The sequence below is a fragment of the Aspergillus sclerotioniger genome, assembly GCF_003184525.1.
Source record: "Aspergillus sclerotioniger CBS 115572 chromosome Unknown BO94scaffold_49, whole genome shotgun sequence".
NCBI lineage: Eukaryota > Fungi > Ascomycota > Eurotiomycetes > Eurotiales > Aspergillaceae > Aspergillus > Aspergillus sclerotioniger.
Genome location: NW_020291039.1, coordinates 1 through 127747, shown reverse-complemented (window position 1 = coordinate 127747; position 127747 = coordinate 1). Strand labels below are relative to the sequence as shown.

At 49.3% G+C, this 127747-nt stretch overlaps 47 protein-coding genes across 47 annotated transcripts in view; 27 read left to right on the top strand and 20 right to left on the bottom strand.

Annotated features, from left to right (window-relative positions):
- Positions 1 to 1653, top strand: part of cp6 (putative carboxypeptidase S1) — a gene marked incomplete at its 5' end in the record, with an annotated part of 1669 nt that extends 16 nt beyond the window's left edge. The window contains 4 exons of the mRNA XM_025617522.1: positions 1 to 226; positions 275 to 605; positions 676 to 1189; positions 1285 to 1653. The exon at positions 1 to 226 is cut by the window's left edge and continues 16 nt beyond it. Of these exons, the coding sequence (XP_025461837.1) occupies positions 1 to 226; positions 275 to 605; positions 676 to 1189; positions 1285 to 1619 (1406 nt within the window). The 3' untranslated portion in view covers positions 1620 to 1653. The remainder of the gene's footprint in view (positions 227 to 274; positions 606 to 675; positions 1190 to 1284) is intronic.
- Positions 1654 to 2256: 603 nt separating this feature from the next.
- On the bottom strand, positions 2257 to 5947 carry BO94DRAFT_310689 (non-ribosomal peptide synthetase). Its single transcript, XM_025606822.1, has 2 exons — positions 5858 to 5947; positions 2257 to 5765 (listed from the first exon to the last, which is right to left on the bottom strand). Exon 2 carries the CDS (start codon positions 5512 to 5514, stop codon positions 2347 to 2349), a length of 3168 nt encoding a protein of 1055 aa, XP_025461836.1. The 5' UTR covers positions 5515 to 5765; positions 5858 to 5947; the 3' UTR covers positions 2257 to 2346.
- A 2026-nt stretch (positions 5948 to 7973) lies between these two features.
- BO94DRAFT_540530 (carbon-nitrogen hydrolase family protein) lies at positions 7974 to 9468 on the top strand. Its single transcript, XM_025612936.1, has 3 exons — positions 7974 to 8412; positions 8457 to 8896; positions 8941 to 9468. The coding sequence occupies exons 1-3, from the start codon at positions 8243 to 8245 to the stop codon at positions 9339 to 9341; spliced, it is 1011 nt and encodes a 336-aa protein (XP_025461835.1). The 5' UTR covers positions 7974 to 8242; the 3' UTR covers positions 9342 to 9468.
- Positions 9469 to 9490: 22 nt separating this feature from the next.
- Positions 9491 to 12392, top strand: BO94DRAFT_570116 (glycoside hydrolase family 95 protein; the record flags this gene model as incomplete). Its single annotated transcript, XM_025614779.1, has 4 exons — positions 9491 to 9512; positions 9979 to 10357; positions 10411 to 10637; positions 10681 to 12392. 4 exons carry the CDS (start codon positions 9491 to 9493, stop codon positions 12357 to 12359), a joined length of 2307 nt encoding a protein of 768 aa, XP_025461834.1. The 3' UTR covers positions 12360 to 12392.
- Positions 12354 to 13610, bottom strand: BO94DRAFT_504030 (TatD family hydrolase). Its single transcript, XM_025609497.1, has 2 exons — positions 13482 to 13610; positions 12354 to 13433 (listed from the first exon to the last, which is right to left on the bottom strand). The coding sequence occupies exons 1-2, from the start codon at positions 13503 to 13505 to the stop codon at positions 12504 to 12506; spliced, it is 954 nt and encodes a 317-aa protein (XP_025461833.1). The 5' UTR covers positions 13506 to 13610; the 3' UTR covers positions 12354 to 12503.
- A 207-nt stretch (positions 13611 to 13817) lies between these two features.
- On the bottom strand, positions 13818 to 15665 carry BO94DRAFT_540526 (FAD/NAD(P)-binding domain-containing protein). The gene is made up of 9 exons (XM_025612935.1): positions 15539 to 15665; positions 15368 to 15493; positions 15249 to 15323; positions 15021 to 15206; positions 14723 to 14975; positions 14489 to 14680; positions 14241 to 14441; positions 14116 to 14197; positions 13818 to 14068 (listed from the first exon to the last, which is right to left on the bottom strand). Exons 1-9 carry the CDS (start codon positions 15647 to 15649, stop codon positions 14062 to 14064), a joined length of 1233 nt encoding a protein of 410 aa, XP_025461832.1. The 5' UTR covers positions 15650 to 15665; the 3' UTR covers positions 13818 to 14061.
- Positions 15666 to 16158: 493 nt separating this feature from the next.
- Positions 16159 to 16902, top strand: BO94DRAFT_310602 (uncharacterized protein). The gene is made up of 2 exons (XM_025606820.1): positions 16159 to 16290; positions 16339 to 16902. The coding sequence occupies exons 1-2, from the start codon at positions 16250 to 16252 to the stop codon at positions 16841 to 16843; spliced, it is 546 nt and encodes a 181-aa protein (XP_025461831.1). The 5' UTR covers positions 16159 to 16249; the 3' UTR covers positions 16844 to 16902.
- Positions 16903 to 17492: 590 nt separating this feature from the next.
- On the bottom strand, positions 17493 to 19394 carry BO94DRAFT_504026 (efflux pump antibiotic resistance protein; the record flags this gene model as incomplete). Its single annotated transcript, XM_025609496.1, has 1 exon — positions 17493 to 19394. One exon carries the CDS (start codon positions 19392 to 19394, stop codon positions 17532 to 17534), a length of 1863 nt encoding a protein of 620 aa, XP_025461830.1. The 3' UTR covers positions 17493 to 17531.
- A 2772-nt stretch (positions 19395 to 22166) lies between these two features.
- Positions 22167 to 23549, top strand: BO94DRAFT_540524 (6-phosphogluconate dehydrogenase C-terminal domain-like protein). Its single transcript, XM_025612934.1, has 3 exons — positions 22167 to 22306; positions 22381 to 23073; positions 23130 to 23549. The coding sequence occupies exons 1-3, from the start codon at positions 22188 to 22190 to the stop codon at positions 23272 to 23274; spliced, it is 957 nt and encodes a 318-aa protein (XP_025461829.1). The 5' UTR covers positions 22167 to 22187; the 3' UTR covers positions 23275 to 23549.
- Positions 23409 to 25452, bottom strand: BO94DRAFT_310545 (MFS general substrate transporter). The gene is made up of 4 exons (XM_025606819.1): positions 24776 to 25452; positions 24583 to 24729; positions 23803 to 24533; positions 23409 to 23752 (listed from the first exon to the last, which is right to left on the bottom strand). Exons 1-4 carry the CDS (start codon positions 25146 to 25148, stop codon positions 23561 to 23563), a joined length of 1443 nt encoding a protein of 480 aa, XP_025461828.1. The 5' UTR covers positions 25149 to 25452; the 3' UTR covers positions 23409 to 23560.
- A 463-nt stretch (positions 25453 to 25915) lies between these two features.
- BO94DRAFT_551362 (amidohydrolase 2) lies at positions 25916 to 26815 on the top strand (the record flags this gene model as incomplete). Its single annotated transcript, XM_025613541.1, has 1 exon — positions 25916 to 26815. One exon carries the CDS (start codon positions 25916 to 25918, stop codon positions 26813 to 26815), a length of 900 nt encoding a protein of 299 aa, XP_025461827.1.
- A 334-nt stretch (positions 26816 to 27149) lies between these two features.
- BO94DRAFT_628952 (NAD(P)-binding protein) lies at positions 27150 to 28642 on the top strand. The gene is made up of 3 exons (XM_025617521.1): positions 27150 to 27408; positions 27458 to 27824; positions 27871 to 28642. The coding sequence occupies exons 1-3, from the start codon at positions 27180 to 27182 to the stop codon at positions 28232 to 28234; spliced, it is 960 nt and encodes a 319-aa protein (XP_025461826.1). The 5' UTR covers positions 27150 to 27179; the 3' UTR covers positions 28235 to 28642.
- BO94DRAFT_540522 (mitochondrial carrier) lies at positions 28199 to 29320 on the bottom strand. The gene is made up of 2 exons (XM_025612933.1): positions 28799 to 29320; positions 28199 to 28749 (listed from the first exon to the last, which is right to left on the bottom strand). The coding sequence occupies exons 1-2, from the start codon at positions 28963 to 28965 to the stop codon at positions 28290 to 28292; spliced, it is 627 nt and encodes a 208-aa protein (XP_025461825.1). The 5' UTR covers positions 28966 to 29320; the 3' UTR covers positions 28199 to 28289.
- A 526-nt stretch (positions 29321 to 29846) lies between these two features.
- On the top strand, positions 29847 to 32317 carry BO94DRAFT_540520 (fungal specific transcription factor domain-containing protein). Its single transcript, XM_025612932.1, has 2 exons — positions 29847 to 32022; positions 32066 to 32317. Exons 1-2 carry the CDS (start codon positions 30171 to 30173, stop codon positions 32278 to 32280), a joined length of 2067 nt encoding a protein of 688 aa, XP_025461824.1. The 5' UTR covers positions 29847 to 30170; the 3' UTR covers positions 32281 to 32317.
- A 69-nt stretch (positions 32318 to 32386) lies between these two features.
- BO94DRAFT_612306 (arad-like aldolase/epimerase) lies at positions 32387 to 33373 on the bottom strand. Its single transcript, XM_025616664.1, has 2 exons — positions 33107 to 33373; positions 32387 to 33045 (listed from the first exon to the last, which is right to left on the bottom strand). Exons 1-2 carry the CDS (start codon positions 33360 to 33362, stop codon positions 32426 to 32428), a joined length of 876 nt encoding a protein of 291 aa, XP_025461823.1. The 5' UTR covers positions 33363 to 33373; the 3' UTR covers positions 32387 to 32425.
- A 395-nt stretch (positions 33374 to 33768) lies between these two features.
- BO94DRAFT_612302 (NAD(P)H-quinone oxidoreductase) lies at positions 33769 to 34919 on the top strand (the record flags this gene model as incomplete). The annotated part of the gene is made up of 4 exons (XM_025616663.1): positions 33769 to 34006; positions 34052 to 34107; positions 34155 to 34241; positions 34290 to 34919. 4 exons carry the CDS (start codon positions 33769 to 33771, stop codon positions 34917 to 34919), a joined length of 1011 nt encoding a protein of 336 aa, XP_025461822.1.
- Positions 34920 to 35600: 681 nt separating this feature from the next.
- BO94DRAFT_612292 (salicylate hydroxylase) lies at positions 35601 to 36783 on the bottom strand (the record flags this gene model as incomplete). The annotated part of the gene is made up of 3 exons (XM_025616662.1): positions 35601 to 36196; positions 36244 to 36592; positions 36652 to 36783. The coding sequence occupies 3 exons, from the start codon at positions 36781 to 36783 to the stop codon at positions 35601 to 35603; spliced, it is 1077 nt and encodes a 358-aa protein (XP_025461821.1).
- A 1312-nt stretch (positions 36784 to 38095) lies between these two features.
- BO94DRAFT_591008 (TM2 domain-containing protein) lies at positions 38096 to 38572 on the top strand (the record flags this gene model as incomplete). The annotated part of the gene is made up of 1 exon (XM_025616079.1): positions 38096 to 38572. One exon carries the CDS (start codon positions 38096 to 38098, stop codon positions 38570 to 38572), a length of 477 nt encoding a protein of 158 aa, XP_025461820.1.
- A 760-nt stretch (positions 38573 to 39332) lies between these two features.
- On the top strand, positions 39333 to 39598 carry BO94DRAFT_591007 (uncharacterized protein; the record flags this gene model as incomplete). Its single annotated transcript, XM_025616078.1, has 2 exons — positions 39333 to 39402; positions 39474 to 39598. The coding sequence occupies 2 exons, from the start codon at positions 39333 to 39335 to the stop codon at positions 39596 to 39598; spliced, it is 195 nt and encodes a 64-aa protein (XP_025461819.1).
- A 513-nt stretch (positions 39599 to 40111) lies between these two features.
- BO94DRAFT_561226 (uncharacterized protein) lies at positions 40112 to 41012 on the bottom strand (the record flags this gene model as incomplete). Its single annotated transcript, XM_025614204.1, has 3 exons — positions 40112 to 40317; positions 40374 to 40612; positions 40672 to 41012. The coding sequence occupies 3 exons, from the start codon at positions 41010 to 41012 to the stop codon at positions 40112 to 40114; spliced, it is 786 nt and encodes a 261-aa protein (XP_025461818.1).
- Positions 41013 to 42497: 1485 nt separating this feature from the next.
- BO94DRAFT_570104 (uncharacterized protein) lies at positions 42498 to 43355 on the top strand (the record flags this gene model as incomplete). The annotated part of the gene is made up of 3 exons (XM_025614778.1): positions 42498 to 42757; positions 42818 to 43068; positions 43126 to 43355. 3 exons carry the CDS (start codon positions 42498 to 42500, stop codon positions 43353 to 43355), a joined length of 741 nt encoding a protein of 246 aa, XP_025461817.1.
- A 1404-nt stretch (positions 43356 to 44759) lies between these two features.
- BO94DRAFT_540518 (amino acid transporter) lies at positions 44760 to 46696 on the top strand. Its single transcript, XM_025612931.1, has 7 exons — positions 44760 to 45022; positions 45088 to 45101; positions 45156 to 45228; positions 45282 to 45613; positions 45670 to 45813; positions 45866 to 46278; positions 46332 to 46696. The coding sequence occupies exons 1-7, from the start codon at positions 44859 to 44861 to the stop codon at positions 46557 to 46559; spliced, it is 1368 nt and encodes a 455-aa protein (XP_025461816.1). The 5' UTR covers positions 44760 to 44858; the 3' UTR covers positions 46560 to 46696.
- Positions 46697 to 49358: 2662 nt separating this feature from the next.
- On the bottom strand, positions 49359 to 51322 carry BO94DRAFT_540517 (carboxylesterase, type B). Its single transcript, XM_025612930.1, has one exon. It carries the CDS (start codon positions 51109 to 51111, stop codon positions 49630 to 49632), a length of 1482 nt encoding a protein of 493 aa, XP_025461815.1. The 5' UTR covers positions 51112 to 51322; the 3' UTR covers positions 49359 to 49629.
- Positions 51323 to 73715: 22393 nt separating this feature from the next.
- Positions 73716 to 74569, bottom strand: BO94DRAFT_561222 (dienelactone hydrolase family protein; the record flags this gene model as incomplete). Its single annotated transcript, XM_025614203.1, has 3 exons — positions 73716 to 73884; positions 74004 to 74410; positions 74537 to 74569. The coding sequence occupies 3 exons, from the start codon at positions 74567 to 74569 to the stop codon at positions 73716 to 73718; spliced, it is 609 nt and encodes a 202-aa protein (XP_025461814.1).
- An 855-nt stretch (positions 74570 to 75424) lies between these two features.
- Positions 75425 to 76851, top strand: BO94DRAFT_561221 (uncharacterized protein; the record flags this gene model as incomplete). Its single annotated transcript, XM_025614202.1, has 5 exons — positions 75425 to 75568; positions 75677 to 75725; positions 75820 to 75859; positions 75914 to 76124; positions 76180 to 76851. The coding sequence occupies 5 exons, from the start codon at positions 75425 to 75427 to the stop codon at positions 76849 to 76851; spliced, it is 1116 nt and encodes a 371-aa protein (XP_025461813.1).
- Positions 76852 to 77061: 210 nt separating this feature from the next.
- Positions 77062 to 79736, bottom strand: BO94DRAFT_612249 (bifunctional terpene synthase/polyprenyl synthetase family protein). Its single transcript, XM_025616661.1, has 9 exons — positions 79343 to 79736; positions 79239 to 79285; positions 78942 to 79189; positions 78282 to 78903; positions 78072 to 78226; positions 77750 to 78015; positions 77629 to 77695; positions 77494 to 77575; positions 77062 to 77440 (listed from the first exon to the last, which is right to left on the bottom strand). The coding sequence occupies exons 1-9, from the start codon at positions 79614 to 79616 to the stop codon at positions 77123 to 77125; spliced, it is 2079 nt and encodes a 692-aa protein (XP_025461812.1). The 5' UTR covers positions 79617 to 79736; the 3' UTR covers positions 77062 to 77122.
- An 824-nt stretch (positions 79737 to 80560) lies between these two features.
- On the top strand, positions 80561 to 81835 carry BO94DRAFT_528389 (CRAL-TRIO domain-containing protein). Its single transcript, XM_025610420.1, has 4 exons — positions 80561 to 80787; positions 80836 to 80977; positions 81030 to 81410; positions 81462 to 81835. The coding sequence occupies exons 1-4, from the start codon at positions 80648 to 80650 to the stop codon at positions 81825 to 81827; spliced, it is 1029 nt and encodes a 342-aa protein (XP_025461811.1). The 5' UTR covers positions 80561 to 80647; the 3' UTR covers positions 81828 to 81835.
- Positions 81836 to 81932: 97 nt separating this feature from the next.
- BO94DRAFT_528386 (tellurite-resistance/dicarboxylate transporter family protein) lies at positions 81933 to 83336 on the bottom strand. Its single transcript, XM_025610419.1, has one exon. It carries the CDS (start codon positions 83280 to 83282, stop codon positions 82128 to 82130), a length of 1155 nt encoding a protein of 384 aa, XP_025461810.1. The 5' UTR covers positions 83283 to 83336; the 3' UTR covers positions 81933 to 82127.
- Positions 83337 to 83738: 402 nt separating this feature from the next.
- On the bottom strand, positions 83739 to 85773 carry BO94DRAFT_540510 (MIP transporter). Its single transcript, XM_025612929.1, has one exon. It carries the CDS (start codon positions 85760 to 85762, stop codon positions 83996 to 83998), a length of 1767 nt encoding a protein of 588 aa, XP_025461809.1. The 5' UTR covers positions 85763 to 85773; the 3' UTR covers positions 83739 to 83995.
- A 1532-nt stretch (positions 85774 to 87305) lies between these two features.
- BO94DRAFT_590994 (uncharacterized protein) lies at positions 87306 to 87629 on the top strand (the record flags this gene model as incomplete). Its single annotated transcript, XM_025616077.1, has 1 exon — positions 87306 to 87629. The coding sequence occupies one exon, from the start codon at positions 87306 to 87308 to the stop codon at positions 87627 to 87629; it is 324 nt and encodes a 107-aa protein (XP_025461808.1).
- Positions 87630 to 87978: 349 nt separating this feature from the next.
- BO94DRAFT_479214 (uncharacterized protein) lies at positions 87979 to 88644 on the top strand (the record flags this gene model as incomplete). The annotated part of the gene is made up of 1 exon (XM_025608736.1): positions 87979 to 88644. One exon carries the CDS (start codon positions 87979 to 87981, stop codon positions 88642 to 88644), a length of 666 nt encoding a protein of 221 aa, XP_025461807.1.
- Positions 88645 to 88908: 264 nt separating this feature from the next.
- BO94DRAFT_612245 (lipopolysaccharide biosynthesis protein rffA) lies at positions 88909 to 90194 on the bottom strand. The gene has a single exon (XM_025616660.1). It carries the CDS (start codon positions 90082 to 90084, stop codon positions 88927 to 88929), a length of 1158 nt encoding a protein of 385 aa, XP_025461806.1. The 5' UTR covers positions 90085 to 90194; the 3' UTR covers positions 88909 to 88926.
- Positions 90195 to 90733: 539 nt separating this feature from the next.
- BO94DRAFT_540508 (Gfo/Idh/MocA family protein) lies at positions 90734 to 92162 on the top strand. Its single transcript, XM_025612928.1, has 4 exons — positions 90734 to 90814; positions 90871 to 90888; positions 90953 to 91486; positions 91550 to 92162. The coding sequence occupies exons 1-4, from the start codon at positions 90757 to 90759 to the stop codon at positions 92116 to 92118; spliced, it is 1179 nt and encodes a 392-aa protein (XP_025461805.1). The 5' UTR covers positions 90734 to 90756; the 3' UTR covers positions 92119 to 92162.
- Positions 92163 to 92188: 26 nt separating this feature from the next.
- BO94DRAFT_628937 (MFS transporter) lies at positions 92189 to 93631 on the bottom strand (the record flags this gene model as incomplete). The annotated part of the gene is made up of 2 exons (XM_025617520.1): positions 93364 to 93631; positions 92189 to 93303 (listed from the first exon to the last, which is right to left on the bottom strand). Exons 1-2 carry the CDS (start codon positions 93569 to 93571, stop codon positions 92189 to 92191), a joined length of 1323 nt encoding a protein of 440 aa, XP_025461804.1. The 5' UTR covers positions 93572 to 93631.
- A 449-nt stretch (positions 93632 to 94080) lies between these two features.
- On the bottom strand, positions 94081 to 94638 carry BO94DRAFT_628936 (putative quinol monooxygenase; the record flags this gene model as incomplete). The annotated part of the gene is made up of 3 exons (XM_025617519.1): positions 94081 to 94337; positions 94396 to 94517; positions 94582 to 94638. 3 exons carry the CDS (start codon positions 94636 to 94638, stop codon positions 94193 to 94195), a joined length of 324 nt encoding a protein of 107 aa, XP_025461803.1. The 3' UTR covers positions 94081 to 94192.
- A 384-nt stretch (positions 94639 to 95022) lies between these two features.
- Positions 95023 to 95824, top strand: BO94DRAFT_528371 (GIG1 family protein; the record flags this gene model as incomplete). Its single annotated transcript, XM_025610418.1, has 2 exons — positions 95023 to 95158; positions 95221 to 95824. 2 exons carry the CDS (start codon positions 95023 to 95025, stop codon positions 95742 to 95744), a joined length of 660 nt encoding a protein of 219 aa, XP_025461802.1. The 3' UTR covers positions 95745 to 95824.
- Positions 95825 to 96558: 734 nt separating this feature from the next.
- Positions 96559 to 97792, top strand: BO94DRAFT_551339 (dTDP-glucose 4,6-dehydratase; the record flags this gene model as incomplete). Its single annotated transcript, XM_025613540.1, has 2 exons — positions 96559 to 96656; positions 96727 to 97792. The coding sequence occupies 2 exons, from the start codon at positions 96559 to 96561 to the stop codon at positions 97790 to 97792; spliced, it is 1164 nt and encodes a 387-aa protein (XP_025461801.1).
- Positions 97793 to 98522: 730 nt separating this feature from the next.
- BO94DRAFT_628933 (phosphoglycerate mutase-like protein) lies at positions 98523 to 100403 on the top strand (the record flags this gene model as incomplete). The annotated part of the gene is made up of 7 exons (XM_025617518.1): positions 98523 to 98588; positions 98636 to 98648; positions 98699 to 98800; positions 98851 to 99001; positions 99067 to 99401; positions 99464 to 100137; positions 100199 to 100403. The coding sequence occupies 7 exons, from the start codon at positions 98523 to 98525 to the stop codon at positions 100310 to 100312; spliced, it is 1455 nt and encodes a 484-aa protein (XP_025461800.1). The 3' UTR covers positions 100313 to 100403.
- Positions 100404 to 100717: 314 nt separating this feature from the next.
- BO94DRAFT_590985 (uncharacterized protein) lies at positions 100718 to 101979 on the top strand (the record flags this gene model as incomplete). The annotated part of the gene is made up of 6 exons (XM_025616076.1): positions 100718 to 100765; positions 100839 to 101067; positions 101118 to 101293; positions 101350 to 101496; positions 101524 to 101740; positions 101804 to 101979. 6 exons carry the CDS (start codon positions 100718 to 100720, stop codon positions 101977 to 101979), a joined length of 993 nt encoding a protein of 330 aa, XP_025461799.1.
- A 495-nt stretch (positions 101980 to 102474) lies between these two features.
- Positions 102475 to 103646, top strand: BO94DRAFT_434434 (uncharacterized protein; the record flags this gene model as incomplete). Its single annotated transcript, XM_025607488.1, has 2 exons — positions 102475 to 102894; positions 102960 to 103646. Coding segments are annotated over 2 exons (1107 nt in total), but the record flags the coding sequence as incomplete, so codon positions are not given.
- A 919-nt stretch (positions 103647 to 104565) lies between these two features.
- On the bottom strand, positions 104566 to 106304 carry BO94DRAFT_503967 (MFS transporter). Its single transcript, XM_025609495.1, has 3 exons — positions 105997 to 106304; positions 105484 to 105940; positions 104566 to 105431 (listed from the first exon to the last, which is right to left on the bottom strand). Exons 1-3 carry the CDS (start codon positions 106194 to 106196, stop codon positions 104607 to 104609), a joined length of 1482 nt encoding a protein of 493 aa, XP_025461797.1. The 5' UTR covers positions 106197 to 106304; the 3' UTR covers positions 104566 to 104606.
- Positions 106305 to 110256: 3952 nt separating this feature from the next.
- On the top strand, positions 110257 to 111959 carry BO94DRAFT_540503 (uncharacterized protein). The gene has a single exon (XM_025612927.1). It carries the CDS (start codon positions 110295 to 110297, stop codon positions 111762 to 111764), a length of 1470 nt encoding a protein of 489 aa, XP_025461796.1. The 5' UTR covers positions 110257 to 110294; the 3' UTR covers positions 111765 to 111959.
- A 337-nt stretch (positions 111960 to 112296) lies between these two features.
- On the bottom strand, positions 112297 to 114314 carry BO94DRAFT_590981 (ferric reductase family protein; the record flags this gene model as incomplete). The annotated part of the gene is made up of 7 exons (XM_025616075.1): positions 112297 to 112311; positions 112370 to 112803; positions 112864 to 113442; positions 113495 to 113787; positions 113859 to 113878; positions 113937 to 114066; positions 114118 to 114314. 7 exons carry the CDS (start codon positions 114312 to 114314, stop codon positions 112297 to 112299), a joined length of 1668 nt encoding a protein of 555 aa, XP_025461795.1.
- Positions 114315 to 115906: 1592 nt separating this feature from the next.
- On the top strand, positions 115907 to 117757 carry BO94DRAFT_628928 (Zn(II)2Cys6 transcription factor; the record flags this gene model as incomplete). Its single annotated transcript, XM_025617517.1, has 2 exons — positions 115907 to 115977; positions 116039 to 117757. The coding sequence occupies 2 exons, from the start codon at positions 115907 to 115909 to the stop codon at positions 117663 to 117665; spliced, it is 1698 nt and encodes a 565-aa protein (XP_025461794.1). The 3' UTR covers positions 117666 to 117757.
- A 380-nt stretch (positions 117758 to 118137) lies between these two features.
- Positions 118138 to 119467, bottom strand: BO94DRAFT_479088 (glycoside hydrolase family 28 protein; the record flags this gene model as incomplete). The annotated part of the gene is made up of 4 exons (XM_025608732.1): positions 118138 to 118469; positions 118522 to 118651; positions 118699 to 119124; positions 119201 to 119467. The coding sequence occupies 4 exons, from the start codon at positions 119465 to 119467 to the stop codon at positions 118138 to 118140; spliced, it is 1155 nt and encodes a 384-aa protein (XP_025461793.1).
- A 3505-nt stretch (positions 119468 to 122972) lies between these two features.
- BO94DRAFT_590978 (uncharacterized protein) lies at positions 122973 to 123960 on the top strand (the record flags this gene model as incomplete). Its single annotated transcript, XM_025616074.1, has 3 exons — positions 122973 to 123185; positions 123245 to 123545; positions 123602 to 123960. The coding sequence occupies 3 exons, from the start codon at positions 122973 to 122975 to the stop codon at positions 123958 to 123960; spliced, it is 873 nt and encodes a 290-aa protein (XP_025461792.1).
- Positions 123961 to 124318: 358 nt separating this feature from the next.
- BO94DRAFT_540499 (uncharacterized protein) lies at positions 124319 to 126424 on the top strand. The gene is made up of 3 exons (XM_025612926.1): positions 124319 to 124623; positions 124692 to 125386; positions 125456 to 126424. Exons 1-3 carry the CDS (start codon positions 124479 to 124481, stop codon positions 126269 to 126271), a joined length of 1656 nt encoding a protein of 551 aa, XP_025461791.1. The 5' UTR covers positions 124319 to 124478; the 3' UTR covers positions 126272 to 126424.
- The last annotated feature ends 1323 nt before the right edge of the window (positions 126425 to 127747 follow it).

Below are 127747 nucleotides of genomic sequence, written 5' to 3'. Positions count from 1 at the left end.
GGTCATGGTTACTATCTACCCTTGTAGCCAGTGCCGTTTATGCGTTCCCGCAAGACCGCATCTCAACCGTGGTCAAGCGCGGTATCGAGTACACTGTCTTCCACCATGCAGCCACAGGAGCAACGCTGGAAATTGTAGAGAACTCAGGCATCTGTGAAACCACGCCAGGAGTCAACCAGTACTCCGGATACCTCTCTGTCGGAGAGGACATGAACATGTTCTTCTGGTATGTCCTGACAGTACCCTCCCAACACCAACTCACATCAAACAACAGGTTCTTTGAATCACGCTATGACCCTTACGCAGCCCCTCTAACAGCCTGGTTCAACGGCGGACCCGGCTGCTCATCCATGATCGGTCTCTTCCAAGAACACGGTCCATGTCGCTTCATCGACAATCAGACCACCCCCTCCATCAACCCCTACAGCTGGAACACCCACTCCAACATGCTCTACATCGACCAGCCCATCGGCGTGGGCTTCTCCTACGGCAACGACACAGTCAATAGCACCGTCACCGCCGCCCCATATGTCTGGAAACTCATCCAAGCATTCTATGCCCACTTTCCAGATTACCAGAGTCGTGACTTTAATCTATTCACAGAAGTATCCCTCCCTCCCTCCCTCCCTCCCTCTCTCCCTCCTAATCAACCAACCAACCAACTAACTCAATAAGTCCTACGGCGGCCACTACGGCCCCGAATTCGCCCACTACATCCAAGCCCAAAACACCGCCATCACCAACGGCCACATCATCGGCGAACCCATCAACCTCGTCTCCCTCGGTATCAACAACGGGTGGTTCGACTCTACCATTCAAGAAAAATCCTACATCACCTACGCTTTGGATAACCCCTACCGGGCCTTGATCAACACCTCCGCCGGAGAAAAATACTACCACGACTACGAAACCATCTGTCTCCCTGCCCTAGAGAACTGCACTATCCTCGCTACAGACCCAGCCTGTCGTATTGCGGCGAACACCTGTGCCGATGTTGTCGAGGATCCGATCCTCAGCACAGGGGACTGGAACGTATACGATATTCGTCGGCCGGCGAATGATCCCTACCCGCCTGAAACATACGTTGAGTATTTGAAGAATGAGACTGTTATGAAAGCTATCGGTGCGAGGGTTACGTATGCGGAGTGTCCGGATGGACCGTATGATAAATTCGCCTCGACGGGTGACTGTACATGACCCACCCCCCCCTCTCTCTCTCTAAACCCCTATATTCCCCCCTCCTTTGGAAAATAACACTAACAACAAACCAAAAAAAAAAACCAGTAACCCGTTCTTTCCTAACCACCTTCTCCACAATCGTGACCTCCGGAATCAACATCCTCCTCTGGGCCGGCGACGCAGACTGGATCTGCAACTGGCTCGGTGTACACGAAGTCGCTAACGCCGTGGATTTCCCGGGACGGAGAGAATTCCAGGATACCCCGTTACAACCGTATACTGTTGATGGTGTGGAAAGGGGGATGTTTAAGTCTGTGGGGAATTTTTCCCTCCTGAGGGTGTATGACGCCGGGCATGAGGTGCCTTATTATCGTGAGTTTGGCCCCATGGTTTCTGGTGGGGTTGAAGGGCTGGTTAGGTTTGGGTTTGGGTTTGGCTAATGTTTGGTTGGTGGGGTGGGTGTGTGTAGAACCGAAAATGGCGTTGCAGGTGTTTGGGCAGGTTTTGAGGGGGGAGGGGGTTTATTCGACTTAGAGTACTTACTGCTTAGTGCTTGGTACTTGGGGTTTGATTGGGATTTGTGGGATGGGATCTGGTGGTCACGATGGAGATGGATGATTGCGACTGTGGGATGGGGGTAAGTATGTTTCGGGGTGGGTTGATCGATGGGGATGGATAGATTGTTGATATTATCGCAATGAAAGATATGATATTATGTTTGGATTTGGGTTACTTGCGCGGTGCATGTGGTTGGTTGGTTGTAAGTAGACAGCCGGTGGTAAGCGCGATTAATCCTTCAGCCTAGAGCCCTTACTCCGGAGCAGGGATTGTGAGTAGGGAGATGGGGTTGAGGATATGCAAGGTAGGATATATTCCAGGCAACAGGATATATTGGCCATTCAGAGTCAATGGTAGCATCGCCGTGATCGGGAGGAGGAAAGGGTGACATTCCGCGCTACGAGGGAGTCTTGGCCCGCTGATAAGCATATGGTATTAGATGCTATATAATGCTCGTGGATCGTCAGGTAGATGTCAAACTATTCCCATCATTTTCTGAAATGGATGCAGTGCGTGCTTGTTCCTTCTTTACTGTTGTTTTCTTGGTGTGGTCTTCGTGTGCTTCGTTCGTAATTGTGGTCTTCATCACATGCGTTGTTCCTGGTCTGCTTATTGTGTGTTGTCATTGGAAGCCGTCTCTGAGCAAGCTGTACTCGACCGGATGCTCACCGGCTTGGGCGATACAAGACACGGCAGCCAGCTCTTCAGCGACCTTTGGAACAATACCCCGATAGGCTCTCGATTGAGAATCTCTGGTGCATCCTGCAAAGCCCGTCGGATGTTCTCTCGTCCGTACTCGGCCATGTTCTCGTAGACCTCCCAGCGGGTCTTGTCGCCAAACACCTTCTCTCGCAACATGGGGGTGAGCGGGTGGAGAGGATCATCCAGTCGTTCGGATAGCGAGTTCACCCATTCCTCATACGGCACCCCCTCCATCTGGTATGGAGACATCTGATTCAGCAGGTCGAAACTGGTGTTGATGTCAATGGCATTGTCCAGGTCCGGCTGCACCAGGTTGTATCCGTGCCCCAGGTTGTCGTGGGACATGGAGACGTGCAACATGGCATCCACTACAAAGTCCACCGGGATGAATTCCTTTCGCTGGTCAGGCAGAACAGGGTACAGCCCCATATCCATGCAGCTGGTGAACAGTCGGGAGATAAAGTCGTCGGGGTTACAGATGCCCGACTTGCTGTGGCCGAGGACGAATCCGGGGCGGTAGATGGCCACGGGAAAGCCATTATCGATCGCATTCCAGACAATTGCCTCAGCCACATACTGACTTTGAGCATATCCCGTATCGTGGGGCAGGGCAGCAAGATGAGGAGCCGGTCGCTCGTCCTCCAGGAGCAGCTTTGCGCCCGTGACATGTCCGGTTGGCCCGTACGCGGCTATCGTCGAGGAGTAGTGCATGGCCTTGGTTCGACAATGCGTGGAAAACTCGAGCATGTTCAATGTTCCAATGGTGTTCTCCTGCCGGTGGGAGGAATATGGGGCCACGTAGCTGACTTTGGCTCCCAGATGGAAAATCACGCTAGACCAGGTGGCAAAGTAGTCGTATTGCTCAGGGGATAGACCCAGCTTGGGCTGTCCAAAGTTGCCTGGAACGGCGACCACCTTGTCCATGTTGGCGTAGAGACAGTATTTCTCCAGGCACCTCTCCAGCCGACGTCGGGCTGAGGGTTCATCGTCGGCTCGGACTAGACAGGCCACCTTTTTCACGTCCGGCCGTTTGACCAGAGTGGCCAGGAGAAATACTCCAACGAAGCCCGTAGCCCCCGTCAAGAAGATCCGTCCCTCATGCTTATCTTGCCAATGGGGGACAACGCCCCCAATAGGCCGTAGATGCTCGGCTAATCTCGAGTCTTGCAGCCAGACCTCTTGTTCGGCCTGGATCGTGGAGTCGTCGCCATTGACTTGAATGTTGGTGACCAGCTGAGTCAGCTTCTCGAAGCTGGTATTCTCATACAGCATCTGGGCTCGTAGCGAGATCCCAAATGTTTGGTTGATCCGGGCAATCATCGTGGCTGCAATCAAGGAGGTCCCTCCCATGGCCACAAAGTCGTCCGTTGGGCGTAAATGCTCCAGGGGGAGACCGAACACGTCGACCCAGATATATTCCAGCTTGGCGGCAACCCTCCCAGCATTGACATTCCCATTCATTCCATTAGCCCGCGATCGCTTGAGCTTTTCATGGTAATGTTCCTCCAGAGCCTTCCGGTCGGCCTTGCCGGTAGATCGAAGGGGTAGGACATCGATCAATTCCAGACGGGGAACCATCAAGTGTGGAGCCTGCTCCATGTATGTTTTCATGATGGCGCCTTCTGCCACATCTGGCGAGGATGGAATGCAGTAGGCAAGTAGGAACTGGCCCCGATCGACCTCCTCCGGAGTGATCTTGACCACCACGGCCGCACTGACCAGGCCAGTGCCGACGAGGGCTGCCTCCAACGCCTCCAGCTCCACTCTCTGGCCGCGGATCTTGATCTGGTTGTCTTTTCGTCCGAGGTAGTAGTAGATGCCGTTGTTGTCCACCCGCATCAAGTCCCCGGTTCGGTACATGTGCTTCGGTCCGCGATCCACTGTCCTGCGCATTTGTGGCATGAACAGAAAGCTCTTGGCCGTCTTTTCAGGGTCTCCAATGTAGCCTCCAGCAACGCCGACACCAGACACCAATAGTTCACCCACCTCTCCTGGCTGGACGGGACCCAGAGTGTCATCAACAAGGAACACTTCTACATTCCCGAACGGCTTTCCCACGGGAATCTCCCCTCTGCAGGCTTCCTCTTCTGAAACCTCGTGCCATAACACATACACACTAGCCTCCGTCGGTCCGTATCCGTTGATTATTCGGCCTGGTGCCCCGGCGTCAAAGATGGATTGAATAGTTTGGCAGTTGATTGCCTCTCCACCAGTTATCAAGGTGTCGAGTGTGGAGAACGCGTCAGGGCAGGCGTATGCCGTGACTGTGAGGAGGGATGTCGTGAGTTGCAGTACGTTGAGTTCCTTCTCCTTGACAAAAATGCTGAGAGCGGTTGGGTCAAGGACTGTCTCCACTGGAACTACCACCATTGTGGCGCCGCGCAGTAATGAACCCCAGATCTCCACCAGGGAGGTATCAAAGATGACATTGGACCCGTGACCGACGCGCTGTCCTTTTCGAATAAGCTCCGCTGGATCGAGAACAAGATTAATCATGCCCTCGGCAAATGCTTCGACCGCTTTTGGCTTGCCTGTCGTCCCGGAGGTGTGGAAAACATGAGAGCACGTCTGCGGCCCGTTTTGACTAGGAGAAATTTTCGCATCAAAGTCATCCGGGATAGCACGGTGGTCGACAACGAGGTGCTTGAATCGAGGCAGTCGATGTTGCTGAACCATATCTGTGATGACGAGCGTCGATCCCAGGTTGTGCAGCATGTCCGTCAACATCTCGTCCGGGAGCTTGCTGTCTAGCGGAACACAGGCCCGTCCTGCGTAGACCACACCCGCCTGAGACAACACATGGTTCATGCTTCGTGGGATAATGATGCCCACGGGTGAGAGGTCTGCGTGATTTAGGCTATCGATCTGGTTGGCAATAAAGAGCGCCTTGTCGTGGAGGTCGCCATATGTCAGTTCATGGTGGCCCTCTTCGATGGCAATGGCGGTGCCGCGAACCGTGGCCTGCTGTTGGAGAAGGCCGGCGAGCCCAAGGCCAGCATGGCACACATCCTCCGGGATTTCGGAGATGAGGAATGACGGAGACATGGTATCGACTGAAAGAAAAGCCACAGGCATAATTGTCACAGACTTGCTGGAGAAGAATAGTTGTCGGTCAATTGCCCGGCCGTGTGCCTTCAAATAGTCTTCGAAGACCGTGGCTCCTCAGGCATCGAGCCAAAATCGCTCAACGCTTCTCCCCACCACCTCATGTGAAGCCTCATCACGACATACCAGCGACTCTTTCAGGGCTGCAGTTACCAGTATCCATACTGTTGGCTGGTCTGGCCGGATCCCTTGCCTGCCAGTGGCAAACCTGTTCAGCCAGCCTGTCATTGTTTAGCAGCCGGAGTTTAGACATGGCCATATGGAGGTGTTGTGTATATTCATGACCGACGCCAACCATCGGAGAGCTGCTTACCTATCATAAGTGCCACAATAGGGCCCTTGCTCGTGCGAGGAGGTATTGAGGAATGTCACAAACCTGGTCAGGGGTGCGGGAATTGACATAACTGGGGAGCCATCATCCAGGGACCGGACAGATCTGACACCTCGATCTGAATGGTTAGTTGTGGGAGACAAGCATGGTGACTGTGCAAGGAGGCCGGTGCGAGACTTCCCAGGCCGGCCGGGATATGTCCCAGATTCCGTCAACTGCCGTGACTGGTGGCCGATCATCTGGCACATTCATCCACCAGCGGTGAGCGAGTGGCATGCTTGCAAGGCTGACCAACGAGGACGTTGAAACTCAATCTAATCACAGAGCACCTGACTGGATGCGCAGTCAACTGCCCTGCATCCTGGATCGGTTCAAGCTTCTCCTACTGACACTGACGGCTTGGCTTACACCACGATGAGTCGATGTGGACTAAACAAGGTACGACATCGACTCGATTGTGCGTGCTGCCGGATTGTCCGTAGGGGATCGTGTTCCTCTGGAGGGTTTGGCATGAATTGCGTCAAGCTTCCCGGTAACCGGGTTCGTGGTCTATCCCACTGGCTCAGGATGGGATCTGCCGTACCCCATGAGGGATTATGTCATTCAAATGCAGCACTCGGCCCGCCATGGCCTCTTCATCAGGCCAATAGCTGCAGAGATGCCTGCGACATGCAGCAGCCAGGCCTGGACACATGCAAAGCTGCCCGGTTACACGAGTCACACCGGTGGCAGTTGGGTCTAGACTGTGACCATAGAATGCACCGATGTCGATACCCCGCAAATTCCGGTAAGCTTCACAGGCAAAGTTTCTGACTTCCTACCCCGCAAACCTAATCGACAGCATTGCCTATCAGCTCATCTCCGGCCGTGAGTGGAGGGGAACCAGTTGTTGATTTGTTCCTTGTGCATCCTGACCGATCCTCTGGATGCCGGGAGGATACTGCTCTCCTTCTTTAGAAAATGCCCTGGCTACTGTGTCTATACCCAGAAATCGCATGCATGGTAGAGGGAGAAACAGTGCGCTCGGATGTCTTGTCTTGCGATGCTCCGGGTTCAACCCAGACTCGCCGTTATTCAGCGATAGTGTCAACTGTCTCATCCTATTGACATCTTCCTACTGTTAGGACAGGGAATGCGCCCCGTGTTACTGGTCAATGGCGTCGCACTTTCTTGTCCCCGAGAGCCGTGCTGACTTCACCCCTTGCGGGCCTCATCGTGCCACATTTTTCAATTCCCACGGGTTGTCGTTGCGCCGTTTTCCGATTTCTCCGCGGTGGTCACGCCATACCGCCCCTCCAGATACTTTGTACTTCTAGTGGCGACAGCGATCTGTCCGGCAGTTTGCTTCGAGACGTTCGAACCGTAGGCCTGGAGGGCTCCTAGCCGGTCAATGCTCCTGTTCAGTGGATCGCGATTGGTGCCCGGGGCGAGCCGGTGCAGTCCCTTGCATGAAATGAGGGAATCTATTTTTGGCCATCTGGTTGGCGGTCGGGGAGCTGGGGTATTGTTGCTCCAGTTGCGTGCTCCTCACAATGCACTTTAGAACTCGCGACCACTTGCGAGCCCTCGTAGCCCCGTTCATGACCAGGCTTGGTGGTGTGACCTCGTATATGCGCCTCGCTGGCCATACTCATGCTGAGACGCTTAGACGGGGCCGTTGGTACCGCTGTTGCGGGCTATGCAGCAAGGGTTAGCGTTAAGCCTTGGTGAGATGGCAGACGAGAGAGTCGAGAAAAGGAAAACATTACCTCAAGCCTGAGGCTGCGGTTCTGGAACGGGCCAAGATTCCGCTGCTTCTCATTGGCTGGTATGTGACCGGACGGGTCCACCGGTCTGCTCGATGTTTGCTTCCCTGCTGGCATTCTGTCATGGAAGGTTGGAACTTTCTTTGCGACGCCGTTACTAGTGGCATCAGTGATCCACCAGTGGCAACTATCTCCCTCCCCCCGTTTTTATCGGATGAAATGGAATCACCATGATTGACATCTCGACACTGACAGATGAGCCGATCCAATCTCCCGGGACAGAGTGGACTCCAGGATCGGACGGCCCCCCCTTATCAGCAGCTGCGCCGCTGGCCTCACCAATCGGACCATCTCGGGATCGGTCCAGTGGATGCGACAGGACCCCCTATCGGACCCGTATCAGCTTCCATCGCTCAGAATTCTCACTGATGCCCCTGTCATTCGCTCAGCATCCTTGTCTCAATCCTGGCCCCGATCCTGGTGTCGTGGAACAGACACTGACGTATTCATTTGTCATCGGCTGCGCATGGGGTCCGTTCGCCCTTATGTGCTGATGTGCTTAGAAGAGCTGCCACGTGCAACTGTTTTTTCTTCGCATCGATAACCCCTGAGATATCTCATCATGGCGACTACCACGGTTCGCGTCGCTATCACCCAGCAAGAGCCGGTCTGGCTCGACCTTGATGCCACGGTCGACAAGACCTGTCGACTGATTGCCGAGGCAGCAAGCAATGGTGCGCAGTTGATTACCTTTCCGGAATGCTGGATTCCAGGTTATCCTGCTTGGATATGGTAAGTATCTTCGATGAATGGTCGGCATTCCGCTAATTGCGCAGGTGTCGTCCCATCGATACTGATCTATTCAAGACCTATTTCAAAAATTCCCTGTCGTATGAGTCAGAGCATATGCGCAGGATATGTCGGGTTGCCACCCAGCACAGAATCACTGTCGTGCTTGGATTCTCTGAGCGCGATGGTAACTCGCTGTACATTGGTCAATGTACTATCGACTCGACGGGCAAGATTGTCATGCGCCGGCGCAAGGTCAAGGCCACCCATATGGAGCGCACCGTCTTCGGCGAAGCATCCGGGAGCAGTCTGCTCAATGTCGTCGACCTCCCCATCGGCAAAGTCGGCACGCTCACGTGCTGGGAGCATATCCAGCCGCTGCTCAAGTATCACACGATGATCCAAGGAGAGGAAATTCATGTGTCGACATGGCCACCCCTGCCTCCCCATTTCGGGGGTGATTCGTTATGGGGGATGTCAGCTGAAGGTAAGTTGTTTCCAATGGTTGGGATTCGTGATCTGACTTGTCAGGTGGAATGAGCGCGTCGCAAGTCTTTGCGCTCGAGTCGGCGGCCTTCGTTCTACACACGACTGCTGTTATGGGTCCGAAGTGTGCCGAGGTGATGAAGTTGATCCCTCCTTGGGATGTCGTCGGGGGCGGCTCGTCGGCGGTCGTTGGCCCTGATGGACGTCGGTTGACGGAGCCGCTGCCGCCTACAGAAGAGGGCATCATCTATGCAGATCTGGACAAGGATGTCATTGTATCCTGTCGGCACTTTGTCGATGCCTGTGGGCATTACAGCCGGCCTGATCTGCTCTGGTTGGGGGTTGATACCCAGGAGAAAGTCCATCACCGTCCGGCCGAGGGGAGATCACCGAGCGTTGCAAGGGGTCGGGAGCTCAGGTCGCAACCTGTGTATGAGAATTTTTGAGCTGTCTTGTGCTGCCCTATTGAAGCTGCATCTGTTGATGCCTTAGCGACTATGTATGCCTTGTCGGGTGTACGACCTCTTTTCAGCTTGTACTTGCTGTACTTTCAAGTTTGAATATCAATGGTTGCACATATGGGGATCCATTCACAATGTCGATATTCCGGAGACGGGGTTCAGAGTGTCTTCCGACAGTTGCTGAGGACACTCATTTTTTCTATATCCTCGGCGACTCCAGGTGTACCCCGGACGCAGCCGGATAAATAAGGTGTGGGCTGATGGGGTAATAACACTGTGTGATAATTCCAGTCTAACAGTGATGGACCTGCAGATCATCCGCCCATCTCTCCGCACAGCCCTCCATGACCTCTGATTAGTGGAATCCAAGCAAACCCCGTAGCTCCGTTCCTTAATCCACCCAATTCTCCTCACCTTCTATGGCCACTTTTGCCCCGGTTAATTAAACGGGTAGTATATTTAACCCTCTCTCCGACCATACTGCAACGACACACCAACCCACAATCCACCTTTCACCATGCACCTCCCCTCCCTCATCACCCTCACCCTCTTCCTCCACATAACCCTCGCCCTCACTCAACCCCAATTCCCCCCTCCACCACCTCCTGGTACCTCCAACCAGCCAACAACTTCACCTCGACCCTCCCGATCGGCAACGGCCGCCTCGGCGCCTCAATCTGGGGCACCGCCATCGAAAACATCACTCTGAACGAGAACTCCATCTGGAGCGGTCCCTTCATCAACCGAGTCAATCCCAATGCCTATGCCGCACTATGGCCCGTTCGAACTCTCCTCGCAGAGGGAAATATCTCGAAGGGGAATGATCTCACCCTCGATGATATGGTGGGGATTCCGGACTCGCCGCAGTCGTATAGTGCACTCGGAGCGTTGAGGCTGGATTTTGGACATGAAGAGGCTTGGGTGCAGAATTATAAGCGGTGGTTGGATTTGAGCACTGGGGTGGTGGGGGTGGAGTATGGGTATAAGGGGGTGGGGTTTAGGTATGTTTTTCTCTGGTTCAGGGGGTGTGAATGGGTTGTGCTGATGGGTGTAGGCGGGAGTATGTGGCTAGTTATCCGGATGGGGTTGTTGGGATGAGGTTGTCGTCGAGTAGGGCTGGGGGTGTGGATGTGGTTTGTGAGTTAGTGAGAGATCGATGGGTTGTGGGGAATACGGCCACCGTGGTGGATGGGCATGGAGTGTTGGCGCTCACGGCCAATGCGAGTGATCAGGCGGATCCGATTCGGTTTACTGCTGGGGCGAGGTTTGTTGCTGATGGAGGTGAGTACTTTTCTGGATCATTGGGAGGGTACTGATGGTTTAGGGCGGATTGTGAGTAATGGCACGGCTGTGGTTGTGCGTGGTGCCTCTACGGTTGATATTTTCTTTGATACCGAGACTTCGTATCGGTATTCAAGTCAGGCGGAGTGGCAAGCAGAGATCACCAAGAAGCTTGATGCGGCTAGCAGGGCTGGCTATGTTGCTGTCAAGGAAAATGCGATCGCTGATTACTCTGCCTTGTCGGGGAGAGTTGACTTGAACTTAGGGTCCTCTGGGTCAGCTGGCAATCTTCCTACGGATACTCGTCTCGTCAACTTCCGGACTGATCCTGACAGTGACCCTGAACTGGTTTCACTCATGTTCAACTTTGGTCGTCACTCGTTGATTTCGTCCTCCCGTGCGTCGGAGTCGCCAGCCCTCCCAGCCAACTTGCAAGGTCTGTGGAATCAAGACTTTGATCCGGCCTGGGGTGGCCGATTTACCATTGATATCAACCTCGAGATGAACTACTGGCCTGCAGAAGTGACCAATCTGGCGGACACATTCTCTCCGTTCATCGACCTGATGGACATTGTGAAATCCCGGGGCCTGGATGTGGCCGAGAGCATGTACCACTGCAGCAATGGCGGGTATGTCTTGCACCATAATACCGATCTCTGGGGCGACGCAGCACCAGTCGATAACGGCACCGAATGGACCATGTGGCCCATGGGTGCGGCCTGGCTGTCTGCTAATCTGATCGAACATTATCGGTTCACCCGGGATGAGACAATCCTGCGAGCACGCATCTGGCCACTGCTACAAAGCGCCGCCAGATTCTACTACTGCTATCTCTTCCCGTTCGAGGGATACTATATCACGGGCCCTTCAATCTCTCCGGAGGCTGCCTTTATCATCCCAGGTGATATGTCCATCGCCGGGAATGAAGAGGGCATCGATATCGCCCCGACCATGGACAATTCCCTACTGTACGAACTGTTCCAGTCTGTGATTGAAACTTGTGAGATACTTAAAATCAACACCACCGACTGCACAAATGCCACCTCCTACCTCGCCAAGATAAAACCACCACAAATCGGCTCCTCCGGCCGAATCCTAGAATGGCGTCTCGACTATGAAGAGGCAGACCCTGGCCACCGACACATGAGCCCGATCTTCGGTCTGTTCCCGGGATATCAGCTCGCTCCGCTCGTTAACGAAACCCTCGCTGCTGCTGCAAAAGCATTCCTGGATTGGCGTATCGCCCACGGCAGCGGTAGTACAGGCTGGTCACGAACCTGGACAATGAATCTCTATGCTCGGTTACTCGACGGTGACCAAGTCTGGAACCATACCCAGATTTATCTGCAGAGGTTTCCTAGTCCCAATCTGTGGAATACAGACTCTGGCCCAGATACGGTGTTCCAGATTGATGGCAACTTTGGGTTCACCTCGGGTATTGCAGAGATGTTGTTACAGAGTTATGAGAAAGTGCATCTTCTCCCGGCATTGCCGACTGCGGTGCCAAAGGGACATGTGTTTGGGTTGATGACGAGGGGGAATTTCGTGGTTGATATGGTGTGGGAGGGGGGAGTGTTGAGCGAGGCGAATATCACGTCGCGGAGTGGGAGTGTCTTGGATATTCGGGTGCAAGGGGGTGTTGATTTTACTGTTAATGGGGAGGGATATACGGGACCCATCGGTACTAATATTGGAAAGGTATACACCGTTGTCCCTGTTTAGTCCTACCTCTAGTCTATCGCATATAAATTGCACAAGACATACACCTCCACATATCCCAAGATCAACCACCAACCTGATATATACACCTCCCCCCTCAACACCAAAATCCCACATATAACAACCCCCCTCCAACTATACAACACACTACTCTTTAACCCCCAACCCAAACATCTTCACACTATTCTCCCAAGCAGCCCTAGCAACAACCTCCACCTCTACCCCCTTCACCCCCGCAACCACCAATGCCACCCTCTCCATGTAACAACTCTCATTCCTCCCCTTGATCATCTGTCCCAAAATAAACTTATTATGCTTCCTCACTCCCGGCAACTCCCTCGCACCCCTCAAATACCCCGAAATCCTTTCATCCCCACCCAGAACCTCACACCACGGCGCATCCGTCTCCAACTGTAACCTCTCCAATGGAATCGCCCTGACCATATCCAGCCCTGCATCTGTCCGAAAACTCACCCCGTTTACACTAATATCCAATCCCATTCCCACAAGCTGGATCATCTCCTCCCTACTCCCGGTGAAAGAATGCACCAACCCCTTCTTCGGCAACCGGGGTAAATACTCCGAAACAATCTCCACAAAATCCGCACAGGATTCCCTAACATGCAAAAACAGAGGCAATTGCATCTCTACCGCAATCTCCAATTGCTCTCTAAACGCCCTAATCTGTATCTCCTTGTCCGCGCGCTCAAGATACTCATAATCCAATCCAATCTCCCCGAATGCCACCAGCGGAGATCCACCATCACCCTCCTGTAATACCCTTTGACCTACTTCTCTCAACTGCGCCAGATACTCCTTCCCATCTCCCTCTCCATCGGGGGAATATATCTCTTTGACATGATAAGGATGCACACCCAAGGTCAACGAACAAATCTCAGGAAACTCCCGCACCAGAGACAGGTTCGTGTGGAATCCCTCGAGATTCATACTCGTGAGCATCATTTTCTCGCAGTTGTGGGTCTTGGCTCGGGTGATTACTTCGCTGAAGTCGGGCGCGTGGTATTGTTTTCCTCGGTAGATGCCGTGGAATTGGGGCGCTGTGTAGGTTACGGCGACCTGGTGTTTTTAGTTAGGATGGGATGGCAGTTCCCGGGGGGGTCTTACATCTGCGAAGCGGAGGGGGGACATTGTGGGCTGGTTGGTTGGTTGGTTGGTTGGATTGTATATGTTGAGATCAGGAGTTGGTAGTCTGGTTGTTTAGTTGGGCGTAGGGGTTTATTTTATTTATATCGCTGATGGGGTATATGGTGGTGGCGCCTCGTTATCTGTAGGGCGCGAAAATTTTCATTTTCATAGCTTCGGGATATGCTTGGCAGTGGAGGTTGATCGGCATGAGGGTTCTACTTTTATTTTAGGGTGCCTGTTTTGATGTACAGATGCGATGCTGGAGTCAAGTGGATATGAATGATGTAGGAATTTAATTAGAGGCACGGTTTGATGTGATTTGATGTTGGTTTTATGGTTGTTTTATTAAGTGCGTCGGATATATTTCTATGGGTCGGCGGCGGTTTGGAAGTGATATTTTAGATACAACATGGTTAGAGGAATAGCACGGCTGTTATATCGCGAATAGAACGATTTATTGATGGCAAAATGGCTAATCCTCTAGACAGATAGACGCACTCCTCTTATATACCCCTAATAAATGGAGACACGTGCTGGCAGCATGCATTCAAGCTGCAGTTCACTGTCTGAACCATAGTCAGCTAGATATTCACACAATACCAATTATGCTTACCTGGCAGATTCCAGCAACCCCCCTGAGCTCTTTATTTCATTGTGCGAAAAGCAGATGCCCATGAACTTGACCATTTCCGCGGCTACCAAGTCAGCTCGTTTCTGTAATATGCATGAAAAACTCACCACTGATTCGTTTTGCAGTTGTGTCATTCTCATCTACTCCGTTAATTCGCGTGTAATCCAGAACCAATTCAACGCGCGGTCGTCGGGCCTGTTCGTATAGTGCCAGCCGCTTGGGGATGTCTTCCACGCGAGTCCCGGCGGGAAGAAGTACTGCTAGTGAAACGGCATCTTCGATGGCCATGGCGCCTCCTTGGCCCATATCTGGATATATCAGTCCAGGACATTAAGTCGTAGAGAGGGATGCTCACATGGTTGGAATGGATGTGCTGCATCACCTAGTAAGGCAGAACGCCCCCTTACCCATGAGGGAAGCGATTTCATGTCGAACAATTCCCACACCTTCAGATTATCGTCCGCTCCGTCAACTAGTTCCTTCACGTCCGGGCTGAACTCGGCGAATCCAGCCACTAGGGCGTCCTTGCTCCCGACAGCTTGCCAACCTAGGCCTGTTAGACTGAACAACCAGTAGAATTAAGACATACCCTCTGCAGCACCTCCAGCCTCGGCAGTTGGAAGGAAAGCACAAAGATTGAACATCTTATTGTCAGAGCATGGATACGCAACAAGTCGGCGGTCACCACCAGCCCATTCGATAAACACACCCGGGTCTCGGACGATATCCTGGGTGGCTGGCAGATGGCGCAGATCATCCGTCGGAAGAAGCCATCTGAAACAGGACTTGCCGGCTGGGAATGGTGCAGGGGGGTTTTGGCCGATTTCGTTGCGGACAATTGACTACATACTTTAGTGGAGATGCGAGAAGTATCAGGGTGTACATACGTGCAGACCGTCTGCTCCTAGCAAAATATCTCCTTCGAATATTTCCCCGTTGTCAAGCATCACCGACGGGCGGTCATTGTCCACATCGATGTTGACTATCTTGCAACCCATGTGAAGAGTGGCTGTTTGCATGGCCCGCTGCTTGAGATAGTTGTGTAGATCGACTCGATGGACGAGATACCATTCCTAGCCTGTCAGACATGATCACAGAATGTGTAGGAGACATACTGCCTGCCACTTTTGACGAATCTCGGCAAAGTCTTTACGGTACTTCAGGTTACCCAGGTGGTCATATCGATGAATCTGTACCGTTAGCCAGCATACATCACCTAGAGCATGAGAAGTACCTGCTCCAGCAACGTCCCCCCAAACTCCTTCGGATCAATTTCCAACCAGTTGAGCAGAGCCGTGCAATTAGGCGGTACATGAATGGCGGCACCAGCCTCGCGAGAGAACTTGGATTTTTCCAGAATCTACCACCATCAGCAAGTAATTTGACATCCACTAAGGCCACTTACCACGACATGATGGCCCTGTTTACCCAGGGCAATGGCAGCGGTCAGCCCCGCAATGCCGGCCCCGACGATCAACACCTGCAGCGGTCGGAATTCACCAATAGAGACGGTCATGGTCAATATGCTAGTGCTTATTCTTGTCGAATCTGTCTCCTGCAGACTTGACAGCTTATAATGCAGGTTAGGGATCGATATGGGTCTCGGAGATATGCCTCGGGGAATTCCTCGGAGATAAGCATCCGTCGGATGTGGTTCAGCCCTTATACTAGACCTGTTAAATCGCTCGTCGTGCTGTCTATAGACGATGATCATTCCCTAATCTGATTTTGCAACAGCATCGAGACGGGGATCAAGATATCGCTCATGTGTCAGTTATGCAGAGGTGCTATTATCGGAACCCGCTACGCAACTTCCCGCTATTTGGTTGCTTCCGAGTTCCGGCTTGAAGACACTTGGCAGCCTCGGGATGGGCTGATCCGGGCAGCAGTGAGGAGGGAAAAGAGTTGCTTCGATATCTTGTCCACCCGATAATCGGCATTGCAGTGAATAGGGAATATCCTGTCACAATACCGACAGACCAATCCCAGCCCGCCAAGCCCGCCAGCTGTCACTGTCACTCACCGTCATTATCATCGGCTGTTATCTCCCCGCATTGTCCACTACCATGCTCCCATCGCTAGTGTCTAGATTCTAGACTCAGTCCTCTACACCACCATGTCCAAATCCATGTCCCAGGTCGTCGCCGACCTCGATAAGCACGTCCCCCCTACCCATACATCCCACCAGCTAACCAATGATCCCAGCTTCCCCTATCACCCCACCTACATACACAACCACCCCATCCTCCAAAGCTACCACGCCTTCCATGTCAACGGCATCCCCTCTATACTGGGGTACATCCCCAACACCCTGATAACCACCTTCCCCTGGCCAAAAGATACCTGGTCTATCGACTCCACCCCCACCCCCAATCCCACCATCACCCTAATGACACCCGAAACAGCCACCCCAGCAACCCGCACCGCAACCCTCCTCCCCACCATCCGCCACATGGCCAACACGGGAATCCTCACCGGCTGGCGCGACGAGACCTTCCCCATCTACGGCCCTCACGGCGACCTAATCCTCGAGATAGAACGCGCTGCGAGCGCGCTCTTCGGGATTGTTACTTATGGTGTTCAGATGCTTTGCTATACCCAAACCAAACCCCAAGATAAAGATGTGGATGTCCGGTTGTGGATCGCCAAACGCTCACCCCAGAAACAAACCTACCCCGGGATGCTAGACACGACTGCCGCCGGGGGTTAAGTACGGGGATGTCACCCCGGGAGGCGATTATGCGGGAGGCTATCGAGGAAGCTGCTATCCCTCGAGAGGTGCTAGAGCAGGGGGTCAGGTTTGTAGATCGCATTTCGTATTGGAATTTCAAGACCCAAAGGGATGGGAATGGGGATGGGAATGGGATGGAGGTGTTGCAGCCCGAGGTGGAGTATTTGTTTGAGTTGGAGCTCGGGGACGGGTGGTTCCGGTGCCGACGGATAAGGAGGTTGAGGATTTTAGGCTCTGGGGGTGGAGGAGGTGAGGGGGCGCTGGGGAGGGGGGAGTTTAAGCCGAATAGTGCGGTTGTGGTGGTGGATTTATTGTTGAGGTGGGGGTTGTTAGGGGAGGAGGATGCAGAGGGGATTCGCGAGCGGCTGCATCGGAGATTGCCGTTCCCGGTGGTGGATCATGTGGTTTTTGGTTGTAGATGATGGGAGGAGAGATGGTTGAGTGGTGCAGGCATGGTGTTGTGGTGTAGGGCATACCCTTGCATCTGTTTCCAGATCCACGTGGATATACTCCTCAAGGGCATAAACCTGTATCTCAAAACTACGAGTATCGGGAGTAAAGTTGAAGTATGGAAGATTAATTACTTTTCCTCTATAAACCAAAACATGTGTATCATCTACACCGGATGCTTTCAACACAAATAGATATCAACGAAAAGAAAGAAATGTCATGTAACATGTTCCTTCTCCTCCTCCTTGGGTATCCGCACCGACGTAACAGTAATCAACGCAGCAACCAACTGGCATCCCAGCGCAAACCACCAAATAGACCTCAGTCCATGCAGACCCACACTGCCATCCGGCTGTTTATCCACACGCGTGCCAATCGCATCAGCCACACTGGTAATAATAGCCGAGGACAAGTTCTGGTTCGTGACCAGTAAACTCCCCGCACTGCCCTGATACGAGCGCGCAACATTGCTAGTGATGAAGATCGACGCAGCCGCAAAGGCAAGATCCGGACCGAAGGTAACGAGGGCAACACCCGGGAGTGACAGTTCCCAGTACGTGGTGGTAGCTGTCTGAGGGAGGAAAAAGGCCGGGCCGAGGGTAAAGGCGAACATGGAGATGGCGTAGATGTAATGGCCCGGAACCAGATGGAGGGTTCGACTAACGACCCAGGTGGCGACGATGCCGAAAATGGCATTGGGAAGATGGTACAATGCCACGTCGATGGGGCTGGCGTGCTGGATGCGTAGCCAGAATTGAATGGCGTAGAATTGCCACGCGCCAAAAAATGACCCAAAGCCCATGAAGTAGGCGATCATCAGCGGAGTGAAGCCCTTGGTCTTCCATAGTCGGTTGGGAATCAGAGGTCGCGCGACGTAACGCTCCACGATGAATAGGCCGATCAGTAGCACGATGCCAACGGCGGTTAGTACGCAGGTGTACACAGACCAGTCGGTGACGCCACCCTGCGTGAGACCGAAAAGCAGGCAGACACACCCCCCGATGGCAAACGCAGCGCCGAGAAAGTCGAACTGACGCAAAGAGGGGACTTCTCCACCCGCTTTATCGGCCATGGGTCGTAGTGGGGGAATGGAAAAATAGGCACCCACGGCACAGATGGAGGTGATGATGGCGTTGCAGCCGAAGATCCACGGGAGATGCTGATAGAGGAGGCCGCCCTCGATCGCTCCTAGGGAAAAGCCGAACGGGGCGCAGGCGGCCATGGCGGAAAACACCCGGTTCTTACGAATGCCGGGTTTATAGACACGCCCCAGGATGCTCATGCTGCCGGAGACAAGCACCCCGATGGCGAGACCCTGCATGGCACGCACCACGAAGAACAGCACATACCGAGAGGGGTGCACTGAGAACGCGCCGATGATGTTCCAGACGGTGAGCCAGAGAAAGGCACCGACCATGAGGTATTTTGGGGGCATCAGGTCAGTCACGGAGCCGGAAACCACCACCGACAGACCATTGGCAACATTGAAAGATCCGACCAGCCAGGGCAGCTCCGTGTTGGTGATGCCGAGGGCTTCCCGAAACTGCAGCTGGGGGGCGAGCACGTCACCCAGGAGGAACGAGAACAGCATCAGGCCTGCGGAACAGACCATGACAAGCACGATTTCTGCTCCCAAGCTGCTGATCTCTGGAGGCCGACCCTGTGTCGGTTTTGGGGGTGGAGAGCCAGCCTCGTCAGCAAAGTCCTTGTCCCGATGGACAAAAGAAGGCCGGCGGTGGCTGAGATGATGGCCGTCGGTGGGATCGGCATCGCGAGTGGGCTGTACAGCAGTCAATTCATAGGAATCATCCTCGCTATCAACCCCCGGCCGAGTAATGGTCTGCGGGAACTTCTTGAGTGCATCATGGTCGGCCAGTTGACCGAAGAGCGGATCTGGGGTTTGAGCCCCGGTCGCGGGGGTGGAGGCGAATTTGCTGCTGCCCGGGTAGGTTCCCGAGAAAGAAGATCTCCGCGACGTGGGAGCAGAATCCAGGCTGGTCTGCGTCACTTGTGCGGTCTTTTCTTTCTTGTCGGGGCTCGCGGATCGGGACGCATCCCGAGTGTAGGGATCGGAGGGCATCTTCAAGATACAGCAACCAGCAATAGAGGTAAATCAGGTACGGCACTAGGCCGAAGTGCGGTCTGAGATCTTTTATGAAATTTCGGGATCAGGTCTCCGTGAAACTGGGGCAAGTGGACCGGACCAGCGCAGAGTCAGGGTTTTCGCCAGCAGGCTGGATATTGGATAAGGGCTGAAATGGGCAGCCACGGCGCGGATTCTGACTCGTTGTGCTCTCGGCCAGCCGTTGATAAGCCGGGCCGTGGCCCTCTGGCGCTAGTGATAAGATTTTGCACCGCTAACAGCAATGGTGGGCTGCAATCCCTTGCGATGGTTTGCGCGTCGCCGTCCGAGTGGATCCCAGCATCCACGGTTGATCCACGGCTGATCCTGTCAATCCATCGGATTTCAATTTCCACTGCTACTGTCATCGTCGCCACCGTGATTCGGCTTAGGCGCGTCTTGCTAGGTCCGAGTTGTGACTAACTAGCGGGCAGATGCACGGACACGGATTGAATGCAAGATCGCCATAGTTCGTTGCGTGGCCGTGGCATTCGAGCATTCCCTCCCCGGGTTGATCGACAGGGCCGCATCATCGTGTCGCACTGTAGCCAAGTGATCGGTCGGATCGGCGGCGCTATTCGAGCAGAGCTGCGAGGCTTGGTTGCGGGTGATTGCCGGACGCGCACCTCGCAGATCATCCGGTCCTGCACATGTATCCGACGCCGAGCTTGCCATTCCCTGGTCTATGGCAGCGGTATCTATGGGAGCTATGGCATGTCGAGCTAGGCAGCAGCAACTGCACGGGTTCTGCGGAAGCTAGCGGTGCAACGAAACCACCCATGTCGCAGAATTCAAGATCAACTGGGTGAGGCCGTGCTGGGATCGACCTTGCTCGTTTGGTACTCCTTCCAGGGACTATTCGCAGCGCATTGATACTCCGTCGGTGATACCCCCCACCGAGTCACCTCGTTCCCTGTTTGCACTTCCGCGGGTCGATAGTTGGACGTCGTTGCTTTTGGCACCACTATCAAGGACCGGATGGCATCGCTAGCTTTATGGTGGATCACCGTGGTAGAAAAAGCAACTAGCCACGATGCAGCCTCCCCGGTGCCGTGTCGCCCGGATGCAAGGGGGTTTCTAATCCAATGGAATTGCGTGTCATCATAACATGGGGTGTGTTCGCCAGCCGTCTGTGCTGTCTTGATGTATTGTATAGCTACGCGAGGTGGCAGTTGCGACGTCTTACTCCGCAGGGTACTGCACTGCCATATGAGGCCTCCTTCTGCAGCGGGGATAATCGCATGCATACGGAGTAGAGAATTCATCATCCTGAACTGATGTTAACTATGCGAGCTGCGCGGTTCATCTCTAATCTGCAAGCCATCTCTTGATCTGCTGCCGCGGTAAGAGCGTGTCTTTGACACTGAGTATTCCTCCGACAATTGGTCGTATAGTATTGGGATGTCGTTAGGCTAGTCATGGGCTCAGCAAGGTCTAGGCTGATGCCACCCGTGAATTGAAACCTGGTAAATGATGGCATAACGCAGCAGTGGCTTGCCTTTCTGATCGTTACTGCGTAAATGCTGCCCATGTGGTTAATGGAAATTGCGATCGTGGCAGGTTTCCCGAGGCAGCAAAAGCGTGACCGGAATCAGCCTGCGGCAACCGCCCTCTTAGTAGCCAGATATATAGGAAATCGGCCACCCTTTAACCTCAGACATTTACTCATACCTCTCACTCGCTTCAATCAAGTGAACAATGGCGATGGGAGGAAAGTGGCCTCGTCGACTGATTCCCGGGCTTGCAGGGCAACAGCAACTGGCCTCTCTAGGGTCCATTTGGCGCCTCGTCGACCGTGGCATCCTAATATCATGATGCACATGCCAGTTTGCAAACCCCGATCAATCGGGTCCTCGGGATCTGGATACATCAGCCGATTTCACCTGTCCCGACTGTCAAGCACTCGGGAAGGTCATGTTGTCCGCACCGATCCCGACAACCAGAGGGAATGATGTCAAGTGGCTGACAACCTCACGGATGGCGTTACCTTATGATCCCAAGTGCTCGATAGACGCGCCAACGTGGCAGTGTGGAGATGCTATGGTGGAACGGCAATCGGCAGAGGTAAAAACATTTGCTTGCGACTAGCGGTGGGGATCAAGTATGCGAGAGACGGGTTCAGGAACCGGTTCCAGGGCATGACATGCCATGTGGCCAGTGACTGACCAAGACCCCTTAGTACAAGGGTTGCTTGGTGCATGTCCGTGGTTACACCTTCCTCGCCCCTGCAGCTCCGGGAAGCAACCGGAGTCAACACAATGCCATCCATGGCCGGGCATCTTGCATTAGATACTGTTGATGGATCTAGACCCACTATCAAATAACAGCTTAACGATCGCGCAACTCGTCATGAAACACCATCGCTTTCCATATCTTACGCGTCTCATCGTACCTAACAATTCGCAATCAGGAGACCATCTAATCTTCAACTTCAGATCGGATGACTTCCAACACCAGCATGCCGTGGCCCCAACCAACTTGATTTCCTGGATGCGGGAGACAGTAATCCGGGTCTTATCTATAGCTGCCGGGTTGAATGAGAGATATGTCCTCCATCGGCGGAAGTTGCGTGACGTGACCGTGCCACCTCTCCATTCACGATTCACGAGCGGAGGATAAGACGCCGCGATAGGCTGACAGGATGTCTAGCCCTGCCCCGCCTGCTCTTCATTCAAGAACCCCCTCACCACCATCACCATCCTTCCTCTACCTTCATCTCTTCATCCATACATCCTTCTACCCATCATCACAATGTCCACATCATTCCCCGAAGCCATCGGCATCCTCTCCATCGGAGAGATGGGCCTAGGCATCGCCCAGCTCCTTATCGCCCACAAGTACCGCGTGCTCACCTATGCGTCCGATCGGAGGTAATCCCGATTCCCTCCCCGCACATACTTTCTGCCGAAGTCTGTCCTTCTGGGCTGGATCTAAACCATCACAGCGACGCAACCCAACGCCGCGCCTGGGAATCCGGCATCGAACTCCGCCCTTCCCTCCAGGACCTCGTCGACCAAAGCGACTGTCTTCTCTCCATCGTCCCTCCCCGCGACGCACTCGAAACCGCCCGTCGCATCGTCGACGCATCCTCCGCCAGACCTTTAGTTCGAGATACGCCCCTCTATGTAGTCGATCTGAACGCCGTCTCCCCGAAAACAGCACGCGAAATCGCATCGTTAATCTCAGCCGCGGGGCCGCATCTCCAATTCATCGATGGGGGGATTGTCGGCGGACCCCCGAGACCTTCACCTACTGAAAACAACTCCCCTGATAAACCGACATGGAAATGTCCCAGCCTGGTCGTCTCAGGACCAGTCAAATTACCAGACGAGGAATTATCAAATACACTCAATATGAAACACATCTCGGATGAAATCGGTGTAGCGACCGGGTTGAAAATGTGTTTTGCCTCGTTGACGAAGGGGTATACGTCGTTGGCTATTCAGTCGTTTACGACGGCGCATGCGCTAGGTGTGTTGCCTGATCTGAAGGGGTTAATGGAGGAGTATAATCCCGCGGGACTGCAGATGGCGGAGAAGGGACTGGTGGGTATGCCACCTAAGGCGTATCGGTGGGTAAGGGAGATGAGGGAGATTGGGGATACGATGCGTGATGACGGGGGGTTTGAGAGTGATTTGTATGTTCACTTCTTCCACCCATATTTGAGTGGGGTGGTTGTTGACTGTGGAATAGGTTTTATGCTGTGGCACAGGTGTATCAATCTGTGGCTAATGATCCGGTCCTGGGGAGGGAGAAACCGGGGGATAGACAGCGAGGACAGACGGTTGAGGATGTGGTGGGGAGTTTGCATAGAAGTTTGAAGGTTAAGATGGAGTAGAGTGGGTACTTTATATGGTATTTTGTCGGATTATGGGATATGATTAGCATTTGGGGATAATTGATCTGCTTCTTCGAGATTACCACTAATGACATAGTTGCATAACCAGGAAAGACAGAATATGCCGCTACGATAACATTTTTCTAAAGACCCAAATAAGATCAAATCCGATGTTATTTCAATGCGAACGCCTGAACACCATACCCTAACCTAAGAACAAACCACAGATCGTTCCCAAGAAATCAATCCTAACCCATAACTACAGCACAAGAACCCAAACACTATACTAAGTCTTTACATCCTCAACATGAGTCGACCCACCCCGTTCCCCATCCTCCTGTCCCTTACCATCCGGTTTATCAACCTCCATCTCCGGATGCGAACCAGGGATCCGAGTATTCGGGTCTTCTCGATCCCAGCTCTTATTCAATCGATTCAGAGGCATAAGTGTCAAGGTGAGTACCAGTAGGAAGATCACCTATACAACCATTAGCATCATATCCATCTGAGAAGAGTAAGATGACTTACAATCCCTACCAGAATCATCTGCGTACGAGCATAATCCGGTGATCCGTCCTTGGTCGGGAACCTCTCTCCCAGAGCTGTCTCGATCGTAGGCGCGACGGACGACACCGCGTTCCCGATATTATACGCCACGCCGGTAAAGGCGGCTCTGATACCAGGGTGGGGACATAATTGCTGGAGTAGATTACCCAGGTTTCCAATCGCAGCGCCGTAGAAGAATTGCAAAAAGAACGCCCCCAGGGCGAGAAGATTCCAACTTGTCGGAAGAACCCAGAGCGGGAGCCAGGGAGCAACGAGGAGGCCGGCCCCCGCGGCGACCCATTTCGCGCTTAACTTGTGGGAGAGGAATCCGCCGACGACACCGCCCAGGATTCCTCCGATTTGGAGGATGCAAGTCACCCAGGTTTCTTGGACGATGTTGAGTTTGCGTTGGCTGACGAGAAAGGTCGGGTAGAGGTCCATGGTGCCGTGGCCCATCGTGGCCAGGCAGGAGGTTAGGCAGCAGGCGTAGATGAAGGCTTTGTAGTGGTAGCGGAGCACGTAGGTGAGCTTTTTGAGGAAGGGAAGGTTCCCGCCTACTGCTGTGCGGGGGTCTTGGGCTGCTCTGGGGGTAGTTTCTTCGTCTGGGATGGCTGCAGAGGCGACGCTGTAGTAGGGGGTTACGGCGTGGAGGATGCCCACGGGGAGGGTGAGGCCTGCACAGAGCCAGAAGAGGGAGCGCCAGCCGTAGGGGTCTGGGGAGGTGTAAGTATGGTATGGTGTTGGATTGGGGTGGAAGCTTACTCATGGCTAGATGTAGTCCGGAGGCGAAGAGGTATCCGGCTGAGAAGCCTTGCTGGGTGAATCCTGCGACGACGCCGCGGGCCTTTTCAGGAACGGCTTCCAGGACTGTGGCCATGACCAATCCATATGTACCGCCGTAGGCAACACCTGAAGGTGTCAGTGGATTTATGGATGATGTCCTGGTTGTCCTCACCAAATAAGAAGCGAAACCCGATCAGCTGGGGGAAGGTCTGGGAGAAGCCCGTGGCAATGGTGAACCCGCACATAAGAATCAGGTCGATCAGCATGGGAATCTTCCGCCCGTATTGGTCGGACAGAATGCCAAAGATGATGGCTCCGACTGCTCGAGAGATCATCGTGGTGGTGTTGGCTTCGGAGACATTTGTCTGGGGGACATTCAGTGCTTCCGCCACGTTGCTGAGGGTGAACGGCAGGGCATAATATTGCAGAGAGCCCAACGTCCAGCAGGACCAGCAAGCCAGCCAGATCAAGGCCTGGACTGGCTTCATCCGCAACGTGGACCCGATTTCCCTAGGGAGAGCGGCAATGGTGGTGAGTATGGTCATGATTGTGTGACAGGAAGGCTATGGTCCTCGAAAGCCAGCCAGAGCGAGGGAGGTTTATACCCAGATGGCTGCATCACACTTGGCGTCATCTTGGCATATGGGGTACCCCAGAACTGCGGGGGAGCAAACTAGGGCCTGCCAGCTCTCTGGGTCTGAGCTTAGCGAGTGATTCTGTCGTGTCATGCTTCCTGCTACATGGCTCGCCTAACCCTCGTGATTCAAAGTCACCGATAGCCTCGCCCGTTCTTCCAGTGGATGCTGTTGGGTTAGCCTATCATATTCTTTTTGAGACATGTATATCGCTTGGAGATTCTTGTGGTGCTTTTCCTTGCTCGCTGCAGGCTTTGACTAGTCCTAGATGCCTCATATGGCACAGGTCAATCCATCTGGGGTATGGCTATATTGTCACATTTCACTACCGTTACCATGCCCAAGCTCGAGTCCCAACTATCCACTGCAGATCCCCAGTCCTCCGCATGGGACCTACCGACAGGGATGTTCCCCACGGGGGCTGATCCTCCTTGGTCCAGCAGTGGATTGACGGACGATGATGGTCCGCCAACGGCCGTGGCCGGTCCGAGGCGCAATGGAGCATCAAGCTCCAGCCAATGATGCAACCATCCGAGGTCAGCTGGTATTACATATATGCCAGTCATGCATGCATGTCTTTGACCGACCACCGTTCCTCCAGCCGAATCCCAAATCACCGCAACTTGACCCCTTCCCCTCATCTGCCTACCGCAACTCATCTAACCCTGATTCTCACCATGGCTGAGCTCGTCCCTGCCAATGCATGGGATACGCACATCCATGTCTTTGACCCCGACACCTTCCCTTATGCCGTCCCGCGGTCGTATAGTCCCAAAGCCGCCCAGATGGCCGAATATCCCACGGCTGTGACGGGCTGTCGGAACATAGTGATCGTCCACGCCTCTATGCAAGGCGTCTCCCCGGCCCCTCTGGTCGATACCCTCTCCAAGCAGCAGCAGATGCCCGGGTACACTCTGCGAGGCCTAGCGACGATTGACCCCTACACCATCACAGACCAAGAGCTCGACGCGTTACACGCGGCGGGAGTGCGCGGTGCCCGTTTGCACGAGATGGCCTGGGGCCACGGCAAGCAGAGTGGAGGCAGCGACATCATCAAGAAGGTGACTGCCCTGGCCGACCGGCTGGCCCGGTTGGAATGGGCCATTGGGATCTTCTGCCCCATTAGTGCGTGGGCAGCCATGGCAGACACGATCCGCAACTTGGATCCCCGGATCCAAATGGTGGCCGATCATTTTGGGGGCACGTTCCCCGGGGAGGAGGATTCGCCCGAGTTCGCCACGTTCCTGGGCCTGATCCGGGAAAAGAGGGTGTGGGTGAAGGTGTCGGGCTTTGAGCGTCTGTACCACGGACACGCGAGCGGGATGCAGGCCATCGAGCCGATTGCAAAGGCTGTGATCGCGGCAGGTCCGGATCGGATTGTCTTTGGTACGGACTGGCCGCATACGCAGCTGGGGGTGACGCGCAAGGGCAAGACGGACCAGCAGCGTTTGGAGGAGGTCGAGGGCTTCCGGGAGGTTAACGATACCGAGCATATCCGGACGTTGCGTGAATGGATCCCCGACGAGGAAACCTGGCAGAACCTGTGGGTCAATAACCCTGCTCGGCTATTTCAGTAGTGATTGGAGGTGGAGATGACGTCTTTTGGTTGACGTGGATGCGGATGGCGTGCTAGTGGCTGTCATGTACTCATACTTCCATTATATATCCAGCGAAAGAAGTTTGCCCGAGAATATCACAGAGGACGTTTCTCATTTTTTTTATTGAAGCTATTCTTTGTATCAGATCATAGTATCATAACAAGCTGTAACCCCAGAGAAGCAGTCCAAACGAGTAAAGACAGCCAAGGGAGCAGCATCGATCTTATCGGCCGATCCGACGGACAGGCGGGGTATCGCATACCCGACGGGGTTTATAAGCAACAACCCTCCACTCCCATCCAGCTCCATCCACCACGTTCTATACATGTACTGACTACCCATCATGTCGCACAAATCTAATCTCCTCATCTTCGGTGCCACCGGCAGCATCGGCCAATACATCACCGACGCCATCGTCAGCGCCCAAGACTCCTTCGGCCGCATCTCCATCTTCACCAGCCCCAACACCCTCACCAACAAGCCCGATGAGATCAACGCACTCCGCCACAGGGGTGTTGATATCCTGGTGGGCGATATTACCAATCGCGATGAGGTGCTCAAGGCCTATGGAGGTATACATCGCCCAGCTGCACCCGGTTTGTGGTATGCTAACAGCACCAGGCGTCGACACCATCATCTCCGCCCTAGGTCGTGGCGCCATTGCAGCCCAGATCCCTCTTATTCAACTAGCTAACGAGACTCCTCACATCAAGCGCTTTCTACCTTCGGAATATGGCACGGATATTGAATACAGTCCCGCTTCGCAGCACGAGAAGCCCCACCAGCAGAAGCTCAAGGTCCGCGCTGCCCTCAAGGAGGTGCGCAGTGACCTCGAGTATGCCTACGTCGTGACGGGTCCTTATGCAGACTTTCCCTTCTACCTGGGCCGGTCGAACTTTGCCAAGGGGGGCACCTTTGATGCGGTCGCCAAGAAGGCTGTGTTGCTGGGTGATGGACAAGGTCGGATCAGTCTGACCGCGTGTGCGGAGTATGTTGCCTCGATGAAGAAACCAAGGAGTATGCTGACGAGATAGTGTCGGAAAATTCGTCGTCCATGCCCTGACCCACTGGGATGCTGCTCGTAACCGCGCACTCAAAGTCAACTCGTTTACTACGACCCCGGCCGAGATCCTGACGCTCTTTGAGAACCAGACCGCGAGTGATTGGACAGTCGAATATACCTCGCTGGATGAGCTGCGGGCGTTTGAGAAGGAGGCCTGGGATAAGGGTGCCCCCGAGGCTACACTGTACACGCTGCGGCGCATTTGGACGGAGGGAGGGACTCTGTACGAGCGTCGGGACAATGAAGACATCGGCGTGACGGAGACGACGACGTTGTCTGAGCTGGTGAAAGACTCTGTCCAGAAGCAGGTCGAGGCGGGTGCAGCTAAGCATTGAGAATGAGCACGGGCATGTAACAAATAGGTATATGATCGATGATCCCAGCTGTAGTCTACGTCGCACTGGAAAGTATCGAGGCGAACTGCTCGTAGGCGGAAAACACAATACCACCGCTCAATACCAACCGGCCAAGGCGCATAGTGCTGCCTCGCCAGAACCCCTGAATGCCCTCCTCGCGCAGCAGCTCCGTCACCGCTTCCGACATGCCTTTCTGGCTCATCCCCTGGACGCGGGTCTTGACCGTGTCAAACGGCTGCGTCGCGTAGACGGTGATGGTGCCGGCTATTGAGCCCATGAAGAAGGTGGTAGCCCCGTTGACCGGGATGGACCGCTCCTTGAATGTTTCTTTGAGCATGTTGTAGGACCCCATGCGCACTGCGGAGGTGGCAGACTGCTTCACCGTTGTAGGGACCACGCCGCGATAGAGCCCACGAACGCCTTGTTGAGATACCAGCATATATGCTCCATGAACGGCGCCGCGTGCTTTCCGAGGACGTTTCGCATCGTCAATCCTAGCCTCGAATTAGCCATGGATCACGCGGATAGCATTAGAACACCTACAGAGCAGTCTTGATCCTCTCCGTAGGCGTCACAGCAAGGACACTCTCAAACCCGCCAGCAACCATGCCTGCAAGGATGCCATTGGCAGTTGACATTCGGCCTGCATCATCCACCAGCTGGTTCTTGATGGAATCGAAACACAGAAACCGCACCCCCGCCTTCAGCATGGTTCCCACAACCAGACTCGAGCAACCAGTGTATATTCCTCCGATCCCCTCCGCGGCGATGACCTGACGAATGAGCTGAAAGGGATTCTTCGTACTACCGGTGTTCCCTCCGAGCTGCAGACGCGTTTTGGCGAATTCGAAAGGGTACTGCAGGGCGTTAGAGATGCAGGGCGAGCCGGGGGTTGGAACATGCCGTTGTTGCTGCCTCTGCTCCCCCGGCCATGCCTCCTGCCAGGAGGGAGACGGCTGGGGAAATGCGTTGCCCCTGATAAGTTAGCGTTGAATGGAAATAGGTAGAATGTCTACCTTCTGATTAGGAGTGTGGTGTCGCTCATCTTGAGCGGTCGCGAGTTGCTTTGTGGCCATGGCGATGGTTTGACAATGCCGAATGCCGTCTTGAAAGTGTCATGGTCGCACAATTCGAGCTATACTGGTTATTTGAGCTATACTTGTCGTACTGAGGAATGCGACTTTGTTGACGCGCTGCCACGGGGAGTTGTGCTCCGGGCAAGGCGAGATAGTCTGCATCTCACAGAGCAGACAGGCGCTGCTTCCTACCGACGAGGCATATGCGAGCCATTCTAGTGCTCCATTCTCAATCGGACGTCCGAATTGATCGGAACCTACCCGTCACCAAGTGGAGAGATTGTTGTGGTTGAATGTTGATGCGGGCAGCCATGACATCACGGGATCCGACGGAGCGAAATGCTCCGTGGCGCTAGTCCCTATTGAGCCAGGACTGCGTGTCCGTGTCCTGTGACCGTATGGCCAATCAGCAATGCGGATACCGGATTAGTCAGAAGAGCATGCCTCGTCCGAAACAGGAAAGACATCCCATCCTACAACTCCCGTGCTTCAAGCTTTCTAACCGAGGACTGCATCGATGCTAGTTCATAGTATGTACTACTAGGCATAGCCGCCGCCTTCCCCGCAGACTCAGATCGGATGCTGCGTCATGCTGGCCGTGCCCCGACTAGTTGCTCTTGGCTCCCCCGGATCGCCCGCCTGCGGCTTCTGAATTAACCGTCGTGGCCTCTCATCAGCCCCCTCAATCTTACACTGGCAATTCTCCGTGCTGTCGGCATGTACGGCCATGAGTCCTAAACGCCAATCTCCTCCGACCACACCCCGGGCCTGTCAATTCTGTCGCGTTCGCAAGATCCGCTGTGACAATGTGAAACCCGTCTGTGGCTCGTGCCAGCGCCATGATCGACAATGTGTCTATGTCGTCGACCCACCCCGGCAGAGGTACGTCTCGTTATCCGTGGCTGGCCAGATCATGCCACGCCGGTCTGACCTGCCATAGGCCATCCAGAGCCCTCATCAACGCGGCTCATCGTCAGAGGCGTGCGGCTGAGAACGTCATCATTGCCTTGAAGAATGCGGAGCCTAATGCCCGGGATGGCATTCTAGACTCGATCCAGGTCAAGGATGGGTTCCTGGAATTGCCGCCGGCCTTGACTGGCCCCAGTTCCACCAACATCCCGGCCCAGCCGGCCCAGGCCAGTGATGCATACAACGGCTCGACCCTGTCCAGCACACCCAATGACTTGAATGATACCACCTCCGAGGACGAGGAATACGACCCCACCACCTTTCTATCCCGCGATGAATGCGGTACAGTCGGTATATTTGGCCCGTCGTCGGCGTTGCATGCCCGGAGCCCCGTCGGCCTTGTTGACGGCGCCAACCCGCGATCGGCTGCTGAACCGGATCGGTATCAACTCATTGCCGAGGCAGCCCTACAGCGCCAACGCGAGCCTGACCTGCGTCATCTAGTGACCATAGGGGGGATCCCGTCCGAGTTGGCCTTGCATCTGCTTGACCTGCACTGGAACCGCCAGCATCACACGTTCCTGCTGACCTATCGCCCAGCATTCATGCGAGATCTGGTCACCGGTGGGCCGTACTGCTCGGAGTTTCTGCTTAGCGCCGTCTTTGCCTGTTCGAGTAAGTTTTCAGAACGGCTCGAGGTGCGGGAAGATCCTCGACGGCCCGAGTCTGCTGGGAAACAGTTTTTCGACCGGTGTGACCAATTGCTGGCTGAGCAGTCACTCTTGACACATTCTAGCATTCCCACTATCGCCGGGTTGATCATGCTCGGCAGCACTTTCAACGCCCGAGGACAGACCTCAAAAGGTTGGTTGTACACGGGGTTTGCCCTGCGCATGGTGTACGACATGGGGTTGCATCTCGACTGCAAGGAGGTTGCTGCCAGTGCGGAGGATATCGAGGTCCGTCGTCGTGTCTTCTGGGCAGCTTTCATATGCGACAAACTGCAGAGCTTGTACTTTGGGCGTCCCTTTACCATTCAGCTGCGTGATGCCCATGTATCGCGAGTCTTTATGGATACTTTTGAAGAGAATGAGCTGTGGATGCCATATGTCGATCCCCAGAAGCCGGAGAGCCAGATCCGCTCTAATGTCCCTACGCGCATCTATTCCGTGACCGTTTTTCAACAATTGTGCTCATTGTCCAAGATCATGACGAGCATCATCGATCGCTTCTACATGGCTGGTGCCACTGGGAGCAAGACGCGCAAGTACCTGGAGCTGATCGACCGCCGGCTAGCGACGTGGTACCGGAAACTACCAGTGGAGCTGCAATTCGAGCCCTGGGCGGATGATGGCCGGTCTCCACCAGCTGTCGTCGCGCCCAATGTCATCATCCTTCTGACCACCTACAACGCGCTCATCATCTTGCTACATCGCCCGTTCATGGGCAGTGGGCATTTGCGCGCCGAGGATCCGCCGGCGGACTCCTGGGAACGCTGCATCACAGCTGCCCGCAACATCACGAGCCTGGCGTTGGCGTATCGCTCCGGCTATTCGCTACGGCGGGCGAACTACATGCTCAGCTACGCGGTGTATGTAGCTTGCACCATTCATGCACGCAATCCGGCCATCCGGGAAAGTACACGACGCAAAGAAGCCTCGTCTCCATTGACAGTCTGTCTGCGCTGTCTAGACGAGCTGGCAATCCCCAACTGCGGAGTGTCGGCGCCATCGAAGATTATCCGCCGGCTGATGGAGGCCAACGGCATGTCCATCCAAACGGGTACGCATCCCAATATAAAACCTGAAATTTGCTAACAAACCAGGCTGCGACCCTACCATCCAAGACCCCTTCCAGGTGGACATCAACCTAGACTTCCAAACATTCCCGGGCCTCGACTTCAGCCCGCGCCGCCTCGACCACGACAACCAGCTCTCCGGGTTCCAAGACTTCAACCAAGATCTGGATCTGCTGTTCGGGTTCATGAACGAGCCGGACGTGTCCATCTCATCGATCTTCAATAGTGTTGTTCCTTACTAACTGTACATCCATACCCTATCAAATAGACCTTTCTTTCACTCTAGAACAATCGTCATTCCTAAAATCCATAAAACTAAATACCCACGTAAACTATCCATCATCATACCTCCCCCCTCCCCCAAACCCACCACCCCAGAAGCATAACTCACTCCAATACAGCAGGATCCTCCCTAACCACCTGATCAAAATACGGCTGAAACGCCAACCACATCTTACTTGAATTCCCACTCTTCCTATGCGTCAACTCCGCCTCCTCCCGATTAATAAACACCTTTTCCCACCCGGGCCCAGCCGCCGCATTCGCCATCATCTGCGCATGACAACATCTATCCAACGCAATGAACAAAAACGCAGCCTCATCGACCGTCTTCCCACAGGTAATCATCCCATGATTCTGCAATATCACGCTCCGACACGTCGGGCCCAATGCCTTGGCAATCCGAGCCCCTTCTTCCGTGGAGAGAACCGTCCCTCCGTACCGCGGATACACGGCGAGATCGTTGTAAAAGCGTAACGCATCCTGGTATAGCATTTCGATGGGACGGGCGAAGCAACTGAATGCTTTCCCGTAGACGGAGTGCGCGTGGCATGCTGCGTTGAGGTCCGGACGCGCTTTGTGGATTTCGCTGTGGATGGCGAATGCGGGGCCGTTGATGGGGGATTGCGCGCCGCCGGGGAGGACTTGGCCGTGTTCGTTGACGAGGACGAGGTCTGAGACGCGGATGAGGGAGAAGTGTGTGCTTAGGGGGTTGATCCAGAAGTGGTCTGTAGATGTTAGTTTGGCGTTGGGGTTTGGGGGGGATGGGGTAAGGGAGGTGGGGGTTACGGGGATTGAGGGGATCGCGGAGGGAGATGTGGCCTGCTACGCCCTCGTCGAAACCCTGTTTGGCGAAGACTCGAAAGGCTGCTGCTAGATGCTGTTTCTGGTATTCGCGCGATTCTTCGGCGGTGGTGAAGGTGGGAGGGGAGCGGATTACCACTTTGCCTTCTTTGTCGCCGAGGAAGTGCACTTCGTCGAAGAATTGGGAGGGGGTGCCATTGTTCGGGTTGGTTTGGGTTGTGGTTTCGGTGGTGGTGGTCATGGTGGGTGGTTGTTTGAGTGTAGATCTGAATGTATAGTCGTGGTAAAGGGAAGATTGTTGGGATTGGTCAAGGTAATACCGGGATAGGGTTTGGACAGTTCGATTGATGGATCCTGAGATCTTGTATTTTATAACCTGCCAGTGGGTCAAATGCAAAGGTATCGAACCCGTGGTGGCCATCGCATCGGATAGACGGACAGTAACAGGCACGGAGAGTCGATCTCCGTCGACGGAGCCTGGCATCCGCCCGTCGCAACTCAATGGCCTTGCCCCGTGGTGGCATCCCCGCATGTGATGTCAGCGGGGAATAAGGCGATCCATCGCGTACACCATATCATTCCCCCCTCGCGCCGGTTTGTCCGATCCAACCATACCTTCATTCCGCAGCATTCAAACAATAACCGACATGAAGGCTGTAGGAGTCAAAAACGGCAAAGGGGATGCAGATGCCCTCTTTATCGAGGACGGGATCCCGGACCCAGTTCCGGTGGGGAATCGCGTGCTGGTCCGCATCAAGGCCTTTGGATTGAATCGAATGGACATTATGCAGAGGGAAGATCGCTATCCGTATCCGTTGTTGCCGGAGTCGGGGAAGATCATGGGCGTGGAGTTTAGTGGGATTGTCGAGGAGAAGGGGCCAGACTGTACGTCTATCATGTCATTGGTAGAGATTTTTGCTGAGAAAGTAGGCTCGGATGATTTCCAGATGGGCGATAAGGTGTTTGGACTTGCATATGGAGGAGCAGTATGTCTGTTCTTTCCCATCATAGACATCGATTGACAATGGAACAGTATGCGCAGAAGATTGCAGTCTCGGAGAAGATGCTCGTGCATCTGCCCTCAACTCTGTCTTTCGAAGAAGCAGCCGGTATTCCCGAGGTATGACTCGTTTACTCTGTGCCAGAGAAACATGTTAACAAAAACCAGACTTCTTTCACTGCCATCCAGGCCATTCACCTGGTGGGTAACCTCCAGCCCGGCCAGTCGGTGCTCATCCACGCCGGCGCCTCTGGAGTCGGCCAATCCGCCATCCAGATTGCCAAGGTCGGCGGTGCATACCAGATCTTCACCACCGCCGGAAGTGACCAAAAGTGCGACCTGTGTCGTTCCCTCGGGGCCGATTTTGCAGTCAATTATCGCTCGGGAGAGGACTTTGCGGAGGTGATCAAGAGGGAGACGAATGGCAAAGGCGTGGACCTGATCATTGACCTAGTAGGAAGAGACTATTTCCACCAGAACATGGCCTCGGCAGCCATGGACTCCCGGATGGTGCTGGTGGCAGCACTTAGTGGCAGCAAGGTGGATGACTTTGATCTGCGCGCGTTGCTCAACAAGCGGATTTGGCTCTTGGCAACGACGTTAAGAACCAGATCTGCTGACTATCAAGGCCAACTGCGAGATTTGTTCGCTGAGAAGATCCTTCCTCATATTAAGACTGGGGAGGTGAAGACAACGGTCGACAAGGTGTATTCGTGGACCCAGGTGACCGATGCCCATAAGCGGTTGGAGTCAAATGTCAACGCGGGGAAGATTATTTGTGTGGTTAATGAGACTTAGCTTGTCTGAATATGAGATTTCATCACATTGCGATCCTCGTAGCGTAGATATATGAACTAAACGTATGAAAATAAGCGGCAACAGAAACAAAAAGAACATATAGTCATGGAAATCAAATACACACGGTCAATATGCAACAGGCCGTGAAGGTGAACTACGGTACCGAAGAGCATATACGCCACAGGAGCTTCGTCCGAATTCGAAGCAATAGATGAAAGTCTTTCTCAACTATACCTGGGAGACTAATGCCATTAAAGAGTACCGTTATACACTGGTAACAAGGCACGTAAGCTTGTAACATCCAGAGCCCTTTAACGCAGGATGAAATACGTGGTACGTCATAGTATCATGTTTACAATCATAGTAGGTCCTATAATAAAAAAAACCCCTTGTTGTATCGCTAAAACCAGATTCATGGCTCTTCCATACGTCGATCGATGAATTCCAAAGCCATCACACTCCAGGGGCATAGATCCCTACAAAATCAGTAGCTCACTAGAGGAAAGACTTCACTACATCAGGTTTTGTGTCGGCGCTCAACTCAGCATCATGGCCGAATAGCCACTCCCGACGCAACTCATGTCCCCAAAAGATCGGGCTAGAGGAACTGTCCTGCCGCATCAACTTGTCTTATCGGCGCTGCTCGATGCCGTCATCGATATACAAAATATACTGATGCTCTCAGGTCTTCGACTGGATAAGGGATGCTCTTGGGCGTCGAATAGCCTCATATTGCTTCAATGCACTCGCAAGGTCGGTTCCTTGAGCGAGAACCTTCCGGATAGTGGCAGCATCTTCCGCCGCCTGGGCCGCTCCTTGGGCTAGATAGGGCAGCATGGGGTGACACGAATCACCTAGAAGACATGCCTTGCTAGACGGATGCACCCAGGTCGAGAGCACGGGAAGATCACACAATCGCCATTTCATGAAGGACTTGGTCAAACGACATACCTTCTGCACCCGGGGCTCCCAGCTGGAGAACCTTGCGCAGAGCTCCTCGTTGTCGCCCTCCACGACCCAGGTGTCATCGGCTGTTTCTCCCTGCGAGGTAGCGCATACGACGATGTTGTAAAGCTCGCCATTGCGGATAGGATAGCCGACTAGGTGGGCATCCGGTCCACACCAGGATGTATTTGCCGGGTCTGTGATGAGGTCGGCGAGGTCCGGATCTGCAAGGAGGTCTTTCCCATGGATGAGGATTCGGTATGCAACGTCTCCAGTGTCTCTAGGGCGGTCTGGCTGGCCTGTGAGAAGTGGGCGAGCAGTGGATTTGATACCTGGGACGGTCAGTCATGAATATTATCATATAAGTGAAAACCGATACCATCAGCACAAATGATTAGATCGGCCGTCCATTCTTTTGAATCTGCTGTGATGGCCTTGGGAAGGGTGAAATCGTAGGACGTGACGTGTTGGTTGTTGTGGATGGCCACCCCCGCGCGGATGGCCGCGGTAAGCAAGCTTGCGTGCAGATCGGCTCGGTGAACCATGTAATACGGCGCGCCATGTCGTTCCTCGATATCTTCAAAGGGAATCTTCGTAATGGTTGAACCATCCTCCCAGCGAATAAAGTGGTAACGTCGGCAGGTTGATTTCTTTAACCCGTCTACGTCAATGCCCCAACGGCGCAGGAGACGGGAGCTGTTGGGCGGGATGCGAATACCGGCACCGGCCTGATATTGACATGTTAAAATCAACATGTCTATAAAACAGTTTGAACTCTATTTCTGACCTCTTTAAATTCCGTGGAGGAATCCAGAAGCGTCACACGGTGGCCATCTTGTCGCAGAGCCAGAGATGCAAAAAGACCCCCGAGGCCAGCACCCACAATAAGAATGTCAAGCTTTTCCAAGTAGGAAGACATTGTCTTTCTGTGCAAGTGGATAGAAATTATGGAAGAATAGCGTCCAGGTGCACCATTGAAAGAAACTTGATCAATCGATGCTCTTGTAGGTAGATAGGTGGGGTTCCGCGGTCGTAGATACCCGGTTGGGAGCATGCATCCGGTGGGCAGAGCTGCAAATCCCCGATTATTTAGTGGAGAATGCCTCATGGGTGTGGTACACACCGTTGTACACTCTGCTGTGTAACTAAAGAGTCATCCTTCTTAAAACCCATGTCGCCCTGCTCGACGGGGTGGTGCTCCATCAAACTGCTCCTTCTATGATTATGGCGAGATCACTATTACTTTATTTGTTAATTTGACTAGCAGTCTGGAATACTGGGAGTCTGTTGACATATTCATCATCCCATCATACCCACCAGGCATGGAGAAACGGAACTCACATGAAATCATGTCGTCCTCCAAAGACTGACCATCCTCCAGCTGTGGGTTTCAGTATGGCAGGTAGGTCGTGTGACTACCTGAACAACAGTTCATCTCCTTAATTTCCCAACACTTGGTAGAGTTCCCAGACAATTCACGACAAGCTCCGCATCTTGGCCATAAACCTCAGTGACCTACCGTGGCTGTGACTACCATTTCATTCAACTGCGCCACGGCGGGCCTGGTTGGTCTCCTAGTCCAAGGTCTTGTCCGATGGTTTGTCGGAGGTCAGAACAAAGCGAGTCAACAGAGCCCTAAACCAACAATGCGACGATTGTCCATCGGGAGACAATATCCGGCCCGGACGGGAATCTTTGTTGGGTAGTTCCGTCTTTTGCGCCGTCAGCCAATGAATGATGAAACCCTCATGAAACCATCCACCTGGGAGCCAACAAAGACAGCGACTCAGCCATGAGTACAGCCACCAAAATTATTCGGGGTTTCCATACTCTTTCACTCACAGAGCTAGGTATCTGTCCTACACTTTGTCAAAGAATGCGCATTCATGACCGATATGACGCAAATGGCCCTTTATTCTGGGATACATCCGACAAACAGCTCCATTCATCTACATATGATGGACAACAGCACAGGACAAATACCGAGAGCATGAGATGCATTCAAGCACGAGGCATTATATAAATCCCTTGTACACCTGTGGACTGTTGTCTTTCTTTCCCACCCAGCAATCCATCTCCAACTTCCCACATCACTATCAGAAAACAGATCGTCCGGTACCCTAGCAAAGCTACTGCCTTGACCATCTAGCAACCTCGTCAAAATACTTTCCCTCCGCAGTTCCCACTCACTAGCCGGACCTGTCGGGCGCAATCGTCAAACCAAAGACAAAATGCCTTCCGATATGCGTGGCTCTCTCAAGCGAGTCAGCACTCTCACCGGTACAACTCCCAAACCGACAATCTTCGAAAGGTTGAAGGCTCACGTGAGCATCCGTATGCTCTTTTTGTGGATTGTCCTGCTTAACATCCTTGGCTGTTTGCTCGTGGGCGTGGTCATTCTATTTGACCAGTGGTCTCGCACATCCCCATCCAAGCAGCCATCTTTACTGCGTCGCTGGGGAGGGTTTGAACATCGTCCGCTGAACAACAAGTGTTATCGTGAGGAACGCACGGCAACTCTCCTCTCTATCTTCTTGGGGCTATTCGGTGTGGATCAGTGGTATGCTCATCACTGGGTCCTTGCTACTTTCAAGATGCTTACTTTGGGGGGCTGGGGGGTCTGGGCTGTGGTTGATGTTGTTCTGTGGGTGGTGGGTGGTGTTTATGGCACCCCTGGCTGCCCTGGAGGGCGTTCTGGATGGTATTAATATTGTCATTCACTCGGACTACAGGTATATATATATATATATATATATTGATATCTATATAAGGGACGTGAGAAAAGAGGTCGTCCCGGTTGCTCGGTGTCAAGATGATATACGATGAGAACTGGATATCAGGTTTTAGAAATTATTCTCTGGGCCCCAACATTGAAACCAATTTGAATGTATGCTTCAATATTCCCACATAGTTTTCCATCTTGTAGTAAGGCCTCAAGCATGAAGACCGAACCCGCGGTCACGTGCATTCTGCATCAAAGAGGCTATTTTGGGATCCTTTGTTGCTCATCACTCGGCCGACTTGGAGCAGACGCTCTTCTCTATTTGCAGAACAGCCAGAAGGTGATTAGTAAAGAGGCTCATAGCCATGGCTTCCTGCTGGTGTAGCCGAGGTCCGGATGCACACATCCGCTACCCCAGTCTTCAGTCACCCGTGATTCGGACAGATACAACACCCGATCCTTTCTGCTCCTCGGATGAGTTCTTCCTGGCTATCAATCCGATGTGGAGCAATGCTTAACACATCCTCGGGTCCGCGACGAGTTACGGAAGGGTACTGCCCCGAGCTGCGATCTATGCTGAAAAGTAACCCACCTATCCACAAGGCCTGCGTGCACCAGCCAAACGGGGCAACCCAGTATCGGTACAAGCATTTCCACCGTGCAAGCTCAGACAAGAACGTGTTCTGTGTCAGCGAAGTGGCATCCCATGCATCTCTAACTACCAGCGTGAATCCTCTGTAGATAACATGCCCGCCCTCGGCCGAAATGTCGGCTGCTCGATGTCGCAGTCAAGCACTGATAACGAGCACAGCCTCGGTAAAGCCAGCCAACCAGTACTGCGGCGTGTCAATGATAGCCGAGGCCGTTCTCACGATATCGGACGGTAGGCTCCCTCTCCTTTATCGATCTCCGCAGCTTGGTCTCTGAGCGACAGCCGTCTGCTCTCTTCGCTGCCGATACCGTTGCGGGGGCATGGGGAATGCAGTACGGCCCAACTCAGTTGGCATTGTGAGTTATTTATTCTTTTCTTGAAGAAGCTACCCGAACATGTGGCATGAGTTCATAGTCTATGCGGTAACCCAGCTTCCTTGTACTGGAGTAACTTTGAGCAACTTCTCATAACCTGAACGTGGGCTGAGTACAATTGGTACACTAGTGGCTGTAACTATACTATCGAGTGTTCAGATGCAGTTTTTCAATCCATAGTGTGATAACCATAGCATGCGGTACACCTGGAAGCGGGAAATAACCAAAGTAAGGACTGAAAAGGTGCGAACACCTTGCCTACAATGACTACCTAGAAGATAGGCTAAGTGGCGCTTAGGTAGTCACTGAGACGAAGACATGTAAAACATTTTGGCCTTGAACTCAGATTCATTCTGCCGAGATTGCTCTCCCCAACTTTTGTTCTCGAAATAAACCCCCCCGGTCCATCTGATTGTGCAAACCGGTCCTTTTGAACGCTGACCATCAACCTGACATCTCCTTGGGCGCAACATGGCCAGACTGGAGTCCCTCCCGGGCACTAGACATCAACACACATCTCCAAGGTCATATCCCTGCGAATACGCTCTCCCCTGGAAATCATCTCCTGTGCCTTGTCCTTGTTCTCATCCCAGGTATTGCGATCGAGTTGGTATCGGTAGTTGACATACTCAATCTTGACCACGACAGAATCGTCCTCCTTTTTCTTTTCTGCCTCGGACACAGCGAACGAGATGGATTTGATTTCTGTTCCGCGTTATTAGTCTGTGACACCATATAAGGGAATTGAAAACATGACTTACCCAAATTATCTTTCTCCTCGACCTTCAGCTCCACGTGGGTGGACTGGTACTGCTGAGTCTCGTCTGCACGACGCGCAGCAATGATCCGGTTGATGATGCGCAAAACCACATCAAACTGGTCGGGCAGTCTCTCGTCTGATTCGAGACGCACTTGGATCTCGTCCTCGAGTTTGGCATTCATGTCGTCCTCGTTGGTCTCAACCTCGATAGTGAATTGTCTGTTTTCGGTTTCCGAGAGCCTGTGTGGAGCAGGATTAGTATCCGTGGGTATAGAAGGGGAGAGGAGGGTTGAATCTACCAAGACTGGCTTCGCTCGCGCAAAGCGCTGATAACCTTGGCGCGGTAGTCGGTGCGCTTGATACGCGACTCCAGCAAATCGTCGGTAGGCAGGTTGCCTTTTCTCATCTGGTTGTTGAGTTGCGATTCCGCTTGTGCGAGCTCCCAAGCATTCCATGCTTCGAGGTCGGTCTTTAAGGACTTCATGGTCTCCTTGTCAGAGTCGGACACAGGTCGGCAGTAGTAAAGGAGGAGGAGGTTGGGAGTGCCGTAGTCACTGGTGACGTCCACGCCCTCGGGAGGGTCGACATAGTCGGCGGAGAAGAGAGACACGTCAATATGGGGAAGAGAGTGGGCAGGCATAGCTGTGACCGTGTGGGGATATAATAAGTTATGAGCAGTGCTGATATGGGTGAGATGCGGATGGAAGTGGTGAGCTGTGGAGGGAAAGAAATCTTTCAGCTTTTATGTCTGCTAACCCCGACGTCAAACGTAATCTTCTGACGAAGAAGATACCATGTTGCATATCTAGTTCAACAATGAGGCATTTCTGCAGTCCACTCATCCTGAATCTTCATGACAACACCTCCTGCTGATTCCGAACCCCGCCTTCAGCTGTATGGCAATGCAACGCATCCAATAATGCTTCCCCTAGTGGCGATGCTCAATATGCACCCAACGTAAGGTTATAATGTCGCCCTGGTGGATTATCGCGGTTGGGGCGGGCTGAAGAATGACCTTTGGGATCTGTTTGCCGATGCAGTCTCACAACGCACATACCAAAGTGACACGCCCTATATCCCTAGCATATTCGTAGTAAGACTGGCTCGGGGAGCATTCGCTGTTCTCCACTCCGAGAATCCATATTGAATCGACTGCACTTCGCTATTTCCCCGCCTTGCGTGATTCCACATAGGTATACGCGTCACTTGTGTGCTTTGAATAATAGCCGTCATTGATGCAATGGCCTTCATATCTTGGCTGAATTCAATATTGCCACAGTGCAGAAGCCAATCAAACAATGCCGTGCTATTACCCAATAGTGGAATCTGCACGCCGAGTTTGTCAATCGTTTCAGGTTGCGATGCTGCCTGCTGGGTGTAACCAAGCGGAATCGCCATAAATTTGAATATGGTAGATTTAAATATGGTCTAGATCTTGGCCGCAGTTTTGACTGGGGGCAATACGTTAAAGCTTCGATAAAAAATGCTTTTCTGGGTATAAAATGCGCTTAAGCTGGCGGTAAATGTTGGACAACCGCGGAGTGTCGATATGCTCTCCCCTCATTGTACGAGGTCCAGAGAAGGCAATAAGCTTAAATGATATAATCTGACTCGACTCCTGTCACCTTGGTCAGACCGGAAATTTCTTGGTTGACCCTATTCGGGGAGCGGGGGGTTGCACAGAGACCCATGCTCCCGTTGCATCGGATGCATAAGCAGCTGCAACATCACAAATATCTTCGCCACGAGCTAAGCGCTCAATATTCTCTTCTCCAGCGTTGTCTGCCTTACGGTTGCGTAATGGAAACGATCAAGGGAAGGAGTGTTATCCTCGAAGCAAGAATTTCCTAATCCTGGGCGACTTGCAATCGGTCCCCTTGGAAGACACGCACCTCGCCACGTCTCATCTCATGTATAAAAGGGTGTCCCTCAAGCAACGATGAAGATGGAAATACAACCCTCATAGGCTCCTACTTCGCCATTGTCTTCTCTGAATTCCTTGTTGAACCCTCTACTGCTCCAAAGTCGAGACAAGATGTCGCTCCACAAAGTCGCTGGTCTTCCTGTGCGAGCACCGATCCGGGGAATCCCTTACGAGGGAGACATCCATCCCTCCGACGATGGAATGGGAGTCAGCGACTACAACTCCACGTTCTATGTGAACTTCCAGGACAACCGAGTCCCCAGCAAGCTCGACTCCCGGGTGAAAGAGCTCAAAAGCATGCTGAACTATACTCATCAATGGTTGGACATTTGGGCGGGTAAGAACACCGATGACCAGATCAAGCAAGGAAACCTGTCTGGCAGCTCAGACATTGATGCCCAGACGGAGCGCAACAATTACCGTCACAAGGTCATTGATGTTCTCGTCGGCAAGGCTGCGTGGTAAGTTCCTAGGTTGCGATAACGCTTTTGTCACTGGGCTGACTCGGATGTATCTGCAAGGATGATGGAATCCAACACCGACACGAAGAGTTTCGGCATCGAGATTAAGAAGGAGAACTTCCACTTCGAGATCCTCAAAGCCATGCTTTCCGGGATTGCCCAGCCGCAGAGTTTACTGCAGGACATTGAGAATGCTCTACAGAGCATTGCGGATACCATCAAGGAATCGAAATCCGTCAAGCAAAGCCAGTCGATGTACAGCTTGAACCATGTCATTTTCTATGACTCGGCGGCGGACGATGTCACTGCCTGTGAGTTCCCCTGCCTAGTTTGGGCGTGGCTAGATCCATCCCGCTGACTTGCCCCAGCCTTCCGCACGGTGTGGTATTCCATTGATGAATCGATGAAAACCGTGGTTTCGAACAAGTCGTCCACTCAGGAGGTTAATGTGACGTTCGAGTTTGCGGCCCGGGACTTTACTTTCAACGAGGAAACCTGGCAATCCCAGAAGGAGGCTGTGGTCAAATTTGTTGAGGATGCAGCTGCAGCGAACATCAATGACCCCTTGGATGGTGGTGAGATTTTGCCTGATGCATGATTGACTCGGATGCCGCTGAGGCCACCTTGGTGTTTCTTTATGTGATGTTTCGTTGGTTTTCGGTCTCTCAGTGAGGTAACGGCCATGACTGTCCTTTATTGGATACGACTTGCTGCAAGCCTGTTGTCTTTGGAGAGAAATCCCCACCAGTACTTTCATGAGTCATTCCTTGAAACCATATCGTGTGAGTCATCTGATTGATCGTCGTATTCCCAGCTGTAGCTTTCCAAAGTGGAGTGTCCCTAAAGAAGACCTCACCGGTCTGGCCGGTCGTGGCATCCTATAGCGTATCATGGGGTAACCCCATAGCCTGATGTAGCGTTTGTCATGGTCATGTGATGGGGGGCTTCCTGGACGAAGAATCTTTGCCACCTGGAGGGGAAAGGTGGACGGATATAGTCACCGATAGACTCGGTGGGCCCCACCGGTGGTCTGGCGTGAGGCTATGAGTGAGCCTCCGTGAGTCAGGGCGGGATGGAAGGATGGAAAACCCGGCCGATTCCGGGGATGGGGACGATGGACACACGTGGCATGGAGGATGGAGCCGTGGTCGATTGCCGATGAGCAGGAGCGATCGAGGCCCGGCGGTTGGACGCTGGAAGCTGTCATGGGTCGGCTCACCGGGCAGACGAGTGAGTCAGGTCGGCATCAAGAGCTTCTTCTCCAGGCCGACAGTGGACGGGCCGGAGTGCTGCCAGTCGACCCCGAGGAATGGAATGCAGCTATACCGCAAACGGGCCGCCAGACGGGGTCAATTTGCGTGGTGATGTGCGGCAGTCTAACCCGATGGGGGAACGCCCCCGCGCCGGGCATGCTGGCAGTAGGGCTGCGCGACCAACCCTAAGCTGCGGAAAACCTTGGAATCCTTCTATGCGCCACCGTGACGCTGCAAGCGGTCTAGCGGCAAAGGTTTCCCTCCGGCGGCCGGGGGAGTTCCCAGGCCCAAAAGGCACCATTCGATTTCCGGGGCAGCCTGCCTTGAGCTAATTTGATCCTCACCCCCCCCCAGGTCCGGTCCCGGAGGAGCCATCCCCTGGCATTCTTCACGCCATTTGGCAGCAAAAGAACCCCCAGCGGTTTGTCGATCGTCTCCCGGTGATTCCTGAAGGCTGAGTAGGCTAGCCAGAGCCTTTTTGTTCCTGGATTCAGCAATGGTGCGGCGGGTGGGCCCATGCAGGGCCCCCAGCAGACCACGGGCCCGACATCGGAGCAGAGGCAAACGGGCGGCAAACTTTGTGTCACGCCCAACAGAGATTGCTTTACGGCGGCCTCTGATTTGTCCGTCCGGCCCTCCCATTAACTAAGAAAAACCTCTTCGCCATGCGTCAATGCTTCACGGTACTGCCACTGATTCCTTATAAGCCTGGCGGGCGTGCCTGCCTCCAGCTCCGCCACTGCCGCTGCTGCTACTGTCGCTGAGTGTGCTGAGACGGGTGCCTGTCCAACTTTTCCATCCCTCTCGCCATCCCCGTGGAGTCAGCCCGCCAACCACCACTAGCAACCATGTCGTCTCAGGACGTGAAGGATATCGAGAACGGCCCCGGCCCCCGGATCGAGGAGGATGGGGCCATGTGGGAGGGTGACGACCTCAAGGTGCCCACCATTGAGAAGGATCCGTTTGGGTCGGAGGGCGTGGGAGAGGTGCACTACAAGACCCTGGACTGGTGGTATGTTTCTCACTCGAACTAGGTATATAATGGGCCATGTACTGACAGTACTTCTCCCGCTGCAGGCAATCTGGAATCTGTATGACACACTTTGATATCGTGTCCATCGGGCTGCTTAGCTAATCATGTATAGTGATGATTGCAGAGACTGTGTCGCTGGGTGTTCTGTCCCTGCCTGCCACTGTGGCTGAGGTTGGCCTCATCCCGTATGTATAAGATGCTGTCATATCATTGCCAATGTCTCTAACCATGGTTTCAGTGCCGTCATCTTGATCGTCGGCATGGGTATCATCGCCACCTACTCCGGCTATGTCATTGGACAGTTTCGCACGAGATATCCCTTCATCCACAGCATGGCCGATGCAGGCGAAGTCCTGCTCGGTCGCCCCGGTCGCCTGTTCACCGAAGTTGCTCAGCTGTTGTTCTTCATGTTCGCGTCGGGCAGTCACCTAGTCACCTTCACCGTCATGATGAACACTCTTACCAACCACGGCACCTGCTCCGTCGTCTTCGGCGTGGTGGGCCTGGTGCTTTCTTTCGTCTGCTCCCTCCCCCGAACCATGAAGAATGTCTCATGGTTGGCCTTGACCTGTCAGTCCCCCATCAGTCCGTTGTTTGTCGGTCACTCCCGCTGACCTTCTCTCCAGCCTTCATCAGTATCTTCACCGCCGTGTTGATCACCATGATTGGTGTCGCCGTTGAACACCCGTCCCCTGCGCCTATGCAGCTCACCCGCTCCACGAGCTTCGTCAAGGGCTTCTCGGCTGTCACGAACATTGCCTTCGCCTACTGTACGTCGCGATCGACTTCTTTTGACCCGCATCCCGTGCTAACCCATGGCAGGCGGTCACCCCGCGTTCTTCGGTTTCATCGCCGAGATGAAGAACCCCAAGGACTTCCCCAAGTCACTCTGCATGCTGCAAGGCTTTGAGATCGTTTTTTACACGGTCGCGTCGGCCGTCATCTACCGCTATGCCGGTCAGGAGGTCAAGTCCCCTGCCCTCGGCTCCGCGGGCCCCGTGGTCCGGAAGGTCGCCTACGGTATTGCCATCCCCACCATTGTCATTGCCGGTGTCGTGTTGGGACATGTCGCCATCAAGAACGTGTATGTCCGTCTCTTCCGTGGCACCGATGTCATGCACAAGCGTGACGCCCGCGGTGTTGGCGCCTGGATTGGACTTGCTGCTGGATATTGGATCATTGCCTGGGTTATTGCCGAGGCCATTCCCGTTTTCAGCGATCTTGTCAGCTTGGTCGTAAGTTTACTCCTTTGTCCGCCATCGGACCGGACACTAATTGTTCCTTGCAGAGCGCTTTGTTTGCCAGTTGGTTTTCTTTCGGTCTGCCCGGTGTCTTCTGGCTGTACATGTACCGCGGCAACTACTTTACCTCCGTCCGCAAAACCCTCCTCACTCTCGCCAACGTGGGGCTGTTCCTCATCGGTGCCACCATCTGCATCTGTGGTCTGTGGGTGTCGGGATTGTCGATCCATAACGACAGCTCAGGCAGCAGTTTCTCGTGTGCGAATAATGCCTGAGATGGTCATGAGCTACTGCTTCCTCATGCCCGGGCTCTGTATATAGATATGTATTATAGTATAGATTTCATTTAATATACCCCTCTGCATTGCTTGATCGAATTCCCGTCTATCTATACTGCGTGCGTCTTTGCGATTATACTTGTAAGTATTCTAGATAACTCTAGACCTAGAATATGCTTTTGAACCGACAAACATCTTACGGTGATCACGGGCTGGCAGTAGTATTTGCAGATACGGGAACCATCCTATGACGAACACATGTCTGGATCAGCTCATCGGCAATGCTAAAGTCATGAATTTTATTGAATAGAGCAAGCTCCTGTATCGCTTATCATACGTCTTTCATCAATCCGATTCCAATCTACAGTTTTGGTGTTCAGGTGCTGTGTCGGAGTACACAGCGGGGATGAAAATATATATTCCCGTTAGCCACAAGTTCACAAGAGTGCTCCTCCTCAAAAAGCAGTCAGGCTACTGATAGGAAGGATATCACATCAATGACAAAAGAGAATACCTAATGACCATTCAGAACCGAATATACGATGCGTCGGACCATGTGAATTGATTAGGCGGGGTCTCGGCGTCGCGTTCTCTTCGTCGACTCTGGCTACCTCTGTGTACATTCATTGAAAATCATTCCACCCATCTGGCATCGGTGAATTTGATTATTTATGCTCCCAGTATCTCCATGGAATCCTTGTCCGAGTTACATTCCCAGTCTGCTTGCCCTAGAGACATCACCTTTGAAAAGCTCGCCAGAGATACCTGATCGGGTGGAAGGTGGGGGAGGAAAGTAACACGAAGCAGGCTTCCCGCATAAGCTTAGTAAGCTGCATAGCATAACGTAATCGGTAAGCGAGCGGGCAGTGTAAGCGAGCGGGCAGCCGCGCCCGCCAACACAACTTCCATGAAAAGATGAAGCAATTATTAGCCACTATATACATAAAATCTCATGCTTAGATGATGTTTTGATGTGTAGGACACCTTATTCTTGTATGCCCTACTATATTACAGTTACTGCAGCGAGGCGGTGCCCGGTGGCAAGACTGTTCTTTCTCTGCAGCCGATTTCACTGGCTGGATACTACTTACTTTATCAGCCTCATAAGCCTGTATAAACGTGTTTATAGCCTTGCTGACAGTAAGGCTGTTAAGACCTGCTATTTAATGATATGATCTCTTCTTCTTGGTGTTTTGCCTCTCCAGCCTGGCTTGTAGTTTGTTAACTTTCTCTTAAAGCAAGATAGTCCGGTTGAAGGCAATCTCACAGCCCTTTATAATATAGGCTAAGACTGCTTTCATCTACGAGGAAGAACTAATTGTATATTTATAAAGATATCTCTCAATTATTGTTTTATACTTCTTTAACTGCCTCGTATTCTTGGGTGTCTTTAACAGTGTTAATATAGTGATTATACTGCCTGTTAGAGTAGCCTCCCGTAGTTGTAAAACAAGCTGGCCAAGCACCTTGTCCGGCTGAAACGGTACTAATCCTGAAGCCTTAAAGGCGCTTTATATAGTTGACTTCTTAAAGATAAAAGAATGTGCCTCTGGATATATATCCAAGAAATCAATCTTATCAATATAATGAGTGTCTTGGCGAGTTAGCCGTTTCACTAAGCTGCTGTAGGCTCGTTTTAACAGCGTGAAACAAACTATATTAAGTGGTTGACAAAGATATGAAGAATGCGGAGGCATATAGATAGAGACAATATTATTTTAATTACAGATATTATTAAATTCCAGAGTCAAATGGGAGTTGTGTCTATCAAGAATCAAGAAGCTATATTGTCCAATCCGCCGGTCTTTAGTAGCTGGAATGAAGTATTCATAAAGCCAGTGTAGGCTAATCTTATTAGAAATCCAGCTATTTGGTGATAAATTGATATGCCAATCATGTAGAATATGGCCTTGAAGCCAGGCCTTGATATAGACTTTTCCTTTAAAAATCATATACAGAGCCAACACGGCGCTGGTAGTATTAATATACTTAATTAAGGTTATCTATTCGCGGTTGCCAAGCTGTATAAGAAACAGCTTGTCTATACAGTTAGATCGTGTAACTACACGCGCTGTAGTTACTATGCCTATGGCAAAGCTTATTTTATCAAAATTCTAAACATCTTTATTCAGGATTCTGTATTCTGTCTTAACAACTTTAACCCGGGCAAACCACTTGCTAAGAACCTTTGGATCCTTGCACTTTGCACGTTGATAGTTTAATCTTTAAGAAAATCAAGTCTTTAAAGCTTTATCGTGGTTCACGAAGTTGTATACCCATTTCTTGCCAACGGAGGCTGTAGAATTCGACTCATGCCTTTGAAGAAGGATATTAGCCATTCTCTAAATATATAATGGTTGAGGATAAAGTCCACGCTTTACAAGTGAGAGAATCTAATTCTTTAAAGCCTCTTCTTCAGAAAGAGTCAATTTATGAAGGTTGGTATATATATCATAGCAAGATTGAACTCCTTGCAGGCGTCGTTGAAGAGTTGTTTATAGAATATTAAAAACACGTGCAGCTTCTGTCACAAACGAAATTTTGCCCTTCTGAATAGCTTCAATGGCAAGGCAGATTCGGCCTTCTTGTTCCACCAAAGATTTTGACGATCGAGGCATTTTTGGTGGAGTTGTTGATGGTTGAATTGCTTCAACTTGAAAAACGCGAAACTGACGCGCACGGCTGCCCGCTCGCTTACCGATTACGTTATCACCATCACGTTCCCCCTCGCGACGCGACCAGCATCAGGCCATTCCTGCCGAGTCGCGCAACTCGTGCACTGCACTGCCTTGTTGGCTGCAAGAATCCACACGAGATCAAGCTACAATCTTATACTACTGAAATGGAAATCAAGACATCTTCTTTCTTATGTACATCGGCCTATTCACATCTCCCGGAACATCTCTGTTGCTTCCAGGAGTTCACAGTAAACAACAGACATGAGACCAGATCAAGACTAACTACTAATTACACCTCATCCAAGCCGGCGATTTCACAATGCGACAAGCACATACGTCCCGATCAGGCTCCCAACCCTTTTATCTGATGCGTCACGAGCCCTACGCGCTTACACAAGGTAGCTGGAGTAATAGCTTGTGCATGCGTCGTCGATGGTGTCATCGGCCACCAGAGCCGACACAACCGTCTTGTTGGAGGCATCCTCCCCTGCTAGCATCAAGAACTTGTTGCTCGTTGATTTAGGCCATCCCTGCTGCGCCAGACTATTCGCCGGGTCCTTTGCAAAGGCCAACCACAGGTCCTGCATCGTCTCGCCCACCTTGGTCTCGAACGGCGTGTTGGCCCCATAGAAGTCGCCCGAAGTACCGAATATCAGCGGCAGCTCGGCGGTGTGGTACGCGCCCAAACTGGGAGAGGGAGACACGTTGGAGAAGTTGCCCCGATACTGGTAGCGGTATGTGGTGAGGTCGAGGGCCTGGCGATAAGCGGTCGAGTATGGGACGGGGCACTGGAAGCCGGACAGGGTGATGGCCTCTGCCATGGCGTTGTCCGAGCCACCAGCCAGGATGGTACCCTCGTTCAGGTTCGATCCGAAGAGGGCGGGCTTGTTGCTCAGGTGGCCACCAAGGTACCGGGCGGTGTAGTTGTTGAAGACGACCTTGTTGTCGATAAAGGGCAGGAAGGTCAGGCTGGCCCCTCCAGCACCCAGGTAGGAGGTGATGTTCGCTGCGGGGACCTGACGCAGGCAGGAGAGCTCCTGTGCGGCGGTGCCCGAGCAGCCGAAGTGGGAAGCTACCGTGCTGAAGTTGGTGCCCGCCTCGTCGGTTGAACGCGTGTTCACGGTGAGGAAGACGGAGCCGGAGTCGCTGGCGAAACCTTGGACGATAGGGTCATTGGGGTAGGCAAAGTTCTGGATGTCCACACTGCCTGCTCCGGCACTCTGACCCCAGAGGATCATCTGATCGGGGTTGCCTCCGAACTGGGCAATGTTCTTCTGGAGCCACTCGATGGCAGAACGCTGGTCCAGGATACCGAGGTTCTGCTCCGTCAGCCCGCGTGCCGCGGGGAAGCCGAACATGTTCAGCCGGTACTGGATGCTGACAACGATGTGCTCCTGGGTACGTTGAATCCATTGAGAGGGAATCCAGGCCGGGGTGTCGGTGCCACCCAAGATGAATTCACCGCCGTAGATCCAGATGATGACTGGTAGGTCTGACTTGGCGTTGTCTGGAGCCCAGATACTGAGGGTCAGACAGTCCTCGCTGGTGCCTCCCGCGATCAGCGTCTCCGGGGCAAACCGGCCAAAGGGACTCATCATTGCGGAACCTTGGGGGCAGGCAGGGGGCATGGTGGTGCCATCAATGATGCTACCGCTCTGGTTAACTTCCTGAGGAGGCAGCCACCGGAGGTTGCCTACGGGGGGTTGAGCGAACGGGATGCCCAAGAACTGACGGACGTCCGGATAGGTGCTGTTCACACCACCCTGGACGACGCCGCTGGAGGTCTGAATGCGCAAGTTACTCGCACTGCCCGAGGCAACAGCAGTGGTTGCCATTGCCAGCACACTGGCTAAGGAAGCCGAGAACTTCATTGCGGCCGCCAAACAGAACTGGATGGAAATATAGGGTTGTAGTAAATAAGAGGGTGAAGTCAACTGAAGACGAACTGTGCACGAGTCTGCAGCAGAGAGGCGATGAGACAGGGCGTCTTATACAGATATCTCCCACCAAGTCCAGCATAGGATCAGATACCCGGATATTTCCCTTTGCTGCAAAACCCCTGATCTCAACCGAACCCAGGAGCACAATAACTTTACTGCTAGCCAGTTTAGTTGATTAATAAGATTTTAATAAATATTAATATCAATAATTAGTATCATTATATTAGCGTGATTAAATCTTTGATATAATGATATTATTAATAGAATAGTAGCGGAGGAGTGTTATATCTCTACAGTAATCAAGGAATTTTTAATATATATGGATTATAATATTTGAATTATTCTGATTTTATAATCTTACTTGATATTGTATTCCAGGAAGATTTTTAATTTACTTAAGTTTTTTAATTTAAAAAACTAGAATAGATAATATTTTATTTTATTAAAATTTTCTGTTTTCGGCGCTGCAACTGCAGAGTTATTGATAAATATTAAAAAAATAATATTATCTTTTTAGTAAAAAATTCAATACTATAAAAATATAACTTGTTAGAGCTTATATAGAATATACTTTAATTTATAAATATATTTGAAAGATTCTTTATAATAGCTGGTTAACTACTTTATAAGAACTTATTTATTTTAGATTAAGATATAGAAATAAGCTGTAGTAATATTCTACTACTCACAATATAAGTGTCAAACCCTAGGATCGCTTCTCCCGGTTCCTGTTAGCTTAGCTTTCGTTCCGATACGTACCTTTGAACTGAATCAAGGTAAGTCAGGTCGATGACTATCCAAAGAGAAGTGGTCCTGAACAGAAGAAGAGAAGTAAGGCCAGATAGTGCCATGCAGCTATCCGTAAGTAAGTGCAGACGAGTATTGTTACTAAGCTTTACTAAACATATGGTTACTTAAAGACAGTTGTATTAAGTATGAAGAACAGAACTAGCTAAGTACATAAAGAAGTGTTCTTATATATCCTATTTCCCGTATACTATCCTATATACCATCGGGTCTACCGTATACCCGTTTAGTAGTTATAGACCATGATGGTATGTTGTATACCATGATGATATATTGTATACCATATGCTTGTCTGTATACCATGGTCATGTGATATGTGACACGTGATGACTCAGCTCGGGACTTTACCCAATAAGAGTGGTCGTCCATCCGGGCATAGCCTTCTGCCTGACGTACCCGCCTTACTAGTCGTCCAGCTAGCAGGGGTCTGTAACACCACCTTCCTTCCTTTGAGGTTCTTGTCCTTAAGAACATAAAGATGCGTGTCCCTGTATGCGTTGACCTAGGTCCTTTAGTTCCTTTTCTCCCAGAATGGGTCATCATGCTTTCATATAATCATTACAAGAAGTGTTATTATCAAGCTGACTGAATCATTTGTAGCAGTATCTAGGTTAAATTTTCTTATACCTGGTATAATTCCCACAGCCTTTCTTACTTCATAGATTCCAAGAACCGAAATTATGCGGCCTGCACCCGTCATGGCTATAAGTGTGAAAAGTATTTTTACAGTGATTCTGAGTGGGATAAACTTCAATATAATAAAGAGAAAATAGCTCAAGAAATTAAAGAGACTGAAGAGTAGATTAAGCAGTTATTTACAAAAATAAAGCATCTGTGAAAACATCAAAAATTTCTTAAGGATTATGATAGTCAGATATTAGATCATGACTTAACTATGTTGGATTTGTTAAATGATGAGGATCCTCCAAGCACTGAGAATCTTCAGAAGCTGGGGTGTCTAGCTAATGAGCATGATGCTGCTCAGCTTGCCGCTGTGTCAGACGATTCTAGTCTGACTTAGTTAGTTAGTTTTTCTTCCTTCTGGGCGAACTTTGACCTGTCTGTTAATAGTACTGCTTTATAAGTTAGTGGCAGCCTATCAGATTCTTGATAGGTTTTCACGTGTTTTCTGAGATATCATATTCTACCTATTTTACCAGATATTATGATCTGCCGCTAATCTTCTTATAGTCTAGGATTCTTTTAACTTTATATTCTTTCTCTGTGTTGTTATCAATCTTCATATTTTTTATAATTTTAGTATTCTTTGGTGCGGGTTCCAGTAATAAGATATGAAATACTGGATGAATTTTGCTTATTGATTTTGATAATCTTAACCTGTAGTTAACCGGTCTCTTCTTGTTTTTAATAATAAATGGTTCTAGCTTGTGATAATCAAGTTTCTGATTTAGTCATTTTGTCTTGATGTTTCTGCAGAGTAGGAACACTTTCTTCCCTCTTTTTAAGTCAGGTTTCTTTCTATATTTATAATTATAATACATCTTACTGCACAAGTTTATAAACTTAATATCTTAGAATAACTAGAAATGCATGTTTTCTATAAATATAATAATATTCTTAGCTATATTAGTAACTTACTGCTTTTCTAATAGTGTTTCCAGAAACCTGGGATGGTAACTGTAATTAGTGTAGAATAGTGAGATTTTAATGATTAAGTAATTAATGTTATTATATAAGAATTATATTATTAGTAACAGGTTTATTTAATTATCCTGCTAGTAGTTTATATAATGTCTCAAGTATTATTTAATTATCTGGTTAATCTTTTTTATTTATTTATTCATCTGCGGGTGGTAAGCTGTTATTATTTATTCTTTAATTCTTATAAGATCTATAAGTAATCTCTAGAACTTTGAGATAAACAGCTTGTCTCAGTCTAATATGATGTACTTTAGCATCTTATAGTATGTAACAATATTTTTTAGAAATAGCTTTATTATCTGTATTACTGTTATTATTATCTTACTTAATATAAGATAGATATATTTAGTAAGGTGATCAGTGATGACTATAATAATATTATATCTTTCTAATTTAGATAATAGACTAATAAAGTTAATTATTATCTATTTTCATGGCTGTTGTGGCGCCTTCTATACTTATATTTGTCTGTAGGGTTAATGCCTTGCAGGCTTATCTTTAATATAAGTCTTGCATTGTCTAACATAATCGCATACTTTTTATCTGAGGTTTGGAATATAGTAATTCCTTATAATTAGTTTAGTAGTTTTTTCCACTTTTAAATAATCCTTAAATGATTTGTTATGGTATCTAGCCATAATCTCTATTCTTATTATAGTTAGTATAAAGATTAGTCTGTGAAAGTATGCTAGTCTATCTCTGTTAATAATAATCTTGTTTAGTAAGTCCTTACTTATTTTTTAAAATGTTTTATTATTTTTAGTGGCTTCAGTCAATTATTTGATTAAGTTATTACCTATTTTCAATATTGCTGCTAGATTGGCTTTATTATAACTGATCAATCCATCTGTGTTTTGCTTCAGGATGGCCAGTTTAATAATTTTCTTGCTTAATTTATAATCTAGCCTGCAGCTCAGTATATCTGTATATTTATTTTCTACCTCTTTACAGTATATGATTCTGAAGTCATATTATGATAGAATCTTAGCCTATTATACCTGCCTTCTAGTCAACTCTTTGATTATTATAAAGTAGGTTAAGTTTTTATGGTCTATCTTTATAATAACAGTATGTTTTATTTCTTTAAGATAGATCCTCCACTGCTTAAAGATTATTATTATAGCTAGCAATTCCTTGTCGTGAATGTCGTAGTTGAGTTCCACTTGAACCAACTTTCTTAAATAGAATATAATCAGTCTTGACTTTCTGTTTTCTCCAGGTTGTGTCATATGCATATTAACAGCATAGTCTGATATATTAATCTTAATAGTTATTTCTTTCTCTAGATCATGCTGTATAAGCATCGATGACATGATAAGTTACTATTTAATATCTTTAAACATGCTCTACGGTGGTTCTTTTTACTAGTACTTCTTTAACTTCTTTATAAGCTTAAAGAGTGATATTATATAGATAGCGTATCCGTCTATAAATCATTAATAATAGTTAACTAATCTGATGAATTACTATAGTTCTTTCAGATTCCTAGGTTGAGGCTAATCCTTTATAACTTGTATTTTAGCTTGCTCAGTATAGATTCTCTTTATAGATATCTGATATTCTAGGAACTCTGTTTTCTATATATAGAATTTATACTTTTTCAGCTTATATTGTAACTAATATAAGTATAGTTTATATAGAACTAGTTTCACATGTCTTACATGTTCTTCCTCGGTTTTTGAGAAGATTAATATATTATCTAGATAAGTGATTATAAACCTATCAAGATATTCTCTTAAAATCTTATTAATATATTGCTGAAATAACGCTGGTGTGTTGATAAGTCTAAATAGCATAACCAAGTATTTAAAGTATCTATATTTTATTCTAAATATGGTTTTCTATTCTTTACCTTCTGTGATGCGTATATAATAATATATATCTATAATATCAAGCTTAATGAACTACTTTGTTCCTCGTATCTTGTCTTGGATTTCTAAAATTAAAGATAACAGGTGTTAATTCTTAATCATAATAATATTTAATAATTAATAATCTATACATAATCATAAACTGCTGTTCTTTTTTAATATAAATAAGACTCCATGTTCTGCTGATGACTTTAAAGGCCTGATATTATCTTTTACTAGTTAATTATTAATATATTCTTATAGTGCCTGTGATTCCTTCTCAGATATTGAATAAATCTTTTTATATACTAGTGACTTTTCTTTCTCTATAGGAATAATATGGTCATATTTCTTGTACTGAGGTAATTCAGGTTGTTCTAGCTGCTTGAACAAGTCCTTGAATCTCTTATACTATAATAGGATCTGTGCATTATTCTTAACCACAGCTAGAAGTTCTTATAAATCTTCTATTTTCTAGATAGTTGTCTCAATCTCTGTATTGGAGCTATTAATACTATACTCTTAGTACTCTTCTATTATTATTAGTACCTATCCTGATAATTCCATAAGCCAATCTCTTTATAATAGCTTAGTTACTGCTATTACTTATATAACTATACTTAAAGTGTTATTTTTCTCTAGGTTATCTCTAATACCTGGCGTGTTAGGCTTTTATAGCATTCTCAATATTTCTGTGCTAGGTTGCTTAATCCTTGCTTCAGCTTCTTGCTGTATAACAGGCCGTACGGATTCAGACTCTATACCTGGTTCTTGCTAGTGTTATCTTGGACAATCATAATTCATGAATTAGAGACTCTCAGTCTTCTAATCTATCTATAGATTATGATTCCTGAGCCATGAAATCCTTAATATAATATTATACTATTCTAAAAATATCATATTAAAGTCTATATACTTGTAGTAATCCTTTACAGTTATAAGTACAGTTCTTGATTTGACTATTAATATAAGAGTTTCTAAATTCTCTCTATTCAGTCTTATGATTAGTTCAGATTCTGTTTTTTATTGTCTAAGTATCTCAAGCTGTTACATGAATCACGGGTTTATAAAGTTTCTAGTTGCTCTAGAGTCTACCAATACTTGAGCTGGTTAATCTAATACAACTGCTTGAATCTTTAAATATGGTTCTGACTCAGTAACTGCTAATTACTGTTTCAGCTAGTTAGGTTCTAACTATTATAGATGTCTTCTTAAAAACCTTGAGCCTTCTATCTTTGCCGTGTAATATATTATACACTGATTATTAAAACATGCTAGCTAATATATTAATCTATGATAAAAGTGTCTCTAGTATCCCTTACACATACAATCAAAGATAGAATATAAATAGTGGCTTACCTTAGCCCTAACCACTTCCGGTACCTTAGGTTGGTAGTTAATAATATATTTCTAATTATAATATATTAAGCATGTGTTTATATAGTATATAAATTAAGAAAATTTATCATATCTTTAATAATCTCTGCTTTCTTTAAAATGAATGTACAGACATGATTTATCATATTAAGATTCTGTTTCAACAACATTTATCTTCTGGCTAATCTCTGATAACTAATAATAATAATCTGTATTATTTTATCTATATGTTAAGCAAACTTCCGGATAATAGGAACATCTCTGTAAATATTGTTTCCAAGTCTTATTTTATGATTTTTAATATTTTAAATCTTAATGTGAACAATACTATATAATCATTTTAAGCTTTAGATAGAATTATGCTGGATTCTCCGAGATCTCCTTTAAAATATGATTTAATTAATAAGCAATATCTTTCTTATCATTCTTTTAATTCTTCTTATCCTTATCTTACTGTAATAAATAAAGTTCACTAATTTCTGATAAGGATTTTTTCAGGATATCAGGTATCTTGCTAAGTCTCTTCTTACTAAGTTTAAGACTTTTAAGCAGAGTATTATACTCTTTATCTAACAGTTTTAATTTATCTCAAACTATATTAGGATAATTGCTTCTCGGAACTGGCTTATAACTATTATTATTGATTTTTATGGTCTAAGCTAATAATACAGATAATTATTAATCCTTTTATTAACTTGATGGTGCTGTTAGCTCATCCGGGGTGGCCTGTTACCTTAACTAATCATAATATATTCTGTTTTCTAATAACCAATCATACTGAATAATATATAGCTTCTTATTACCTGATGTCCATATTACAGATTCCGTTCAAACTTCATGCTGAATAATAGTAACATCATAGACTCCTCTGTCTTGATCTTGGTTCATAGCTCTCAACTGCTTCTGAGACTGTTACTATTTCTAACTACAGTTCTTTAACTAGTGACCTGCTGTTACGGACCCCTGCTAGCTGGACAACTAGTAAAGCGGGTATGTCAGGCAGAAGGCCACATCCGGACGGAAGGGAACTCTTATCGAGGAGAACCCTGACCCGAACCATCAGGTGCCACGGATCACGTGACTATGGTATACGGACAAGCATATAATATACAACATACTATCATGGTCTATGACTATCAAGTAGATATACAATAAACCCGATGGTATACAGAATGGTATACAAGGGACAGATATATAAAGACACTCTTTTATGTACTTAGCTAGTTCTGTTCTTCATACTCAATAACACTATCTTTAAGTAACCATATATTTTGATAAAGCTTAGCAACAATACTCATCTGTACTTATTTACGGATAGCTACACGGCACTATCTGGCCTTACTTCTCTTCTCTTATTCAGGACTAGTCATCTTTAGATAAGTCATTAACCTGACTACCTTGATTCAGTTCACAGATACGTATCGAAACGGGAGCTAAGCTAACAGGAACAGAGAGAAGCGATCCTAAGATTTAACATATTGAGCACCAGTCAGTACAAGTATTACCCAGTGATAACCAGTCATCATGTTAACTACATTAAACACATCGCGTGCGCCACAGCAGGGCCTGATAACCAAGGAACTGATGGACATGGTTAGTCAGCTACAAGAAAGTATCACTATCTTAGAATAATAGAACCAGTTACTTGAAGATTATTTATCAGTCAAATCTGTTAAGGTCCGACCACCCGAGCCATTTGACAGCAAACAAGCAAGGCTCAGGGCTTTCTTGACCCAGTTAGATCTGTATCTTAACATGAACAAGAAAAAGCTTAAGAATAAGAAGGACAAGATCTTTTTCGCGTCTACTTACTTGATCAAAATAATATTTAATTAGTTTAAACTGTATATCCGCGAGTGATAAGAAAAGTTAGTAAGTAACCAGGATAATAATATAAAATGACTTTTCACTAGTTACGCCAGATTTAAACAGCATCTTAAATAGATATTTAAAGACATTGATACAGCACGAAATGTTGAGTAAAAGTTATAATAACTCAAGCAGACAGGATTAATATCTATATATACTTCAGAGTTTCAGCAAGTCATCAGTTACCTGGACTAAGATGATAACACCTATATTTCATGATTTGAAGAAGGATTCAAGATAGAGATCCAAGAAAAGATCATTTAGTAAGAATAACCGGACATATTGATTAAGATAATTAAAACAGCAGTTAAGATTGATAATAAGTTGTATGACTTTAACATGAAACAACGAGAGGATTAATAGACTAGTGGATCTATATCTTGATATAATAACCAGCCAGGTTACCGAGCCAACAATGAAAGGTCGGCACAACCTAGAAGCTTGGGATATGAAGATCCTTATAGACTAAAACCAATAGAGCTGGATGCAGCACAGTATCAGACTCAACAGACTCAAGTATTTAAGAAAGAACTCGAACAGCGCAAATGAGACTGCTTGTGCTTTAGCTGCAACAAAGTAGGTCACCAGTCAAAGGACTGTAGTCAGAAACAGTAACAGTCTTAGAAGTAATTGAGCACTACGAACCAAGATCAGGGCAGAGAAGTCTATAATATCACCACTATTCAGTATGAAGTTTAGACAGAATCTATAATACAGATATTAGATAGTAAGAAGCTATATATTATTCAGCATAGTCAGCTATTAGAGAACAGGATGTATTATGATTAGTTAAGATAACAGGCTACTATAGATAAGCTAACAGTACTATCCAGTTAACAAGAAGATTAATAATTATTTATACTATTAGTTTGGACCACAGAAGTCAATGATAATAGTTATAAGCTAGTTTCAAGAAACGACTATTCTAGTATAGTTTAAAATAAAGATGAATTATTGGATAAAGAGTACAGTAAACTGCTTAAAGACCTTAAACTTAGTAAGAAAAGACTTAACAAGATACTTGATATCCCTGAAAAACCCTTATTAGAAATTAGTAAACCCTGTTTATTATAGCAAGATAAGGATAAGGAGAACCAAAAGAATAATTAAGAGAATATTGTTTATTAATTAAACTATATTTTAAAGAAGATCTTGGAGAATCCAGCATGATTCTGTCTAGAATTTAAGATAATTATATAATATTGTCTATATTAGGATTTAAAATATTAAAAATCATGGAATGAGACTTGGAAATAATATTTACAGAGATACTCTTATTATCTAGAAATTTACTTAATATATGGACGAGATAATATAGACTATTATTATTAGTTATTAAAGATTAGTCAGAAAATAAACATTGCAGGAATAGAGTTTTGGTATAATAAACCATATCTGTATATTTATTTTAAAGAAAGTAGAGATTATTAAAGATATAATAAACTTTCTTAGCTTGTATACTATATAAATGCATGCTTAATATATCATAATTAGAAATACATCGCCAACTACTGACCTAAGATACTGGAAGTGGTTAAGACTAAGGCAAGCCACTGTCTATATTCTATCTTTGATTATGCGTGCAAAGAGTACTAGAGATATTCTTACCACAGATTAATATATTAGCTAACATGTTTTAATAATTAATATATAATATATTACATGGTAAAGATAAAAGGCTTAAGATTTCTAAGAAGATATTTATAGTAGTTAATATCTAACTAGCTGGAACAGCAGTTAACAGTCACAGAATTAAAACCATATCTAAAAATCTAAGTAATCATATTAGATTAACTAGCTCAAGTACTAGTAAACTCTGAAGTGACTGGGAACTTCATGAACCCGTGATTTATATAACAGCTTAAGATACTCAGATAATAGAAAACAGAATCTGAACTGATTGCAGGACTGAACAGAGAGAATTTGGGAATTTTTATATTAATAGTCAAGTTAGGAACTATACTTATAATTATAAAGGATCACTACAAGTATATAGACTTTGATATGATATTTTTAAAACAGTATAATATTATGTTAGGAATTTTATAGCTTAGGAATCATAATTTACAAATTGATTAGAAGACTAAGAGTCTCTAATTCATGAATTATGATTGTTCAAGACAACACCAGCAAGGACCAGATATAGGGTCTAGATCTGTACAGTCCACTACTCAGTAAGAAGCTGAAACAAGGATTAAGCAACTTATTAAGAGAAGGTTAAGATCATCATGAAAGCCTAACACGCCAGGTATTAGAGATAACTTAGAGAAAAATAGCACTTTAAGTATAGTTACACAAGTAATAACAGCAATCAAACTATCATAGAAAGATTAGCTTATAAAATTATCAGAATAGATATTAACAATAATTAAAGAGTATCGCGAGTATAGTATTAACAGTATTAACACAGAGATCAAGATAACTATCCAGAGACTAGAAGATTTATGAGAACTTCTAGCTGCGGTCAAGAATGACACACAGATTCTACCACAGTATAAGAGATTCAAGAATTTATTTAAATAGCTAGAATAACCTGAATTATCTCAGCATGGAAAGTATGACCATACTATTCCTATAAAAAAAAGAAAGTTACTAGTATATAGAAAGATTTATCTAATATTTAAAAAGGAATCACAGATATTATAAGAATATATTAATAACCAGCTGGCTAAAAGCAACATCAGGCTTTCGAAGTCATTAATAGAATATAAAGTCCTATTTATACTAAAAAAGAACAGCAGTTTATAGTTATGTGTGGATTATCAGCTATTAAATACTATTATGATTAAGGATTAATATCTGTTATCTTTGATTTTGGAAATCCAAGATAAGATATAAGGAATGAAGTGGTTTATCAAACTTAATATTATAGATATATATTATTGTATATACATTGTGGAAGATAAAGAATGGAAAACTGTATTCAGAACAAAGTATAGATACTTTAAGTACTTGATTATGCTATTTAGACTTATCAATATATTAGCATTATTTTAGTAATATATTAATAAGATTCTTAGAAAATATCTTGATAGGTTCATGATTACTTACCTAAATAATATATTAATCTTCTTAAAGACTGAGGAAAAACATGTAAGATATATAAGACTAGTTTTATATAAACTATATCTATATCAGTTATAATATAAGCTAAAGAAGTATGAATTCTATATACAGAAAACAGAGTTCTTGGAATATTGGATATCCACAGAGAGAATTTATACTGAGTAAGCTAAAGTATAAGCTATACAGGATTAGCCTTAATCTAGGAATCTGAAAGAACTACAGCAGTTTATTAGATTAATTAATTACTATTAATGATTCGTGGATGGATACATCATCTATATAACACTATTCTTTAAGCTTATAAAGAAGTTAAAGAAGTACTAGTAGAAAGAACTATAATAAAGTGTGTTTGAAGATATCAAGTAGTAACTTATTACATTACTAGTATTTATATAGCACGATCCAGAGAAAGAAACAACCATTAAGACTGATATATTAGACTACGCTGTTGATATGCGTATAATGTAACCTGGAGAAGATGGAAAGCCAAGACTGATTATATTTTACTTAAGGAAGTTGGTTTAAGTGGAACTCAACTACGACATTCATGACAAGGAATTGCTAGCTATAGTAGTAGTATTCAAGCAGTAGAGGGTCTATCTTAAAAGAGTAAAGTACACTGTTATTATGAAAACAGACCATAAGAACTTAACCTATTTTATAACAACCAAAGAGTTGACCAGAAGACAGATATGATAAGCTGAGATTTTATTATAATATAACTTCAGAATTATATATTATAAAGAAGCAGAAAATAGATACACAGATATGCTGAGCTGTAGACTAGACTATAAACTAGGCAAGAAAGTTATCAAACCAGCCATCCTGAAGAAGAACATGGATGGATTAATCAGCTATAACAAGACTAACTTAGTAGCAATATTGAAAATAGATAGTAACTTAATTAAGCAATTAACTAAGGATATAAAAAATAATAAAACATTCTAAAAGATGAGTAAAGGCTCACCAGACAAGATCACTATTAATAAAAATAGACTAGCCTATTTTTATAGGTTAATCTTTATATTAATTATAATAAGAATAGAGATTATGGCTAGACACTATGACGGACCACTTAAAGATTATTTAAAAATGGAAAAGACAACTGAACTAATTATGAAGAATTACTATATTCCGAACCTTAGATAGAAAGTATGTGATTATATTAGATAATACAAGACTTATATTAAAGATAAGTCTGCAAGGTACCAATCCTATAGATAAATATAAGTACAGGAGGCGCCACAACAGCTATAAAAATAGATAATAATTAACTTTGTTGATCTACTACCGGAATTAGAAAAATTTAATATTATTATAGTTATTACTAATCATCTCACCAAATACATCCATCTTGTACTAAGTAAGATGATAATAATAGTAATACAGATAGTAAAACTGTTTTTAGAAAATATTATTATATACTATAAAATATTAAAATATATTATATCAGATTAAGACAAGTTATTTATCTTAAAGTTCTGGAGATTACTTGCAGATCTTATAAAAATAGAAAAATAAATAATAATAGCTTACCACCCGTAGATGAATAGATAAATAGAAAGAATTAATCAGATAATTAAACAATACTTGAGATACTATGTAAATTATTAACAGGATGATTAAGCAAATCTATTACTAATAATACAGTTTTTCTACAATAATACCAGTTATTTAACTATTAAAGTCTCATTGTTTTATGCTAATTATAGTTACCACCTGAGGTTTCTGGAAACATTATTAGAAAAATAATAAGTTATTAATATAGTTAAGAATATTATTACATTTATAAAAAATATATACTTATAGTTATTTTAAGATATTGAGTTTATAAACTTGTATAGTAAGATATACTATAATCACAGATACAAGAGAGAACCTGATCTAAAAAGGGGAAAGAAAGTGTTCTTATTCTATAAAAATATTAAGATAAAATGATTAAGTCAGAAGCTTGACCATCACAAGCTAGGACCATTTATTATTAAAGATAAGAAGAGACCGGTTAACTACAAGTTAAGATTACTAAAATCGATGAATAGAATACATCCAGTATTTTATATCTTATTATTAGAACCTGTACTAAAGAATGCTAGAATTACAGAAAATATGGAGATTAATAACAATATAGAGAAAGAATATGAAGTTAAAAAAATCTTAGATTATAAGAAGATTAGTAGCAGGTCAAAGTATCTGATAAAATAGGTAGGATATGATATCTCAAAGAATATATGGAAACCTATTAAGAATTTAACAGGCTGTTATCAGCTTGTGAAGCAGTATTACTAACAGACAGGTTGAAGTTTGCCCAGAAAGAAGAGGAACTAATTAATTAAGTTAGACTAGGAGTGTCTGACGCAGCGGCAAGTTAAGCAGCATCATGTTTGTCAGCCAGATGCTCTAGCTCTCAGAGATCCTTAGTACTTGGAGAATCCTTATTATCCAGTTATTCTAACATATTCAAGTCGTGATCTAATATCTGACTATCACAATCCTTGAGAAATTTTTAATGTTTTTACAAATATTTTATTTTTACAAACAGTAGCTCAATTTACTCCTCAGTCTTTTTAATTTCTTGAGATATCTTCTCTTTATCATGGTAAAGCCTATCCTACTCAGAATCACTGTGAAATCACTTCTTATATTTATAACCACGATGAGTGCAGGCCACACAATTTCAGTTTTTAGAATCCATGAAATAAGGAAGACTGTAGAAATCACACCAGATATAAGAGAAATTGATCTGGATACTGTTACAAATAATCCGGTCAGCCTGCTGATAATGCTTCTTGTAATGATTATATAGAGGCATGATGATCTATCTTAAGAATAAATAAAACCAAAGAACTCAGCCGACCTGGACAAGGGACATATATCTTTATATTCTTGAGGATAAGAATCTCAAAGAAGGGGAGGTGATGTTACAGACCCCTGCTAGCTGGATAACTAGTAAAGTGGGTATGTCAGGCAGAAGATCACATCCGGACGGAAGGGAACTCTTATTAAGGAGAACCCTGACCCGAACCGTCAGGTGCCATGGATCACGTGACTATAGTATACGGATAAGTATATGATATATAACATACTATCATGATCTATGACTATCAAGTAGATATACGATAGACCCGATGGTATATAGAATGGTATACGAGGGATGGATATATAAGGACACTCTTTCATATATTTAGCTAGTTTTGTTCTTCATGCTCAATAACACTGTCTTTAAGTAACCATATGTTTTGATAAAGCTTAACAATAATACTCGTCTGCACTTACTTACGGATAGCTATGCGGCACTATCTGGCCTTACTTCTCTTCTCTTGTTCAGGACCAGTCACCTTTAGATAAGTCATCGACCTGACTACCTTGATTCAGTTCACAGGTACGTATCGGAACGGGAGCTAAGCTAACAGGAACAGGGAGAAGCGATCCTAAGGTTTAACACCTGCTTTGCTGCAGCTAAAGCACAAACAGTCTTGTTTACACCATTCGAGTTCCTTCTTAAACACTTGAATTTATTAAGTCTAATGCTGTGCTGCATCCAGCTTCATTGATTTTAATCTATAGGAATCTTTGTATCCCAAGCTCCTAGATTGTACCGACCTTCCGTTGTTAACTTGATAACCTGATTAGCTGTTTTATTAAGATGTAGACCCACTGGTCTACCAACCCTCTCATTGTTTTATATTATATTTATACAACTTATTATTGATCTTGACTACTGCTTTAATCATCTTTAGCAATATGTTTAGTCGTTCTTACCAGATGAGTTTTTCTTGGATCTCTATCTTGAGTCCTTTTTTGAATCATGCGATGTAGGCGTTATCATCCTAATCTAAATAACTAATGATTTATAAAAACTCTGAAGCATACTTAAATATTAATCCAGTCTGCTTAAGTTATTATAGTTTTTACTTAGTGTTCCATACCGCGTCAATATTTCTAAACATCTATTCAAGATACTGCTTAAATCTGGCATAACTAGCAAAGATTTGCTTCATATTATTGTTCTAATTATTTATTAACTTCTCTTAATACTCGCGGATATAAGGTTCAAACTAATTAAATATTAATCCAGTTAGATAGGTAGACATAAAAAGGATCTTATTAATCTTGCTCTTAAGCCTTTCTCTATTTATGCTGAGATACAAGTCTAACTGGGTCAAGAAAGCCCTGAGCTTCACTTGATTACTGTTAAATAACTCAAGTAGTTAGACCTTAACAGATTTGACTGCTAAGCGACCTTCAAGTAACTAGTTTTATCATTTTAAGACAGTGATGCTTTCTTACAACTAACTAACCATGCCCATCAGTTCTTGCATTATTAGGCCCTGCTGCTGTAGGGCGCGCGATGAGTTCGATATAGTCAATATAATGAATAATTATCACTGGGTAATACTCGTACTGACTGGTGCTCAATGTATCAAATCCTAGGATCACTTCTCCCTGTTCCTGTTAGCTTAGCTTTCATTCCAATACATACCTTTGAACTGAATCAAGATAAGTCAGGTCAATGACTATCCAAAGAGAACTGGTCCTAAACAAAAAAAGAGAAATAAGGCCAGATAGTGCCGTGCAGCTATCCATAAATAAGTGCGGACAAGTATTGTTACTAAGCTTTATTAAATATATAGTTACTTAAAGACAGTTATATTAAGCATAAAGAACAGAACTAGCTAAATATATGAAGAAATATCCTTATATATCCTATTCCCCGTATACCATCCCATATACCTGTTACGGACCCCTGCTAGCTAAAGGGACTAGTGAGGCGGTTACGTCAGGCAGAAGAGCGGCACTCGGAGAGATGCAACTCTTATCAGGCAAGACCCGGACTAAGCCGCTACGTGTCACGAGTCACGTGACTGCGGGTATACGAGAGGGTATATGATCGGGTATATGGTATATGCCGACGGTATACGGGATGGTATACGGAATGGTATACGAGGGACGGATATATAAGGACACTCCTTCATGTACTTAGTTAGTTCTGTTCTTCGTGCTCAATTCCACTTGTCTTTAAGTAACCATACGTTTTGGTAGAGCTTAGCGACAACACTCGTCCGCACTTACTTACGGATAGCTGCGCGGCACTATCTGGCCTTACTTCTCTTCTCTTGTTCAGATCAAGTCACCTCTAGATAGTCAACAGCCTGACTACCTTTGATTCAGTTCACAAGGTACGTATCGGAACGGGAGCTAAGCTAACAGGAACAGGGAGAAGCGATCCTAGGGTTTGACAATACCATCAGGTCTACTGTATACCCATTTGGTAATTATAGACCATGATAGTATGTTGTATACTATGATAATATATCATATACCATATGCTTGTCCGTATACCATGGTCATGTGACATGTGACACGTGATGACTCAGCTCGGGACTTTACCTGATAAGAGTGGTCGTCCATCCGGGCGTAGCCTTCTGCCTGACGTACCCGCCTTACTAGTCGTCCAGCTAGCAGGGGTCTGTAACAATAAGTCTTTCAGAGTAATAAGGCTTAGAAATAGCTTTAATACTAGTTTATTGACTACTGGAATAAATAACTTCTTAAAGTTAATTTTAAATATTTAATTATTATTACAGGCTACCCAGCAAGCACAGAATTAGATAATATAATTAATATTATCAAATTTAGGATTATATACTTACTTCCCCGGGATGATTCAGGCATCTTATAATTAATTGATAATTTAATAAATATTTATATAATTAATCTTCTTAATCTGTATATTCATAATGTCTTTCCAGTATAATATTAAAGAAGATTTTATAGTCTTAGTATAAATATTAAGAATAATAACTTCTTAATACTTTAATTAAGAAATATTAGTATGTTTACTGGGAACTACTATAACAGTATAGTTAGCTAGTCTGGTTAACTATTATAATAGTATAAGGATTTTAACAGGAATTTTTATCTAATCTTCAGAAAGTTAATAATTCTAAAATATATATTCAATTTTTATTATATTATAGTCTTCAGGATCTTTTACAAAGTTAAGTAAGAAAGATATTAAATATTTTACAGTAATAAAGAGCATCTTAATTCTACTAATAATATGATTTTTCTTTTTCTAGATTTCTATTATATATTATCTTGTTATAATATTACTAATCATTATAATAGTATGGTTAAGCAGTATAGAACTACTTAACTATAGTTAGGTTAAGAATTAGCTATTTCCTGTAGGATTCTTCTGATCTATTTTATATATTTTTATCTTATCAAATATAATATTTCTTGATTACTTTATTTTATCTATATTAAAAAACTAAATATGGTATATATAACTGTAATTACTATTAAAGTCTATTAAATAGTTAATCAGAGCCTTAAGATTTAATTTTTATAATCTTAATTAATTCTCTACAGGCATGTGGGTGTAGGTGTAATAATTAAAAATATATAAAAAATTAAATAAAATATTAAGATTTGATAACTTATAGAATGATCTGTGTAAAGATACCGGAATCTTTTTTAGATTATTATCTTTCAATAATAAGTAATTTCTGATTTAAGTACTTAATGTTACAGACCCCTGCTAGCCAGGTTACTAGCAGAAGCGGACTCGTCAGGCAGAAAGGTAACGACCAGGAAGGACTCGGGCAGCCAGCAACTCTTATTGAGTAAGATCCCGGTTGGGGTAACACCCGAGGCAACGCTGTGTCACGTGACCATCTACCATCAGATCTACCATCGAGGGTATACGATATGGTATACGGAATCCAGAAACGTGATTAGATCAACCCTCGATCTACCCTGAATGGTATACGAAATGATATACAAAGAATAGAATATAAGGACACTCTTTCATGTACTTAGCTAGTTCTGTTCTTCGTGCTCAATCCAATTATCTTTAAGTAACCATACGTTTTGGTAAAGCTTAGCGACAATACTCGTCCGCACTTACTTACGGATAGCTGCGCGGCACTATCTGGCCTTACTTCTCTTCTTCTGTTCAGATCAAGTCATCTTTAGATAGTCAACAACCTGACTACCTTTGATTCAGTTCACAAGGTACGTATTGGAACGGGAGCTAAGCTAACAGGAACAGGGAGAAGCGATCCTAGGGTTTGACACTTAACTTAATAGTAAATAATTATAAATAGCTAGATAGACTGGAGTTTATTATAATAATTCTTGTTATTTAATTAATAATGCTGTTATATTATTTTGAAAGACTGTTTGCTTTGAATATCTGAGAAGGTGATATTATTATATATATATCTTAATCTTTATAAATTATCTATATCTTGAAGTGAGTAAGCTTTTTTGTTATTCTTAAGATATCAGACTGCCAGATAGCAGTTAATAAGATTCTTATATTAGAAATTTATCTTGATAAGTTCCTGTGAGGTTTCTGTCTTTATATAAAATAATATAATTCTTATTGAATATATAATATTATTAATTATAATCAGATAATATTTTATTTTGTTATATCCAATCAGAGTCACTATTTAAATATTTATATACTAAAGTTCTGTGAAATTAATGATTTATGAAATAAAATTATATAAAATAAATTGCTTAACTTTAATAAGATAACAGAACTTGTAATTTATTAACTAATGATTTCTTAATATTATATTATAGAATCCTATATATTTAAGTTATTAATATTAAAGTATGGATTCCAGTACGGGTATTAAGATAGTAATATTTATTAATTTAGTAAAACAGATAAAGATAATATTTTTTAGTATTTCAAGGTGATTCTTTGGTCTATCTGTATAAAGATCTTATAAAATCTGATTTTTTAATAATAATATGTAAATTATAATTAATATAAAGTTAGTTTACTGAGAGAAGACTGTACTTCAGATTAGATTAATAATATATCTTAATCTTTAATAATATTAAACCCCCAGTCAGAGACTCCAGATAGATTGTTATATATTCTATTAATTTAATTATTATTGTAATATCTTGTAAGATATCATATGAGTAATACTTATATAACTGAAGACTATGGAAATCTGTTAATATAATAAGATTAAGAATTAAATAATAAAAACTGCTTATATTATATATCCAGGTATTAAATTTATTCAGGTTAGTTATTACTACTATTTTATTAAGATGAATATTATTAGAATTTTATTTTCTGTATATCATAGCACTGTTACAGACCCCTGCTAGCCAGGTTACTAGCGGAGCGGACCCGTCAGGCAGAAAGTAATGACCAGGCAAGACTCGGGCAGCCAGCAACTCTTATTGAGTAACATCCCGGTCGGAGTAACGTCCGAGGCAGCGCTGTGTCACGTGACCATCTACCATCAGATCTACCATCGAGGGTATACGATATGGTATACGGAATCCCGGAACATGATTAGATCGACCCTCGATCTACCCTGAATGGTATATGAAATGGTATATGAAGAATAGGATATAAGAATACTCTTTCATGTACTTAGTTAGTTCTGTTCTTCGTGCTCAATAACACTGTCTTTAAGTAACCATATGTTTTGATAAAGCTTAGTAACAACACTCGTCCGCACTTACTTACGGATAGCTGCACGGCACTATCTGGCCTTACTTCTCTTCTTCTGTTTAGGACCAGTTTCCTTTAGATAGTTATCAACCTGACTTGCCTTGATTCAGTTCAACGGTACGCCTTGGAATAGAAGCTAAGCTAACAGGAACAGGGAGAAGCGATCCTAGGGTTTGACAAGCACTTACTTCAGATATTTTTTAATATTTTAAATAGTGGCTGATACGCCCAAAGTCTTTTTATTAACTTTTAATATAATGATTTAAGATTAGGATCCAAATAGTAACAGAGCAAAGTACTGTATTTAATAAAATAATATTATATAAATCTTTTATTGTTAAGTTTTTATGACTGCTGATTCTTTATCTTTTTTATATAATTATCTGGTAATATATCTATTATTAAAAAAACTTCTTTTTCCAGTTATCTTTTCTAAGTGTAGGAGCTATTTAGATAATTAATACTAAGACTGCCAGGTGCTTTATATTAAGACTATTTTTAATTACTATAATTTCCTTGTAGTATTTGTAAAATCTTATATTAATAAGTATATTCAGTTTAGTCAGCAGGAGTGTTATTTGTATAGATACTATTTATATTAGCAGTTTAACTTTTAAATTACTTAATAAAATACAGATAATTAGAAAAGGTAGTATCTTATATCTCATTTTCTATATAGTAATAAAAGTATTTATAAAGCTGTTAATATATTATATAATTATTAAATAATTACTTCTAAATTTAAAGACTAGGGCTATACAGATGTTAATTATCTTAACTAATGTTACGGACCCCTGCTAGCTAAAGGAACTAGTGAGGCGGTTACGTCAGGCAGAAGGGCTACACCCGGAGAGGTGCAACTCTTATCAGGCAGAACCTGAACTAATCCGCCACATACCACATATCACGTGACTGCGGGTATATGAGAAGGTATATGGCCGGGTATATGGTATATGTCTGTGATATATGGGATGGTATACAACATAGTATACAGAGAACAGGGTATATAAGGACACTCCTTCACGTACTTAATTAGCTCTGTTCTTCATGCTCAATAACACTGTCTTTAAGTAACCATATGTTTTGATAAAGCTTAGTGATAATACTTGTCTACATTTACTTACAGATAGCTGCGCGGCACTATCTGGCCTTACTTCTCTTCTTCTATTCAGGACCAGTTCTCTTTAGATAGTCATCGACCTGACCTACTTTGATCCAGTTCAAAGGTACGACTCGGAACAGAAGCTAAGCTAACAGGAACAGGGAGAAGCGATCCTAGGGTTTGACAACTAAGTCTTTACTGAAAGTCATCTTAATAATAATATTATATATATTATCCGCAAATTCTCTCCTTTCTCTAGCTCTAATAAAATATTTATTAATATTCTTGAATAATTATTTTAATAGCTAGATATATATTATACTAGATAATCTATACTAAAGATTATATAAAGAATTGCTTTACTCCAGTTTAGATAGCTTACTTTAAATGAGTTAGTATAATATTAATGATTATAATATTGTTTTTATCTAAAAATATTAATATTCAAAATTTTTGTATCTATTAAGAAGTTCTGGGACTCCCTGAAGTAATCTGTATAACTTCTTTCATAAATTATTTATTTAGCTTTATAGATTAGTATTTATCTTAGTATTAAGAAAATCTTTAATATTGATAATTCTATTCTCTAATTAGATAGTTGATTTGGCTTCTTCAGCTGCTACAATATTATAAATTATAAAAGTTATTTTAATATATTTTTCTGCTTGTTTAGAGGTAGGAAGAATAATATAATAATAATTATCTTATATAAAGACTTGATTATTATCTCTATTAGGATTCGGAGAGATTTAATAAGGCTTAATTTAATTAATATAAGTTACTAGTATCATATATAGAAAAAGAGTAAAATAATTATCTTAATAGACTTATTAATAAAATAATTAAGTGATTCTTGTTAATCATATTACTAGTCTAAAGAACTTATAATCTGTTGGAATAGTTACCGAAGTGATACAATATAGATTCAGTAGGAATAAATAAATTAAATAACTATCTAAAGTATTACTACTGACAGCCTCTATATAGGCAAAGTAGCAGTATGGAAAAGGGGCATCACGTGACTATAGTTGCCTATCGTACTCCGGAGGACCGGCGGTCTTCCGACATAAACAAGTTCACACCAAACAAGCCAAGCTTGCGTGGTAGGCTCCACCGTGCAGGGTTAATGATACCAATCGCATTTGCGACGTAAACAGGTGCTGAACAGATGACGCCTGCTCCGACGGTGACCTGGGGATAATGGTAGCCCAGGCTATCGGCGCATCCTCCCCGTCACCTTAAGGCGCAAGTATCATATTCGTCACGGCCTTGTCTGCCATCGAGCCCTGGCTATATGACTTGAAGTCAGGAGCTGGATGGAGAAGCCTCGAGAGGGTCGGTGTAATGTCGTTGAGGAGACATGGGTCCCCAAAGTCCCGTGCAGTGTTATCAATCGTGTATCCAGTTTATCTGGGACCCTGATTCCTGGCCGGATAAAGATTTTCCCCGCACGACCGGCCTAAAAGATAGCACTGATTTAGTCCCTTTCAACGTGAACAGACATCGAATCCACTGGATGAAGGCACGCCCTGAATTATGGTGATGTCCTTGGGTTGTGGTCTGAAGGTTACAGATTAAATGAGCATCCGTGGTGGAACGTCTCCTACCGATGATCCCTTGCCGGATTCCGCAAGGCTTCACGACGACGGCTGATAAACTTTACTCCATCTTCAGAAAACCGTGGAAATCCTTCACTCACCCCCACCATCTTAGTGCAGAGACCGGAACGGAGTGGTATCCTGGTACAGGTGTCCCGGCAGAGGGTACCTGGCCGTTGTCGATGTAAGGTTCTCGTGCAGTAATGACAGACTGGGAAGCTAGATGGGTAGCAGGGCACTCCCCAAACCGACGTATAGATGCGGGGACGTACCTTAATCTTCGTATGGGGGTTTGAGGGCGGCAAAAGAGAAGGAGCGATTTCTCCTTGAAGATAGAAGCCGAGGATGGGTAAAACGGCATCAACCTCAGTCAACGAGGTGTCGGGGACCAAGACGATAGTGCAGAGCTTGGCTGCAGTCCCTGGCAGCCAGAGGAAACTTCAAACTAAAGCCTGACAGTGGGGCCCCCTCAGGGTCTACACAACCGTGAAATGCCTTCGGACCTCCGATCATCCGGACCGTCCGACGGACGAGTGGTGATGCTATCTACACCATCAACCCTGCTCTACAGTAGGGTGGCACTAGGCGCCAGGCACTAGGCGCCAGGCACCAGCGCAGTCTCGGAGTTGGGTGGTCAGAATGGATTCTTCTTTCTCAATCTATCTAGAGGGCGCCTATGATACATTCGACCCCATTCGCATATTCCCTCATTCCTTGACGTACTCATCAAACCACGCCACAGCCTGCTCAAATGCCTTTTCTTTGGCGAACTTCTGCCGGCGCTGCGACAGGTCGCATCGGACCGCAAAGCCGTGCTCCACATCAGAGAATAAATTGATTTGGAATGGAAACCCAAGTTGACCTAGTATCTCCTCGCTCTCGTGGCGTTTGGCAGTGGTGAAGACAGCATCGGTAACTCACAGACGGTCAGACTAACCTCGAAGAATGCAAGAAAAGGGCCCGACTCACTCGCTGCTGCGATACTTAATGGTCACTCGATCCCCTCCACCTCGTCCGCCTCCACCATGGTCGGGTGGGCAATGAATCCCGCGTCCAGCTTGCCAGTCTTGAGGTATCGACATACATACTTTCCCCCGAAACAATACCCAACGCCTCCGATTTGCTTGCAGCCAAGGGTGGTGCGCATCTCCCCAAGGATGGCGTCGACAATGGGATCTACCCGAGGGGGCAGATGCTTCTCGTACCAGCCCCAGATATCGAACTCGGCCCCGTAGTTGATCGGAATAGGGTCACCATGAAAGAGCTCCGGCATGACAACGAAGTAGCCATTGGCGGCAAACTGATCGGCGATCAATTGGGCATTGATGAAGCGGTGCCCCATCGCGTCGGTGAGGAAGAGGATGGAATTCTCCGTGGACCGGTCCGGTGGATAGGAGACATACTATGTCGAGACTACAAGACGGTCAGTGGCAGGGCGGGGCCATGTTGTAGCGAGCGCATCGCGGACTCACTGCCTGCAATCACCCGGATCCCCCCCCTTGGCTTGGCCCTCGTGCAGGTACCCCACCGTGCAGCAACGGGCTGGGGGATTAGCAGTCATGGCTGTAAAGCTGCGCCCGAAAGATAGATTGAAATGAGCATTAGGGTGCAGAGCACGAGGGCTTTTATGGTGATGAGGCGGCCGGCAGGCAACCAGCGCCTGTCGGAATGGTCCTGATTTGCGACATCCTTGGCCCCCCACCACTAACGATATCATGAACGATATCGGCCTACATCACGGATCTCATCAACTTCTGTATAGCCAGAATAAGAAATCTGGCTGACCCCGTTCAGTGGAGGTGGGTTGTCTTGGTGCCTAAACTTGGTCCCAAGCAGGCTACCTCAGAACTTTGCACCGATCAGCACAGCCTGGAGTAGAGCCAGAGGAAGAGAGAGGAATAGAGAGAGGGGAAAAGACAGGGGAAAAGACAGGGGAAAAGACAGGGGAAAAGACAGGGCGAAACAGGGAGAGAGACAACTGTGAGACCTATTGAACCTAACGGTCCGGCCCGTGCTAAAATTGACAGTCATTTTCTCTTGGCGATCGCACTGATTGGTCGCCTTCCATTGACTGCACAACTGAACTGGAGGCAGGGTCTCTCGATTGGTACAGCCACTGGCCTAGTCCTCTGCTGCTGTTCGCCTGGAGAGGTTTCAGATGGGCGCCTGTGCGTTGATGGTCTCAGTGGCCGGCGCGTGCAGGGTTATAATGCAAGTCGGTCCGCCCGCGATGGGGGGAGACCATCCCATCCCATCCCTCGGAGATTAGTCGCGGTCGCATTCCCCCATGCCTGCCAATTCCACCTCCGCGACGGTCGTGCTCGATGGCTGGGTGGGCGAACCCAATGGCCGCGGCACCTGGAGTATCGTCTCGACGTGCTTGGTGACCATTGCTCTGTGCTGCTGGACAGCCGTCATGCCCAACATCCCCGCCCGCTCCGACCGATGGCATCACGCCCTGCGCGACCGACTACATCTGGCCTCCCTTGGGCTCCTGGGCCCCGAGTTCCTGCTCATGCTGGCCCTTGGGCAATGGTCTTCTACCCGGGCGTCTGTCAAGGTTCCATTCTCCTGCTGTGTCAGCTCATTCGCCGCTCAAACCATCTAATGACCGGGCCAGGACTTTGAGCGTCTAGCGGCGGCGAATACCTCCGAATCATCTCCCTAGACCTTGACACATGCGTACTATGCCGATATGGGGGGATTCCTGTTGGATGGTCCGGGGGTTGACACGCCATTCCCGGTCAATGCAAAGCAGCTTTTCTTCCTGATCGACAAGGGCTACATCGACCCCCCCTGGGATCACTGAAGACGACATCAACGATCGCAACAAATCGGACGCGGTATCTCGGTGGGTCTCGAACTTATATGGAACACTTCTCATGGCTGACCGATGTTCATGTAGGGTGATCGCGGTCGGTCAAGCGCTCTGGCTTCTCATCAACTGTGCCATACGCTTAGCCCAGGGGCTTGCCCTGACGACCTTGGAGCTCACCACCATATCTTTTATGATCGTGTTCCTGGTGACATCGTTCTGCTGGCGCTTCAAGCCGTCAGACATCACAAGCACTATTACTGTGTTAGCCCACACGCATATTGACACCATTCGCCAAGAGGTTCGATGCACCCGTCACTGCTTGAGTGTCCCACTGACAGGTCTCCTGGCGGCAGAACTGTCCTACCCCACGAAGGCCATGGCACGAGACGCCACTGGATTTTGTATGCGATGATGTCTCCTTTTGTGGCGTGCACTGGCGCTACTACACGGAGATCTTGCGACGATGGCGGATCCCGATGTTCTCACGCCCCATGACTGCTCGACCACGCGATCGAATCCCCAGCGATACCTTCCCGGTCACGGATATGGAGGCAGACTGCATCGCCACACCAGTACTCCTTCTGTTCGGTTCGATGTTCATGGTGACCTGGGATTTCCACTTCCCCTCACGCGCCGAACACATCCTGTGGCGGATCGCCAGCATCTACAACCTAGTCTTCACTGTCGTAGGCGGGTTGCATGCCGGGTACTGTGATAAGATTGTTCTCCCCAGAGCGTATCAGGAGCGGTTGACTCTTCCATTGTCCAGGACAAAACCCTCAGAGAAATCGGACAAGCGATGTGATAGTCTTCGACGCCTCGCGGCGAGATTGAGAAACATCGACCCGTGCCGAGATCCGCGGAGGGAGGTCCCTCTGCGAGTGCTTTTGCCGACCACAATACTCTGCGCGATGTATTGTGTGGGTCGAGCCTATATCCTCACGGAGGACTTTATTGGATTGCGCAGTTTGCCTGCCACTGCTTATAACACAGTCAGCTGGTCTGACTACGTGCCGCATCTTTGATATACTCTGCTTTGCTCTTCGATGTCGAATGACAATAGATTAGACCCCTTGGCCACAGGCATGTTTCTGGTCGATGGACGAATGAATCATAACGGCGTAAGCATGAGACCCATGTCCATGAAATTCTCAGCTATAGAAGAGTTGATGGCATTAAGATCAAATCGTCTCGTCTTGCATGAGATCTCTAAAACCACCCTAGTGCTAGATATCACATATACAATGGTGTTTAACAAAGCTCTAAGTCATTAATCTCGTCATCTGAAGTGTGCCATCACACTTCCAATCTGTGAACGAGCAGCCTGAGAACCCAATTCGAGCTGCCCGCTTCCTTCTCCACCTGACCGATTCGATCCTTGATCTCCTCCATTAGGTCTCGAAGCGTCTGTTGCGTGTACTCCATGCTCCCGTTTTGGTGGAAATGGTCCAGCACACACTGTTTCGACGATACATCGAGTCCGCCGGACTCACGGGCTCGTTGTAGGATCTCTCGGAGCTCCAAGTCTTCAGGATGTGACCTTAGAGCATGGATTAATGGGAAAGAGAACTTTCCCTCGTCCAAGTCTTCACAAAAGCCTTTTTGGCCGGTATACTGCGTTTCTGGCGTTAGTTATTTGGGAAGTTGTGATTCGTGGCTGAGCTTACCTCTTCTGTCAAGTTCTTGTAATCATCTCGGATCTGGAAGTATTCTCCTAGGAGGTTGATGAGGGGGTCCAGTGAGATATTACTATCATTTGTGAGTAGTGGCATTTGCTTTCAGATGAGATATACCGCGCCTACCGATTTTGCTGAGCTGGTGCTTTCTGCATCATTAAGCGAGCTAACAGTCGGAAGAGACCACCGGTTTCTGAACATACGAGTCAGCAGATCGCAACAGAGTGGAGGATAATCCTGTGCTTACTTTGCCGGATCATCTCCATGTATTCGTCCTCTGCTGGGCACTCGCCCTGCTGCGTCCAGTACAAATCATGGCTTTGCCCGATGAAGAGGTTGCGCATGTCCTCGACGAAGATGTCCAAACACGCTGGGTCCTCCAACTGCCTCACCTGGTCCATGGCCTGGATGAGCAGGAAATTGGCGGAGTTGATCGTCGGTCCCTCTCCGAAGATGGTGTGCGTCGCGGGCTGGCCACGGCGGAGAGGCGAGGAGTCTTCGATATCGTCCAGCCTTTAGCGCGATCAGCAGATGTCAAGCAAATTACATCTTTGGGTTAGAGAAATTACATCAGCGACGCGTTATGTAATGTCTTCGCGATCGATTTCAAGACATTAACATGGTTATACGGCAGAACGAGCCACACATTCAAGGCATCGATAAATGCCTCCCGGACTCCTTTGGAGGGAAGGGAGCTGATATACTCTGCGGGACTCATAAGACGCTGTGTGACTCGTCAGTGGATTTGATCAGAGCCATCAGGCTGGAAGTATTCTTACCTCGGATCCTAGGTGTGCCCGGTCGGACAGCTTGCTGACATCCATAGAAGGAGCCGAGGATATCGACGATCGAGGAGAGCTGTCACCAGCATCGGACCAGACTGATGACTGAGATGTATCACTCTCTCCTGAGATACTCCGTCGCTTCAGGTTCTGAGTCTCACCAGTCGAATCCTGCAAGATAGCGCTGGCTTCCCCACAGAGCCAGGGATGGTAACGGGGGCATCGGAGACTCCAGGACACATTTCCCGGGATTTGATACCCCAGGGCGCTGAGGTATGTGTGCAACTTGGCGTTCTCCTTCCCGTGGCCTGATAGGAAACCATGTACTCGTTGTTGGTATTCCTTCTCGTACTCGTTTGTCACCTGCTGGACACATCGTTTCGCCTCTTGCTCGTCCACATGGTGCCATTGCATGAATAACCACACCGCATTCGTCATGGCCTTTCTGTCTGAATCTTCTTTTTGGAATTCCCCCCATTCGACGTCGAAGGAAAAGTAGTCATTGGCCAACCCGAGGGCAGCATAGCATGGCTTGACAATTGGAGCGACGAGCTCCTCCTCATCAGGTGTCAGATTGATGTCCATTCCGAAGCGCATCAGGGTATCGACGAATCTGTGACTGATTAGATACGAAAGCAAAAGAGTAGCTGATCTTACGGTGCCCCCGTGTCAATTATCCGATAGTTCACATAATCCTCCAGATTGCTGAACGTTCGCGTCTTGTCCTGCTTGGCTGTCGTGCTGATCATGGTTTTCCAGGCGTCAATAACGACCTCGGCGCATTGAGGATCAATCGAGAGCAGCTCGAGAAGCATTTTAGACTGGATCTGCTTGGTGCCGGTGATGGACCGCACGGTTCGGTATTCCGTTTCATCGAGGGCAATGTCGTCTGCGTTGATGTTCAACTGTCCTTGTCAGATCTCGTCCCTTCAGGAAGTACGCCTAGCCACATACCGTAGACCTTTCCACCGACTCCACCACGCTGTCATACAAAAACGCATCTGTTCAACATCAGTCGACACCCAGAACAGTGAAGAGTGGTCGGTCTGATTTCTTACACTCGAAGATATAGCTGATGACTGCGATGCGATCAGGCCGACAGAAAGGCAGGACGACCGCTGCAAAGTGACCCTCCCACGGGTTGCCGCATCCCCAGCGTTCTGTCGGACCAATGTATGTCTCCCAGTCGGCACGACATTGTAAGGAGCCGTCATTGGCCGCGTCTTCAAACTTATGCCGTCGCAGAGGGTAGGCGTCGCAGAATCCATGGATCTCGCCTGAAGCCCGAGGGACGGGGTAGGATGTGTCGAGAGGGGCTTCTATTTGCGCCATATTGCGAAAGATTCTTCCTACCGATCAATTGGAATATACCAGAGGACGATGAGCGACAGGTCATATCTCCTACGACTGCTGGTCCTCTTAAATCCAGAGTTGGAGGCGACCATCTCAAACCCAGTGAGAGAGCCGCCACATCCATGACGAGCCCCCCAGCGTAATTCGCACTTCACCAGTTTTCATCATCGGGATGATCCCATCTGAAGCAGAGTTCGCATCGAGAAGATTAACAAGATCTGATGGAGATGGAGATGGCGAAAGGATCCAATGGCCCTCCCGCTGGGGTGAAGCGCGAACCAGGGTTGCGTCGTGATGATGTGTGCCAGGGTTCGGCTCCCCACCCGATCCACCAAGAATACCTGCAGATGGCCGGATCTTTGATCCGGTCAGAGCTATCGGCACTTCGGCAATGCTTGATATCATCACTATTCCGCATTCAACCCGAGGATGTCGGGGTCGTGCTGTATTCTCGGAATCTTCTATGGTACATAGATAGTGTGTAGTGCGCATCGGCCCCCAACCCAGGATGGGCAGCCCAAAGCCTAAGTCGTTGACTTCATCCTGGCCGGTCCACAGGAACCAATCAGATCGGCCACTGCGTGACAAACAACAAGGAACCAGAGATCTTCAGTGTAAATCTCTTGGGGCCGATCATAGTGGGGTATCATCTCACTGGGCCCAATTCCAATGACCATTGGATGGCAGCAGTGATGCTCCATCATCTCGTGCACCCGATCGCAGGCAAGTGCAACCCGACCCTGGACACGGCCAGGGTGATGCGACAATGACTGCCAGGACAACGCAGTCGTGCAGGCGGCTGCAAGGGCTGCCTGCTGTCATGTGGCCCGGAGGGAGCAACAGCAGCAGCCGCGGCGGCTATGTTTACCCGCCGCCTTGCTTGCTTTTTCCACTCGGCTGTATCGACTCACCGGTCCAGCCAGCTCCTGGATTCGGTCAGAATCTTGGACCGGAAGCTTTCCAGACCTGAACACCCCAATCCGGGCTCTTCGTTATCTCGGAATCACACAATGGGAGAGCTGGCCACAGACCAGACCGCAGTCTTGGCGGCCTTCAAGGCCTCCTGTACCGCAGAGGGTCTGTTGGCGCCTCGAGAGGGGTTGCAAGATGGTGATGTCCCTGATGGAATCAATGATGATGCGACGCTACTGTAGGTCTTCACTCCACTTGAGCTAGTACTCCTGACTGACAGATGTAGACGATATCTGGATGCACGCAAGATGGACCCAGAAGCTGCCCTGCAGCAATTTCAAGAGGCGACCAAGTTTCACACCGAAAAACACGTGCTGCAGCTCTATGACCGGATCTCTCTGGAAAATTATGAAGAGACCCGGAAAATGGTGCGCGGTGATCTTCCGTTACTGGTATGTCACGGTATCTGATACATTGTAGTACCCTCACTGGACCGGACAGCGGGATCGCCAAGGCCAGCCCATCCTCATGTTTGATATCGCCCATTGGGATTCGTCCACCATAGCAACGTGGCAGAAGACGCGCCAGATACCCTGCAATTCTGATGTTGCTTCGACAGCAATCAACCCCGTCATGATTCAACGGGCGGCAATTCATTTCGATACCATCACGCGGTTTGTGCTACCTCTGTGTTCGGCCATGGCAGACCGACCCGACCCTGCCACCCCCATCACCAAGGCTGTATACATTGTAGATGCATCCTCGCTCGGTATCAAGCAGTCCTGGGACGTGCGGGACGTTGCGCGGGATATCAGCGGGCTACTAACGACCTGCTATCCGGAGACCATTGATCGGATATTCGTGAGTACCGCAGGTGACTACCCCCAATTATCCTCTGTTGACGGGCATTAGGTCGGCAATGCCCCGTTCTACTTCCCTCGGATATGGGCTTTTATGAAGCACTTCGTCGACCCCGTCACCGCCGAGAAGCTCGTGATTACGAAGTCTGCGGATGCGTATGATACGATGCTGAAGCATGTTGATCACGACAAAATTCCGTCTCAGTTCGGCGGAGGATTCAAGTTCACGACCGGGATGCTTCCTGAGTTGGATGAGGGTATTCGTCAGGCGTTGCAGTGGACCAACTTATCGAAGGAGGGACTACCCCCCGGGCCGATCAAGTGGATGGAGGATGCCGAGGGCAGGAGAAGAGCGGTGGCTACCGGAAGGGTCGATGACATGCAGAGGACTGAGGAAATTGCTATTCTTCGCGTGTAGACTTACAGCTGAACTAAGGCGGCTTTTGTCAATTCCTTATATCTGTCGACCAGATCTCGTTCACATTTCATATTACTCCTAGATCTGAGTTCCTCATCGGCCTTAGAACAATCGATTAAAACTATCCTAGAAAAATACCCCCATATCTATCGTCTTTCAACCCTCACTATAAAGATTTATCCCACAGATGAAAAGAAGACACCACGCTAACAACAAAGACTAATACTAGCAAACCAACATCTGAAGCATAGCCCGCTATGCATCTACCCAAAAACACCCGTACTCCAAAAAAGCATATGTCTAAAACTCCCTCTTAACCACCCACCAAACCAACTGACACACCGTGATGGACAACCACAACGTAACCTGAAAAAGCGTCATCCCGGTACTCACCCACGAAATCGGCGCCGAACTCAAATACTCCGCGAGATCAATCGTCGCGAGCACGAACCCCGTGATCGGGAATACCATGCACCACCAGAGGGTTTCGAACCGGATCGTTCGATGCCAGAGTGCCTCGAGCATGCTCAGTGCTGCGATGCAGAAGAGGAAGAAGGCGAGTGACCAGAGGAATACCGAGGCTGCGACGGTGACGATCAACAGCACGTCGGCGGTGCGCACGCTCGTTGCCGAACTGATGTAGTGGTCTGGGAGCTTTTTCACGGCCGCAGAGGCCATGCTGACCATGGCGATGATGGTGAAGCTGGGGGGTCCGACTGCGATGAACATCTCCGGACGGACGGATGGGGTCGGGAGGCCTTCGGTGGTGAGTTCGTGCATGCTTTGCACCAGAATGACGAGGAACATGAGGAATCCGAGCCCTTGCATGGTGGTTCCGCCGACGAGCATGGGGATGGCTTGGGCGGGGGCTTGGTTTGGGGCGAGTAGGCCGGCCATAGTCCCGCTGAGCATTGGGGGGAAGTAGGGCAGGACTTGAACGATGGCGTAGTGTTGGTTGGGGTTGGTGCCGGTGTAGGGGATCCACCAGCCTAGGATGATGGCGAGGAGGAGGGAGACGCCGGTGTAGATCCAGAAGAAGACGTTGAGGGTGAGGATGAGCCATCGGCCGCAGTGGGGAGTGCCGTAGGAGGAGGTGCAGAAGATGATGGTGGCGAAGGCGAGGAGGGACACGGGGACGAAGTAGAGGTCTTGGGGTTTTTTGATATGTAGCCATCGGGCTGAGAAGCTGGGGGATTCTTCGATGGGTTTGGGGATTTTGCGGGGATGGACGGCTTCGAAGAGGAGGCACAGGGTGACGGTGGTGTAGAGGACGAGGTTGGCGATGAAGATGATGGTGCCGATGGTGGTCAGGCCGGTGAATTGGTGGGGGGTTTGATACAGGAGCACGGCGATCCCGCCCCAGCTGAGCGAGATGGCATACCAGCCCCAGGTCACGGAGGAAGTGACTTTGCGAAGGGGAGAAATTGAGTCGAGTCCGTTATCATCTTCGCCCATGTCGGTGTGAGGGGGTGATTGGGGCAGTAAGGGTTGGGATGGAGGGCGTCGGGGCGGCTGGCTTGGCGCGCAGAGTCAATTCACACTGCGGATGGGCGATGGCGATGGCGATGGCGATGGCGATGGCATGATGGAGATCTCTCGCGTCATGCGATGTGCCAGCTTCGCGTATAACAATGATTGCTGGAGGGTAGCGGATGCTTGGGGCATTCGTGACGTCACAGGAGGCCGGAGTGGAACCGGGCACAGGAACCTGTCCATGATGACGACCCGGCCAGATAACAAGATCCAGGGCACTTTTCCAGGGAATCATCCTGGTTCCTCGGTCTGGGATGGAGATTGGTGACAGTCGGGATGCCGATTGAGTAGCCGATGCCGATGGGATGGGATGGAGGCCACGAAGTGCCACGGAATAAATGCCACGGAAATACCACCAACGAGAATGTAAATAGAAAGTTCGAAGAAACAAATATCGTAGCTCAATTGAACAACGCAGTAATCACACGAACATATGTATGTACAATATTAATGCTTCGCTCATCAAGTCCAGACTATCGATGAATTAGACACCCCCTGACAAACAACCCTAGGAAAGCCCGGGTCAGCCCGGGTCAACCCAGGTCAACCCAGGTCAACTCAGGTCAACTCAGGTCAACCAAGGACAACCCACGGAATCCACCCCCCCTGAATAGAATCCAGCCAACTTACTGTCCTTATCGAACAGTCTTCTCCCCCCGCTCGCGACGCGAGAGCCGCGACAGACGCAATCGCTTCCCCCACTTCATCCGACTCTTCCGCATCGCCCGCTGGGTGCGCTCCCAGGGGTAGTTGACCGGTGACTCACCACCCGTAAAGATGAAGAAGTCATACAGGAACGCGCCCATGAAAGAGCCCGACAAGGAGCCGGCCCACGGCCCGTAGAACCAGTAGGGGTTGGTGAACAGCGACGAGGGATACCCTACCGCCAGCAGGGCAAGTCGCGGGCCAAAGTCGCGACTGGGATTGAGTGCAGCACCGGTCTGATAGGCAAAGGTCATGGTCAGGCAGGTCACCATGAGGCCCACAATCAGCGAGTTCATGCCCGCCCCCGGAGGCGCGTTCTGGTCGTCACCCAGCGCCAATACCACCGTCGAGAGAACCATAGTCCCCATGAATTCCGTGAAAAAGGCCGTGCCGGGTCCAATCCAGGCCTCCCGCTGGTTGGTCACAAAGCTGTTGATGATATCGGTGCTGGCATTGCTCAGCTGATAGTGGGTGATCGATTCGTAGTATAGTCCGTAGGCGGCCAGCGCGGCGAGGAAGGCCGCGAGAAACTGGGCCGCAAAGTACTCGGGCATCAGCCGCTTGGGAAAACCGCGGTAGAACCAGAGCATGACGGTGATGGTCGGGTTGAGGTGGGCACCCGACACACCACCGGACACGTAGATGGCCATCATGGTGGCAAACCCCCAGCCCCAGGCGGTGGTGTTGGGATTACCGCTGCCCCCCAGCGTCGCGGCCAGATCGACCGAAAAGCCGACGAAGAGCTGCACGAAAACGCCCAGGGACTCGGCCAGCGCCTCGCGGTGATGGGTCCGGATGACGGACCAGGTCGTGTGGTTGTTGTGCACCTCGTCCTCCACCAGCTCCTGCACCAGAGGATGCAAGTCGTCCGGATAGGCCGCCTCGATCTCCTCCAGATTCGGGAGATCGTCCAGCACGTCCTTCCCATCGTCAGCGCGCAGCTCGGGCTCCTCAGGGACGGGCTCCAAGGGCTCGTCACTCAGGTGCTGGGGAACCTCTTGGGTGTCACTGGGGTCAGGGGTTTCGCCTTCGGGCACGGTGGACAGGTTCTCCGGGGGGAGATCCCAGGCCGACGGCCGGCGGATGCGAGAGGACGAGGTGCGGGAGAGGCGCGAACCTTGTCTTGTGGTGGTGGCATCGCCACTCAGGATCTTGTTCATGAAGTTGTTCTCTCGCTGCAGCCGCGCATCCTCCACCTGGGCAGCCATCTTGCGCGGATCCGCCGTCTTCTCGATCTGTCCCTGCTCGAGGTCATTGGGGTCGACGTCCAACCCCAGCTTCTGGGAGTTCTCGGCCGGCAGCTGGATATTGGCCCGGGCTTCCAGCAGCTCCTCCTTGGTGGGCACCATGCCTGGCCGCACGACACGGGGCAGGGGTTTGGCCAATCCCCAGACGGGTTTGGCATTGGCGGGCTGCTCGTAGGACGGGTTGAGATCGCCATACCCGGGCTGGACGAACGGCTCATGGGCCAGACGCAGTTGAGGGGTCTCGTCCGGGCCGGCCATGGTGAATCGGCCTTGGGTGCGCTCAGCCAGGGTGGTTCGAGGTGCCAAACTGGGGACACCACTACCACTGCGGCGCGAGGCCACCGAACTGCGGCGGCGGACGCCACTGCCGGTGTCCTCCAGGCCCGTGGCGCGGCGAGTAGGCGAGATGAAGTCGCTGTCGCCTGCCGTGCCTCGCCGGCGAGGGGACATGGGGGATCGGGGTGATCGGGGAGATGTAGGCACATTTTCATCTCGAGGCGAGGCCGCATCGGACTGCTCGGGGCATGGGTCAGTACAGGGACATTGGAAGGCAGCAGAGGTATGTCAACCTCGTGGGGATGACTCACCCTCGCTCGTGGACGTCTGGTTTCCCCGTCGTCCATAATGCGGAGGAATTCACGAGATTGAAATGCGTTAATACCAGTGGAATGGGAATTGTCGAGTCAGGGAGATGGAACATTCAGCAAGGACGACCGAAGTAGCCGGGGAAAAAAATCACCGGAAAAAAAAGGCATGGCCCTGGTGGGAAGCATGGACCATGACGAGATAATGGAGCCCCCTCCTCGGGGCTCCGACTGGCGCGAGGACACCCACGCACGCAATGGGCGCTGTGGAAGGACGAGATCGACAGTGAGAGCCGGTTCTGAAGGTGCGGGCAGGGCCATCCAAGCGCTGCGGTTGGCATCATGGGTGGAGCCTCGACTGGGGCTGTCGGAAAGCTTACACCGTCCAGGGGGCAAGGAACAGGCGCCGAACAGGGTTTGGTTCCTGGCCTGACCCCTTTTCATTTGCCGGTCGACTTTGCCTGGTGGTGGTGGTGGTGGCTGTTATCGCCCCCCAATGACGGTGTTGATGGTCATAGGAACCGATCAGCCCGGCCCATTGGGTGAGAGTCATGATCGATCATCATTGTTGTTGCTGGCCCACGAAACGGACGAAAGAGTTTTTATCCGGGCCAGCGATCGGAGGTGGCATCCGAGAGCCGACCGGGTGCCATCCATCCATCCATCCCAGAGATAGAGATAATAATTGGGCTCTCCTATGGTTCGTGCCGCCGTCTGCCGTGATCTCAAAAAAAGACACGAGGAAATTGACAGGCTGAGTGGGCCGTAAGCATGGCGTTTAAGAGAACCAGAACTCGCCGCGACAAGCCGTTGTGAAGTTGGAACAGCCTCGGCAATTCCTCGGAGGATTGTCGGGACATTCAGTCCTTTGCAATCTGCAATCTGCAATCTCCATTGCTGCATTGCTGCATTGCTGCATCATATCGAACCAGGGTCTGTCTGGCATAGATGCAATCTGACAGGGTCATAATAACCGCCCGTCCCGCCCCTGGGCTGAGGCCTGCATTCAGCCCGTCACTCTACTGGAAACTCATGAAACTCGGCTAATGCGCGGGAGTAGGGGCGACTGACCACTCCATTGCGCGGTGTTGTGTTGGGAATAAGTAGGTCACTGTGCGTGTTATGCAAGCAGGCCACCAAAGGGAACTGGATGGTTTTCCTGCAGCCCGCAGAGAGGGCATCTCCTGCACCCTGGCCGACCGATAGGGCAATCCCGGGGGTTTTCCGGCTGTTCCGCCAGTTGGTTCGCCAGTTGGTCCGACACGGCCATCTCGCGACGAGATTGGTCTGACTGAGTTGGACTGGACATCTTAACACATTGATATCGCTCCAGACATGATCGCATTCGCTTCTCATCGCCCTCATTATCACCTACTGTTCGCCAAGATAATCTTGTTGCCGTCCCCGACATGATCGTCACCGGCGTGCTGATGGCCTTGTCACCGGGATGGCTCCTGCCGGTCATTGGGCCAATTTCTCCGAGTATTCATTCCATCGGCTGCCAAATGACAGGAACCAGCTCGATCCCGCTGGATAGCATCGCATCGCATCGCATCACATCCCATCCCATCGCCTCGCCTGAAACATCCCCGCCGATTAAGCTTTTCCTCGCCAAGCCCACCCTTATTTTTCCATCGGCTCTCGGACCAAGCCAAGAACGCCCGACCGGAATCGTCTTTGTCGTGGAGGAGGAACGTGCGGATGTCCGACCCGGACATGTGAACAGGTGGTGACATGTTGGAAGTGGAACGGATGCGACCGGAGGCATCCGTGGGATTGATTCACCAGGCAACCGTGTCTGCCTGCTGAGATGAGATGAGATGAAGGTCAAAGGAGTGGGCCCGTCTTGGCCAAGGACTGCCTCATACCGCTTTGGGCTTGGAATAGCCTCGTCTACGCCTGTTTTGGGAATAGGCAACACCCAATCTTCCCTCGGCTCCTTCGGGATCTCAGGGTCCAAGGGTCCGGCGCCCTTGGCTTCTATCGCCAAGCCTGCCGACCATATGGCATATAAAGACTGGAAGCGCGCCCGAAGGATGGAGAAAGACAAAGTGTCCCGTTCCCTCCTTGCTTCCTCCTCCCATGGCCGCTTCTCTTGCTCGCCTCGCCGGGAGGCTTTCGACCGTGCTCGCCGTTCTCTTTCTGACCTCGTGGGCTGCCACAGCGTTGAGCTTTACCGCCATCAACGTCCTCAACACCGAAGCCACCATCCTTGGCACCATCGCCTCCATCAGCTTGTTGACCTTCCTCGTCAGCCGGCTTCTCGTTCGCTTCCAGCCCCAGGAGGGCACCCTCGCTCACCTTCTGGCCACGGCCCATCATGGTTCCCGCCGAGGGGCCCTCGTGCATCTCTCCTTCTGCGGCACCTGGCTGTACGAGCTGCTCTCCAAGGGCGTCCTCTTGTTGTTCCTGACCCTCTTCGGCGGAGTCCTGGCCACCGTCATTTACAACGATCCTAACATGGAGAACTGGAGCACTGTCCCTGATGCCGACCAGCCGGACGCGTCCACCACGGCCCTGGCGGAGATTGACGAATTCAAGGAAAAGGCTGGATTCGATCCTACTCAACTCTTCCGCTGGATCCCTCCCCAGGCTTTGGTCTACTGCATCGCGCTCCTGTGGATCAACTTTCTGAGTTTGGGGTTGTATATTCTGGGTCATGGGTTGAAGTCATTGGGTCGCGTGTTGAGCTCGCCGTCCCAAACGGCGAAGGAGGGCAAGGAGGGTCAGGTGGCGGACAAGGCTTGAGGCTGAGGCTGAGGACTGGCAGGATTTGAAATGACTGACTGCATGCGCGGCTTGCGAATGACGAATTCATAATATCTCAAGCATCTAATAAAAAGTGTACTCCTAATTTGTATCATGGATTGATGGGTTTTTGTGCGTCATGTTGTCAGATATTCAGTTGTAATACCCCACCAAATATATATTCTGATACCCTTCACTGCCTTGGACGTGCCACATTCACCACGCGGAGTCTCAAGTCACAACATGGCCGATCATAAACCCATCTCTAGAACCAAGATAACTTCACTCGCCCTTCCCACCATCCCAGAACTTCAAAACCCGCCGGACAACAACCTCCTGACGCTCCTCATCCAGCTCCGAATATAAAGGAAGGAGGACGATCTCCGATGCCGCGCGTGTAGTCACACGATCCTCACCATGAAACCGCCCAATCTGCTGGCCAAACGGGGAAGAATGCAACGGCACGAATTGAGCCTGGGTGCAGACCTGCCCGGCTGCCATGTGTCGGATGAATTCTGGCCGGCGAGAGGCGTCTGTGAGCCGGAGCCAGAAGACGGCGGCGTTATGGACGGCTTCCTTCGAGGGACGGGGGAGTTTGATGACCCCGGCTTGGTCCAGAGGTCTTAAGCGTTGGTGATAGCGTGTCCAGAGGTGGCGACGATGCGCCAGGATCTCCGGGGCAGCTTGAAGCTGCGGATAGAGAAAGGCGGCTTGGATCTCGCTCAGGGTAGCGTTGATGCCGACGTCTAGCCAGTGATAGACGTTGACTTCACCGCGCAGGAACTGTCCCCGATTTGTGCCGTGTTCGTAGATGGTTTCTGCCCGGGGGATCAGGGATTCTTGATTGATGAGCAGGGCTCCGCCTTGTCCTCCACTGGTGAAGACTTTCTTCTCTTGGAAGCTGATGCAGCCCAGATGACCGATGGCCCCGAGAGCCCGGCCCTTATATGTTCCTCCGCAGGCCATGGCCGCATCTTCAACCACCAGCAGGTCATGCTTGTCGGCAATGGCCATGATAGTATCCATGTCGCAGGCGATCCCGGCATAGTGGACCGGCACGATTGCTTTGGTCCGGGGTGTGATCGCCGCCTCGATGAGCTGAGCATCGATGTTCATGGTAGCATCGTCGAGGTCGACAAAGACGGGCACTGCCCCGTGGACGACAAAGGCATTAACCGTGGAGACGTAGGTGTAGCTTGGCACGATCACTTCATCTCCGGGTTGAAGGTCTGCCAGAAGGGCGGCAATCTCGAGGGCCGATGTGCATGAGCTCAGAACAAATGCCTTGCCACCGGTCATAGATGATTCCAGCCAGCGCTGGCATAGGGCCGTGTATTTGCCCTTCCCGGTCAAGGTGCGAGTGAGGATCGCATCTTGGATGGCTGCGATTTCTTTCTCGGTGATGGTGGGGATGGTGGTGGGAATGGCCGTGTCCGACATGGCTGGTCAGGGACAATGCGAGGGGATTGTCATTCTGAAACAGTGCAGGTTCTCAAAGTTGACGTTGTATATGAGGTGATTATCACGGGGGATGCTGTGCCTATCCTATCACTATCAACCCGGCAAGGTGGTTCCTACGACGATGGGAAAACCCATGGGATACGAGAATCGATGCAGATGGTTGCACGGCATATTCTATTCTCGTGTTCGTTTGAGCCACCTAGCCAGTTTCCTGGTCACTGCGACAGCCATTGCATATTGACAGCAGTGACACCATCCAGACCTGCCCGGTGTCATCTTGGAATCCGAAATTGACCCGGTCCAAGACCACCTCGGATGGAACTCCCCGGATTGGTGCCGATCAGCCACTGACATCGTCCAACTCGATGGTGGGACGAAGCCATCCCTGCACGAGGATTGTGCCAATCAGAAGCCCTCACTTAGGGCCGACGTCACCATGCCAGTTGTCACCGCGCCACCCCGATAGTCCCATCGATCAATCTTCGGAGGATATTCATCTGGAGTGGGATGGCATATCCCCAGAAGTTGCATCCACGGATCTGACCGGTCCTCACCGATCATCTCCTACAATATCGCGTTGGCGAACTGTGCTTCATCCACGGCTTCATGAGATGCCAGTGTACTTGACATCCAATCGACATCCAGACTAGCATGGTTTCTACTCCCACGCCCACGAGCACCCCATTCTGTCTTCGTTGGGGCATTCTCGGTATGTTTGTTTCCTCCCAGCCCACCCAACAAAACTAACCACGACATCCTTCCCAGCCACAGGAACCATCGCCGAAAGTATCCCCCCCCCCTCCATCCCATCCTAACCCTCCCCACAAACCACCCATTAACCAACCCCCAACCCCAGCATTCGCCCGCGACCTCCTCCACCCCCCTTCCTCCCGATCCGTCACCGATGTGTCGCATCTACTGCTGGCGGTGGCATCTTCGCGATCCACGACGATCGCCCAACAATTCATCACCCGCATCGGGGCATCGTCGACCATTGCGTATGGTAGCTACGAGTCTCTGGTGGCGGACCCCCGCATAGACGCCGTCTATATCGCCTCGCCGCATTCTCACCATTATCAGAATGCCATGCTGGCCTTACGTGCCGGGAAACATGTTCTTTGTGAGAAGGCGTTCACGGTGACGGCGAATCAGGCCCAGAGACTCATGGACACGGCGCGTGAACGGGGATGTTTTCTTATGGAGGGCCTGTGGACGCGGCTTTTGCCTATTGCGGTGCGGATTCGTCAGGAGATTGAGGATGGGGTTATTGGGTCGGTGGTTCGTGTGGTTGCGGATAATTCGATCGGGACGGATGCACTGCACGAGTTGAGGGAGAGTTATCTTACGAAGAGGGAGTTGGCGGGGGGTGCGTTGATGGATTGTGAGTTTTGCTTGTCTCGGCTCGGGGGTAGTGATGGTGCTGACGGTGATATAATGTGGACAGTGGGGGTATATCCGATTCATTGGATCTTGCAGGCCCTTCATCAGTTACCGGATCGAAAGCCTAGTACTATTCTATCGACAATGGTACCGCTTGGCTCTGCCGGCGTGGATGAATCAACAATGCTGATCATGACCTTCCCGGCGAATCCACCATCCCCAGCCTCGGTGCAGGCAATTGCCAGTGCTAGTCTTCGTGCCACCGGAGACTCTGATGGAGAGACCCCAGTGGTGCGGATCCAGGGTGATGAAGGGGAGATCCAAGTGTATGGACGGCCATGGTGTCCATCGAAGTACCGTATCGTCAAACGGGAGCAGAGGTTCGGCATGGTTGGAGAGGTGGACGAATTCCAGTTTCCTATTCCAGGGGGAGCCCACGGGCTCTGCTTTGAGGCGGATGAGGTCGCCCGATGTGTTCGTGATGGGCGTCTGGAAAGTATGAGCTTGCCGTGGGAGGAAACATTGCTAGTGATGGGCATTCTGGATGAAGTGCGTCGGGCCAATGGGCTATCGTTTCCAGACACTATTGAGAGCGATAAGTACCCGGTGCCAATGGCTGTGAAGCAATCCTAAGGACATGTCATTTTGTTCATGAGTGATTGAGGAGTATCAACTAGTCTACATAAATGACTCTTTCCCAAGCTTAAGCCCGAGTCCTTCGTACAACACCCGGCCTCTTTCTAGGAGTAAACATAATGATCAAAACCACCATCAATCCACTGAACACCCCCAGGGAAATATTCATGGCTGTCCACCCAGCTGCCTCCCGCATGTATCCGGCATACAAAGGACCTACCAGAGTCCCACCTGCAAACGCAGCATTACTCAACCCATAGGCCTGCGAACAGGCCCCTCGATCCCCAAAGATTCCGGGTTCCCCTTCCTCCATGGCGTCCTTGGCCAGGGTGATTTCGGTCATCATGGCTGGCATAGCGACGGAGACTCCACAGCCGAACAAAAACAGGAATAGCCGGAGCAGCACCGAGTGCAGCGTCCCCGGCACACGGATCAACGAGAGCAGCATCATGCTCGGGGTGATAAGCCCGAAGCCCAGAACTGCAGGCCAGAATGGACCTAAGTGGTCTACTAACGATCCACCGACCGGGGAGCAGATCATAGGCAATGTATTGGACAGAAAGACAATGGCAATTTGCGTCGACCGGTAGAAGAATACCTCGGGCAGATAGACGGGCAGCACGGCCTCGTAGGCAGTCATGAACGAGTTCAGCATGAACATGCCGAGCATTGCCACGGCGAATCGCGGGGTGCGCATCAGGGTGAACACAGCCGGGGTTCGAGGTGACTGTCGCCCTGCAGTTCCTGGAATCAGGGGACGTTGATCCTCGTCGGTGATGGGCTGCTTGACCTCGGGGTCATGTCGTGGTGTGATGAGGAGCATTCGAAGAAGAAATTCCAGGGCGACCAATACAAAGGCCGGGATAAAGACGGCAAAGTAACCAGCCAGGTCGTACAAGAACCCGCCTACAATGGGCCCTGCGAACAAGCCAACGCTGAGGCTCATGCTCGTAAAGCCAATGGCGCGCCCGATGTGTCGGTCACCCACGGTGTCCAGCAGCAGACTGAATCCGATCGTAAAGACGATCGCGGTGGAGCAGCCCTGCAAAACGCGAGCGAGTATGATCAAAAGGAGCGAGGTGGTCAGAGAGAAGAGCAAAGTAGCACCTCCCATGACCCCGACCCCCAGCAAAAAGGGCAGTTGCTTGGTGCGGGTTTGGTCGCCCATCCACCCAAAGAGCACTATGCGTGGGGATCAGTGATCAGTGAGGATCTGCATTGGTGGTCAGGCAACGCACGCACATGAGCCCAACATGATGGCCGCCCCATAGGTAGCCAACAGGATGGAATTCCAACGCTGAATGTCGCCGTCGGACAGTCCCACGCGGTCGGCAAGAGCAAAGGGCAGCATGGGGACCACGAGCCCATAGAGGAAGATGTCAGTAAAGACGGCGACACAGACGACAATGACCGCGAAGGGGGTTGAGGACCGGAGCTTCTGGACCGACATGGTGGGGGAAACAGGGCGTATGCAAGGGAACGAGGCGAGGTTGTCTGTGCTGCCTCAGAGTGCAGAATGTCGCAGAAAGCTGCAAAGGGCTGCAGGGCACAGTCAACCCCTTTCGTGGAGATATATAGTTACCCAGTATATCTTCATTGACTGTCGCCACTGTACTCTTCTGAAGCTAAACCCCTCCGAGGTGATACAATGCGATCATTCAGTTCGTATATTAGTCAGAATTGATGGGAATCCCATCCTCTTTTGTTTCTTGTGTTTCCTGGCCTCGAATCGGCAGGCCGGTTTGGAAGTTGGCGGTGCAACCTGAGAGCTCCCAGTACCCAAACAGGGTAGCCAGGTCCATGTCCATTTTACCCTAGCGAGCATTGGGATTCGGTTACTTGGTCTATCTTTGCATTTGCTTTTTCCAGATCTTGGACAACCTGCATAGTTGGGTTCATTTGGTGGCGATCAAACATGGAGTGATGTCAGGAAGAGGTCTCCAGGCAGCCACAATGGTAGCTGGGTGGCCAACATCAATCCGCCCGTGTTACATGGGGGTACATCTAGCCATGCCGTAGGGAAGGTAAGCATTAGGAAAGAGGCAGAATGTCCTGAACAAGAGCGTCCGTTCTAGCGTGCCGCAAACCCCGAGATGAGCGCCAGCATCTCAATCTCCTCCGGTCTCTCTAACAAGTGCTTCTCATCAAAGGTCGCGTACATGGTGCGCAGCCAGGCTCGTTGCTGGTGCTGCTCAAGGGCTTCCTGACTTGCCCATCTGGGGTGAAGATCAATCAGTTGGCGTGTCAAGCCGCTGACGGAGGCAAATTGCTTACCTTTCCACAACTTTGAATTCTACGGCGCCATCGGGCCGGTGACATTCCGTCACAAGGAAAGTCAAACAGCTGGGTTCGACCTGTTCCACATTTCGTGCGGTTTCACAGAGGATCTGTCGGAGCTGGAGAATGGGTAAACGGAGAGGGAATCAGAGCAGACCCGGGCAAGGGATGGGAGGGATGTACCTCGGCCGCTTTGCCGGGAGCCGGTCGAAGGGTGGCGATGAGATGAACTCCGGTCATGATGGGTTGGATGCTTCGAAAGAATTGAAACAATTGGTAGAGGAAGCCCTGGGATAACCTCTCTAAAGAAGGTTACTCCCCGTCCCGGTGTTGCGGAATCCCCCATCTCGCGTGACCATGTGTCTGACCGGGCTTGCATATTCATGAACCCCAGCCTCGAATCCCACGAACGCGTCCGGGCTGTGATGCAGGGTTCCCCCATGCATAGTCCAATGCTCTTTGCTAGGGGACCCTCGATAGCCTTATAAACCCCGCATCGTACGGACTAGCCGTCAATCGTGACGCATTCTGGCGCAACGCTTGCTCATTTGGGTTGCACCTCAGAAAAGGCTTTGGCTGAATCCGCCACTTCAAGCCTTGTGCTACCTCAGAATGCCCGTGACCATGGTCGAAACCGCGGATGTCAACGAGCTGATCAAGAGTTCGCCGTTCGAACTCAGCGAATCCGACAAGGAGTCTCTCTTGATGAGTGAGGATGATTTTACCCCACACACTTGGAACGATATCAAGCAGGTCATCGGTATGCACTTTAATCCGATATCACTAGTTCTGATGCTGATGCTGATGCTGATGGCCGAACAGCGAAGGGAGATCTGTCTGTGCTGAAGCGTGGCCCCTCGGATCTCCGGAACTACATTCTCTGGACTTGGAACATTAGGGCCAACTACGGCTCGGTCATGCATTATGTCCTGAGTGAGCGACTGCATTGGGACCCCCCGGTGAATGGCAGGCTTCCATATATCGATCCGGTTCCATTTTCGAACACGGCAGACTACCGGATCCTTCGCAATGACTGGCCATATGGAACAACGTCGGAGATCACCCACCTGGTGGTATGGTTAAAGACACCGCTCCCTGTGAAGGATGACGGTGACCTGACTCCGGAGTCGAAGCAACTGATCGAAAGCTTTGTGCGGAAGATGTTCGCCGTTGTTGACGAGCGAAGCGATAGGCTGCTCTGGTTCAAGAATCGAGAGCACTGGCAAAGTGTTCGGGCAATCGAGCACATTCATGTCCTTCTCCGAGGAGTGGACGATGCTCTAATCACCGGCCTGACCGGTCAGGCTCCCGAGGATATGATTTGCCGTACATATATTCCTCGGTGATTGCGTCAGGTTACAAGGCCCTGGATGGTAGAGGTAGAGGGCCTATTCATCTTGTTAATACAACTCTGAATGAAAATCTCCACATCGCTAGCATCAAACCTGAGGACTATGACTGGTCGTTTGCACCAATTCCGCACATGTACGCGGAATTGCATTCTCTCCTGAACGTCTCGTGCTCACAGAGTCATAGTAATCTCTGCAATGATCGGCCAGGTATCAGTTATCTCCATGGAATACAAGGTATCCTTGGTGGTTTGAATGCAAACCAGCACCCCCGGGGCGACCAGGTGGATCGAATCTCATCAACGCAAGGTGTAATCGGCGCGTAACAGCCCGCCAGACCATATTCCATAACTAACTTGTCTACTGTTCCTTCCAAGACCGGAAAAGGGATGGACTCCTACATCCCGCCAGCATGCTTTCGAGCATAAGCTGCAGAAGATGGTTTCACGTCTCATCCACAGCTTAGTACAGGCGTTGAGTCCTCGGACGGTGTATCGCTGACCATGACCGGGCTAGTTAGTCACTATGACTGGGGGTAGTGCCAACGTCATGATGCTGACAAGGTGTAGGGCATCACTGCGCTGAGTGTTGCGTACCACCCTACGGGGAGGAATACAGCAAAAGCAAACAATAAAGCACAATACGAAGGGCATGACAACATCGATAGTGATATAAATGGCAGAACCTGGATCGACCGGTATCACGACTGATTGGTCTGGTGCCGGGTTTGTGTTTCACTTATAGAGCCGGAACATCTTCCTGCAGTATCTGCGATGTGGAGGCACCGTAATTACACAGAAGCATCAACAGGATGACCGTCCAGGAGCTGGGCCTTAGCAATGGCGAGTCGGCTGATAACGACACCGGGAATGTGAAGACCATCTTGGTCACTGGGGGGGCGGGCTTCATGTAAGACACTGCAATCCGTTACTGATCCGAGTGTCAGTACACAATTGATCAAACTGATCTTCTTCATCAGTGGAGGGTGGTTTGTTCGGCATCTTCTGCGGGTCTATGGGGAGAGGTATACGATCCTCTGTTTTGACATCCTCGACTACTGTGCTTCCAAACGGAATATCCAGCCCGTGGAACATCTGCCGAATTTTCACTTCATCGAAGGAGACCTGTGCAACCCTCTCAGTGTCACGAGCATCTTTGAGCAGTTTAGGGTCGATGCCGTTGTCCACTTTGCGGCCAACTCCCATGTGGACCATTCTTTTGTTGACCCTATCCCTTTCACGCAGAATAACGTCACCGGGACGCATATTCTTCTAGAGGCTGCCCGGAAGGCCCGGACGGTCCGCCGATTTATCCATGTCTCGACCGACGAGGTATACGGGGAGAATGAACCGGGGCAGAACTATGCTTTCACGGAAGATGACCGGCTGAACCCGACAAATCCGTACTCGGCCAGCAAAGCCGCCGGGGAGATGATTGTGAACGCCTATCTGCATTCCTTTCATATGCCCATCATAATCACGCGCTGCAATAACGTGTTTGGTCCCTACCAATATCCCGAAAGTAAGATCCAAGCGTCTCCGATGACCGGGCGGTCTATGTCTAACGTATGCGCAGAACTGATTCCTAAGCTCGCTATGCAAATGCTTCATTCCAAGCGCATGACAGTCCATGGCGACGGAAAGGCAATGCGCGGATTTGTCTTTGCCAGTGATGTCATGAATGCGTTTGATATCATCTTCCACCGTGGGGTCGTATCCGAGACCTACAATATCTCCTCGCGGGAGCAAATCCAGGTGCGGGATGTCGCAGAAAAGATCCTACAGTGGTTCCATCCCGGTTGCAGCGAGCGCGAACAATATCTGGAAATGGTCCAAGACAGACCGTTCAACGATCGGATGTACTGGACCGACGATTCCAAGCTCCGACTGCTGGGGTGGACAGAACAAGTCTCCTTTGACGATGCGCTCGCCATCACGCTAGAATGGTACCGCAGCTATGGGGATACGTTTTGGCCCAAGGCAGAGCCAGCTTGCGAGATGAACGGTGGCAATATTGCCCATGTGGAACTGACGAACGGGCGTTGATGTTACCCTGCGCATGTTTTGTGACACACACCTTGTGATGAATACATTGTTTTTGATGCATTTTATGCTGCCACAGTGACGGGAAGATTGATTCAACTGAGGTACCAGAAGGGATAAAGCCATTCTTCCAAGGCGTCATTGTGTCCCTGGGTAGCCATTCCGGGCCTTATTTTCCAAGCATTGGTAAACAGTAGGACATACTCTAGTTCCAAACAAGACGGGCAACTTATCATCGCACAACAGTCATCCTATCCTTGGACAAGTTGGAATCTCAACTGCCGCACAATGGTCTGCATTGTCATTGTGCGCCATCAAGCTAGAAGCCCGATCGCCAATACGTATCGTACAACACCTGCAGGTCGTCGGAACCCGAGCGACAGCCCCAACATAAAGCAAGGCTCTCTCTTACTTGGCAGCATGACAAAGCCAGCAGGTCTGTGCTAGCCTAGGAAGCGATTTAGATTGAGGCATAGGAAGTTCCTGGGTAACGAGTGTAGCTGGGGAGGATCTTCAAGCGTAGGGTTAGAGACTGTTGACTAGATGATATGCGGATGGATGATGGACCAAATGGCATGTTTATATCACTCGATCCTTTATGGCATGTGCACGATTTGAAATGTGCCACCGTATGGAATACCCGCAGCATTTCTCGGTCTGTTCATGCCCTTGTTCTCTTGCCTAGAGACTCAACAAGAGACAATAGATAGGGCGACAAAGGGACCCTGTCAATATGTTATCCGCTGACGATGTGAATGTGCCATATCCGGAGGAACTGTCCCTTCAATCGGTCAACCTGGTCAGTCAAGCCTCAGTATCCTGCGCCCGCATGCTCATACTGAATAGTTCTTCCGACACGGTAAGGTGCAGGCTTATGCTAGAGTTCCAACCATCTCTGACGCTGTCGAGGGGCGCGAACGCCGACCGCCCCAGTCTTCACCAAGGTAGTTTGCCAGGCTCCCCCGCCCGATATAGTGCTCATTGCGATCCAGGAACTTGGCCTACCCAAATGTATGTTTTTAGACTCGACTGGTAGGTACCGAGCTAAGTAGTGGGTCAAGTTTGGCCGCTGTGCGCCGGAGTCAAACACCGGAGAACAGGGCTGCTTCACGATAACGGGCAGAAGGATGCTCCGTTCAGGTGGCAAAGAGTGATAGAGACATTTGATTCCGACGATGGCCCTTTACTCCCAGAGAACAGTGGGACTTTATGGTGAGCAAGACACAATAGGTGCTTACGAAAGCCTGAGCTGACACCAGACACTCCATTAAACTCAGTTTCCACGGCGAGCTTACCGATCATGGCCGAGCAGGAATGGTAGCTCTAGGGGCAGAGCTCCGGAAACTCTACGTGGATCGCCTGGGCCTTCTTCCTACAGTTGTAACACAACCGGACAGCATATGCTTTCGCGCATCTCCATATCCCAGGACCCTTGAGTCTTTGCAGCATGTCATCAAGGGTTTCATACCGCCTGGTTCCGCGGCCTCAAGTTTCGGTCAGCCACGAATCGTGATGCGAAGCCCTCAAGAAGAGACCTTACTGCCTAACGAGGAGTATTGTGAACGGTTCATCCAGATCAGTAGGGCATATGCGCGCCGGACTGCCGACAGGTGTAAGCCCTTTACTTTGCCACCCAGCTGGAGTGACGTGCGGAAGATCTAACCGTTACCCTAGGGAACTCCAGCGCAGATGTCAAATACCTCAACCGGCTTCTGTGCAAGCACATGCCACCGACCCAGCGGGTGGCGGTGGATGCCCGACCCAGCATTCACGCCATTCATGACATGATCAGCTCCACGTCCGCGAGCGGCTCTGTTGTTCGTCTCCCGGAGGAGTTCTACGACAATGGGGTGATGCAGATCGTCGAACACATCGCGTACGAGGAGGAATTCGGAATATATCAACAGAATGAGGAAGCGCGACGTCTGGGAATTGGGCCGATTCTCGGGGACGTCGTGCAGCGGATGGTCAACCAGGTGCAGAGTCAGACCGGCGATGCCCTCCCCGGGTCCAGCATCAAGCTCTTCCTGGCGGGATCTCATGACTCGACGGTGGGAGCCATAGCAGCATCTCTGGGTTCGGTCGACCTGGAGAGGACGGGGAACTGGCCTCCGTACGGATCCGTTCTCGCCATTGAGCTATTCCAGGACCAAACCACTGCACGGATGCTGGACGGAGGATCCCTGCGTGCGACCGGCCGTACTCCACTGTCCCAGCTGTCCCACCAGCAGAAGCAATCCCTCCAACACTATTATGTCCGTCTCCGCTATAACAATCGAGTATTGGTGGTACCGGGTTGCCGACCGCCCGGTCGGAACTGGCGAGGCGAGGAGAGCTTTTGCACGTTGGTAGGTAGACTATCCCCTTTGCAGGATGGATGCTAATCTGACCCGGTCGGCCACCTGCCAGACTGTTTTCAAGGAGATTGTCGACCGGTTCACTCCGACCGCGTGGAGAGAATCGTGCGCGCGCCGTCTCGACCAGGCATGTTTTCCGGCGACAATCGAACCTGCGGGATACTAAATGAGAGAGAGCATTAGATATTCCGGCGCGAAAGATTGAAAGAGCTAAATTTGGTTGCTTTAGAGAGGAGGTGGGAGAATGGGCAGACGGAGATTGGAGATTGGAGATTGGAGATTGGAGAGGGAGAGAGAGGAAGACAAAGTAGATCGTGGAGGTATCACGTGGTGTATAGCTTAGTCACCTGTGCTGTGTTCGGCATCTTCGACGGTCAGGTGATCGATCCCGTCGTATTCTCATCGTATTTGCTACTCGGGATCATTTACGAACCTCCTGCACGGATAGATCTTCTCCTCTTCCACTCTGGTGCTTGCCATCTGACAGGGGCCAGAGCTGACGTGGAAATGCCCCACCACCCCCAACATTTTGACGCGTGGAACACACGTAACGTCGGGAAGGGCTTGAACGATGATACGTCCGTATAACTTCAAGATCTGGGCTGCTCCGACTAGCCGGGTATGTTCTTCCCTCCACTTTGCCCCGCCTTGGCCATAGATCCCCAACTAATCATCCTCTGGTGGCTTCATAGACGAACGTCACCCCAAACATCAAGTTGCTAGCCAGCAACGTCATTCTGAAGAAGGTGGCCGGCAACTGGGGTCCCAATGCCACCTTCTGGTTCCCCGCCCCCGGCGGCACCGGCGGCATCTGGATCGCTGTCGCCAACACCCTGGCCAAGGTGAAGGCTGGGTTGGGTGCCTACGGCGCACTCGCCAAGGTCGATGCCGACAATAAAAGGTCCATTTTAAAGATGGTGAGTCCGACCAGCCGATGTTGATACCCGAGCTAGTCCACTGACGCTGGATAGGCACGGTGGTCAAGTATGGATCGCTGATCTCGACCATGGTCGTTGACTGTCCGGCCGAATCTACGGGCCATGTAAGCCTGCAGCAGATGTGCAAGCCTGTGTTCTATTCCTCGACCAACGCCATTGGCATTGTGGTCCGTGGTCAACGCCCCGAGCGGATCGGGGACAAGTGTTGGGTATGACTACAGCTGATATCCCTGCATGCATCGCATCTAAACTGACCGCGGATCAGCTGTACTTGGTCGAGGACAACTTTCCGTTCTACCGTGCTACCGTCTTCTCCAACTGTTCTCCATACAACCAGCCCCAGCACCAAGTCAAGCTTGCCACGAAGCAGTTCGCCAATGGACAAAAGCCGGCCTCCTCCGAGCCTCAGCGGGTCTCGGACTAGTCCCTGATGCTAGAGGTGCCGGAGTCGTCCTACGAGCCCGTTAACCACGAGGCTCTGGTGGCCGACAGCATCCAGTGGCTCATCAAAACCGACTTGCTGAAGCCCGAGGACGAGATCGTCAGCACCTATGTGCGCCGCTTTGACCATCGCTATCTGACCCCGAACCTGGCGCGCAATGGGGCCCTGCAGGAAATTCTTTCGTATTTGCAGGGCAAGGACATCCTATCGCGTGGTTGGCTTGGATCTTGAAAATACGAGGTTGGCAACCAGGATCATAGGTGTGCTTCGAGGACAGGTCATCCCGTTGCTGGCTCGCTAACGGGGCCCATCTGTATTTTCATGCTTGGAGTGGAGGCGGTTGATAACATTATCTCCGGAGGCGTGGAGTTGACGCTCAAATACTCCGACTTTGTGAACACCCGAGCCAATGAGGAGCGCCGGCTAAAGAGAATGACGGTCGTGTCGGAATAGTGCCATCGCCAGACATGTGTCGAGTAGCAGAAGACCAGGAATTGCACATGCAGTCAGCGTCAGGGTAGCTGTTTCATCCACCTGCCCAGTGAAGACGCCGACTCTGGCAGTGAGCATATCAACCGATGCTGATCGAATTGGGGCCGCCTGTCCCATCCATCTCCCGCAGACTGGGCTAGACACTTGAGCTGTGAAACGGTCCCAAGCGGGAACATCTACCAGCTTTTGAATCGGAGTGGATACGACCTTCGGAGGGTTTCCTAGTGGTATGGGATTGGATTTCCCAATTTGACGTCGACATGACACATTCCCATTCCAGTCATCTGCATGAACTCTATTTCCCGTCCAGGGTTCCCCAGCCCAGAGTATCCATGGAATACGCTTTGGGAGGGGTGGATGTCTGCTAGATAAAGAGACCCCATGTCACCATCATTCTCCCTTAAAAAGCTAGCGGGTCAGTCGTCCTTTGCCGAGTCATCATCCATTACCGTCACGATGGCGCTTTCATATCCCGAGGGAGAATGCTTCTTCAAGCGTTCGGCGCTACGATCTGCCACGTATGATGCAGACAAACCGGAGCATTTCTACAGCCATATGTTGGTGGAATACATCTGGAACCGGCCAGCCTTTCAGGGCAGTGACAGCGAATATGCCAGTGATGTTCACTTTCACCCTCGGTCCCCATACCGGGTGGTCAAGGGCGACCTGTGGAGTACCCAGTACGGGAACTGGGCCAACATCTTCTTCCTGTACGGCACAAAGCCACACAGTGACCGATATCGACAGGTCGGGCACAATCTGTGTGTCAACGGCAATCGCTTCCGAGATCAAGAGAAAGGGGCCGCCCTGGAATCCTGGTTTATGGTCATCCCAATGCCGTTGTTGGCCAAGGGCGAAGAGTGGCTTCTGATTGATGTAGGTGCTCTTCTCGCGCATCGGTCTGCATCATGATAGACTGATAGACTGACCCCGCGGTGTAGCGGACGGCGTGCATCCGGGGCATTTACATCCCTGTTGCGCACCAGGCGTCCGAGGATTTCCCGGAGGTGTGCACCTTCCTCCAAGTCAACTTTGCCATCAACCGGGAGGTCAGCATCCTGACCCAGCCGGAGATTTGGGCCTTCGATTGCAATGGCTGGGTGGTGGTGGATCGCGTCGAGACCGTCACGCTCGACTCGACCCTCGGCCTGGCGTCCGATGCCAAGTGGACCATGGCCATCAACATCCGCCAGCTGGTCAACTTGCTTTCTCTACCGCGGCCGCTCAGAATCCATAATTGCTTTTCCTCTCACTGTATCCGCTTCGTGGACCGCAAGTTGACGCCGACGAAAGGCCCCGCGCAGATGTTTTCCGACTCGGCTGACCTGAGCTGGACGGCGGTGGCCAGTGCCAACTACGGACTCACTATTCAATGGAAGCCCCCTGAGGCAACCACCTGGCTGGCAGGATTTCTCAAAAACACTCTCACCATCGCGGTGGGATTCATCCCAGTGGTCGGCCCGCTTGCTGCCGTTGCTTTTCCACTGACGTGGACGGCGATCGTGGACCCTGGGCGTTTCGAGGGTACCCTGAGGGAGCTTATTCCCGTCGCTGACCTGGCCATGAAAGTGGGCGAGAATATTCAAAGAAGCGCAAAGGAACAAGAGGCGTACGTGGTCAAGGGGTGGATCATCCCTGGTGGCAACGCCGCCGGCAATGCGCCCAAGCCGACTCCTACCGCCACTCCCACTGCCCCAGCGAAACCCCAATCTGCGGCAATGGTGAAGCAATTTGAGTCCATTAGAAAATTCAAGTACTGGAATGTCCTGAAGCCCGCCTCGGCGCCTCAGACGGTGAAGGAACCCGCCAAACCCGACACGAAACCAGCCAAGCAAGCTGCGCCAGCTGCGCCTGCCAACGTCCAGGGCAATAAGGTGCCAATCCTGGCTCCCGAAAAGGTTGTGGTCGAGAAACTCGAGCCAGCTGCATCCTTTCGCCTGGCTGGGCACATCTTGCTTCACTCCGGTGAATCCTCGATTCCGGTAGGAACTGCCGACGATACTGTCAGCAAAACCCTCCAGGAGGTACTTCCGGACAGCTCAACCCCAGCTGAAGAGGTCTCCGACAACAATTATGACTGGATGGCGGAATATCTGTATGACCTACTGACTGTCCCCGACGAGGAAACCGACGAGGACGTGGAGTAAGAATGGCTGGGGAGTCACAACTTCGCCATCCTACAAAAGCCTCCTGATGGTGATGTGCCATTTCTTAATGTAGCTTCCGTGTTTGATCTTTGCGTCGTCTGGACCCAATTTAGACTAGGTAGGCTGACAGTCAGATTCGATTTGTTATTCCCTTGGCGTCAAATGTTATCAATTTGCAATGCAGTCAGTTGCTCTTGGTGGACTTCGCACATAGTGATGCTGCCAAGCTGTCAATACTAGTAGTAGCAGTCATCCTATAGCCCAGACAATAGGCGACTCCTTATGAATAATATTCCGGGAATCTCTACGGGTTGTAGCCAATATATATGGATGCCCACCCTTGTACCGAGTTCCCCCTCTCGGCGTGGTGTTTTAAAATCATCTATGTATAAATTCTATTCCCGTAGTGTAATCTATATACATATCTATATTATCTATCTATCATAACTTGACTTGAAAGCGCGGATGTGTCCTGATGCGCGCTCCATATCTCCAGAAGAAAAGTGGACAGGAACACATGGCCAACGCGATGAAGGCGAGAAGAGAATTCCCCCACCCCAAGCCCAGAGCATCGTACATGGAGGGTCCGGCCAAGGGCAACAGAGCGCCGAACAAGGACCGCAGTCCTGTATTGGCCGCCGTAACGGAGGCCGCATAGCGTAGGTAGGAGTCCACGAGGTAGGTACTTGCGGACATGAAGACGGTCATCAGACCGATGGCGAAAACCCCCGTGCCCAGGATCGGCACAATCCAGTGGGTTTGTGCCTCTGCAGCCCATCCATACCAAAACAGCCCAATCGGAATGGCCCAGCAGCCGAAGATCATCGGGGGTAGGCGAGATTCCGGGGTGAAGCACCCTTTGGCGGAATGACTCTTGGCGATGCGATTCGAGACCGCACCGGTGACCACGAGGCCAATGAGACATCCGATGCCAAATCCGAGGTAGGCTAGGCCCGCTAGACCGGTGGAAAAGCCATAGACGTCCTCGAAGATGGATGTTATGGTGGTGAACATCAAGTAGAGGTAACCATACGTAGTGGCGGCAAACAGGACCATGAGCAGGACAATCGGTGATTTGACGAGAAGTTTGATCGGACGAGCCAGGGCAGACAGCAGGACCTCGCTGGTTTGTTTGCCGTGGTCATGCACCGAACGTAGGTCTGGATTCCCGGTCTCTTTGCGCAGACGCGCCGCTTTGCGCTCAAGGATGACTGGCGCATAGGTTTCGCGGTACCAGATCATGCAGAGAATGGTCATAAGACCAGTCTGTAGCAGATGTCAGTTGCGGTCCTGTATGTTAAGGAGCGTTCCTACTTACAGCAATTGCCAGGACCCAAAACACCCATCGCCAGCCTTCATCTTCGGCCAAGAAACCTCCTGCTACCGGGCCCACCACGGGACCCAGAATAGGGCCCATGGCCCAAATAGCCATGATACCGGCTCGCTTCTCCTTGGGCACCATGTCGGCTACGGTGCCGGACCCGATCGTCAGGGGGCAGACGCCTGCTGTGCCCGCCAGCAGACGGAACACGATCAGTTGAGGCATGGATTGTGCTACGGCGCAGGCAATGGTGAAGATGAGGAACAGGACATTGCACACATGATAGAGTGGCACGCGTCCATAAATCTCCGATAAAGGGGCGATAAGGAATGGCCCGATGACGTATCCAAGGACATAGACTGACACGATGAACGAGGCCAGCATCGTACTGGAGGAGTGGAAAGCCTTCATCACGCCCTCAACTCCGGGGGCGAACATGGAGGAGGCCAAGGGCCTAGTCGAGGCGTTAGCTGGGGGGAAGCTGTCACGCAAAGGGGATTGACCACCTACGTGATGAATGTATTGAACGCCATCAGGACCAGCTGGCGGCCTTTCTTCCAGCGAGGCCAATTAAAGGGACTTTCCGGGTCATCGGGGCCATCGTAATCCACGATATTGGCGTCGTGGGGTTGAGGGGCGTTGTCAAGCTCCGGAGAGGATTGCACCGTGGCGGGAAGGGCCGCCTTCTCCAAGTCCGCCTGGGCTGCCATATTAATAGGGTTTGATATGCCAGGGGAAGAAGGGCAGCTTCGTCATCATGGGCAGTTTGGGCCTTTATAACAAGTCCCATCTGCCCCCGTCTGGACTTTACCCGAGGCTTCCAAACGTTGTTGAACTTTTTTTCATTTCGGCGCTGGATCCGAGGGGAGATTATCCACGGGGTTATGCTGCATAGCGACGTGAATAACATCGCCACGCGCCACCGGCGAATTCTGTTGCGGGTGGCTGTGGGGCGGCCCCCTCCCGAACCCGAACGCGAAAACGAAAGCGAAAAAAGATGCCGTGACATAGCTGTGCCATTGTCTGTGGACGCCATGGTGCACATATCAACAAATTGACGGGGAAGTCTCTGGAGGTTAACATGTTAGTACGCTGTAGGAATTGCTGGAGCTGCCAACAATGCTCCCCTCCTTCGGAGTGATTCCTCAGGGGTCAAGCATATCATTATCAGGTGATGTTGGCGCGGGGCTTCGGCGGGGCTTCCCCTTGGGGGCAAACCACCCGAGCCACTCCATCCTGATTCTTCGCTCTTAGAGTCACCTATTGGCTTGGCCGATTATTATCCCCCTCCCTCTCCCGCAAGCCAGGGGATATGTCCGAAATATACACCTGCGTGTCAGACGCCCACTAGTCTGCAGTGGGCGGCCACGTAGGTTATCTGCCACAAATTCACCTAGCATGCTATATAGCCTGATTTCCTTCTCTTCTTACACTATCTTCATTGGATGCTACAATTCCAGAAACCTTCCCAGCAGAACCCATTCGCACTGCATCTCGCGTCATCTGATACGGATATCCGCTAAAAGCGGGTTATCTCAAAATGATCCCTATGGCCCACAGATAACATTGCGGATGCGATCTGATGCATAATAGATTACCATAGCATGGAGCATATCGCCTTGAACCCCGATCAGGGACACTGTGGTCACCTCGGCCTAGAACCAGGGAATCATCTACACGCTTGACTGCAGGCCCAGGCGGTTCGGGCCGTCATCTTCAGGTCTTATCATAAATGAAGGCTGCGTCATCCGGACCACCACCCCATTGCTGGTTAGTAGAAGACTAGTAGTATCTCTCCGATGGACTTTCAAGAGACCCCGACCTTGAATCTGGTGTACCTCGAAGTTATATAGCTTATTACGGCTAGTAAGACCCCATGTTGTAACTACCTGCTTGTGGGTGTTGAATAATCACTCCTCACACAAGCCAGGAACACTGAATTACCATACTCTGGGGATGAGCTGGGCATGGAATTCTAGCATAGGAGATGTGTGATGGAGCACCTGATTAGCTGGTAGACGATGATCCCAGGTTCTGCATTCCTTCTTCTCGTTATTGTGGCCTTGGTGATCCTGCAAGCCATCTAGATAACCTCATCCCACACCTCTTCCGTTTTCTTGACTGGTGATCCTCAACGGGTTATGAGCCTGTGGGCGTTTTTGCTCCTTACTGAAACCAGGACAGTGAGGGTTCGAGTCCGGATGAGGTCAAATTCTGGTAATTGCCCTCACCGTCCGAGTACCTGTGTCCTTCCTGTTCGAGCAACCTGTGTTGGGACAACTTCTGGCTTGTACACCAGTGTCAATTGGGATATATTTCTTTTGGTCTACGTGGTAGTAGCTTTAACAATCTATAATAAATATAACATCGACACCCGTTACCGTTCTGGTCTGTAACCAGTACTCTCCAAGCTTCTCACGTCTCTATATTCAGGTCTACCAGATCATGGAATTTTTACACCCAAGCGGCGTATGACGTGAACGAGATTCGCGGCAGATATGATGAAGTTTATGTACAATTGACCTTGTCTTCGCACTAGAAACATTGTATAGCTGAGCTGAGCGGAACTCACCACGACGCTCAAAACATCGGCTAAAGATGCATAGAGTTTGTTGGATACTGCATATTGGTCTGTAGAATGTGGATTTAAGCTCATGAAAATCACTACGAGGATCCTCATTGTAGTCGCCATCACATGGTAACATATGCAATGTGGTTTAGCCCAGGACACGACACAGGGATATATATATTTGCAGAGGCCTGCCGCAATCACGATCAATCATATCCACCACCGGAAGAAAATGTCCCAACACTCTTTACAGCTCAATGAGGGGTATCCAATACGCGAGGGCATTTAAAAAGGATGGTTCAGACGCCGAGTCTGTATGTAGGACCCCCCTTGGCATTGCCTTTAGTGATGTGCTTTGGTGTAGGTGGAGGTTCTTCGGACCTTCAGCCATCCAATGCGAGGTCAATATGGATCCACTATTACCAAGAGGTATTATAGCATCATATTACACGCAACGTTTGACTTGAAAACGTATTGTGGAAGACTCAGCTCATCTCTAGTCCGAATTTTCCGCTAGAGTATTTCGCCCGGTAGTATCCATCCCTGCTATGCCCGCCCTGTCAATATCATGCTCACAGCCACGATGGTAATTTTCTGGGCCATGGGCCGACTGGATAGAGCCAGATGCATAATTCTGCCAGTCTTTTGCAAAGATAATAACATAGAGCCACGGTACCGAATATCACCACACTACAGCACAAAAAGTGAATTCTACGCAGTAGCACAGGTGGATGCATCGGTAGATCTACCAACAGCCTTTTTCAAGAACATCAATTACATTTACACTGTAGCTTCGACGACCGAGACGATGTAATTACTTACAATGGTCTTATTGAGAACCTCGAGTAGCTCTCTTCCGATCTCATCATTCTCGCCAAACAGCCGGGCAACAGGGACTGTGTATAGTCAACCTTTGCTAGAGAGTACTGAAACCTAAAATATGACCATCGAAGCTAGTAACGAGAACCCCTTCCGGAGAATAACCGGCTTCGTTTCCATAACATTCCACTCCATGGAACTTGCATTGAGAAACGGAACCTGATAATGATTTCCCGTTGACTGTTTAGGGCCATGAGCGTGATAATTTCCGAATAATGAGCAGTTCGAATCGCGATTATTCGAACCTCAAGGAAACCTTCCATGTGAGTCTATCAGGCCCCTCCTAGTTGTCTTGTCAATCGTGTTTACATTTAGTATTTTCGGACTGGTGGTGTCCCCTAGTCCTCAGTTCGCCAGACTGAATATTTATCAGGAACAGGTCCACATTTCGTCTCACGGCCGAAAGGGTGGACCAAGACATTGCACTATGGATGAACCGCTGAAAGCTAGCAAAGATTGAACAGTGGAACGCGACAAGCAGGCCTGAGTAGGAGCCCGACAGTAAGATGAACGATAATCATCAATCACATCACGATTCAACACCGCAAAGCTCCAGCTTGGCCAAGATCCCTACCTAGAAACAATAGTAACAAGCCCTACATGAGAATACAGATGCCGGTGCACCTCATGTCAACGGTGACTGCCTGCTTGGTCGAAGATAGGTAACCCGCTGGTACCTGGGAGAAGCTAGGATAGGGTTGAACCCTGGAGTGGGTTACCCGCAATGTCAATCCATGGGTGGAGATGTCGAGATAACACGAACCCATCCCAACCCAAAGCTAAATCCGCAGCGCGCCCGGGGACTGGCCCAGATTAGGCACCAGAGAGCGAAGCAGGCAGCATCCTGGCAAATCCGGAACAAGCCGCCAAAGTCTCTTCGATTTAGCTCCAGGGACTAATACGATAGGACCCTGAAAGCGAGGACGCTAATCTTCGTCGCCCAGCCTTTTGCCACTTCGTGATTCTTGCCAGCAGCATGAATTGCACCATATCGTACCCAATGTCGACCGGATTGTGTCAAAGACGCAAGCAGATTAGGCAAATCAATAAAATTGTTGTCATCAGACCACGACGTGGTGAGAGTTTCTCCAGATTATCTGGGTCGCGGACCCTGGTCAACAGCCAAGAAAACAGAGCATTATAGCGCCGACGCTAAGCTCGCGGCGCAGACCCTTTCACGAAATCCCTGCCAATCATTACGCTGTTAGGACATGGTGGAGATGAAGTAATTTCCACTGGGCTAGTCGGAGTCATGAGGGTGTAGGATCCAGGTAATTATAGAAGTACCTGATGGGCGCCACCATTCCTGGCCCCCCCTCTGAGTTTGCACAATCCAAGCCAACCAGGGCAACCATCCAGCATGGCCCTCTCACTCTCGTTCTTGCTGCTTCCCTCGCTTTTGTTTTTGACCCAGCTGTCCTCCTTCGTTTCTGCTGCCCCGTGGATTGTCACCGAGGACTTCCAAGAAGTGATCACTACGGAGACATACTACCACCAAACCATCACCACCACGCTCGTTGAACAAATCACTCCCACTGCCAGCTCCATCCCGGAGGCCATCTCAACCGCCACCTCTACAGGCACCTCCAATTATGACTACTACTATTATGACAACTCGAAGGATGTGACCATCGTTCAACAGCTCTACCCTACTGGTGTTGGATCCGTGGTTGACGAGTACGACTATGGCTATGGCTACTACGACGACGATGACGACGATGCCTATCACAGCACTGTTTTTGCGGTCAACATCACCTACACTGCGCCGACTGGATGCTCGTCGCAGTGGACACGGACCTCGGCAGTGAGGGTCACTCCTCCCAGTAAGGTGCAAGACCTCCTCCCACGCACTGCGGTGACAACTTCCTTCTCCGTCGATTCCAGTCGGCCCTTCCAGCCAACAACCTACACCATCGACATCGTCTACGTCGATCCCACCCAGGTCCCCAGCAGTACCCTTTCGTCATTAAGTACATACAACCGGCCTACTTCGTTGTATACCGGTGCGGGATGCACCTACACCGGCCCAAGTGGCGGCAACACCAACCCCGGGAATTATGGCTACCCGACGTATGGCAGCAATGGCGGCTATACCTACTATGACTATGGCTATGGCGAGGAGAGCTGGTTCCTTGACAGTTATCCGATGGGTATTTCTCCTTTGGCTCTCACCCTCATTCTGAGCATTGGCTGGATTGGCCTGTTCTTGATTCTCGGCTTTATCGAAGCCTGGGTCCGGTTCCGCCGCCTGATGCTGGGCTGGCAAACCCGTCGTGGTCTGCCTGTCTGCTGGTCGCTTACTATTATGCCCATCACCCTGTTGTTACTGTGCTTCTTCCGGAAAGGCTACCGTTCACGCTCCCAGGCCGATGGCGAGGTCCTGAGAAAACGGTGGAATGCCATGAGCTTCTGGACCAAACTTCGTCTGTATTTTGTCTGGGGATTCCGATTCAAGTACCCGCCAATGCTGGGACCGGCACCTGCCCGCGTCAAGACCAGCAAACAACCCGAGAAGCACCCGGGTCCCCGGCTCTTAGAGCCGAGTCCTGCGTCCAGTGTGGCGCCGCAGTCACGGCAGGGGTCATCTGCTGCCCCAGCTGCAGCAGCGGATCCGGAAATGGCGATGGTGCCTCCAGTGACGGTGGATCAGCCCCATGACCGTTCTCAGGAGCATTCTGAGGAAGGTTCTCAAGAGCACCATCAGGAGAATCCTCAGGACCATCCTCAGGAGCAGCCCCAGGAGCAGCCCCATGTGGCGGATGTCACCGCACCCACCGCGACGGGAGCCCTTCCACCTCCCCATGTCCACGAGACTGGTCAGGCCAAGTGATCGATCTTTGCAGAGTAGTTGGTAGTGCCTACAGACAATGCTGTTGCCATCGTATCGACGAATGCCTATCCAGACCAAATCGTTCACCTTTCACATCATAATTATAACCCCTGATGAGAATATGCCCCCCGTTGGTTACGAGATCCCTCAAATACAGGGAATCCTTACTTAATGTTAATTGATTCCATTGGTTGATGAATTGCCTTGGTATAATTGAATGTCGTAAGATGGCGAGTATAGTGTCCATCCCACGCTGAAGTGACAGTCATAGTAACTGCACACCTCGAGTGAGGTAGTAAGCCGTAACAACATAACTGATTTCATTGGGTTCGTAATAGCGTCCATAACGTGGTCGATGCTGTCCATCAGCACATCTCTCGAAACTTGCCCCTAAGCATTCGACATCTTTGGTTGGGATGAAGCAAAACCTGTCATTAGTGACTGCTATGCAGATATAGTGATGCAGCCACACCATCTCCGCAAGGAGTTATTGCAACCGACTAGCAAATCATAATTCGCAGGTGAATGCTGATCACCATTCAAATTCCTGCGTTCCAAGTCAGTGAGCCAGTTACCATCTTGTAGAAGACCACCACTTAGCCTACCTCGGTGTAGATTGTAATCGCCGGCCCATCATTACGCAGTATATCGGTGACAGCCTTGCGTGTCGCAGCTGTGAGTTCCCGAGGGCCACAAGCACCCACAATGATCCGGTCATTTGTATTTCCGCTCGTGTTGACAGCAGTCGCTATGAGTTTGTCGATATCCGGACGTCCTTGCCGGATCTCATTGGGGGAAGTGAGGGCTTTGGCTATGGGCTGATGAAATGGGCCCTTTTCAGGGTCAAAATCCATGCTGGTCGGTGACGGTTGCGGTGGGGTTATATCACCCTTGACAGAAGCCTTTTCCGACACCAAGTCTGAGGGTGTGGATGACAATATGGCGGATGGGTCAACTTGACTCGTGACATGAATGATGACGTTCACGTCCGGATGATCCTGTAATTCCTTGAGCTCTTGCTCAAACCATTCAAGGCTATCTAGGAGACAGAGTCAGGTCCTGCAACTGCAAAAATCTTTTTGATCTATCTTAAACTCACCCTGGTGTCTCACTACCCAAATGAAATCAATCGAGTGAACCGCTCTGGAAGATGACGCGATCAGGTCCATTGAAACAGCAAATGTGAAGCTCGCACCGCTGCCACCAGCAATAAGGATGGCCTTATCGTAGACTTCAAAGTTATGGACTTGACCATATGGACCATCCACAGAACAGCGCAGAGACCTCCCCGGCGCCTTCTGGGCAGCCTGGTAGAGATCCCGAGTGAATCCATCATATACTCGAATGAGAAATTCGGTGGGACTTGAAGACAGCATGGTGAAGGGGTGGCTTTCAACCCAGCGAATGGCAGGTACCCACAGGAATGCATGGGAACCGGGCCTGGAATTCATGCAGCGGCTGAGTCGTACTCGGAGAGCGTTGTTGGGCAAGGCTGTGACTGTAGCATAATTTCCAAAGAAGTACCAGACTACCTTTGCGCCGCGGATGATACGGTCCACGAACCAGAGACAGGCAGTGAAAATCACGATGATTAAAGTCGATGTTGACAATTTCGGACGGTGCATACCGACTGTAATCATGATCAAGAGGAACATGGTGACGTGCAGCATATAGAAAACTATATATTATGAATAACGGGGAATGCTTGATCGTACATGTGGATAGCTCACTCTCATAAGAACCACGCATGATGTAGGAGATGGTGGAAAGCCCGATGATAACCATGGCGATGCCTGCAATGGCTCCAGCGAGATTCCGGGTCTCTTGCATCGAGACCAGATCCCCCAATTCTGACCACGCAGCTAGGTACACTATGCCGTGCAAGCAGCTGGTAAAGATGCAGGTGTATCCAGCGACTTTGTGGAGTGGGCGCAGTTTCTCGTAGGATTTGGCCGTCAAGGGCGCGAGGGGTGTGTTTTTCAGCGCCAAGAAGACCAAAAGCACCAGGTTGGCGACGGAAATCCTGTCAATTGCGTTAAGTATTTGTTGGCTTGGGCGATATGGGGGTGGAAGAGGGCCAGGAACTTCACGAACCAGCCGAGTCGTTTGGCAACCTGGAATCTGTCAGAAATAAGGTATACCAATTTGAACATACGATGGAGGAGAGCTCACATAAGTGATTTTGTTAAGATTCACATTGGTTAAGCATAGACTCAAATTGATAGCCCAGTAGATACCATATAGAAGACACCGGTCTGTCCTCTGTCCCATCTGTGCGCCGGAAAGAAACCGTCGGGTTTTCCTGTTATGTTACCATCAGTATCTTTGTGCCTAATCTTGGCAGTAGATTTACCTATAACACCGATTTAACGTTGTATTGCTCTTCCTGGGGCCATAGTGAAAGTAAATGACACTTGACCAGTGGTGGAAAGTAAAAAGGACCATGATCACGCCGATGCTAATGGCGAAATACTTGTTGCTCCACTCATTATTAGACAGGCGCAGTGCCTTTGCAGCTGTTGAATTACCCATAGGGACAGTTGCAGGCATGCCCAGCGTGAAAAGATGAAAATGGCCTTTGTCGGATGGATATAGCTGTACGAGAGGGGAGAAGGGAGAGCGAGGTATGTATATCACCTCCCCCATCGGAATTATGGTGCGTAAGAATCAGTGCCAAGAGAACCGATCTCAAGCGAGACTCCAGTATCGTGGAGCAGTCAACTCATCCCCAGAATTCATGACGTACATTGGATGGAGACATTCTTCCAAATGGGATAGGTCTTCGACGTATGTCACATCCCCCTGGATTCCACATATGGCGAGAATGAGTGAGGCAGACTGGTTGTTGGGTAAGTATTGTCATGGTCACTTCCTGTGCACATTGTATATTGATCCCCTCAAGGGCAGACAGGCCTATGTCTCAGCAGAAATCTATGAGACAGTAAAATCCGTCAAAATATATTGTCGCGTGACCAGGGCACGGGTGATTGTGGACCTGAACCCTAATGAGAAAAAGGTAGAAATTCTATCTAATCAATCAGATAAAAGGTGATCAGATACAGTCAAGTTTCCTAGCCGGATCCATTTTTTAATTTTCCGCGCTGTAAATTGGAACCGATTCTCCAGTAGTCGTCGCGGATTGAGACATTAGCCTGGCCAGCGAAAGAGCTCCCACAAAGACTAATTGAGTACCAGAAGCATGATGTGGTAGATGTCTCGGAGTTCGGAAGTTCGGAGACTCCAGCCATACAGAACGATTGTATCCGTTCAGAGTACACCCATTTGGGGCATCTACTCTGTGATCCAGACTTGTGGGGATACCTTGACCCAATGGGAGGGACTAGAGATCTACGTTCTGGTAATGCTTCACCGATGTACCCATTTCGACCGGCCTTATCAGATCCCGTAGTCAAAAAGACGATATGCACGTGGTGGTTCCCCAACATCCCATTGGCTTAATTCGAGAGATGTGTTCAGTGTTTACTAGGTGGATAGATTGATAATCAATATCTCGTAATCTTGTTCTCTACATACGATATCGGCCCATATACATTACCTCCATCTGGCTCCCTTTTCCACCTGAGAATCCTATCAATCTGGTTAATTATCCGATCCTGACTGACAAGCCAATCCCCTGGTTCGGTCTGCTCCTTCACAAGATCTCCATGAGTCTGCTTCTCATGGAACATGGGGCGTGCCATCTTAATTTTCCAATATTATCTGGTATTGTAATAGTGCGGCTTCAGGGATTGACTTCCGTGCAATCATGCACCAAAGGAATGACGTTATTGGGCAGCCCTTAGCTCCATCTTGAAGAGTCAGAGCAGCCGGCAACCATTTCCAATGATACGACTTGTCGCTTCGGTCATTGCTCCTGAGGAACGAACTAGACGTTGGCTGGCAGGACTACAACGCTATGACATGAAATTTGCGTTTCCACAGTCCGCACGGCTGGCTGGATTGGGGCAGTGGAGGTGTGCCTACCTTGTTTCCACATTGATTGGCCGGATGAATCGCCGGCGTCCGTTAGTGTTGCTCTAGTGTGAGCGGAGCAACAGAAAAGGGGGGGCCGTCCTGCGACAGCCTACAGGAGCGTCTTGTCAGTGATCCTGCGTCAGCCTGCCTCTCTCTCATTCTCGTACATGGGGGATCAACGGCCAAGACGCCGCCAGGCGCAGAAGAAACGCTCCAAGACCGGTTGTCGAACTTGCCGGTAAATGAAGGGTCTGCCCTCAGCAAGTCTGGACACCGACCGTACTGATCAAGGAGCGCAGGATTCGCCGGATCAAATGCGACGAGACCCCGGGAGGATGTCGCAACTGCCAGACGTCCGGGTGGCCGTGTGAAGGAGTGGAGCTCAATCCCCTCCCCGGTAAACACGTCGCGTCCAAGGCACAGTTGTTGCCGTCCCTCGCGACCGACTTTGCATGGACCGGGACCAGGACCATGACCATGACCTCGGATGAGAAGCGATGCTTGTCCTTCTTCCACTATGTGGTGCTTCCGGGGTGTGTCGAGGCGTCGGATCCAGGGCTGTGGGAGCAGGTCATCTTCCCCCTCAGCGCCATCGAGCCGGCCGTCTACCACGCCGTGCTGGCCTTCAGTGCCGTCAATCACCACATCCACGAAACCGACAGACTGGCAATTCCAGGCCAGGATCTGCGCAGTTCCTGGCACGGTTTTGCCCTGGTCCATTCGAGTCAATCGTTCAGTCTGCTCCAGCGGCGGACAGGGTCGCATGACCCGCAGCTACCACAGGTGCTTTTGGTCTGCTGCCTACTCTTCATCTTGCTCGAGCTGGCCTGTGCCCGCTACGATGACGCCAATACCCACCTGCGTAGTGGGCTGCACATCCTCCACGAGCTACGACGGGGCGCTTCCAGCATGGATCCAGCGGCATATCCGATTCCCCCAGGTCTCCTAGAAGCCTTTCTCTATCTCGATGCCCACTCAGCCTTTCACGGCGTCCAGCAGCCCTTCCTGCCCCTTGACCAACAGTTTCAGTATCACGAGTCCTTTGAGGCCCGTTTATGTGCAACGCCCTTCCAGACCGTCCAGCAAGCCCGTCAGATCTTGCACTCCGTAGTCCCAACCGTCTTCCTCCTCCTTGAGCGCTGCTGGAGCCTCACGGACGTAGAACTCCTGAACCAGTACCCCGTGCTCCAGCCACAACAGCAACGGCTCCTATCTTGTCTCAATCAATTTGGGGTGCAATGGGAGATGTTCATTCGACAGACTCTCCCGGAGACACAAGATCAAACCTCTACTATGGTTCAACTGGCCCATCGCACCTTCACCCTGGCCCTAAAAACATGTCTTCACCCACCATGCCATCCCGATCTGCGGGCTCTCCTCCACGAATATGAGAATTTGCTCTCTGACGCACGGACTGCATTGACACGCACGGAGCCCGTTCACCAGAGGCCGGGTCGTCTTCCTCGCCGTGTCGCGCGCTTCACGCCCGATGGCACCGTCTGCGCGGCACTCAGCTTTCTGGCCCTGCGCTGTCCTGACTACGCCATCCGGGCACGGGCGATCCAGGCCCTCCGGAGCACCCCGCGCGCCGGGGGTTATTACAATGGCGCGCTGGTCGCAGAGTATGCCATTAGTGGGCTGAAGTTGGAACTGGGATTGGGGGGCGGTGGTTCCGGGTCTATCAAACAGCACCCTCAGCCGGAAAAGGGGGTTTGGCATGCTGGCCAATCTCCTCCGGGGACCGGTCTTAAAGATAGTCGAGACCTTCAGGAGCTTCTTGCCCTAGAGCAGGACGGTCGGTTGCTGGGATCCATTGCCTCACTTCAAGGAGCCTCGGACTGGCTCGCGAGTCGGCCGGGCGGCGTAGTGGAAACAAAGTGTTCGGAGATTGAGGGCCGGTCCGTGTGGTACTTAGACTGTGCATGATTTGATGCGGACAGAATGTGTTATGTTGAAGAGGGCTTGGGTCTCCATTCCATTCTGACCGCAGTATATAACCGTACGGTTAACCACCTCGGGTCATTCGAGCTCCTGTAGCAGGCCCACAATGTAAAGTATAGTATATATTTTTTGCCTGACCATGTCGCTCTCTGTTTACTCCGTCAGGTTGCCGCTCCACATACGAAGATCGTACGATATCTAGTACATTTTCCAGCTTTATTGAACTCATTGCAGTTCCGCCCCTTGACGACAGTTAACTTATTACTTGATTCTGTCAGTGTACCCCGCCAAATATGAGTAAAATGATGATCGAATAGTTGCACTGTGTGAAGAGTTACATCACTCCTCACCAGGCAAAGATAGAAATAAAGACACGATATAGAAAATATATAAACCCGCAGCAAACGGCGATCTTGGAAGACATCGTACATTGTAGACATCTTCCCAGGGGATTGTATTACAAATCGCAGCTGATTCCCGAAGGAACGTTGAGGCAGTCATCGCTGACCTTGCCACCAGTGACACTCACGCCGGTCCAGGTCCAGTCAGAACAGCTTCCATCACCGCACGCAATGTAGATCTCGGTGCAGTCATCATCTTCACACGTTCCGATAATGTTCTCGAGGACAAAATCGGTGATGGGAACACCCGTGGTGGGGGTCTTGGAGGTATCGTCGTAGTTCTGCTCGATGACGATGCCGTAGTCTGTGGCGTCGGAAAAGGCGATCTCGTGGTAGGTTACTTCGCTGACGGAGCCGGTATCGCCGTAAATGGTCTTGATACGGATGGCTAGAGGATGGATTAGCCAATAGAAGAATGAACTGTCAAAAGCTTGGAATACCTTGCTGGGACTTGAGCACATTGACATCATAAAAGGTGACGTTCTTGACAGTGTTATCATCACGGCCACCAACCGAGCCAATCGACAGGCCGTGGCCACCAGAACAGACACTAGCGCTGAAGTAGATATTCTATGCAATGATTAGTAATGGATAAATATGATAAGGTCGTCATATACCTCTCCGGAGTTGATGGCAACACAGTCATCCTGGTTGTAGATTGTGGCACCCGTGATGGTGATATAGGTGCTTTCACCAATGTCAAATCCATCAGTATTGGCAGCAAGGTCATCCGTATCACCATCGGTGTTGTCCACGGTAATGTCAGTCATGGTGAGATCGGTGGATCCATCGATACTGAAGACTTGAACAGGAGAATTCTCGACGTAGATACTCTTGATAGTGGAAGAGGTCAAGTCATGGGCATAAAAGAACTTGGGCTTGGTTTTGCCACCATTCCCGCCCTCTCCATCCCACCATCGGCTGCCATCACCATTCAAGACGGCGCCACTCTCACCTTCGACGGTAATATCGGTCCCAGAAACAGACACCAGAGGGCCCTTCCATTCTTCGTAGCCGAATGTGGTTTCTCCTTGGAAGATGACCTCACCATCTGGTTAGTTAAACTCAATGGCATTGAACCATTGGCGGAAGGAGCAATATATTGACTGGGAAACGTACGTGGGTACCGTCATTGAGGTCCGTGAGATCCAAGGTGGTGCCAGATGGGACAGCCACATCGGAAAGGTAAATCGTGGAGCAAGATGTCTTGGACTTGCTGGCCTTGGATGCACCTTCGGAGCCGGAAAAGGTGCAAGTCGTCGTTCTCTTGTCAATAATATTGGCGTCAGGTGCTTCAGTCACCATGGGATGAGCGGGCTCAGCAGGCATAGCCTGGACAGCAATGGCTGCCAGCAAACCGCAGGCAAAAGCAAGTCGATGGATCATGTTCGGAACCGGGAATGAATGTCTGAATGAATGAATGATGATTGAAAATTGGACGAAAAGAGTGTTAGTCGACGTTGAGGAGTGTCCAACAGGATTGACAGCGATCAGCATCTTATACCCCCGTCTCCGACCATATCCGCTAGCAGCCAGGGGTCTGCCAATCTCGCTTCGAGGATGTGAAGCCGCCATGGTTGCTTTGGTGGCGGAACTAGGCCCGTGGTGAGGGCACCGGAAACTAGGTACAAATTAAGCCGACCACTCAGGAAGCATTTCCCGCCAGGAGGATCCCACCCGCGTGCAGAAACAAAACCGTAACTTCTGCAGCTATCCCCTGCGGAGTCGAGAGGTCGTTGCAGAAACGACCCGCAGCGGTTCGGATTACTATGGTTGGTGGGGATGGGAGCTACCAAGAGGGCCGTGTCAATGCTTAGATTAAGTGCTCTCCTCCCACCAATACCTGACCGTGTAGCGTTGCTTCAATGTCAACCATAGTAATTTCCCCTGGGCGAGTTATCAGTAAGGGTATCTGGAATATGCTGATAGGGAACCATACTCTGCAATGGACATACTTGTTCAATTCCCCAAGCCCAACTATCCATATAGGCCTCCATGATGAGCAACACGATCAAACCACGAGCAGGAAAGTTTCAGCCAGAGTCGCTTCAGGCACAGACGGAAGGCCGGCACGTGGGCTCATTACGAGCCCCCGCGGGCACGAATCAGGTGGTGCCAGAGACACACGCACGGCGGAAAACACGTCAGCTCGGAGTAGACCACTCAATTAAGCCTAGTGTTGCGGATGGCACATGAATTCTCTAGACGTCCAATCCTCATATGTCTCCATTCAACCAAGAGATGGGAGCAAATGCCATTTCTCAGTCTCGGGAAAAACGACTTACCGACCATGTGAAACTCTTAGATAGGTTCATTTTAATTCGCTGACACAAAGTCTAGACTGGACCCAAATAGATACCTGTAGGACACAGGCCTGACTTTAGTCTTCTTTACATCACAGCCTAGAGAAATTGGCCGATGGCTATTTATAATCTGCCATGGGCCCGCGCCTCACGCTAGGGATTCAAGTGCGAAGCTGGATTGTGTCCGGACGCACCCTACTCACAGTCACCTGGAGATACAAGGGTCACACCATGACCTATCGTATCAAGAATCTATGATGTTAGTCAAAAGTATCTTTGTGGCCTGATTCTCAGCAGGGACGGTTCCCGGCTTTACCTCGAGCTACTATGCGAAGATGCGACCATGGAAGTCAACACTAAGCACATGCCTGATGTACAAAATGGCTTATCACCAGTTCGTACCCCATCGCTAGTGCTGCAATGATACATTGTTGTTAGTAACTCTGCTTCTTTCATCATGCCATGAGACTGGCTGGCAGTCTTGTCCCCTTATCTTCATCCTCGTTCGGGCTGCGATGATAAGACGACACAGGAAAGAGACTGCACTACAACCCTATAGAAATGGATGAATACTGTTATATTTAACGGTTGAACACAAGGTCATCTGTTTCCAAGTGTACCTCCCGAGCAAACACATAATTTGGAGGAATAGGATGGATTCACCTTCGCAAAATAAACGTATCAATGTGTTCCACAGCCCTCATGATTTGCCAGGAAGCATTGGAGCACGATACACCATTCGCTCCATCCATCACATAGCCGATACAATGCAATTTGTCGCAGGGCGTGCTGCTAAGGTACATCACGTCTCGTATCGCGTTGAGGGATGGTTCTCCCTAGGTCAAGTCTGGTGTTGTAGACCTTTGGCCTGATCGCTCATGAGTTGCGTTGACCAGGCGGTAGTTTGCGAGATTCGATTTAGATGGGCGGCGTGTGGTTAGCATACTTCGAACATGGACGCTGCTGTGTATTCGGCCCTTCCAGGCATTTTAGATGAAGTAGTCAGGGTTGTGCAACGTGCAGTCAAATTCTGCACCGATCTCAGTAGCGAGCTCGGCAGCAGAAAGGAGCTGTAAGATGCGTGATAACGGGCAGCCTCAGTGGTAGAGTGAGTGGGTGGTAGGGGACGTCTTCACCGTGCCTGTAGTGTTTTACAGAAGATGATACGACCGTGCCGCCATACTGGCAGGACCATATCTCTCTCCGATGACGATCGAACAGACGGCGTGGGTGAGGTCATGTCATCGAGGTTTTGGTGATAAATTGATCCAGAGTTAGTGCTCAGAAGAGACACTGTTAGATAGAGAGTAAGGGAGAAAGGGAAGAAAGCAGCTCCCTTCCCTGGACCTGGTTTCCAGTAGACTAGAAACCCACGTGATCCCCGTCGGGGCGAGCGGTCGGCGGCCGTGGTACCCGTGGTACCCGTGGGGGCCGAGGATGGAATCGGTCCAATTCAGCCTTGTGTGCCCAAATCCGCTCCTCTGCATGGGGGCGGCGGACGAACAATGCCACAAGGCCCACTTCCTCACTTCCTTCAGGCAGCATCTCAATGTAACAAAGCTAGTGGCGCATCGGATCGTACCGGCCTCAATGAAGGATGGGACTGGATTCGACCTACCCAACTAGTAGTTCGATGTATATTCTTAACTGTGATCGCCCTTGGACGTCCTACTGACCACGAGTACAGGTAAACCCTACAGCGGCTTTCATAGACAGGCTTCTCTTCTTGCAGAACCATCAGGAATCTTGACCAATGATCACCGGAGTGACCTGTCCTTGTGCACTAGACCCCAGGCTGTGCGCCCCTGCAAATTGACGGGTTGGAAATCCTGTTCCGAAATTCCCACACCAGGGGCCAAATCACCGGAAGGTTGCGGATCATCCTTGCTCTTCACTCCCTCATAGGGAGAGAAACACGCGGGTGACTGTAACCAGTCCATCAGCTAAGGTGTCAATGGATATGAACAGTTTTTCTTATGGTGTGTTGCATCGGACAGCAGCACATGTCATAGTGGGCTTACTCGTTGCATTGTAGTGACTTGTGTCGCTGAGGTTGACTGTACATTTCTTCAGCAGCATAGCTACTACTCTGCATTTGGTCATTTTCCTCATGAGGTAATAATAAATACCGAAGCCACCCGCCCCCAATGCTTGGTGGAACTCTTCATCTCCTCTCCATTCCAAATTGGCTTTGTTGGCCCCCATTGCAGAAGCAGGCCCCAGCCATTGATCGACTAGCCAATTGACTTCCTCAGTCTAGAGACGACATCTTACAAACCTCTCTATTGAGTCAATAATGTCACAGGATAATCTGGTGCCACACAATCCTACCCTGGATCTGGTGAAACCGCCCCATTCCTTCTGATGAAGCGTCTCGACATATAGGAGGGCAACATGGCTATAAATGCCCGGCCTACTCCTCTTAGTTGCTCTTATCATCCACTCATTCTACTGCTATCCACTCATTCATTTGCTATTACCCTCATTACTCTCGTTGTTACTCCATACTATACACTTCGCTCGTTGTTTTTCATTATCGTCATTCTTTGTCTCCATATACCATCGCCAACCATATTTCGCCTACCAAGATGTGGCTCAGAAACATCACCGCTCAGAAGGCCTTCGCTTTGGCTTCAGTGTTTCTGGCGTCCGGGGTCTCCGCGGCTGCTATCCCCCAAAACCTAGTTGATCCGGTGTCCGTTGCTATAGCCGATATTCCGACAACGACGCAGATCTCTAAAACAACTGAAGCGAATGGAAAACCAACCTCTGTCCCCGTTGCGGATGTTCCAAACTGCCGGGTTGGTGCTAATCACTCCCACTATTGCTTTTTATCAGGCCCTAACTAGATAAATCCCAGTTCTGCCGCGAGGATGATGAGGATGAAGAGACTACCGATGAATTGGCCCTGCCAGGAATCGATGGCTCCGAGTCGCTTGAATCGATCCCTGTCATCACAATCTCATCCAGCGGAGATTCGAGTGATACTCCATCGAAGACTACACGCCAGCCCGCAACTCAGGTGAAACGTGCTACGGCCACCAAGACGGACGACAAATATAAAAAGCTGCATAGCGCCCTGGGGAAAACACCCGAGGTTGGCAAGGGCTATGCCATCAAAATAAGTATGTCCCGACTATCCACTGTTCTTAGCATCTCTGGTATGCTTCTGGGAATAATGTACTGTTGGAACTAACGAGATATAATATTTCCTCAGGGAGTGAACGGAATGAGGTATCCGGCAAGTCCTACCCCGATCATTACCTGATCGCTGTAGGTTATGTCACGGAGAGAACAGAAGGAAACACCGTCATTCTCAAATTTGACTCGGGATGCTACGACATCCAACTTGATGACAAAACCATCGAGTTTACAGATCGTAGTGACGCCACTTGGTATAGTTGGACGAAAGCCTCATACGAGGTGCTTGGCAAGATTAAGTCGGGCTTAACATACGAGGACATCGAAAGGGATGGCAAAGCGATTGCAACAGAGATGAACAAGAAGGGATATAATCTGCTGACGAACAATTGTCGGGATTTTGTCATGAAGTTGTACAAAAAGATCAAGGCCTAATGGGAGGGGGAGATCCTTTCCGCTGATAATATCCTGTTAACACTTATCCCTTTAGATAGTATAGAATGCTTGAGCATAGCGTCACACAAACAATTCAAGCACTCCAGCTTGCATGATTCCTATGAATGATCTACTGGTTTATGGAGCCAAGTCCAGAAAAGCAAATTGCTGTTGAAGAGATCAGCCTCACCAACAGCGTATCTCCGGTCTGATTGGGTGGTTTTACACAGCCGCCATCAACTAGTACTATTGAGGCTGTGCAATGATGCTCAGTCAGCCCCGCCTTCCTATAATTGGCGTGGCCCCCACGGACGGAGAACACGGCGATCCATAAATCTGTTTGAACTCACCATTCTACGAATCACGCTCTGTGAGTAACAAGAAAAGCAGCAGTCATGATGGGCGTCTTGGACAAGGTAGCGTTCCATATACTTTTCGGAGATAGGAAGAAGAAGATCGACAAGTTTCTTCGCACTACCACACCTGGTCAGTCAGTCAATGGCTGGTAAAATCCAAGGATGAACAATGCACCTGACCAAAGACATCCAGACACTGTTCTTTCAGACTTGCACGCCTGCCTTGTCCGGGAGGTTACCACCTCAGTCGCACCGCAAGCTGTGTTCTCCGCGTCTAGTATCAGGGACTCTCCCCAGAAGCAGCCTTGTAAGTCACCCTTAGTTGCACGACAGTCATACTGGATAATGCTAACGAGGTACTGGACACCGTGTCAGACTGGACGAAGAAGAGTTTCCAAAACCACCTTGCCAGAACCCATCCGGACACGAACATTCCAGACACGGCTATCAATGTCCTGTGGTCTTGCTTTTGTTTCTACGCCTATCACCCGTTTCCACTCCCTGATGCGAGCGAGAGAAAGCTGGAGCTGCCAGCCTTTGAGCAGGGGTTGATCCTGCTGTCTTTCCAAGGTACACGGCTTCTTGGAACCGTAAATGATGATGGACACGGCCATTCTTGGGGGTGGAGTAATGAGCCCTGTAATTGCATGCTTAGGATTAATCGAATCTTCCGAGGCATTAGCTTGATTGATGATCAGTCGAGCTCGGATCCACATGGTGCAAGTTATGACACTTTAATCACCGATGATGTGATGCAGGCATTACTTCCAATATTCCCTGCCCATCCCAAACTGTTTCCATCGCTTAACCAGCTCAAGCCGTTGGCGGAACATCTCAAGGGACGAACAGACCAATACCAGATCAAGCTGAATGACCTGGCGTCTTTGGTCTGTCTAATAATAAGGCTACGAGTCCATAAGTCGACCTGGGGCCGGGAACTCCACTACGGCTACTTTGGGGAAAATAGTCCGGAGACAGAGGAGTTGGCTACTATCTTGGCACGCTCATTCTGTCATGGCCATGACGAATATCTGGCCCCCGACTCAGTACTACGGGCTTTACATATCCTGGTAAGATCAAATCACCTTTTCGTTTTTCTTTCCTCCCACTTGTAAATCTAACAATATTATTGGCACCAGCCAAATCTAGAGCAGTGCTTTCATCAGCTCTGGGCCGTCATTTTTCAGCCTTGCACCCCTACACAAATACCAAACTTGGAAAGTGAATCAACTCCAGACATCACTTTGGATGGAATTCTTCGTGCAGTATCATTATTTGTCCCTCCATTCCAGGCTCACGAAAGGACAGAATTAGGACGAAAGGTCAATTTGATCACATTTCAAAAGCAACATGACTGGATACACAGCTTTTCAGACACTCTTGATCTGAGTCACATACTCCATCAAGCTTTCCTTGACGATCCGAACCGTCGGGCGCAGCTTGTTCTTTTCCTGGGGCATCAGGCCCAGGACTCGAAAAAGGTAGTTGTAGGGGCATTCTTCCCTGGCCGTACGCAGACCCCTGCTGCAGAAGAGGGAAAGCAGCTGGAAGAGGTAGAAAACTCGAGGATTTCCCTTCCACAACTTTTGTTCCAACTTCAGCCCAGCTTCAGTCTGTTTCGCTGGAATGGAGAGGCCAACATGTCTTCGTCTCAACTATATGACAGTGCCATAGGGGATGTCGACCACCCTAATTGTATAGGTGATCCCAAAGGATCGAAGGTGGGAGTGGAGATTGACTCCGCCACAAGACAGGCGACTTTTCTGGGAGGCACAGACACCGCCATATGTCAGACAGGGGGGTATGATGAGGTGACTAGGAAGTATAATGGGGCTGAGGGCATTAACGCGAATCAGAAGGAGCGAAAAACAAAGTTCACAGTGACCCGTATAGTGGTGTTTGATGTTGAAGGTGGGCCAAATTACGATTATCATTGGGGCTTCGGGCAAGATTGAATGACGAAATCGAAATTAAGGTATAGCGTTATTTTATGTTTCTATCTTCTGTATAGTGTGACGGCAGCCCAGCTCAGTGTCATATGGTGCTTATATTATTCTACTTACTCTGTTTATCTTTCTATTACCAGTATTATTTTCCCTTAATGTGACGGGCTAAGAAGCCCTGGGACTACTCAAGATAATGATTAATGTTAGAGATACGTAGGGAGACGTGGAACAATGAGATGTTAGCCTTAGAGATCAGGCTAACGTAATCGGTAAGCGAGCGGATCACGCAAGCGAGCGGATCACCTCTTACCATGGTTGAAATTTAAAAGCGATCTAAAGCCACCAAAACATGCATTTCTAGATAAAGACTAAATACGATCACGATTTAGACACTGGAACCTTCTATGCCCAATAACATGGCAATCACTACATCGCGGGGGCGCCCGTACGCGAGGCTGCAATGTATCTGGTGCATCTGGTTCTTGTACAACAGGCCTGGTCTGTATGACCTCTTCTATCTGATTCCTGCTTTGTACAAGAGCATGCCCTTCTTTAATTGAGAGGCCCTCTGTAGAAGCAATCTGTGCTTTTGATCGTCCTCTTTTTTGAAGCTTTTTTTCATGTGCAGCCCGTAGATCCTGGTTCTCCTTTGTAAGAATAGCAGCTCTATTAAGAGCTATTTCAAACCCCTTAACAAGCTGATTTAATGCTGTTTCTGTTGGGCAGAAGGACTCTGCGTACGATTTCGCAAGAGTTTTTTGATTGTAGATGCTTGCTTATCCAACTGCTTGAGATTGTACGGCGTTTTAGGTGCAGAGGTAGTTGATCGACTTGGGGGTGGTGTAGGGGTCTTCAAACATATATTCAGCTGTGATAGCACACGTTCTGGCTGTAAAGGAACTAGCCCAGCTGCTGCAAAGCCATTCTGAATATTCTCTGGCTTAAAGGCTTCCGTACGGGCGTTAGGATAGGCCTCAAGAAAGTCGAGCTTGTTAATATAATTAAAACCAACCCGCATCTGATTCTCAACTAGTCACCCGTACGCACGCTTTAGAGGTGCAAAACACCCAACATCAAGAGGCTGTAAAAGATGTGATAAGTGTGCTGGCATGCAGATTGGTATAATATCATGTTCTATACATATCTGGTCAAATTAGGGAGTCAAATGACTTCCATAATCATCAAGAATCAACAGCCGATATCTGCCAGTCGTACGGCTAGTAGTTGCTGGGATAAAGAGTTTTTGAAGCCATTGTAGTCTAATTTTATCAGTTATCCAGCCATTGGCACTAACTTTAATCCTCCAGTCGTGTGGTAAGGCGTCATCTTTGTACCATATTTCAATATGGACCTTGCCTTTGAAGATAATGCATGGTGAAGTACCACCCTGTATAATTTTAGGGTTTTTAGGGTTTATTAGGGTTTTTATTAGGGTTTATTAGGGTTTATTAGGGTTTTAGGGTTAGGGTTTTAGGGTTTATTAGG

Bases quoted from the DNA above. Each gene is read 5' to 3' on its own strand.
- BO94DRAFT_310689 (XM_025606822.1), bottom strand. From the start codon at position 5,514: ATGCCTGTGGCTTTTCTTTCAGTCGATACCATGTCTCCGTCATTCCTC.
- BO94DRAFT_540530 (XM_025612936.1), top strand. From the start codon at position 8,243: ATGGCGACTACCACGGTTCGCGTCGCTATCACCCAGCAAGAGCCGGTC. The intron at 8,413-8,456 runs GTAAGTATCTTC...CTAATTGCGCAG, and splicing joins GGTTATCCTGCTTGGATATG to GTGTCGTCCCATCGATACTG. The intron at 8,897-8,940 runs GTAAGTTGTTTC...CTGACTTGTCAG, and splicing joins ATGGGGGATGTCAGCTGAAG to GTGGAATGAGCGCGTCGCAA.
- BO94DRAFT_504030 (XM_025609497.1), bottom strand. From the start codon at position 13,505: ATGTCCCCCCTCCGCTTCGCAGAT. The intron at 13,434-13,481 runs GTAAGACCCCCC...TAAAAACACCAG, and splicing joins CCCCCCTCCGCTTCGCAGAT to GTCGCCGTAACCTACACAGC.
- BO94DRAFT_540526 (XM_025612935.1), bottom strand. From the start codon at position 15,649: ATGACCGTCTCTATTGGTGAATTCCGACCGCTGCAGGTGTTGATCGTC. The intron at 15,324-15,367 runs GTACTTCTCATG...CTAACGGTACAG, and splicing joins GGGGGACGTTGCTGGAGCAG to ATTCATCGATATGACCACCT. The intron at 14,976-15,020 runs GTATGTACACCC...TAAAGTATGTAG, and splicing joins TAGGAGCAGACGGTCTGCAC to TCAATTGTCCGCAACGAAAT.
- BO94DRAFT_310602 (XM_025606820.1), top strand. From the start codon at position 16,250: ATGTCCAAATCCATGTCCCAGGTCGTCGCCGACCTCGATAA. The intron at 16,291-16,338 runs GCACGTCCCCCC...CAATGATCCCAG, and splicing joins GTCGTCGCCGACCTCGATAA to CTTCCCCTATCACCCCACCT.
- BO94DRAFT_540524 (XM_025612934.1), top strand. From the start codon at position 22,188: ATGTCCACATCATTCCCCGAAGCCATCGGCATCCTCTCCATCGGAGAG. The intron at 22,307-22,380 runs GTAATCCCGATT...AAACCATCACAG, and splicing joins ACCTATGCGTCCGATCGGAG to CGACGCAACCCAACGCCGCG. The intron at 23,074-23,129 runs GTATGTTCACTT...ACTGTGGAATAG, and splicing joins GGGGGGTTTGAGAGTGATTT to GTTTTATGCTGTGGCACAGG.
- BO94DRAFT_310545 (XM_025606819.1), bottom strand. From the start codon at position 25,148: ATGACCATACTCACCACCATTGCCGCTCTCCCTAGGGAAATCGGGTCC. The intron at 24,534-24,582 runs GTAAGCTTCCAC...ACACCTCCCCAG, and splicing joins CGGACTACATCTAGCCATGA to ACCCCTACGGCTGGCGCTCC. The intron at 23,753-23,802 runs GTAAGTCATCTT...ATGGTTGTATAG, and splicing joins AGATGATTCTGGTAGGGATT to GTGATCTTCCTACTGGTACT.
- BO94DRAFT_628952 (XM_025617521.1), top strand. From the start codon at position 27,180: ATGTCGCACAAATCTAATCTCCTCATCTTCGGTGCCACCGGCAGCATC. The intron at 27,409-27,457 runs GTATACATCGCC...TAACAGCACCAG, and splicing joins GGTGCTCAAGGCCTATGGAG to GCGTCGACACCATCATCTCC. The intron at 27,825-27,870 runs GTATGTTGCCTC...CTGACGAGATAG, and splicing joins AGTCTGACCGCGTGTGCGGA to TGTCGGAAAATTCGTCGTCC.
- BO94DRAFT_540522 (XM_025612933.1), bottom strand. From the start codon at position 28,965: ATGCTGAAGGCGGGGGTGCGGTTTCTGTGTTTCGATTCCATCAAGAAC. The intron at 28,750-28,798 runs GTAGGTGTTCTA...ATTCGAGGCTAG, and splicing joins GAGAGGATCAAGACTGCTCT to GATTGACGATGCGAAACGTC.
- BO94DRAFT_540520 (XM_025612932.1), top strand. From the start codon at position 30,171: ATGATCGACAATGTGTCTATGTCGTCGACCCACCCCGGCAGAGGTACG. The intron at 32,023-32,065 runs GTACGCATCCCA...CTAACAAACCAG, and splicing joins CGGCATGTCCATCCAAACGG to GCTGCGACCCTACCATCCAA.
- BO94DRAFT_612306 (XM_025616664.1), bottom strand. From the start codon at position 33,362: ATGACCACCACCACCGAAACCACAACCCAAACCAACCCGAACAATGGC. The intron at 33,046-33,106 runs GTAACCCCCACC...TAACATCTACAG, and splicing joins CCGCGATCCCCTCAATCCCC to ACCACTTCTGGATCAACCCC.
- BO94DRAFT_540518 (XM_025612931.1), top strand. From the start codon at position 44,859: ATGTCGTCTCAGGACGTGAAGGATATCGAGAACGGCCCCGGCCCCCGG. The intron at 45,614-45,669 runs GTCAGTCCCCCA...CCTTCTCTCCAG, and splicing joins CTCATGGTTGGCCTTGACCT to CCTTCATCAGTATCTTCACC. The intron at 46,279-46,331 runs GTAAGTTTACTC...TGTTCCTTGCAG, and splicing joins GCGATCTTGTCAGCTTGGTC to AGCGCTTTGTTTGCCAGTTG.
- BO94DRAFT_540517 (XM_025612930.1), bottom strand. From the start codon at position 51,111: ATGAAGTTCTCGGCTTCCTTAGCCAGTGTGCTGGCAATGGCAACCACT.
- BO94DRAFT_612249 (XM_025616661.1), bottom strand. From the start codon at position 79,616: ATGGCGCAAATAGAAGCCCCTCTCGACACATCCTACCCCGTCCCTCGG. The intron at 79,190-79,238 runs GTATGTGGCTAG...TGACAAGGACAG, and splicing joins AGTCGGTGGAAAGGTCTACG to TTGAACATCAACGCAGACGA. The intron at 77,696-77,749 runs GTAAGCACAGGA...TCGTATGTTCAG, and splicing joins CATGGAGATGATCCGGCAAA to AAACCGGTGGTCTCTTCCGA.
- BO94DRAFT_528389 (XM_025610420.1), top strand. From the start codon at position 80,648: ATGGGAGAGCTGGCCACAGACCAGACCGCAGTCTTGGCGGCCTTCAAG. The intron at 80,788-80,835 runs GTAGGTCTTCAC...TGACAGATGTAG, and splicing joins AATGATGATGCGACGCTACT to ACGATATCTGGATGCACGCA. The intron at 81,411-81,461 runs GTGAGTACCGCA...GACGGGCATTAG, and splicing joins AGACCATTGATCGGATATTC to GTCGGCAATGCCCCGTTCTA.
- BO94DRAFT_528386 (XM_025610419.1), bottom strand. From the start codon at position 83,282: ATGGGCGAAGATGATAACGGACTCGACTCAATTTCTCCCCTTCGCAAA.
- BO94DRAFT_540510 (XM_025612929.1), bottom strand. From the start codon at position 85,762: ATGTCCCCTCGCCGGCGAGGCACGGCAGGCGACAGCGACTTCATCTCG.
- BO94DRAFT_612245 (XM_025616660.1), bottom strand. From the start codon at position 90,084: ATGTCGGACACGGCCATTCCCACCACCATCCCCACCATCACCGAGAAA.
- BO94DRAFT_540508 (XM_025612928.1), top strand. From the start codon at position 90,757: ATGGTTTCTACTCCCACGCCCACGAGCACCCCATTCTGTCTTCGTTGG. The intron at 91,487-91,549 runs GTGAGTTTTGCT...TAATGTGGACAG, and splicing joins GGGGGGTGCGTTGATGGATT to TGGGGGTATATCCGATTCAT.
- BO94DRAFT_503967 (XM_025609495.1), bottom strand. From the start codon at position 106,196: ATGGCAGCCCAGGCGGACTTGGAGAAGGCGGCCCTTCCCGCCACGGTG. The intron at 105,941-105,996 runs GTAGGTGGTCAA...CGCCTCGACTAG, and splicing joins GCGTTCAATACATTCATCAC to GCCCTTGGCCTCCTCCATGT. The intron at 105,432-105,483 runs GTAAGTAGGAAC...CATCTGCTACAG, and splicing joins TTTGGGTCCTGGCAATTGCT to ACTGGTCTTATGACCATTCT.
- BO94DRAFT_540503 (XM_025612927.1), top strand. From the start codon at position 110,295: ATGGCCCTCTCACTCTCGTTCTTGCTGCTTCCCTCGCTTTTGTTTTTG.
- BO94DRAFT_540499 (XM_025612926.1), top strand. From the start codon at position 124,479: ATGAACAATGCACCTGACCAAAGACATCCAGACACTGTTCTTTCAGAC. The intron at 124,624-124,691 runs GTAAGTCACCCT...ACACCGTGTCAG, and splicing joins CTCTCCCCAGAAGCAGCCTT to ACTGGACGAAGAAGAGTTTC. The intron at 125,387-125,455 runs GTAAGATCAAAT...TATTGGCACCAG, and splicing joins TACGGGCTTTACATATCCTG to CCAAATCTAGAGCAGTGCTT.